We start from the raw sequence: 114,956 nt of genomic DNA, 5'->3' as shown, positions 1-114,956 counted from the left end.
AAACCACAGGATGGGCAGGGATCACTCTCAAGGAAAGAGCCCTGTGCTGCCTGCCGAGTGCTTGTTCCGCCCTCCAAGTCTTAAACAGATTGAACACCCATCCTCTTGAAACAGAATCGCCTCTGGCCATCAGGGATGCGTCCAACCTCAAATGTGTTCCCTTCTAGAATGCTCCTCAATGAAAATGCCACTTGGGCGTATTAAATGGCAACCATTTACTGAATGCTGCTTGTGAGCCAGGCATGTGCTAAGAGCTATAATCATATCATAATTTTATAGAGAATATATAGAGGCGAATTTCAAAAAGCTCATGGGGGCCAGTGCTATGGTGTAGCAGGTAAAGCCATCACCTGCAGTGCCGGCATCCCATACAGGTGCTGGTTCTAGTCCCAGCTGTTCCACTTCTGATTCAGCTCCCTACTAATGCACCTGGGAAAGCAGCAGAAAATGGCCCAAGTGCTTGGGCCCCTGCTCCCACACAGGAGACCCAGATGAAGCTCCTGGCTTCAGTTTGGCCCAACTCTGGCCGTAGAGGCCATCTGGAGGATGAACCAGCAGATAGAAGATCTTCCTCATTCTCTCTGTCTCTCTGTAACTTTGCCTTTCAAATAAATAAATAAATCTTTTTTTAAAAAATGATAAATATAATTAAATAGTAGTATTTTTTAGTGAAAAAACTTTTGAGATATATATGTATATGTATGTATATTCATACATAGTTGGTCCTTTATATCTGCAGGTCTCAACCAATCTCTGATCAAAAATATTAAGGAAAAAAATTGCAACTCTACTGAGCATGTAGAAATTTTTTCCTTATCCTTATTTCTTACCCAATATGGTATAACAGCCTTTTATAAGGCACGTGCATCATGTTCGGGATTGTGAGTACCCTAGGAGACGATTTAAAGTATACGGGAGGATATGCACAGGTTCTATGTAAATACTACTCCGTTTTATATGAGACTTGGCGATGTGCAGAGCTTGGTGTCCATGGGGCGTCCTAGAACTAATCCCCTTGCAGACACTGAGGGATGACTGGAATTGCTCAGGGCTCACAGCCACCGCATACGGCAGGAACTATCAGTGCACCCACCTTATAGATGCGAGGCCTGAGGCCGGCTTCGTAGCACAGGGTGCTAAGCAGGTGCTGACAATGCTGGCAACCTGTATCAGAGCGCTGGTGTGAGTCCTGGCTCCTCAGCTTCCTGTCCAGCTTCCAGGCCCTGCCACTCATGTGGGAGACCAGAATGGAGCTCCTGGCTCTTGGATTTCGCATGGCCCATACCTGGAGGTTACAGCCGTTGGAAGAATGAACTAGTGGATGGAAGATTTCTTCATGTGTTTCTCCTTCTCTCTCTGTCACTCTGCCTTCCAAATAAATAAAGCTTTTTCTAAAAAAGATAAGAGCCTAGAGGATGAATAAACTTGGTCAATCACTCAGTCACTAGAGGGAAGCAGAAGATTTCCAACCCAGGGCATCTCTCCTGTCTTAGCCACCATGCTGAAATGCCTCTCTTCCAAGGCCAAGGTCATCCTCCTCCAGGAGCCTTCCCTCAGCACCCCAAACAGAAATCCTCTCTCTGTCCCCTTTGTCACAACACCCTTTTCATTCCACTCTCCATTTCTCTTGTGATAATCTTTCCTCCCCGGCTCTCTCTACAAGCTTGATTGTTGTGATTACCTATTAGGGAAATGATGCACACTAAACAAACTCATGAGAGACTGATTCATGAACCAGAAATGCAATTTATTAATTTACACTGAGAAATGAAACCACCCAGCAGACAGGAATCCTGGGGTTGACTGGTCAGCACAATCTCTTTCAGGAAGGGTAGACTTTTGGGAAAGGAAATCAATACCAGAAGGTTCTTTGTTCAGTACAAAGTCAGGGCGAAGGGAGTTGATGGATTGACACGGGGGCAAAGCCTGATATCCCCACCTCCAGCCTCGTGCCTGCCAAGGACCAGAATATCAATGGAGGGAAGCCACCAGGGTGTCCTCTCCGTGGGACACAGCTGGACGCGTCTGGATCCTCAGACATCGTATCTTCCTGGCTGCACTTGTTATGACAGAGGCTGGCTGCTTGTTTGCACGCTCGCCTGGACGACTGAGTCTCTGCATATTGAGTAGAACTGAAAGGCAATTTCCCATTGAGACCCACCAAAGAAGAGTAATCAATACGACCAGCTGGCCCGCCCTTTGCAAGCCCTCCGTTCCACATTCCATTTTATCCTTATGTTTCCTCTCCGTGGAGGGACAGACGTGGGGAGAAACATGGACGCGGAAGCCACGCTGCCTGGGTTTCCACCCCGCCTCTGTTATTTGCAAGCCCTGAAACCTTGGACAAATGATCCAAGCCAGTTCCCCCTCCTCTAAATTGGGGATAATAATGGCACCCATCCCGACATTCGGCGAGAGAATTCAATGAGTGGCTGCATGGAAAGTGTTCAGAACGGTGTCTGCCATCTGGGAAGCGATCGATACTTGTTAGCAATGATTAATAATTCATCTCATAGATGAAAAAACTGAAGCCTGCAGAGATAAAAAGTCAACGAAGATCCTACAGCCAGCGAGTGGTAACGACACCACTCTCAAACTGGCTTCCTTCAGGTGCCAACGTCTTTCCTCAACCAGTGTCCTGCCCCTTAGCTGTCATACAAGGCCAAAGGAGAGCTCACTGGAAAATACAGATTCCCACCAACCCCAGTGGGTAGAATTAAAAAGAATGAAAATATCAAGGGAGGACAAGGATGTGGACCAATTGGAGGGAGTGAGCAGGAACAGGTGCTTTGGAAAAGTTAAACAAACACCTACCAAACCAGCCAGGTTCCACCAGGGAAGCAGGACCACTGTGCATATGGGTTTGCCACTGAGATTTGGCCTTCCTCCATTGTAGAAACCAGTTGAGCAGTTTTGCAAAGCAACTATCTTGGCATATCATTTTAAAGCTTGAATCCTAGGGGCCGGCGCTGTGGTGTTGTAGGTTAAGCCTCCACCTACAGTGCCAGCATTGTATGTGGGCACCAGTTCATGTCCCAGCTGCTCCACTTCCAATCCAACTCCCTGCTAATGGCGTGAGAAAGCAGTGGAAGATGGCCCAAATGCTTGGACTCCTGCACCCACGTGGGAGACCTGGAAGAAGCTCCTGGCTCCTAGCTTTGGATGGGCCCAGCTCTGGCTGTTGCGGCCATTTGGGGAGTGAACCAATGGATGGAAAACATCTGTCTCTGTTTCTCCCTCTCTCTGTAACTCTGCCTCGCAAATAAATAAATCTTAAAAAAAAAAGCTTTAATTATACAGGTCAAACAGTCACCAACAGCTATAAAATGGGGGACACCAAGGGCAGGATGGACCCCATAAGCTCAACTGGAACCCCAAGAAGATGGACTCAAGCCTTTGAACCCATGCTGATTTCTGTTGCAGAAGCCAGAACCCTTCTCCATGGAGCTAAGCACATTCATGCTTGGCTCAAGAATCAGAGAGGCCACAGGAAGAGCCAGCTGGTGCTGTGTGGCACAGCGGTGTCAGTGTCAGATCTGAGATACAAACTGACCTCCCCTCCACCCTCCACATTCCCTCAGGAATCCCCCTTGTTGGGGCAGGGCTTGGCCTTCCAGTCAAATCCCTGCTTGGGATGCCCCATACCAGAGTGCACAAGTTCGAGTCCCAGCCCTGCTCCTGATTCCAGCTTCCAGCTGATGCACACCCTGGAAGGCAGGAGGTGATGGCTCAGGTACTTGGGATCCTGCTACTCATGTCAGAGACCTGGACTGAGTTCCGGATTCCCAGCTTCAGCCTGGCCTAGCCCCAGTTGTTGTAGGCACTTGGGGGGGGGGGTGAACCAATAGGTGGAAGGCTGCTCTCCCTCTTTCTCTCTTTCAATTAAATAAAATCAATTAATTTAAAAAAAAAAAAAAACTCCCAGGCCAGCGCCGTGGTGCAGATTAATCCTCCAACTGCAGGGCCAGCATCCCATATGAGTGCCGGTTCTAGTTCCGGCTGCTACTCTTGCAATCCAGCTCTCTGCTGTAGCCTGGGAAAGCAGTGGAAGATAGCCCAAGTGCTTGGGCCCCTGCACCCACATGGGAGACCGAGAAGAAGCACCTGGCTCCTGGCTTAGGTTTGGCGCAGCTCCGGCCATTGCGGCCATTTGGGGAGTGAACCAACGGACGAAATACCTTTCTCTCTGTCTCTCCCTCTCGTTGTCTGTAACTCTACCTCTCAAATAAATAAAATCTTTAAAAAAAAAAAAAACCTTGTGATCTACCCTGACCAGAAACACACAAGAAAATTCAACCTAGGCAAGGCAGTACATGACAAAGCCACCACAGTAGCCCGATGAACAGGCAATTTTACCCAAGCTAATTACCCAAGAGATGTGTACACAAATATACATAATAGCTTTACTCTTAACAGTCCCCAAACTGGAAAGAACTGAAACGTCCACCAATGGGAACTTGGCTAAGCAAATTATCCTATATTTAGACAATGGACTATGGACCCATAATAAAGAGAACAAGCCCTTGGAACACACAACACAGATTAATTTCACAGGCATGATGATGTTGAACAAAAAAAGCCAGAGACCCACACCAAGTATACAATGTGAAATTCTATTTGTGTGAGGCTCAAGATTGGCCAGACTAATGGATACTGGTGAAAGAATAGTGGAGACACTTGGTGGGAGGGAGGTAGGTTAGTTACTTTAGGTGGAAATGGCTACGATGGAGTTCTTAGATACCTTGTAGAGTTCTATTTCTGATACCAGGTGGAAGTTAGATAGCTCTATACGTGTAAAACCTCATCAGGTTATATGTTTAAGGTGAGTGACCTTAACTGTAAGTACATTACACCTTGACTTTAATTCTTTTAATTTTACTTATGTATTTGAAAAGCAGAAAGACAGACAGTGAGAGGTCTTCTATCTGTTGGTTTACCCTGCAAATGCCCACAATAGTAGAGACTAGGCCAGGCCAATGACAGGAGGCTGGAACTCAATCAGGGATCTCCCATGTGGGTGGCAGGGACCCAAGTACTTGAGCCCTTACCTGCTGCAGCCCAGGGTGTGCATCAGCAGGAAGTTGGAACTGAGAGTGGAGCCAAGACTGAACTAAGAGATGCAGGCATCCCAAGTGGTGCCTCGGCAGCTGCACCAGTGCCTGCCCTGCCACAAGCTCACTTTGAAATGAACTGCAGATTTCCAGGCTCTACTTCACAGCACATTTGATGATTTGGATGCAGTACAAAGATCACTCTCGAGAGGGCTCCACCCTGTGCCTCATTTCTTCCAGAGTTTGTTCCCATTCTAGATACTCAGTCATCGTTGAATGCAGCCACCCTCTGCCCCAAAACAAACCCAACTTTTTCAAGATGGAGAATGACCAGCTTCAATCCCACCTTTCTGGGATCTGAAATGGCAAATTCCTATTCAAAACAGCAGCACCCACAACAGGGGATTCAATCAGACAAAGCTCCTGCCCCAGGAGAGCGTAATCCATGCCTTTACAGTCTGCAGCTGCACTGCTCCGGGTTTCTCAATGCCAAGTCGCTTAATGGTTTCCCACGTTCACGGGCCATTCCTTTGGGAACTGCCAGGAATGAGAGCTTCTCTGTTTTCATAACACTTTCTCCATATCCCAAACACCACTCACCCGCCCTCTCCTACTGGGAACAGAACTCGGCCGAGGCCCAGAACTTCTGCCTCCATCTTGGAGAGGCAGAATCTCATGGGGATTGGACACGAACGGCCGAGTTTCCACAATCCAGGCCTCATTCCCTTGCCTCCTATTTACAGCAGAGGAACCCGTGCAGGAGATGGCCCCAGGGTGAGCTCAAGACCCTGCTGCTTCCTCCCTACACCCTTCCCCAGCCTCTGTTCTTTCTCATCCTTCCTGGCTGAGCATGGGATGTGAGATGCTGCTTTGTATCGGGAGGGAAGGAGAGACAGGATAATCACTCATATTTGCACCATTCTCTGCAATCTGCAACGCAAAGCTCTTCCACGTGCCTTCCGTGGACACCTTCTCTCCCAGCCTGAAGGAAAGCAGGCAGCGTCTGTCTTTCCTTCGGGTTTGGTTTTGGAGTCCCCGGAGTGAACCAGATACCTCCCAGGAGTAACATGAGGAACACTATCAGCTGCTTATCAACCTGATAAGTATCTGGGAAGTGACACCATGGACAAATTAAGTGATTAGGCTCTGGCCCAGCCCGGGAGCAGGTGACAGGGCAGGGGAGGGGAGTGGTGCCCAGACTCCATATTGCAGATAGAGACCAAGGCTCCTGGAAGAGCAGCCACAGGATACGTGTGCTTTCTGTACTATCTCACTGTGCCATCAGGTGCTAAGTTAGCAACAGAACCTCCCTTCCTTCTACCAAAATCAGGCAGCCAGGACAGCCCCAGCACCTGGACTGGGAGAGGAAGGACGGCGCCCCACAGCTGCCCCTCGATTTCTAGGCTCCCTCCAGCTGGAGTAGGAGGGGCAGACCCCCGTACATGGAGGTTTGGTGGGGGGAGTTGTAGCCAGATCTGCCTCCAACTTGTATACTGCAAAGTAGGTCTCAATAGAGTTTCCTTCACCTCTAACAGAGACAGGCTTTAAACTGTATTAAGCTGCAAAGGCCACCCAACAAAGAGGTATAAGCCAAATGGTGGGATGGGAGGAACACTGACAAATGCCGCCCCCAGGAGCCGGGCTGGCAGGTTGATCCAGAAAAGGTAACGGGAACAATGTGGCCCCTTACTCTGCATCTGGCTGCATCTGTGCACGGTCACACCAATGGGCAGGGCCGACAGAGGATTCCGGATATGTCCAGGGTAGCGCACCTCATCTGCGTGTGCACCTGCCATTCTCTGGGATTCCTGAGAGCTGGGGAGGCTCCAGGTCAGGCTGGAACCCTGGCTGGAACTTTGTCCCCCTTTTTATTTAAGTGATCTAGAACTTAGGGCAGCTTCCAGTGCTCTCCCAGGTCTTTCTGCTCCTGGCTGTTCTGTGGGAGACTCCACTTCCAGCTCTTGCAGGAAGCCCCTGCCGTGTGCTGCACGGCCTCAGCCCTAGCCAATGCTCACTCATCCCCCAAGCGAGGCTCCAAGGCCACTTCCTGAAAGACCTTGTCCCTCAGTCCCAGGACAGATGAGGTCCATGGCCCATGCTCTTTCATCATTTTCAACAATGAACTTCATCCTTTTGGATTTATCCCTATTTCTAATTACATATTTGTCTTTGTGATTACTTAATTTCTGAATTTTCCCTCTGTCACACACACACACACACACACACATACAGAGAGAGAGAGAGAGAGAGAGGAGAAGGGATCTCCAGTCATTTATTCAACAATTGCCTCTTCTGTGACTCTGAGTGCCAGGGACTGCTCCAGGGGCTGCAGACACAACAGTGAATAGAGTGACACAGGGTTCTGTTCTGATGGGACTTACATTCTAGTGGGCGAAGACACACAATAAACAATAAACCAAATAAGTTACATCCTATGTTAAAAGGTTATAAGTGCTCTGGGGAAAAAAAAAAGAGCTGAGCAGGATGTGGGAAGATAGAGTGCCAGGTTGGGGTGTGGGTTGCTGAGCAAGTAGAGAGGTAGGGGTCCCTCACCGAAAGGGAAAGTAAGACCAACCCCTTGAAGATGGTAAGGAGATCTGTCTGGCCTCTACTAAAACTCCAGCCCTGGCCCTGGGCTTGGCCCCCAGCAGTCATTTCATAAATTGTTAAACAAATGAATGAGTGGATGAATGAATGGAGGAATGGTCTTTGTTTCTCTGTTTAGTGTCCAGCCAAGATGCTGTTACTTGGACCTTGGAGGCCGTGGTCAACACTGTGTCCAGAGCCCCAGCCGTCTCTCACTGACCACAGTTGGGCAAAGATGTGGCTTAGGGTTTGATCTCATCTGCAGGGCTGCCTGATGTGTCCACGACAACCATGGTGGTATCACACCTTTTGCCAGGGCCTGGCTCAGGAACGATGACATAGGTCAGTCAGGGGCTATTACCTTCCTGGTGACAACTATTGGTCTTAAGCGGGTTTTGGCCTAAGAAGTCCCAGACATTTGGGACAGTCTTTTAGTCCATGACTAGGGAAGGCTGCATTCTCCTCCCGCCATGAACAAGGAGGCGTGTAGCCTGGGCTGTCCCTGGAGCTGACCTCCAATCACAACAGGAATGACCTGGCTTAAGTGGAAGGTGACACTGTGGACAAAGGAGCAGACACAGAAAGAACCTGGCTCCTTGAGGACATCACCAAGTCAGAGAATGAACCAACACAGGCGTCCTCTACCTCTGGACTTGGGCTGCATGAGACAGGACCATAACTTCTTATTACTGAAGCCAGTTAGGATTGGATTTTCTGTAACTTGCACCCCAAAATCTTCTGACTGAGGGGGGACATGGCTACTCCTTCCACAAGCAGATCAGATAGGCTTAATCTTTACAAGTCAGCTGTTGTGCCAAGGTCATATAGGGGTGTCCCTCTTGCTCTGTCTTATCCCCATGTGTCACCCAGTAGCAGCTCCCTGATTCGCACAATCATGGCATAAATTATGCATTAACATCACCTTAGAAATAAAGGCCAGCACCACGGCTCACTAGGCTAATCCTCCTCCTGCGGCGCCGGCACACCGGGTTCTAGTCCTGGTCGGGGAGCCAGATTTTGTCCCGGTCGCTCCTCTTCCTGTCCAGCTCTCTGCTGTGGCCAGGGAGTGCAGTGGAGGATGGCCCAAGTCCTTGGGCCCTGCACCCCCATGGGAGACCAGGAGAGGCACCTGGCTCCTGGCTTTGGATCAGCGTGGTATGCTGGCCGCAGTGCGCCAGCCGCAGCGGCCATTGGGGGGTGAACCAATGGAAAAAGGAAGACCTTTCTCTCTGTCTCTCTCTCACTGTCCACTCTGCCTGTCAAAAAAAATTTTTTTTAAAAAAAGAAAGAAATAAGAAAGCAGGGGCCGGCATTGTGGCATAACAGGTAAAGCTGCCACCTGCGATGCCAGCATCCCAGATGGGCACCAGTTCAAGTCCTGGCTGCTCCACTTCCGATCCACCTCCCTGCTATTGCATCTGGGAAAGCAGCAGAAGATGACCCAAGTCCTTGGGCCCCTGCAACCACGTAGGAGACCCAGAAGAAGCTCCTGGCTCCTGGTTTCAGATAGGCCCAGCTTTGGCCATTGAGGCCATTTGGGGAGTGAACCAGCAGATGGAAGACCTCTCTCCCCGCCACACTTTGTAACTCTGCCTTTCAAATAAATAAATAAATCTTGGAAGGAAGGAAGGAAGGAGGGAAGTTAGTTAGTTAAGAAGTTCGTTCGTTCGTTCGTTCGTTCATTCGTTCCTGGAGAGGGCAGTAAAGCTACTCAAGTACATCTTGGCCTAAAGCTACCTCTGAAGCCATCTCCAACTACTACTCTGAGAAAGGAAAGGATAAAATCTTCTGCTGAAAACAGATAAAGCAAGAGGGTCGCTGAGTCCAGAGTATGAGTGGAAGAGGGGTTTAGGCCTTGACACCCCAGCTCCTCTCACCCGGTTCACTGATGCTACTCCTGCAGCCTGGACAGTCCCCATTTCCTAGGTGGGCCCTGCCCCAGGCAAGAAATTACTCTGTTTTTAATTTTAAATTTTAAATTATTAAAGAGGTAATACATGCACCTAGTTTTTAAAACAGTACAAAAGGTTACACAGTGAAAAAAATAAGTCCCCATCCATCAGGGGCAGTGCCTAGGGAGGTTGGTGTGGGCATGAGGGTGGGTGGGAATACTGGGGGGAGGGAGGGGTAGATTCTGTACCATCTCTGCTTTTCATGTTCCCTAACCTTTCAAATTAGCCTGAGGCTCAAGTACAAGTTGCTGGCTGAGCAAACCCCACTGCAAAACTGGTCCCCATTCCTCCCTCCCTCAACTAGAGCTTTCCTGACACAAAATTCTTGGCACCTGCTGCCACCTATTCCCATTATGCCCTCACAGGGACAGCCTAACTGCGCTTCAGGATCTGCCTGTGTAACGATCGTCTCCACACTTTATCCTACAGGCTTCGGACACAAAAGGTAGCACTCTACCGCACTGTTCTACGCCTTGTTAACTTGCTGTCTTTGACGCTGTGCCAGGTGAGAACATACAGACCTTCGTCATTCTTCTTGGTGACTGTAAATGTCTGTATGAAAACTGATGTCACCAACCCCCTCCTGATGATCTTTAGGTTGGGTCTACTGCATCACATACTCTACACACAAGGCTGCCTGTCTATCCACCTAGAGAAACCTTTGTGCACAGTTCAAGAGTAAGTACAGGGTGGGCCGGCGCCGCGGCTCACTAGGCTAATCCTCCGCCTAGCGGCGCCAGCACACTGGGTTCTGGTCCCGGTCGGGGCGCCGGATTCTGTCCCGGTTGCCCCTCTTCCAGGCCAGCTCTCTGCTGTGGCCCAGGGAGTGCAGTGGAGGATGGCCCAGGTGCTTGGGCCCTGCACCCCATGGGAGACCAGGAAAAGCACCTGGCTCCTGGCTCCTGCCATCGGATCAGCGCGGTGCGCCGGCCGCAGCGCGCCGGCCGCGGCGGCCATTGGAGGGTGAACCAACGGCAAAGGAAGACCTTTCTCTCTGTCTCTCTCTCTCTCACTGTCCACTCTGCCTGTCAAAAAAAATTAAAAAATAAAAAATAAAAAGAGTAAGTACAGGGTAATTTTCTAAAAAGTAAATTTCTGGGGGTCAGCGCCGTGGCTCACTTGATTAGTCCTCCACCTGCAGCACCGGCATCCCATATGGGCGCCGGTTCTAGTCCTGGTTGCTCCTCTTCCAGTCCAGCTCTCTGCTGTGGCCCAGGAGGGCAGCGGAGGATGGCCCAAGTACTTGGGACTCTGCACCCTCATGGGAGACCGGGAGGAAGCACCTGGCTCCTGGCTTCGGATCAGCGCAGCGCCGGCTGTGACGGCCGAACCAACAGAAGGGAGACCTTTCTCTCTGTCTCTCTCTCACTGTCTATAACCCTACCTGTCTAATAAATAAATTTTAAAAAAGTAAATTTCTGGGTCAAAGAGTATGTGCATTTAAAAGTTAACAGCTATTTGTCAAATAATCTTCCAAAGTGGTCATTCCAATTGATACTCCCCAGCCATAATAAAGGAGAGTCCCTTTTCTCCCCCCATACTCTGGAGAGGCAAGAAATTCATAGGCCCACTTTGGAGAGTTCTGGGGTGGGAGCTGTTGGCTTGTCATATAACTCTCAGGAGCAGAGTGACAAAGTCAAGGGTTTGGAGGTCCAAAGGTCCCAGACTTGGATCCTGTATGTTATTTACTCACTATGTGACTTAAGCAAACGCCTCCACCCCTTCATCCACTGTAAGCCTCGGTTCCCTAAAATACAGAATAGAAATAAAAAGTCACATCCTCTTCAAGGGTCATTATAAAGAGCCAGAAGACCGGGCTGGTGCTGTGGCGCAGCGGGTTAAAGCCACAGCCTGTGGCGCTGGCATCCCTTGTGAGTGCCGGTTTGAGTCCTGGCTGCTCCTCTTCCGATCCAGCTCTCTGCTGTGGCCTGGGAGAGCGGTAGAGGATGGCCCAACTCCTTGGGTCCCTGCACTCACGTGGGAGACCTGGAGGAAGCTCCTGGCTCCTGGCTTCGGATCAGTGCAGCTCCGGCCATTGCAGCCATCTGGGGAGTGAACTAGCAGATGGAAGACCTCTCTCTGTCTCTCTCTCTCTCTCTCTCTCTCTCTCCTTCTCTCTGTGTGTAATTCTTTCAAATAAATAAAGATATTGGATATAAAGCTCCCAGGCCAACACCACGGCACATGGTAGGAGCTTAATAAATAGGAATTAGTTATCGTAGCAAGCAGGCTTGTGAATCTGAGTGTCCTCTTTGCCCATTAATGGTTTTGATCTGGATTTGGTTCAGGCAAGAGCCGGGAAAGTGCCGAAAGTGCCGAGCCTGAGGGCAGAGAATAGCATGGGTTGAAAGGCTCCCACCTGGGAGGGCCTGGGAAGGCCCGGGAGAGGGTCCAGGCAGGGGTAATGGCTGTAGCTTAGAGGGCAGGGAGGATGGGAGAAGTGACACTGGGAGGAAAGGTTGGGCAGACCATGACACAAGATAGTTCAATTTTCCCCAAGACGATCTTGCATTTGTGCAATTTTGAATACTATTAATGTTTTAATTTGTTGTGTGTTACAAAATATAATTGACATATTTAACAGATGATTCCAAGGATATGCTTGCTTAAGATAATGTGAAAGCAGGCATTTAAATGTTTTAAAAGTCAGTTGATTGAAATTTAAAAATTAAGTACACCATAGTACAAGATGTGTGAGCCAGTTATCCCCCAAACCATGATGGTAATACATTAATGACTGAAGTTTCTTACACACTGGCACAAAGAAGTCCATCCTGGAATTCAACACCAGGTCTGTCCAACAACAAACCCAGCTCTGTCAATTACTCTGTAAGGTCCAACAGGTGAACTAACCGTACCAACTTCAGATCCTAATCTGTAAAATGAGGATACTGATAGTTTTTTAATCTCACAGAATGCTTATGAAGATTCAACGAAGTCACAGGCACGACCTACCCACTTCACTGCCTGGGACGGAGCGAACATCCAATAACTGTGATTGTTGTAATTATTATAGTATGCATAAGCTAAAGAGATTTGACTTTATCCTGGAATGAGTGGAGAGCTTTTATTTTTATAGAAATCCCTGTGTTGTGAAAATAACACTTCAACAACCTTAACAAAGGATGTTCTTAAACAAAAAGAAAACCCATCCATCATTCTAATTTCAACCCAGTTTCTAATGATTTTCATTTCTGGCATATTCTCCGCCCGACTTTGTTAACATGAACACTTACTTTGCATGGTCACAATCAGTGTTCACGCAAATTTTGTATCCTGCCTTTTCTCATTAAGCAAGAGGTTATAAATGGTTTCCATGTTGCTGCATACTCTTTCTAATGATCATGTTTGTGCCTGCATGGTATTGCACTGAATAGATTAACCATGGCTCCCTTAACCACCTCAGCCTCTACAGAAATGGGAGGGAACAGGAACAGTGGTATGCCCGGAGCTTTTTCCATCTACTGAGCTATGTTCTTAAGATCAGTTCTCAGAAATGAGATCAGTAGTCAAAAGGTACTAGTATTTTCAAGACTTCTATGACATTTTACAAGATTGGTTTCCAGAATTTTGCAAGCTGCCTCCAGGATACGGGAGCACAGACTTCATTCAACCCCAGCCAGTGCTGGGGATGGTGTTGGTAAAATCCTGCTAATGGAATCAGTACGAAATTCTGTCCTGATACTGCCTGCGTCCCAGCTCCCTGATCAAGAACAGACTGAACAATTTCCCGAGTGCTTAGCCTCTCAGGTGAGGTCGTGGCCCCGGTCCTTCCCCTGCTCATCTGTGGAAGTCCTGGACACGTCATCCACTTGAATGAACACTCCGGAGTCCACAGAAACGAGCCGTTTGCCAGCCAGATTTGGCCCTGGAGACCTTGGAGCAGTGCGATGCAGAACCAAGGCTGCACCCTGGGAAGATTAATTTTGAGATTCATTGAGGAAAATGGGCTGAGAGGCAGAGACATCTGTCATTGGACTACTGTGCTGAATGAAGCCTGTAGCAGGGCCTGGCTGGGCTGTGGCTCCAGGCCTTGTACCAGCAGCTCTGTGGCTGCCCTGCTGGGGCCTGTGGCTCTTGCATTTGCTCTCCTCCTATACTGTTCCTCCTTTACCACACTCACTTTTCCTCGCAAATCTAGTGGCTTCAACCTGCAGAACATAAATGAGAAAAGTGTGGCCCAAAAAAGGACGCATAGTGAGAGGACGCCACAGGCGCTCATCCTCATCTGGGGTCTTCCAGTGGGTGGGGAGGGGTGGGGAGTTGGTGCAACCAGGAAGGGGGATCTGCCCATCTTGCGCCTCATGCCACAGGTTTCCAGATCAAAAGAGTCTAAGGCAACTCATCCAACAGCCACCCCAGCCAAGGCTTCCCAGTGCTTCCCCGCCTCTTCCTCACCCTCTCTCACAAACATCAACATGGTCCATGATTATTTGGTTAGTATCTCCTCCAGGAAACCGTGTGGTTGATAGGCTGGCAACATTTGCTGAGTGCCCACTCTGAGCCAGGGCTGTGCCAGAGGCATGAAACAAAGTCAAAGAAAACATGGACTCTGCACTCAGCACAGTCACAGTCAGTGAGAAAGGAAGGCGCTCGGCACCCAGGAAGGGAGCTCCAAGCAGATACAATGGGCCCCCGATTTCTGACCACTTGACCTCCAGGGAGCCCAAATCCTGACTTGTGGTCCAGTAGCTCCATGACAGAAGGAACGATTCACGTAGACTTGGATTCAGAGCCTGGCTCTGCAGCTTCTTAGCCATGTCACTCTCTGATGGAGCGACGTGACCTCTCAGCACAGCTGCCCCTAACACTTGCTAAGCCGGGGCTGAAGTGCACGTAGAGGCACTGGTACCATCAGCTGGCAGCTTTCTTCTCACACCTCCAGTGCACGCTGGGCAAGTCCTGCCCACAAGGTGCTCCTGGCTTCCAGTTGCTCTTGCCTTCTTCAAAGGAAACTGACATTGAAAAGCTAGGTTGAGGCCAGTGCTGTGGCATAGCAGGTTAATGCCCTGGCCTGAAGTGCTGGCATCCCATGAGGTAGGTTCAAGTCCCAGCTGCTCCTCTTCCAATCCAGCTCTCTGCTATGACCTGGGAAAGCAGTAGAAGATGGCCCAAGGCCTTGGGCCCCTGCACTCACGTGGGAGACCCAGAAGAAGCTCCTGGCTCCTGGCTTCGGATCAGTGCAGCTCCGGCCATTGCAGCCATCTGGGGAGTGAACTAGCAGATGGAAGACCTCTCTCTGTCTCTACCTCTCTCTGTCTTTCAAATAAATAAAATAAATCTTAAAAAAGAAAGAAAGAAAGAAAGAAAGAAAGAAAGAAAGCAAGCAAGCTAGGTTGAAAGCAAAACGTTCTTGCTCCTTGGAATTCTACACAAAAGTAAACATTTCCTTCTCTTCCCAGTCAAAGCTCTCCCTCAAAGAACAAGAGATCTGCCTGTGTATGCATGTGACTGTCCCAGCCACAGACCTACAAGGACACCGTCTCCAAGCAGCTTGTCCTGGCCGCCCTCTGCCTGGGAGCACCTACACTGTTATAGAAGAGGCCCCGGCCGGCCTCACTAGGCTAATCCTCCCCCTTGCGGCGCCGGCACACCGGGTTCTAGTACTGGCCGGGGCGCTGGATTCTGTCCCGGTTGCCCCTCTTCCAGGCCAGCTCTCTGCTGTGGCCCGGGAGTGCAGTGGAGGATGGCCCAAGTGCTTGGGCCCTGCAGCCCATGGGAGACCAGGAGAAGCACCTGGCTCCTGCCATCGGATCAGCGTGGTGCGCCGGCCACAGCGCGCTGGCCGCAGTGGCCATTGGAGGGTGAACCAACGGCAAAGGAAGACCTTTCTCTCTGTCTCTCTCTCTCACTGTCCACTCTGCCTGTCAAAAAAAGAAAAGAAGAAGAAGAAGGAGGAGGAGGAGGAGGAGGAGGAGGAGGAGGAGGAGGAGGAGGAGGAGAAAAGGCCCCAAGGGCCTTGGATGTAGACTGGTGCTATTTAAGCAGGAGAGACCAGGGTGCCCAACACCCAAAGTGTGGTCTAAAAGGCAGATGCAGCCTCTAGGAGGGCACAAACCCTCGGGCTTCCCACTCCATGAAGGGACATTGGTTGGAGAAGGGTGAGTGAAGTCTGCAAAAGCATTGGTGCTCAGGGCAAGACCCCTCGTGCCCAGTCTAAGAGCACTACTACCTCTCTGAACTTGTTTCCCTATTGGCAAAAAAGAGGATATTCAGAGAACATTGAGTTACTCTGAATCAACCCAATGGGTATGATTCCATAGCTTGAAAGAAATACTTCACAAATGTCACTTATTAGAAGTACTATAAATGGACAGAGGATCTGGCATTGTGGAACAGCAGGTAAAGCCACAGATTGTTCAAGTCCTGGCTGCTCCACTTCTGATCCAGCTCCCTGCTAATGTGCCTGGGAAAGCAGTGGAAGATGGTCCAGGTGTTTGGGCCCCTACACCCACATGGGAGACCCAAAAGAAATTCCTGGCTTCTGCCTGGCCCAGCCCTGGCCGTTGCAACCATTTGGGGAGTGAACCAGCAGATGGGAGATCTCCCTCTCTCTGTCTCTTCCTCTCTCTGTAACTCTGACTTTCAAATAAATAAAATAAAATAGGCCAGCGCCGCGGCTCACTAGGCTAATCCTCCGCCTAGCGGCGCCGGCACACCGGGTTCTAGTCCCGGTCGGGGCGCCAGATTCTGTCCCGGTTGCCCCTCTTCCAGGCCAGCTCTCTGCTGTGGCCAGAAGTGCAGTGGAGGATGGCTCAAGTGCTTGGGCCCAGCACCCCATGGGAGACCAGGAAAAGCACCTAGCTCCTGGCTCCTGCCATCGGATCAGCGCGGTGCGCCGGCCACAGCACGCCGGCCGCGGCGGCCATTGGAGGGTGAACCAACGGCAAAGGAAGACCTTTCTCTCTGTCTCTCTCTCTCACTGTCCACTCTGCCTGTCAAAAAATAAAATAAAATAAATAAATAAAATAAAATAATTGGGCAGAGGCCCTAGGAACCAGTGAGGGAAAACACATTCCAATAGCCTTGCTCCTTAAACCAAACTGACTCAAGCATTTTATTTTCACAAGGACCTGGAGAGGAGCCTGGTGCTCCCTCAGTCTGGGCAGAACAGGGCATGGGGCTCACCATGGGAAGGATTCTGAGCGACAGGCATCAGGGACAGGCCTGGTGGCCCACGGGAGGGCTGAGGAGCCCAGAGTAGGGTGCTGTGGAGTTTAGACTGCAACGTCTATTTCTCCAGCTTGTTTTTAGGCTAAAAGCAAAAGCAATACTATGATTAGTATTTATCAGGCACAGGGCAGGAGCTCTGTTAGGTCCTTTCATGCTTTACTTCGCTTAATCCTCAAACAATGCGTGATCTCGGAACTACTGCGGCTTCCCTCCTGTATTCTGGACCAGAAAAAGAAGAGCTCAGGAAAATGAAGGTCACCCATCTACCCAGCATGTGAGCTGCGGGGCAGAGTCTGTGCTTCCGACCACTGAGCCATCCTGCCTTACATGCTAACTGCCAAGTGCGCTACACGGGGCAGGCGCCAAATAGATGGAGGAACAAGCCAGGAGGTTCTGTGCGCTCACTAGATGGGGCCCCCAAGAGGGAAAGGGGGCCTTGGGGGCACACGGAGAGTAGCAGTACTGTTAATAACTGGAAGCTCACACAAGACGTTGAGATCCATCTGGTTCAGGCCACTACCATGTCCTGCCTCTTCTACAAAGCCTCCTTTGCAAAGCACACTATTTGCCAGACAATGGATCCCCCTTGCCAGGGGAAAATCCACCCATCCATCTTTCACTGTCCAAAGATCTTTGACTTTCTGTGAGGCTGCAGATCCACCTACAGCCACCAGAGGGAGGGCCAGCTCTGCCGCCTAGGCCCGAGGATCCAGCACCCCAAAGCCCGGCCAAGCCCCTGTTAGAGATGGCCCTGCAAGCTGTAGGGCACAGCCCTGGATTCCACTCAGCGCGCTGCCTACCAGCATTTAACTGCGGAAGCCTAGTGTTCAGACGTGGTGTCTACTTCTACTGGGATAGCCACTACCACCCAACCAACCCCCACCCAAAATAAGGACAACAGGGGTCCTTCACTTCCCCTCGGGTGGCCGGAGATTTAATGCAGCCTTCAGAGCGAATGGCATGGCAAATTCTCACTGTGCAAATGAGGAAACTGAGGCACGAGGCAGGGGGCATCAGTTGCTTAGGGTCATCTGAGAACACCCTGGTATTCAGAGCCAAGGGAGAGGCGTGTCCAATTCCCTACCTGACTGGAGGTGAGAGGGGTGGGGGCTGTAGATGTGCTTGGAGGAGGAACAAGGGCTGGGAGTACTCTGCAGGGGAGATCAAGGGCACTGTGGCATTTCCTGCAACCTGAGACCAGTCATGCACCCCAGAATGCAAACGTGTGGCGCTGTAGCCTTGCCCTCAAAGAGTCGGCAGTCTTGTAAGGGTGGGGGGAGTGGCGAGTCAGCAGAGTACCGCAGGAAACCGTGGCCACACCTGTATAGGAGGATAGGCTTGGTGGGCTTGTGGTTGTCTGGGGAAACACTTTGGATGAGCTGAATGACAGGCCTGGAGCCAAAAACTTACTGGAAGGGGCACCCCCTTCCCCGCAGCTCATCCCCGGATGGGGGATCCCCTCCCGCCTGTGTTGGGGGCCCGGGGTCCCCTCCCACCCCTGTCAGAAGAACGCGGGCCCGGGGAGCCGATGACGGCACACCTGAGTCAGCCCGGCCGCCCACCCGCCCCTCAGCGTCTGTCTCCCGCATCTTGTGATATTTCGCTCCCCGGGAGCCAGCCCCACTGCGCTCCGGAGGCAGCTCGGCAAACAAACCCAGCGACAGATTGTGCCGCGGCTCATTCCGGGGAAAGAAGCCAAATCCCACCCTGCTACCCCCAACACTCCCTCCCCGCCGCCCCCTCCAGGCCCTCCCCCCAGGAGCGGGCCCTCGCGGGGTACGTCGGTCCCTGGTGAGGGGAGTACGGAGCGGGGAGCGCACGAGCCTCTTCTTGCGTTTTGGATATGGGAGGGGAGCGGGAGCCCCAGACACGCCTCTTTGTGTTTCTACTCTGGATGGGCGGGAGGGGACATTTATTAGGGGCTGAAAGGCTGGGAGCCCGGGGAGGGCAGAAGATGGCACCGGCAGGGGGCGCCCGAGCGGCGAGGTGCAAGGGGATCGAAGCCTGTGAATGAAATAGGGCGCGAAGGAGAAAGGGAGGTGCAGACAAGGGAACAGAGATCCCGAACACACCGGGACGGAGAGACAGAGGGCAGGGAGGCGCGGGAAGAGGAGGGAAGAGATGGAGAGACAGAAAAACGGACCTCAGAGGCAGAAAAGGACAGGTGCATAGAGGGGCAGAAGGACCCGGAGAGAAAAGGATAGGGTAGGGGAGGGCGTTGGAGCAGAGACCATAAAATATGAGTAACGGTGGGGGGAGAAAATGAGAGATAGCGAATGAGATAGAGAGACGAATGGGAGATGATGCAAGGAGCCGAGAATGAATGTGAGGAAGAGACCGGCATTTATGAAGCACCGACTGTATGCCAGGCGCTGCGCTGGACCGCGGCACGGATAGGAGAGCGACACGGCCGCGCGTGGACCAAGAGACTCCCGGGGCTGGGCACTCCCGCCGGCCGGGCCGGCTGCACGCAGATAGCCTCGCCACCGGCAGTCCCCGACGCCCGACGCCGCTGGGCCACTGTCGGCACAGCGGCTCCCCACCCTCAGCCCCACCCCCCGAGAGCACGCGCTTCTCCCGGGCCGGGCTGGCCCCTTCCCGAAGGACGGATGCCGGACACCCCCGTCACTGTCCAGAGCGCACTCAATGGCGTCGCGGCCTCTGTATGGCGGCACTAAGGGCACGGGTGAGCCGAGACCCCCCCGGAAGGAGTCCAAGCGGGGTTCGAGGGGTCCCAGGGAGATCCCAGCTCCCCTTTATTTAAAAGGGGGTTCGGACAAAGCCGCCAGTGTCTTCCGCATGTGAGGGTCCTCTCCCTCTCGCGTCCTCTCTAAGAGGACACATCACCTATGCCACACACATGGGCATCCGCACCCACGACTTGGCGCCGGCTCGTAAATGCATCAAAGACCATACGCACACCCCTCGGCACACGCCAAGTATACCCTCGCCGCCCAACCCCAAGCTCGGGCGCGCAAAAGCTCGCACCAGCGCAGGCACTCACGCTGGCGGACACTCGGCGGCCCGCCGGGGCGCACGCTCCCGCGCACCCCGCTTCCCTGGACCCGAATCAAAGGTTGCCAGCCAGCGCTCGCGGCCAGCGCTCACGGCCGCACCTGCACCAGCACCCTTGTGCGCGCGTGCACGCCCACACGCGGCTCCGGCTCGCACACACAAACTCCTGCATGTACTATTCTTACAGTCGCACACTCTGGAATTAGGGTCTGGGAATGGAAGGGAACGTGGGATCTCGGAGCTCTCCGGCGGGCGGGCACAGCGCGAGGGACGCGCGGTAGGGGCGATGAGGGGCGAAACGGCGGGCGGAGGCGGGGGATGACCCAGAAGCCCATCTCTTCCAGGCAAGTTGGGAGGCGGGACCCGGACAAGCCCACGGAGTCCCCTGACACTACCACGCCTCCTTCCAGAAGGGATTTCTCTAGAAGTGAGGCGCTGCCGTGGGATCCAGCACAGAACCCGCTTTGTCCCCTGCCCGCGAGGAGGGGGAGCCAGGCTGGAGGGGGCTGGAGGGCCGCTCCCGCCTCCTAGTGGCCAGCAAAGGGTTAAGTCGGAAAGCCAGGAAGCGAAGGCGGAGCCAGCGAGTGCGGGGAGGAGGGGGGTGGCTGGGAAGCGCTTCCTCGCCGTCCCACTCTCCCTCTCCCTCGGCGAACAGCCGGGGCGCACGGGCCGACTGACCGACCCGCTCCTGCAGACCGCGCGGCTCCGGGGGCGCAGGCACTGAGCGTCGCCAGCCAGCCCCAGCCCTTCGCATCCCGTCGCGCCCCGCCCCGTCCCGTCGGGGCCCATGGCTCCTCCCGAGGCCCGCAGCCCGGGGGGCGCAGGGTAGAGCCCCGTGGCCGGGCCACGCAGCCCGGGGACTCCCAGGCCCTGCCGGAGCCCCGCGGAGTCCCCGCCGTCCGGCGGGATCAGGGAGCGAGTGGGAGCGCCCTCCCCACGCCGCCCCTCCCCGAGCGTCGAGACAAGATGCTGCCCGGGCTCGGGCGCCTGCTGCAAGGTAGGGACCCCGGCCGGTGAGGCGCATCTTGGGGAGGGGAGCAGGGCGCCCCCTCTTCTGAGGCGCAAGGGCGGGGCAGTTGCGAGGGGGTGGGGAAGCCAGGGAAGGGGCAAAGCTTCGCGCCCCGGCCGCGCCCCCGCCTCCAGAGCTGCCCGTTGGAGGAGGGCACCCGGCTGGGAGCCTGCGGGCGTGTGTGGGGAGCTCGTGACCGCGGAGCGACGCTAGGGGCAGGCGGACCAGGCCTGGAGGGGGGAGGGAGGCTCAGGTTCCGCTGTCCCGGCTCCACCTGCTCCGGGGGACGCTGAGGACTCGGGCCGGCTGGGGAAGCGCCGACTCAGCAACTCCTCCTGCCCGGCGCCTCAGCACTTTCCGGTCACCTGGGAGGACAAGCGATGTGGGTGGGGGGCTGGCCGGGGGGCACAGAGGAAAATGTAGTACCCTTCCCTGGCAGGGCAGACGGAGGGCGCTACAAAGAGGATGGTGGTGCCACGGACTGAGTGACAGGCGAGGGTGCGGTGCGGGCCAGAGATTGGGGATGGGGTAGGAGAGGGACCCGGGGGAGGTAGATCGAAAGGGGAGGTCGCGGATGGAAAAAGTGGGGTGGGGAGGAGGGGACCGAGGAAGAAGAGGAGGAGGAGGGGAGAGGTTGGATGGGAAAAGCCCACAGGGAAGTGGGACCCTAATGTAGAACAAGGAAGGGGGGGGAGGAGAGGGAAGAACAGATGAGGGGAGGGATGGGACAGGCCGGGGGGCCACAGCCGGTGGGTGGGGAGATGGAAAGAGAATGAGAATGAGAAGCGTGGTCAGAACCCGAGGAAGAGGATGGGGTGATGGCCGGAGACCCCTGTCAGAACAGAGCGGGAGGGTCTGCGGGATGAGCCAGGGCTGCAGACCGGAGGCTCTCCGGGAGAGGGGCTGGGGAAGAGGGAGATAAAGGCATGGGAGCGAGGCACAGGGCGGGGATGGGGGCTGCTGGGATGAAACAAAGAGGCCTCTGGTCCCCACTTCCACGTGGGAAGCCCTCCATTCCCAAAGCGCCTGCCTGTCACATCCCTTGTCTGCCGGATGGCTGGTGCTGGTGGGTCGGCTCAGGGCCTTGGCGTGTGGCTGTGGAGGAGACTGGGCGAGGACCTCCAGTGGGGCGAGCTGCCATTTATATCTCGGGGCCGCCGCCGTCGGATGCCGCCGCTGCCACCGCCACAGCGGCTGCTTATTTTGGGGTGTTACATTCTGGCGGAGTGAGAAGCTGTTTGCAGCAGCTCTAAACCTCCCTTACCCACGGCGTGGGTGCCTCCCAGGCCCCTGCGGCACCGGCATTGCGGGCGCCCACCTCCTCAGCCCTTTCGCCCTCAGCATCTGCCCCCGCCCCCTCCTCCCCCCAGGCCCCAGACCTTCCCTGAAGCAGCCTGTTGGGTGTGCAGCTTCTCCTCTGGGACAGTGCCCCTCCATCCACAGCTAGGGCCCTCAGCTCTCCTGCCGGGCAGCAGGCTTTCCTGGGACCTCGTGCAGGTGCATCAGCACCCTGGCCTCTGTGCCTCCTCTGCTGCAGGGGCCTCTGGCCTAAAGGGTGGCCCGAGGTGAGAACTCTTTTTAGGAGGCTTGGTACTGCAAGCTTTGACGGCCCAGAGTCCTTGACCATGGTCCCTTGGTGAATGAATACTTTTGACTCTGGACACCTCAGCCTTCCGGGATCGATACTGTGTTCTGGCCTCTCTCTGTTCCCTCCCCTTGGTCAGTTCTGGACATCTCTTCTGGACACTGGCCATCTCTTCTGGACTCTCAAATGTGCCATCACCCTAGAGCAACCACAACTTAGAGCCCAAGAGGAAAGTTGCAGAGCACACCTGGGTCCCTCTCTCTCCTGATCCTGCACAGCCCAGCCGACCCAGCGTTGTGGCTGCCCTAGGTGCAGCTTCTGTCTTCCCTATACCTTGTATATTAGGGCTGGCTTCTGGGGATGATGTGAAGGGCTCCCAAAGAAAGGCCAGAGTCCCTTGTGACGGAAGCTTGACACCTTTCCCTTCAATCCAGGTTGCCACTCGCTGCACAGCTAAGTGCCCGTTTTGAGCCTCCCTTCATTGGCGAGGTGGGTCTCTAGACTGATCTCACAGCAGGGTTGTGTGTTCTGTAGATGGAGTGGGTAATGTGTGCAGCACAGGTCTGGCGCACAGTAGGTGCTTCATGGCAGATGGCTTCCTGCCTCCCCTGCACCACACTCCCCTGCACCTCTAGCCTGGACCTGCTGACCTGAGGTGGAAGGAGCAGAGGGTGGGCAGGCTTTGAAGGGCTTCCTGTGCCTGGAAGGCAGTGGAGAGAGACACTGGAGATGGACGTGGCTCAGAACCCCGGCCTCCTCTCCCCAGCCCTGCACACCAGCCGGGAAGGCTCCAAGTGGGGGCCGGAAGTGGAGCTATGGTCACTGGGGAGAGAGGAGGCATGGCCTGGTGGAAAGGAGTGGTGGTGACCAGGCGGCATGAGAAGCAGGGGTGGGGAGAGACCCTGTGGCAGGAGGAAGAGGGCACACACTGGGCAGGGAGGGAGGGTGGGATGGAGGGGGCCTCTCCCCAGCCCCACTGCTTCTGCCCCCTGGGGGCCTTTGCCCAGCCTAGGGGCCCCCAGAAACCCAGAGCCAACCCCCCTTCCCCTCCTCCTCCTCCTCCTCCTCGCCTCCATGAGAGCCGCAGCCTGAATTATGGATGAGGCTCCTTGGGTTACAGCTGCCTTGCACGGCAGCAGTGAGGGCCAGAAATGGCAACATTGTCACTGTTACGTAGCAGCTGTCATGAGGGTCCCCCAGCTCAGGGTCCCTCCTCCGAGAGCCCTCAGCCCTCTCCTGCAGGGAATACCATGGCGGGAGAGGGTATGGGGACACAGCAGGGCAGTGTCCCATAGGGCCAGTGGGGAGCCAGGAGTGGGCCCTTGCCAGCCCCTGCCCAGCTGGACCTCGAGGCTGGAAGGGAGCCTGGTACCAGGAGAGCAGCCACTGCCTCTGGCAGCACACGTGTGCTCCCCTCTGTCTCTCCTGGGGCGGCAGTTGGTCCTGGAGGCTGGAGGGAGACCTCGGTAATCCTCTGGGGGCTGGCGGCCATCAGGGCTCACTCTTTGGTGAGCTGGTGGATAAGGGGTGGGATTAAGGGGAATCACTGAAGGATTTGGCTTCCTTTGGTGTCAGTCTTTGGGGAAGCAGAGCTCACAGGGTGACTAATAGGAAGGGCTGTGCCCTGCGTGGGCATCGGGAGACTCATCTGGTCCTTGCCCTGTCACCACATTGCTGTGTGACCTTTGGCAAATTGCTTGCTTTCTCTGAGCCCCAGTTGTCCCCTCAGTAGAGCAGATAGATGCCTGACCCACATGAACCTGGGAGGCCTGTCCAGCTGTGAAATCTTCAGTCCTAAGCAGCAAACCTCAGCGCTCAGGACACCCACCCAGGGGCCCTGCCTGTGCTCCCACACCCCACCCCTGCCTGGTTCAGATGAGGGGTGAGAGACGTGCGCTTCCACCCCACGTGGCTCTGAAAAGCTCGGGCGGAGACAGTAATCGTGAAACGCCACACGGAGGAGGGGTGAGAAGGGCCGAGAAAGGCGGAGGTGGTGTGAGCGAATGGAACAGCCGCCGCTGTGTCACTGAGTATTACATCACACCCAGCCTACACACGCACGGGGCCCGGTATCCACACACACGCGGAGGACGGCCGGCACACACTGCACAGCCGGGAGGGGCTGGGGACACTCACGGTGGGGCCCGGCTGGCACTGGGGACCTGGTGCCCAAAAGCAAAGAATAGAGACACACACAGGCACGCACGCGCAGGCAAGAGACTCCCCCACTGGTGCCTGCGTGCTCCCCCGCCCCGGGGACTGAGGCACACCACAGCATCTGTATACTCAACGCCACACGCAGAGCCATTGGTGCCAGGCGTGCACACCTGGCTCGGCCATACTTCACTGTAGTGAGCACCTGGCTCACACCGTTCACCCAAAATCACACCCACATACGCGCGCTCATGTGCACGCAGCAACCTCAGGAGTGTGACACACACACACACACACACACGCCGCCTTGGCGTGGGCGAGTCACAGTCTCGGAGATCTCACCCACCCTGCGGTCTCTCCCGGGCTCTCTGAACCACTGGGAGCCCCCAGATGCCAGGTGCTGGGGCCTGAGAACCAGGTCTCCCTCCTCAAAGCCTTCCATGCTGGCCCAGTCGGGTGCTCAGGTGCTGTGTGCCAGGGAACCATGCCTGGTTTTGGTGTACGCAAGTGCCCCTCTGCCCCAGGCAAAGCTGCCAGAAGAAAACCATGGCAGAGGGCAGTGGACAAGCTGGTCCCAGCCCAGGAGTTTATCAGCCACAGAGAGGGCAGGAAGGCAGGGGAAGGGATGTATGCAGGACCCTGCAGCTGTTGCTATAGCGCAGACATACAGGCACCTGCTCTGGGCCCATGAACCCCCAGGCCCTTGGGCCTTCTTGGGGCTGCTTATCCATCTCTCTCATAAGCACTCAACCTTCAAAAATCACTTTGAAGAACAACAAAACAATTTATGTCTGAGATGCAAAAATGCAGATTCCCAGGGCCTCAGGAGGCTGCATTCTTTGCAGACCCCAGCTGATTCTGTCGCATCTAGCTGGTGGCCCCAGACAGAGACCCACATGGACCCCACATCCCTCGGGCCTCTTGGCAACAGCGCGGAGAGGCTCTGGTTCTTCCAAGGCGAAAACCGCTGGAAGGCGGGACAGGAGGGCATCGGTCACATGTGGGCTCAGCCAGGCTGGACCCCTGGGCCTCCATACGCCTTCAGTCCCCCGAAGGGTCTCACATTTGCTCAGTCATGCTCAAGTGGAGTGGTTTTGTCCCCAGAGGACATTTGGCAGTGTCTGGAGACATTTCAGTTGTCACAACCGGGGGCAGGGTGCTGCTGGCGTCTGTGGATAGAAGAAGGAGGCGCTGCCCACACAGGAAAGCACTGTCCTGCCTGCCTGCCACTCCCGAGTTGGGGGGGGGGGGGCTGACAATCTTTGGACATTCATCTCCAAGCAAGGTCAAAGATGCAACAGTGAAAACGAACAGGAATGAAGAGACATTCCTCAGACAACCGTAACTGTACCACAGTGCTTTCTTCAGTGTCCTCTTAGCATTTTTTTTTTCATTTAGTATACCAGGAGCCTCCCAAGTGGATGTGGTCAGGCGTCTTGCAGCTTTGGGGTTGCACCCAGAACCCTGGGAACACCAGGGCTTGGGACCTGTGGTGGGTGGGTGGGCAGGTGGGTGGCCAGAGCCCTGGCTCTCAGCCCTGCCCTTCACCTGGCTCTCCCTACAGGTCCCGCCTCGGCCTGCCTCCTGCTGATGCTCCTGGCCCTGCCTCCAGCGGCCCCCAGCTGCCCCATGCTCTGCACCTGCTACTTGTCCCCACCCACCGTGAGCTGCCAGGCCAACAACTTCTCCTCGGTGCCACTGTCCCTGCCGCCCAGCACTCAGCGACTCTTCTTGCAGAACAACCTCATCCGCACGCTGCGGCCCGGCACCTTCGGGCCCAACCTGCTCACCCTGTGGCTGTTCTCCAACAACCTCTCCACCATCTACCCGGGCACCTTCCGCCACCTGCAGGCCCTGGAGGAGCTGGACCTCGGTGACAACCGGCACCTGCGCTCCCTGGAGCCTGACACCTTCCAGGGCCTGGAGCGGCTGCAGTCGCTGCACCTGTACCGCTGCCAGCTCAGCAGCCTACCAGGCAACATCTTCCGCGGCCTGGTCAGCCTGCAGTACCTCTACCTCCAGGAGAACAGCCTGCTCCACCTCCAGGTGAGCCTGGCCCCCGGCCCCCTACCCCATCCTCCCCAGGCCACCCTTCGTCTCTCTCTGACCCTTCTCTGAGAGTCCGTGCCTCTCACTTCCGCCATACTCTTTTCTATACCTTGCCTCTGTCTGTCTGTCCATCCTTTTGAGTTCTCTGCCAGCCCCTGTCTCCCTCTGCCTCTGTCTATTCTCCCTCCCTGTCCTTCTCTGCCTCTCGCACTAACTTGCCTCCCCCATCCGTCTCTCTCTGCCTCCTCTGTCTGTCTCCCTTCACACACCCACTCTGCACACACCCCCATGTCTGTCTCCATGCCTGCCAGTGTCTCTTTCTGTGATCTCCCCTTCCCCCACGTTTGCCCTCAGGGGACTCTGCCTTTCCCCAGCCCAGTGGCTACCCCTCCCATCCCCCATCCCACATCACAGCAAGTGCAGCCAGAGGGCAGGGCCCCAGCACCTCTGTCCCGTGGGAAGTTCCGCCTCTCTCCAACACAACAAGGGGAACCCTGTCCTCTCTAGATTGCCTTTCCCCCAGTCTGTCGTGTCAAGGGCCAGGGCAGGAGGAGGAAAAGCACAAAGCTCTGTTACAGCTGGAAAAACAGGTGCTCTGGGAACGGAAGAACAGTCATTGTTATTTATTGTTATTATTATTGACCTAAGGATTGTTTATTGTTGTTGTTATGCTGACTGTTTGACCGTCAAATCCTCCCATTCCGTTTCCCCAGGAAGCAATAACATAACCTCCAAACCACCCTGGGAGGGAGAAAATCTCCCTCCCCGTAGCTACCTGCCGGGCTGGACGGGATGAGGGTATCCATTCTGCCCTCTCCACCTCACTCTGCAAGATGCTGTCACCAGCCACTCAGTGTTGAGGATGCCAGTGATAACAACAGCAGGAATGATTTAAAACAACATGCAGAGAGTGCTGAACAATACAGACAGAACCCCTGCCTTCGAATGCCGAGGGAAAGTAAAATGCATGGTGTATTGGGAAAATACCATGGCATAAATAATGGTAGTAATAATAGCAGCCTCTGCCACCGGTTCAGGCACTGTGCCAAGTCCTTTACAGGTGTCGGCTCCACCATTTACAAGCACGTGACTTTAAGAAAAAAAAATCTCCTTGGGCCTCAGTTTTCCCATCTGTAAAACGGGAGTAGCAAGCTCATCTGTCTCCTAGGGATTTTATAAGCAATAAACGCATGAATAATTTGTAAAGCACTCAGAATAGTGCTTTTGGCATACGGTAAGTGCTATATAAATGCTTGTTAAAATACTGTTTTAAAAAAAGAAACGAGCCTTATTTAACATTGGTCTCAGTAAAGTGGCCCAACTTGAACCCAATCCTGGAGATCTGGGTCAACTTCAAGGGTTAGACTGAGGCCGTGGGTGGGTCTCAGAACACACCCTCCTTGTGCTCCTCCTACACAGGGCCAGTCTCATGCTTCCCAAACACATTCAACCACTTCCTCTCCTTTCTGCAGCCCTGTGGGGAGATTGCTTTTACCTCCTAGTTAACAGTGGGGAAGCTCAGGCTGGCGGCCCCCAAGACTTTGTAGGGGAAGAATGGCCTCTCTAAACACAGCTCTCTTCAACCACAGTCCTCTGACTGCACTGGCCCTCACAGCGGCCTGGCCTGGCTGTAGGGACATGGAGCGGGAGGACTTTCCGGAAGCCACGTGGCCAGGACGAGCTAGCTGACTGCACCGCAGGGGGCCATCCCTAAGGATACTAGAGGGCTCATTTTTTTGAAAGCACGTTCTCTGGGGTCTGTCAGACCTGGGTTCAAATCCGGGCTGCTCTTCGGACGGATCACTTAAGGTCTCTCAATCTACTTGCCTATGACTGTATGTTGGCATCAGGATAGCACTTATTGGTTCTGATCTAGAAATTTTGTAAGCATTGCAATTGGAGGCATTTACAAGGCCACACTCCCAAGACACATTAAATGTCACTTATCTGAAATGCTTGGGACCAGAAGTGTTTCCGATTTTAGGGATTTGGGGATATTTGCATTTATATATAATGAGATATCTTGGGGATGGGACCCAAGTCTAAATATGAAATTCATTTCTGTTTCATTTAGAACTTATGCACAGAGCCTGCAGGTAATTTTATACAATAAGTTTAATGATTTTGTGCATGAAGCAAAGTGTGGAATGTTGCACTTGGGGCATCACGAAAGTTTCAGATTTGGGTGCATTTCAGTTTCAGATTTCCCGATCAGACAAGCTCAACCTGTAGCCTCATGACCGCCAGGACTTCCGAGGTCCCAGTAATTACCTCTCCGTGATATCAGGATCTGATCTGGAGTCAGAGGACCTGAAATTGACTTTATTAAATGTTAGGCAAATTGCCTCCCCTTCTCTGGATCTCAGTTTCCTTCTCATCAATGGAGAAACATAAAAATGATACCTTTCACAAAGTGTGGTGATAACAAGTAGATGAGCTAGTGTATGTAAACAGAGTCCAGTGCCAAGTAAATCATGGCATTACAGCAGTCAACGCTCAGAGCAAGGACGGCAGTCAGGGCCTGGGGTCAGGCAAGGCCTGGACTGAGGGGACTTTGGACACACACTGGGGTGTGTTTGGCATGAATGACACCAGGCATCATGAGAAGGAAGCGTCTTAACACCGGCCCTTTATAAAGGAGGTGGAAAAGACAGCCTTTGGCTGTGAACAGCCTGGGAGAACTAGGCTGGGAGATGCCAGAGGCAGGGGCAGAAACACGTGGGCGGCAGTGACTCCACCAAGTGCAGGTGCGACCCAGGGTGGAGCCAGGTGCGCCCCGGCGGTGGTGGGGGGGAGCTTTGGAGGAAGCTCCGTGAAGAAGCACAGCTGTTAAGATGTGCAGAGTGGAAACGGGAGAGGCGGGCGGGGTGGAGGCTCTCATGGGCTGGGCCTGTCTGCAGAATACCAGGCACTGTGCTGGCTGAGTCCAGTCACCCCCAGGTTCTTTACTGAGCACCTACTGCATGCCAGGCAGTGTTCTGGGTGCCGGGGGCTCAGAGGTGGGCCAGAACAGGGTCCCCACTCTCCTGGAACGTGTTTTCTGCTGCAGTGTAGCCTGGCGATGGAGACAGCTGTTCTCTCTTGTAATCATTACAGCACCTGCACGGTCCCCAAGAGCAATCTTTGTGCTCAGGCAGACCTAAGTTTGACTCCCTCCAGCTTGCTCTGTGGCTTCGGGCAAGTTCCCCCACCACTCTGGGCCTCAGTGGACTCGTGTGTAAAATGAAGACAGTGACCCGAAGCTTGGGGTGCTGTGAGTTAAAGGAGACACTACTTGAAAAGCGCTCAGAGTTAATAGCCAGTGAACAGTGAGCGTCATCGGATAGGAAGCGTGCAGACTCCGACCGAGGGCCCGCAGAGCTAAGGCAGCAGTCCAAGGTCACAGGCTTGCAAAGGGACACAGCCTAGAACTGGCCCGACTCTGGGTACAGCTGTACCCAGCACCATTGCTGGTGCTTATGTCCACACTGCACTACATATTAGCTGCTGGACCCCAGACAACTCACTTCCCTTCTCCGAGCCTCCCTCTCCTAATCTCTGGGAAGGGGATAAGAATAGCATCCACCTCACAGGGTTGTTGTAATGAAGTTACTACATAGGCTCTGCGTAGCACAGGGCTTGGCACCCGGTGAGAGCTCAGTAAGTCACTTGCTTGATGCTGCTGACGTGGGTGATGACGACGATGCCCACCATAAGCTGGTGCGTTGGGGGAGGGGAGGGCCTGGCACATAGCACACAGTACCGCTTTGCTGAATGAATGAGGTACATTCCGGGACGCACCAGCTCATAAATATCAGATGAGGATGGATTCGCAAAGATCAACCATCCCAGGTCCCTTGTTTCACAGATGGGAAAAAAAAAAAAAACAAGGCCCAGAGAGGTGCCTGGAGCTGTCCAAGGTCACACAGCCCAGCAGCTGATTTGACTGGTGCTGAGCTGGGAGGTTGCAGGGAAGCAAGGTTAAGACTAGGAATGCTGTCTGGGGAAGGGGGCGGGGCAGGGATGCTGTGTTAAGATTCCAAGTGGATGCAGAGAGCTGTGAACCGGCCAGCGGGGGGAGGCGAGGGAGATGTGGTTTTTGAAATGGAAGAGGATGACTTTAGCAGAGCTCTTAGCCCGGAGGGAGGGGGCGCCAGGGGAGGGTGGTGGGGGAGGGCCAGGGCTGTGAAAGTCAAGAGCTTATTAATGCACAGAGAACGGCTTTAAGGGTGGAAAGAGGAAGGGCCGGGTTTCAGAGCTGCAGCCCAGGAAGTGGCAACGGGATCTGGCAACAGCTTGGATGGCGGGAGGGGAAAATGGACCCCAAGACTGAAGCTCAGGGAGCAGGACTTTCTGCGGGGAAATGAAGGGAAGGGAAGGAGAGGGGACGCAAGGAACTCTGCAGCCTGAAAAGCCAGGTTTTGGGTCAGAGGCACCTGACTTCCCGAGGAGCTAAGGTCTTCCCTTCCTGACTTCTTGGGGTCCCCAAAGTGCCAAGCCCCCAGGCCCCTGCTACCTCCTCCCCCATACTGACCCTCTGACCATACACCTCTGGGCGTGTTCTACTCTCGCTGACCCTCTGTGAAAAAGAGAAACCCTAAGTAGGTGTCCCAGTGCAAGGAATCCAGAGCCCACTCCCTGGGGTGGGGCGTGGGGGTGCAGGGAGCCTGCTGGAGGCCTGAGGGGGAGGAGGGGGTTGGGGAGGTGGCAGCAGGGGGTGGAGAGTGCTGGTGTCAGAGGCAGCCGAGAAGGTGGAGGGGACGGATCTCAATGTGGCCAAGAGGAGGGCTCTTGGCAGGCGCAGTTCCTGTAGCGGAGAGGGCGGAAGCCAGATGGGAGGGGGCGAGAAAAAGCAGGAGCACAGGAAGGTGGAGGCTGTGGGTGGAGGCTGGGAGTCAACGCCCTCCCCCCACCTGAGGCCTCTGACCAGCTCCTGGGTGGTGCAGGCGAGGGGATCATCTTGTCTCCCCAGGCAGAGAGGTGGGAGAGAGCCACGGGCAGGGAATGGGTCACCGGGTGCGCAGGCCTGAGCACAGAGGATGCTCCCGTCTCTGAGGGAGCTGCTGACCACAGAGATGGCTTGCAGAAGACGGAAGGACCTCAGTGCCGCAGGGTCACGGGACCAGAGTCCTGCTCCCCTCTCTGACTTCATCTCTCTGGGCCTCAGGGTGCACCTCTGTAAAAAGTGGGCTGGGCTGCTGGATTCTGAAGCATCAGCTCCCAGGTGACAGCCACTGTGAAATGCAGACCCCGTGAGTCATGCCCAGCCCTGTCAGTTCCCAGGTCCTTGCAATGCTGGCATGACGCCCCAGCCCCTGGCAGGTGGAGCGGCCCCTCCTACAGGGGGTAGTAGGCAGGCTGCAGTTACTTGTCTGCTGCCTGGCGTGGTGGAGCCGATGCCCGGCCCTCTGACCCAGCCTGTGGTCCCCAGGGAGCTCCTCTTCCAGGGGGCAAGAGGATGGGACCAAACTCGAACAGAGCCCCTGCTGACATACAACTACTGTTTCCTGTTGACTGACTGTGCACCTGCCAGCTGTGCTGCCCACAACAGCACTGTATCACATAACCCTCCTTCAGCCAGCTGAGGGCTTGTTCTCCCTGGTAAACAGACTGAGGAATCTCTGACCCGACAAGGTTAAATAACCTAGGAAAATGGCAAGTTAGGTTTTTGAGGGCTCCTAACTCCTGAGCCTGCGGGTCTCCTCACTGGATCAGAGCCCTGTGTGCCAGGCCCTGGGCCCAGCACTTCACCCACACGATCTTTGTGGGCTGTCTTCTTTACTCCTCAGAGCAAACACGAGGTAGGAACACTCCTCTCCTGGTGGTGGGTGAGGAGTCAGATGCCTGACATGGCCAGCTTCCCAATGGCCAAGCCCCACCCTGCCTACCAAATGCAAACCTTGCCTTTGGCATCTTCATATGCGTTGCTTCGTCTGATGGCCACATGTTACAGATGACAAAATCGAGTCACAGAGACATTCAGAGACCCGCCCAGGGCAGCACAGCAGGTTAATGAGAGACCCAGGATCTACACTCAAAGTCTGGCTCCCCAGTCTGCATGCTTAGCCCGACCCGAGGCGGGAGTCCTACGGCCGCATCAGCATCACCTGGGCGCTTGAGCCAGTGCAGGTGCGCACTCAGCGCGTCCCCAGATCTGCTCCATCGGAAACGCTGGGGCAGCGCTCGGGACCTGCAAGGGAGTCTCAAACACCCTAAAACTTAAGAACCCGGGACCTGAGCCACGGCAAACGGGTCAGGACTCGAATCCGTGCCTCTCACTCTCTCTACACTGCCTAGCGCTCTCCACCCTTCCCAGAGAGAAGTCCGCACCGCGCCTCAGGCCTCTCTCTCCTTCTGTTCCCGCCCCACCCAGGATGACCTGTTCGCCGACCTGGCCAACCTGAGCCACCTCTTCCTGCACGGGAACCGCCTGCGTCTGCTCACGGAGCACGTGTTCCGCGGCCTGGGCAGCCTGGACCGGCTGCTGCTGCACGGGAACCGGCTGCAGGGTGTGCACCGCGCGGCCTTCCGCGGCCTCAGCCGCCTCACCATCCTCTACCTGTTCAACAACAGCCTGGCCTCGCTGCCCGGCGAGGCGCTCGCCGACCTGCCGGCGCTGGAGTTCCTGCGGCTCAACGCCAACCCCTGGGCGTGCGACTGCCGCGCGCGGCCGCTCTGGGCCTGGTTCCAGCGCGCGCGCGTGTCCAGCTCCGACGTGACGTGCGCCACGCCCCCGGAGCGCCAGGGCCGAGACCTGCGCGCGCTGCGCGAGGCCGACTTCCAGGCCTGCCCGCCCGCCGCGCCCACGCGGCCCGGCAGCCGCGCGCGGGGCAACAGCTCCTCCAACCACCTGTACGGCGTGGCGGAGGCCGGCGCGCCGCCCGCCGACCCCTCCACCCTCTACCGAGACCTGCCCGCCGAAGACTCGCGGGGCCGCCAGGGCGGGGACGCGCCCACCGAGGACGACTACTGGGGCGGCTACGGGGGCGAGGACCGGCGCGGCGAGCAGACGTGCCCCGGCGCCACGTGCCAGGCGCCTCCGGACTCCCGCGGCCGGGCGCTCTCGGCCGCGCTGCCCGCGCCTCTGCTTGGCCTCGCGCTTCTGGTGCCTCACCTCTGACTGCGGTGGCTGAGACCCTCCGGCCACTGGCCGGGCCCGGCCCCACCGCCTTCCTCTCCACCCCCACCCCAGCTCCTCGGCTCCCCCCGGGACCTGGCCGCCTCTCTCCTTGCCTCCTGGGCTGTTCGGACTCAAGGCTGCTCCCAGAGGACAGGAACGGCGGCTCAGCCGTGCTGAACCCAATTCAAGCCATTAACTCTTCTTCCCCCATCCCCAGGCTGGGTTGGGGGCACCCCGGGCAGCCGCCGTCCCGGGGCCCACAGTGGACTCCGAAGGGGCTTTTTATCTGCAGTGCATCTCCCACCAGCAGAGCCTTCGGGCGCTCCCCCTGGGGGACGAATGCGTCACTTGGCGCCAGGGCGACCCTGGACCCTTGCTCATCCCGGTCCCCTCCACCTCCTGACACTGGAGGAACTCTTTTCTCCTAAGTCTACCCTGGACACTTTTTAGGGCTCCTGGAGAGAACTTTCCTCTCCACCACGGCCCCTGCGTGGTGAAGATTTAGAAAAAAAAAAGTTGTTTGGGAAAAAAAATTTATTAAAAATTCTATTATTTTAACTCCTGTAAGATTTGTTGGCGCAGCACCTCTAGAGTGGGATGAGGGCTTAGAACTGTATATTTCAGGGCCAGGAGGGGACCTGTTTCCTGGCAGCTGGAGCTGGTACATGCTTTCCCCTGCGGGGCGCAAGCTGAAGAGCAAGGGTGGTGTGGCCCTGAGACTACCCCGGGTGACCTCTGACAGGATGGCCAAAGGAAGCAGCAGCCGCCAACCCAGAGCTGCCTGGGGCCTGAGGAACCAAGCCGGGGGAAGGCAGGCAGCCTGGCTCTCAGCTCCACCAGGGCCCTGTTCCTTCAGGAAAGCGGGGTAGCTCCCACCTCCCCCTGCAAGGAGTGGTGACTTAGCATTTGCAGTCCCAGTTAGCCCAGACATAGCCTTGGGCAAATCTGAAAAGGGCACCTCCTCTTCAGGGAGACGCAGCCTGTGCCACAGAAAATACCTTAGTGATGGAGCAGGAGCTACGGCTGGATCTCAGCTCACATTTGCCTGGTTGGCTGAGTGTTCTTGTTCAATGTACTACGTGCACAACTGTACATAGCAGCTCTGTGGACATCCAGTCTCTCTGCCTTGGCTCTTGTGGGGTGTAAGCATCAGGGATGGAGTAGGTCAAGATAGGCAGTTATCCTGTCAAGCTGGAAGAGAGACCCCCCCCAGGGGATCAGAGAGATAGGAATCCTGATTTGGGGTGCATGGTGGTGTAAACAGAGACTTCTTCATTCATTCTGGTGTGTGGAGAGACTGGGGGGACAGGAAAGAACCCAGGCTAGGAAGGGGAGAGTGAGTCTAAGCAGACAGCAGTTGGACAGGGTGGCTTGCATTTAGGGTTAAAACTCTAGCTTGGGAGGGAGGTGGGAACCGGACAGAGGAGACCCAGGTGCTAGGGCTTGAGGAAGAGGGAGGCTGAGTCGGTGACTCTGGCTGGGGAAGTCGGAAGAGTCGACCTCTAAGGCTGGAAGCAGGTAGACTTTGGCTGGGGGTGGGGGTGGTGAGATCAACGGGTCAGGAACCCAGGGAGCTCCGTGTCAGGCCTTCCAGGGGCCTGTGACGTGGGAGGAGGCTAAGGACTAGGACTGGGGGGCCAGCCAGGCAAGAGCTCCGAGGGAGAAGGGCCGGCTGGCCTGCCTGCCACAGCCTGGGCAGGGGGAGGGGGGATGCTGGTAAATGAGAGGCAGGCTGTCCAGGTCACAGAATTATCATTGTGAAATATTCATGGGCCCTCGGTCCAGATGCTATTTCCGAACAGTGAGCGCGGGGAGGAGGGTGTGAGCCTCAGGAAGAAGCCTAAAGCAATACCACGGTCCAGCAGCCCCACCCCCGCCCCCAGCAGCCCAGACAGACCCACAGACGCCCATCTCCTGCACACCCACGCGCTCACACACACAAAGCAGAGAGCTATGCAGCAGCACGTGCAGGCACGCCAACCGCCCACGGTCCCAGATGTATCCCCAAGCACCGGTGTGCAGGCACACCAGCTCCACCAGGACCAGGGCAGAGCCCACCCCTAGGGATTTCATCCTGCCCTGCACCCCCCAGCCTCTGCAGACAACCCAAATTCCCAGCCTTCAGCCACACACCCTGAAAGAGCAGGGACCATCCAAACGCCCCAGTGCTCAGGACAGAGAGGCGGAAGAGACATCTCCCAGATTCCCCCAGCCCCAGGAAGAAGCAAAATTCATTCCCCTCCCTCAAGCTGGGAGTGTACCCCATTCTACCTTCTTTCCCTGGGCCAGATACCCAGCCTAGTTGCAGCTAACGCCTCTCCTTGTCTAAGCTCCCGAATCTGTTCAGTTACCCAGTCGGTCCCCCTCCTGGCCCCTATCCATCCCTCCCTTCCTATCCCCCCACCTCCCTTGCTCTAGCTACTCATTACCTCATGCCTAGAATATAAAAGAAAATAGCAATAACCTCCTCACTGGTTTCCCTACACTCAGTCTCTCCCTCCCTCCCACCCAGCCTGCCCACGGAGATCAGATTCATGAGACCAACTCCTGCATTATGTCATCTTGTCACTCCAGAACCTGCAGTGGCTCCCCACTGCCTGCAGGTTAAAGGGAACACCCTTCAGCAAAGTGTCAGCGATCCTTCAGGGTCCAGTGCTAGGCTTTTCTCCCGTGGCTGGAACGGCCGTGTCATCCTGACCCTCCGTCGTCACACGCCTGACATCCACGCCCTACTTGGAATGTGCCCCGGGCTTCCTCACTAAACCTCTCGGCAGATCACTGAAGCCAGGGCCGTCTGCAAGTCCAGGGCTGCCCCTCTCCCACCAACCGCGGCATCTTTGCCCTTCAAAGCCACAGAGGCTCCAGCTGGGGCTCCCTCCATGCAGACAGCTGCCCTCCACTGGCCACCTTGGGAAGCACAGCCAAGCTTCAGCCTGCGCTGAACTGAGGGCGAGCATCTAAGCCGCGGGGGAGAGGCCCGCGAGAAGGGCGCCAGATGACAGGGTTTATAAGCCCTTAAGCCTCTAAGGTTCTTACACCCAGCGCCGGGGGAGGCAGCACTTCCAGCTGGCTCCCTACTTCAGATCCCTAATCTGTGAGCGAGTGCCTCGCCCGTGAAACACACACAGGGCTCCCAGGACCCCCTGCAAGGGAAACTGGCCCACCAGACTCTTGAGAGGCCAGGAGGCCAGGGACAGGCCAGGTGGCAGGCCCGAGGTCCAGCCGGGTCAGGTTTCTGCATGAATTTTTAATGCTTGCAGCCAGACCTGTCAGATGTTCCGAAACCTGAGTGTCTTCTCTCATTTCCACACAGGATGTCCTTCCCATCCCACTGGGACAGGGAAGGCAGGCCTGGGCCGGCTATCCAATCACCTCTGGAAAAAATATTTGGGGTGTTGTGTGTGTGGAGGGGGAGGTAGAAGGCTGAATGACCCAATTATTCTCTCACCTCCTGGCTGTGTGATCTTGGGTGAGTTGCTTAACCTCTCTGAACACAAGAGGTTTGGGGGTTTATTTGCTTCTTTGTTGGGGCCAGTGCTGCCTGTCTTGACTGAGTCTGCGTGGAAAAGGGCAAGAGCCTACGGGAAGACGACCTACGTGGCTGTCATTGTCATCTTCCCCCAAGTCTTTCCCGCCAAATCCCCCCCCCCCGTTGTCTCTGGCTCCTTCTTTTGCAGATAGGGACTTTGGTTGGCTCTGCCATCCCCACCCCCCCCCCGCCCCCACCCCAGGCCCATCTCAGAGTCCTCTGGCCTTTCCTGGAACTTCAGAGAGAAGCAGGGTTGGTGGAGCACAACAGGGCGGACGGAGGGAGTGAAGTTCGCAGAAGGGACTGAAGAGGGCCGGGGAGGGAAGCCCCTGCTCAGAGACAAGAGGAGGCCAGGTGTGGACCCCCCCCCCCTTTTCATCTTCCTCTCCTCCCTCTTGCAGCTTTCTGGAGACCCGCCTGGCACCCTCCCGCCAGAAGCAGAGGCCCACCCTAGGCAGGTGGGCAGGGGGCGGGGCATTCAGGAAGGTGTGCGGGTGAGGGCTCTGGCAGGAGGCTCCGGCCAGTCTTCCCAGCCCACCAATCCCTGGCACAATCCTTCTGAAAATAAGGACCTTTTGCATCTGATTTAAGCGGGGAGCGGATTCCTGAGCCCCTCCCCCACCTGCCGAATCAGCCCGGGACTCTGCGTTTGTGACAAGTGGAGGTGGGTTATGATCCAGAGCCATCTCCTCCTCGGAGGTGGTGGAGGTGGCGCGGTCCAAGCAGGGCAGATGGGATAATGCTTCCCCTCCACACACAGTGGGGGTTCCCGACAATACTCCTGGGGGTCCGCGTGATGCTGGGGGGTGGGGTGCGGAGGGATAGCAGGTGTTCGAGGGAAAAGAAGGGGTCCTCACGCCAGAGACTGGTGAGCAGCAGGAAAAAGAGACGCCTACAGGGTGTGCCCACCCTCCTCTTCGAGGCCATCCGACATGCAGACATGCAGAATCTCGGGCTGGGACGTGGAGACGCTGAACAGCCCACACCGGGTTCTAGCGGGGAGGGGCGGAAAGGAAACTTTCTATCACCCGGCACCAGTGGCCTTGCCCGCCGTCCAGCCCCGGGCCCTGGCCGCACAGCACCCCCGGCCACCCCAACGCAGCCCCGGCCGGGCGCCGTTTCATCCCACCTCCCACCCCGCCTCAGGTCCCAGCTCATCCGTCAGCAGCGATGACCCCTCCTCTGTCCGTGACCCCTGAACTCGGCCCTTGGCCCATTAACCCTTGCAACCCGGGCCGCTCCCTGCGGGTCTGACCCCGCCAGCCTGCCCCGCCGCGGGGGTGCCAGGGTAAGGGGCCAGGGCTCTCCGGGAAAGAGGCAGGCGCTTGCCACCCTCCCCCCTCGCTCTTTCCGGGAAGACACGGGGAGGGGGGCTTCTCCTGGGAGACTCGGGGCGTCGAGATTCCTCGCTCCCCGTTCTCCGGCCCCCGCACCCCTCCTCCTGCCGCCGCGCACCCTCTCCCCTCCCCGGCCATCTGTTCCGCTCGGCAGCGCCGCGACAAACACGGCTCCAGCTCGCTTCCGCCCCTGCCCAGCCCCCTCCCCAAACTCCCCGAGGAGCCGGGGGTGGGGCCGGGTAGGGGTGAGCAGCCATCCCCTCCTAGGAAGCCGGAAAGTCCTCCTCCACCTCCCACCCGGTCCCGAGCCGGGGGGGGGGGGGGCAGAGCCAACGGCGGGGACCCCTCCTTGCGTCGAGGGGGTCGCGGGGCTGGGAGTAACGATTGTCAGGATGCGGGGCGGGGTTCTGGTCTGTGTGGGGAAGTCTCAAAGGAGGGGGCAGAGCCACCCCAGAAGAAGGGGTCTGGAGTCCGAGCCTGGGGCTGGGTAGGGATAGGGGGCTCCGCGCCTGCCTCGCCGCCCCCTCCCACCCTGTCCCAAACTGCAGCCACGCAGCGCCGCCTGCTGGGCACGCAGAGTACCGGCTCGCACGGCGCTCTCGGTCCGCTCGCCCTCGCCCGAGAATCTGGGGGACCGCGGCGGCTTCCCCCGGGGGGAGGCAGGGTCCCGGACAGAGAGCGCAGTGAGGCCCCGGCAGGCCCTGTGGGAGCCGGCCGAACCCGCTGGTGGATGCTGCCCAATTTTAAGGAATTGGCTCAGAGCAGCCAGAGCTGTGCTGCGACATTGCCAATCCTCCAGTGCCCCCTGGCAAGTGTTTGCTCTTTGGGAAAATGGGTGGACCCGGCTGTTTCTGATAAGCTTCTCCGGAGAACTTACCATGGGCCACGGCTGGGCTGGGACGAATGCCTGTTGGGGCCGCCAGATCCTTAACAAAAGGTAGTTGCTCTTACAGTCCGGATTCACCCTAACCCAGGAGTACAAGCAGGCAGGGGTAGGGCTGGGTCGGTTGTAAGGGACATTGCGAAGGTGGTTTGTTCTCAAAAACGGTGTCTTCCCTTGATGTAGATCATTCTAAAGCCACATTTAAAAAGACAAATATAGGAAAATACGAAGCAAAATTTGCAGGAAGTTTTCAGATAAAATAGAGGACTACAAAAAAGTATTAACTTTCAGCAGGCCCCAGGGGCTTTGGTGGCAAAACTTGAGTCATTCCTTAGTATTCCTTCTAAGGCATCCTGTCGGCCTCCTTCTGTGAAGAGGCCAACTTCCTGGATGCACCCCCAAATCCTGGAAGTGGGGGACAGGAGGTACTAAGGGCAGGGCACGGCTGAAACAGGAAGGTGAGGGGTGGGCACTGTGGCGTAAGTTAAGCCTCCATCTGCAACCCCAGCATCCTACATAGGCACTGGTTTGTGTCCCGGCTGCTCTACTTCCCATCCAGCTCCCTGCTAATGGCCTGGGAAAGCAGCAGAAGGTGGCCCAAGTGCTTGGGCTCCTGCACTGTTGTGGGAGACCCCGAGGCTCCTGACCCATCCCCAGCTGTTGGGGCCATTTGGGGAGTGAATCAGTAGATGGGAGATTCTCTCTCTCTCTCTGCCTCTCCTCCTATCTAACTCTGCCTCTCAAATAAAAATAAATAAATAAATAAATCTTAAAGAAAACAGGAAGGTGAGCCAGCCAGCCAGCCAGAGGCGGACTGGCTGGTACTCCACACGTCCTACTTAATGCCCAGCTGAGTCTGGGTGAGAGAAGGGGGTGGGAAGTGGGAAGAGAACCCTCCCCTCTGTCCCCACCCCCAAGGCACAAGTACACAGCAGCCAGTCTATCACTTCTCTCTTTATTTCCTCTAAGACCTGCAAGCAGCAGCGACGGGGAGGGAACCCGCCCTCCAGCCCCTGGAATGGGTCTGCTGCCCTCCCGACACCTCACCCAGGACCGTCGGCAGCACCTCAGGGCCCCTGTCGTCCAGACGGGCAGGTGGTGTCTCTCTCTCTCACACACACACACACATGCATGCATGCACACACACACACCTAGGACCTTAGAAGCAGCCTCTTCACCAGCCCCCAGGTTCCTAGGAGGCACCAGAAAAGGCAGCCACACGGCCTGGCCTCCTCCATCCGCAGAAGCAGGTCTCTCCAGCACAGGGGCTGTCTTCAGTGGAGCGTTGCTTTGGGGATATTTTTAAGGGCATTTTTTTTTTGCAAGTGCCTACAAAAATAGAACTTCTCTTGGTATTTATAAATCCATACCCCTGGCTCTGCATGTCCGTTACAGGTAGAAAAGCCACCAGGGGCATTCCCTTTGGTTGCTCAGGCCTCGGCTGCCTGTCATCCAGGCCCCTTGGCCTCAGAAGTCTACGCAGTCACGTCAGGGCCGCCCAGCACCTTCTGCGGGCCTGCCCAGTGGGTGGCGTACTCCCTTTGGAGGCGGCCTCGGTAGTAGAAGAGGTACGAAGGCAGCAGGAATCCTAGGAGTGAGAACAGCAGGAGGCCCAGGTTCACCTGTAGGGCAGGGACAGAGACAATGTCATTTAGTGCCTGCTGGCCCTCATCACCCTCAGGGACCCCTCCCCCCCTTAGCCTCCAAGGAGGAGAAAGCAGTTATTTTGCACCAGAATGATACATAGCGCGGGCACTATTCATGCAGCAGCCTTGCAAACGGCTGAGGTGAGATGCCGGGGCTTGCTAAGTGGCAGAGCCCGGTCAGCGTTCACATCTACAGCACGCCCTGGTAGCCAGGGAGAAGGCACTGGAGGAGTCTGAGCTGGCAGAGGACCAAGGGGACCCTGCCCAGGGAGGCAAAAGGCGGCTCTCACGTGCACAGCTAAGGATCCAGGGTTGCATCAGGGGATAGGAGCCTGGGAAGGCCCAGGACAGTGGCCCTTTGCGGGGGGGGGGGGGGGGGGGGCTCAGGTCACACCCGCCTCTGCATGACTCGTGGTGTGACTGAGGACTTCCGCAGGGCCACTGTGGTGAAGACTCAGTGGGCAAAGCACACGGTCGGGAGCAGCAAATGGTGTGGGTATTTCATCCCAGCTGCGGCGGGAGGGTCTGCCCCCGACCCCACCCCACACAGGGCACACACAGGATCGGTTCCACAGAAGCAGAGTCCACTCAGTGAGAAGAGCCTTTCAAATGGGCCCATGCCGCTTCGGGCAGGAATGAGTGTGTCACCACTTGAGATCTGAGCCAAAGGGGAGAACCCGCTATCAGGATCCGGCACTGAGTAGAATGGATTGGACCAGTGGTTCCTGAACACAGCCCTAGGAATGAGACAGGGGCTTCTCTACAAATCACTTGGGGCCTTATTAGAAACAGACTCCGAGGGAGCAGGTGTTGTGGTGCAGGGGGTAATGCTCCTGCTCGGGATGCAACATCTCCTTTTTGGAGTAAGAGTCCCGGCTCCTCTGCTTCCAATCCAGCTTCCTGCTGACATGCGTCCTGGGCAGCTGCAGATGAAGGCTCAAGTACTTGGGCCCCAGCCAACCATGTGGGAGAGACCACGATGGATTTCCGGGCTCCTGGCTTGGGCCTGGCCCAGCCCTGAGTGTTGCCAGTATTTGGGGAGTGAACCAGCAGATGGAAGATTGATTTCCAACGGATAAACAAGCCTCCCCGCCAAGCCCTGCCTCTCTGCCTGCACCCCCTCCCTCCATGCCAACCCCAGCTCTCACCCAGAAGTCTCCTTTCAGGGGTCCCACCATGGCCATGAAGAGCGGCTGCTGCAGCAAGGCGAACACGGCACTGACGAGGGACTGCAGGCCCGTGAGCGTCCCGAAGTGGTTGGACGGGAACCTGTCCCCCAGAGCAAGGCCAAGCGTCAGGACAGAGTGCCTCTTCCTGCCCCTCCTCCGGCACCACTGGAGGTGCTCTGGGTGAGGCTCTCCACGTGTGCCCTGTGGACCCTGGCCTTGCACACACATACCCTGATCCCAGGGCCACCCAGCTGGGCTCTGACACAGCCGTCTGTGAAACAGCCAGAGGCTCCTCCGCTCCAAGCCCCTCTGCCTCTGCTACTCGCCGGGACAGCACTAACCTCCCTTCATTCTTTCCACAAATCGTTACGGAACTCCTGCTGTGTGCCAGGCACTGTTCTAGGTGCTGGAGGTAGAGCAATGAACCAAACGGACAAAGACGGCTGTCCCTGGGCATGTGGCAGTCTGCAGGGGCCGGCGGCAGGTAATAAGCCGGACACACATGCACAACGTCAAAGACAAGGGCCTGAATCAAGGGAAACGTGAAGCACTGAGGCTGGGAGTTGTACCAAGGGGGTTGCAAAGGAAGGAAGGCCTGAGAAGAGGAACAAAGAACTGAGAAAGGCGAACAGGTGAGAAGGAACCTTGTAGCAATCTGGACAAAGAATGTTCTAGAAAGGGAGACCAGTAAGTGCAAAGGACCCATGGAGGGAACACGTGTGGGGTTTCCAGGGGGCCCCTGTGGCTGACATAAGAGTAAACCAGGGAGACGAGGGGATGGAAGAAGGCACAGAGGTCCTAGGGTCAGATGCTGTAGGGTCTTTTAAGCTGAAATAAAGCCTTTGGCTTTGACCTTCAGGGAACTGAGATGGGAAGCCATAGGGGGATGTGAAAATGCTGCCATCCTGCAAGGTGACTCCAGGCCCTGTGGGGAAAGCTGACCCGGGGAGATCGGCTTGGGCTGGGGTGGCAGCAGTGGAGGTAATGAGAAAGGACCCGTTTGGGACAGGGTCCCCAGTGGACTGAACGAGAAGTGTGAGGAAGCAAAGGACAAAGACAACTGCAAGGTTGGGCTGGAGCCAATGAGGCAAACAGAGGTGGCTGCACCTGCCAGGCAGGAGGTCCTGATGATGACGAGGACGGTCATCGCTCCTGTGATGCCCTCCGCAGGGCCTGGAGAAGGAAACGTGGAGAGGAGGGGAACTACAGGCTGCTCAACACTAAGGAAGGTCACAGGCAGACGGGACCCTGGGCAGCAGGTGTCAGCAGTGCAGGCAACAGGAGGGAGGGAGTGTGGGGAGCAACTCGGACTAGACTAAGTTACTGGAATTAAGACTTATTCTATGCATCTGCTCTCCCACAATATGGCGCTGGGAGAGGAGGAAACAGCTTCTACGCAGCTGCCTCTTGCCAACTTGAGTGATGACCTCCAGGAGCTGATCCTGCTCCTGATTGGAGGAGAGCAGCGTACTCGGCGTGTGGGCAGCCGAGTTGGGATTGGTGGAAGAGGACTATAAAGGAGGAGAGAGACAACATGCACCAGGAACATCTAAGGGGAACATCTATCTGAAGGAACACCTGTGCAGCCCCCGAGAGAGCCGGCCGGCGGTATGCCGCTCCCCCGCAGAAGTGGGGAAAAGTGGCAGGGGGAACCGCCCTTCCACGGAGGTGGAAGGGTCGGTAGCCAACCCGGGAAGAACCAGCAGCAAACCCGGGGAGGGCCGAGCAGACAAAAGAACAGCGCAGGGTCCTGTGTCGTTCCTCCACGAAGACGGGGAGCGACACAATGGTGCCGTGACTCGGATAGGAAACCTAGGAGGGAAGAAACGGGAAGAAGTGGGAAAATACCGGAGAGAGAGACTAGCAAAGAGCCTAGGGGAAAGCCGGACGGAAAAGGTGCCGGAAGAAGCTATCGAAAGCCTAGGCATAGACTCGGATATGGACTGTGGGAAAGAAGTTAGGATTGAAAGCGAAAGTGAAACCTGGAGGAGGCTTGGACTCGGATGCGGACTGTGGGGAGAGGCCAGGAGAAATGAGGGAGGAATATTGTTGGAAGAAAACTTAGGGAAACATACCGGGTAGAGAAAAATGTTAGGGAAATTGAAGCCGCGGGGGCAGGCTGAGGCGGAGACGGAAGCCATCTTGGAATTCTTCAAGTCAGCCAGGGGAGCAAAAGGCGAAAATCTGGAACCAGAGGCAGAGACGTGGGCCGCCAGGTTGGAATTCGCCAGGTTAGTCCGGGGAATTTGGACTGAATGCCGGTGGTGGCGGAAACGTAAGCTACGCTGTGTGATTCGCGGAAGCCGCCGCATGCAGAGAGAGCACGGGGCGTGAATAGATAGGGAACGCGGGGCTGGCGCGAGGCCGTGGTTCGGGCGCGAAGGGCGTGGAGACCGCGGAGTGTGCGCACGAAGCCAAGCCGAGCCGCGCAGAGCCGGGAGCCCGCCACAGGGCGGGCGCCGGGAAGCCGCGCAGATGAGAGAAGCGCGGGCTGAAGCGGCTCAGAGCCGGGAAGCCGCCGAGAAGCAGCCTCGGGGCGGGCGCCGGGAAGCCGCAGGGATAAGAGAAACAGAAGTTTAGAAGTAAAATGAGAGAAATAGGAATGCTGGCAGATAGAAGTAAAATGGGAGAGATAGGAATGCCCGGAGATAGAGAAATAGAGAAAAATAAGGCCTCCCCTCAACATGGCAATGAGAGAGCTTGGATTCGGTCTGCCTGATTAGGGAGGTGGTGAGCACCTGCGGGCGGCTAGCAGCTTATGCGCCGCAGGTCACCGAAGACAGGCACGAATTAACATCAATAAGTCTCCCCACAATACCGCAATGAGAAGGCTTGGATTCGGTCTGCCTGAGTAGACGATAAGCACCAGCAGGCAGCTCGACCAGAGTATGAGCTGCAGGTCACCGAAGATAGGCACGAATCAACACCAATAAGTCTCCCCACAATACGGCAATGAGAAGGCTTGGATTCGGTTTGCCTGATTGGTAGGGCTTGTAAGCACCTGCAGGCAGTTCTAGCAGAGCAGAGCATGTGCTGCAGGGCACCGAACACAGGCACGCATCAGCGCCTAAAAACCTCCTCACAACATGGCGAAGAGAGGACCCGGATTCGGTTTGCCTGATTGGTAGGGCTTGTAAGCACCTGTGGGCAACTCTAGCAAGCAGAGCAGAGTGTGCACCGCGGGGCACCGAAGACAGGCGTGTATCAACGCCAAAAATAAAAAGAAAGGGGGATCTGTGGGGAGCAACTCGGACTAGACTAAGTTACTGGAATTAAGACTTATTCTATGCATCTGCTCTCCCACAATATGGCGCTGGGAGAGGAGGAAACAGCTTCTACGCAGCTGCCTCTTGCCAACTTGAGTGATGACCTCCAGGAGCTGATCCTGCTCCTGATTGGAGGAGAGCAGCGTACTCGGCGTGTGGGCAGCCGAGTTGGGATTGGCGGAAGAGGACTATAAAGGAGGAGAGAGACAACATGCATGAGGAACATCTAAGGGGAACATCTATCTGAAGGAACACCTGTGCAGCCCCCGAGAGAGCCGGCCGGCGGTATGCCGCTCCCCCGCAGAAGTGGGGAAAAGTGGCAGGGGGAACCGCCCTTCCACGGAGGTGGAAGGGACGGTAGCCAACCCGGGAAGAACCAGCAGCAAACCCGGGGAGGGCCGAGCAGACAAAAGAACAGCGCAGGGTCCTGTGTCGTTCCTCCACGAAGACAGGGAGCGACAGGGAGGACACGCAGGGGCCACAGAAGACCAGAGTGGCACCAACCCGAAGACTTCAGCCTCCGCTAGGGGCTACTTCTGAGCGACCTCCTGCATCCCTGCATCCTGCAGGGGCTGGGGCTGCCTCTGAGGAAGGGAGTTGCCGGCCATCCTTGGGGTCAGAGAAGGCGGTGGCCCAGACAGCTTCCCAGTCGCCCCCAAGCCCGAGCAGTGAACGCTCCTGGGAGGCCGGGGCAGGGGGTCCGTGCAGGGAGGGACGTCTGGGCCCCAGAACTCACACTGCAGCGTAGAGACTTCCACAGGCAGAGTGGTAGAAACCCCGGACCATGGTGTGCAGGACAAAGGTCACAAACTGGAACCAGAGAGAAGGGGAGGCGGATGAGAAAGCACATCGAGGCAACAGCAGGGGCGGGCAGGGTGCAGAGGGACCCGGGGCCTCGGTGGCCTATGCATTCCTATTCCACTCCGTGCCAACCTTGTCCCCTGGAACACTTCCTGGATAACCTCGCAGCAGCCCTGGGTGGAAGATGCCCGAGAACCATGCACGGGATGAAGGCCCGAGTGGTACCTGGAGATGGAGGCTACCAATGAGGCAGGTGATGCCGAAACCCACGAGCAGGCAGTTGGTCAGGGTGAAGGCGTTGATGGCATTGGTGAGCTTCTGGATCTTGCGGTAGCGTGGCCTGGGGGACTTGATGGCGATCCCATCCCTGGGGCAGGAGGGAGCGGGGACGGGCAGTCACAGCCACTGCCTTGACTGCACCAGCAGCTCCCTGGTTCTCAGCCCGGCCCCTCCCCCTTCTGTATGCCTCCACTTCGGAGAAGCAGGAAAAGGCAGCAAAATCATTTCTCTAAGGCAAAGTGTGATGCGAAACACGCACCATCAGGGGGCTGTCTCAAGAGGCAAAGTCACAGGCCTGACCCCAGACCTCAGAAGGCCAGGGGCGGAGCCTGGGAATCTGCACGGTCACAAATATCCTGTGATTTCTCATGTGCATGGAAGCTTGAGAATCAAGGATGAGAAACAACCCGAGGGCTTGGGCCCCTGCATCCACGTGGGAGACCCGGAGGAAGCTCCAGGCACCTGGCTTCAGCCTGGCCAGCCCCAGGCCATTGTGGCCATTGGAGGAATGAACCAGTGGATGGAAGATCTGTCTCTCCCTCTCTGTAATTCTGCCATTCAAGTCAATCAATCAATAAAAAAAAAGGATGAGAAATGAGCCCCCAGGAAAGTGTCTCTGTCCATCAGCCTGGACGAAGGGAGATGTGGTTTCGGAGGACAGCAGCTTGGTCCCCGAGTGCCCGGCAAGCTCCTCTTCCTGACATATCAATCAAGGGCTCCGAAGCCAGCCCAGGAGAGAAATATGCTGGCTGCCTGTCTGCCCTGGACAGAGGGCCCTGCCCATGGACCCTGGCATCAGGAGCAGAGGGCAAAGAAGGCCGGGGACCAGGGATGGGCACTGTTGCCAGGGACTGTCCCTTAGATGCCTTCTCTCCTCTCGGGACAAACAGGGACTAATTAATTTGGATTCACATAAAAAAGAGCAGAAACCAGAGGATCCTTGGCCCCTGGGATTCACCGCCACACCGCACAGCTATGGGCAGTCCACAGAGTACAGTAGGAGTGATGTCTGCCGTTTCCAATACTGCACCGCCCAAGACACTGTGGCTTGTTCTGGTCTCTCTCTCTGCGATCTCTTGCTCTAGGGGAAGCCAGCCGCCAGGCGCACACAGCCCTGTGGCGAGGTCCGCGTGAGGACCCGCGCCTCCTGCCAAGGGTCACGCGACAGAGCCCTGACGCAGCTCTCCAGTCCTGTGCTCACTTCAGGTGCCTGCAGCTTTAAGAGAGACCTCCCAGCTGTGCCACTGTCGGATCCCCACCTCTCAGAAAGTATGGGAGATAAGGTTTTTTGTTTAAAGATGCCAAGTTTTGATCTCTCCGTCTGTCACCCTGCCTTTCAAATAAATAAATCCTTAAAAATAAATAAAAATGTTGAAAGGGGCAGCATTGTGGCACAGCAGGTTAAAGGCTACCACTTGCAGTGCCAGCATCACGTATCAGAGCAGCAGTTGAAGTCCTGGCTGCTCCATTTCCGATTCAGCTCCTGGCTAAGGCGCCCAGGAAAGCAGCAGAAGATGGCCCAAGTCCTCGGGCCCCTGCCGCCCACATGCGAGACCTGGCCCAGCCCAGGCTGTCACAGTCATTTGGGGTGTGGATAGATGATCTCTGTATTCTGCTGTCACTCTGCCTTTCAAATAAATAAACCTTTAAAAAACATAATAGAGAGGCCAAGTTGGGGGGGGGGGGAGATGTGCAATTGGTGCTAAAAAAAAAAATTGTGATATCTAATGTTTTTTTTACAGCAACTCTGTCTCCCAGCTTGCAGAAGGCTTCGCATCCCCTTCGGAGCACGGGTTCAGGAGCCTGCTACTCAACACTGTAACCTTGGGGAAATGACTTAACTATGGAGCCCTGTGTCTCAGCTCCCTCAGCTGCCAGATGAGGACAATGTACCTCGACCAGAGAGCTGCTGGAAGCCTAAATAAAGATATGCAAGGTGCATTAGGCACAGTCAGCGCTCAGGGGTAGCTGCTCTCAGCAAGCAAGCCCTGCCCCTCCTTAGCCTCAGCTTGTTCATCTGTGAAATGGAGAGGCATCCCCATTCTCCCAGGGCCCTCAGCAAAGTGAAGGGAGATGGTGGATGGGAAAGCACGGGAAACAAAAGGCACCGTCTGACCACCCGCTGTCACCATCACTGCGCGGGTCACCTGGTGTCTCCGAGGGCAGTGCCCTCAGTCGGGGCGTCCACGCAGTCCTTGATCCGCCAGTCCATGATGTAGCCGATGAGGGGGCAGGTGAGGAGGCACAACAGCTGCATGGCCCCAAAGACGGAGGAGTAGAACCCAACTGGGCGGGACAGGGATGGCAGTGGGCTCAGGAGCTGACGCAGGGCGGGAACAGCAGCCCAGTGCGGGGCAGAGACTGCCAACGCAGCCTTCCTCTGATCCTGGAGTCTCAGAGTCCCCAAGTGCCCAGGGCGACCAGAGCAGTCCAGACCCAGAAGTCCCACCCCCTGTACGCTGGGCGACGGCAGGGTGGGTGTGGCCAGGCTCTGGCTCTCCTCCCCCTACCTGTCTCTGCTGCCTGTTGTCTCAGCTCACTGGTCTCTGTGGGTGGGAGGGAGAGAGGGTGAGGGGAGCTCGGCCAAGGTCACCCTCCTGTGCCCACAGTTGCAAAGCAGGCTCACCATGCTCCGAGCCGCCGGTTATGAGATACTGCAGCATCTTATTCATGGCGGCCATGTAGAAGATGACCCGCAGCTGCGTCATGCCCATGGTGAGGAGGCTCCACAGGAATATGGGGGAGAAGAGGCTCTTGCGGAAGGGGACAGACTCTGGAGAGACAGCAGGGGGAGCCCCTGAGCCCTGCACCTGCACCTTCCACTTCCCCTACGCAGTCCCAGTGGGGGCTGGGACAGGAACTGTGCTGCTTCAGAGATGGGAAGTTCAGTGTCACTTCCCTCCCAGCTCTTGCCCTGCGCTGTAACGGCTGCAGAACAGTTCTGGGAGGCCTCTGAAGGGACACCTGGTGCTTCTGTGGTAGCACTGCCTCCAGGACACTTCCTGCCAGCTCCACACGGCCACAGATCAGCCCCACAGAAGCCGCCACAACGGTATCCACGGCTCGGACAGCCACATGACGTGCCCCAGTCCTGGGGCTGGGCGCAGCAGGTCAGTCTGACTCTGGCTCAGGCCCCAGAGGGACTGGCAGGGCACAGCCCTCCTTATAACTGTGCTCCAATGTCCCAGGCTCACCCAACCCTCGCAACTCCCCTGCCAGGCAGGAGTTACCAGTGTTAGCTTAGAAAACGAGGAAAGCGAGAACAGAGATAGGAGAGTTACCCAAGCCACACAGCCTGTAAACGGGGAGCAAGCCTCAAAACGCCATCTCCTGACTCCTAGGCCCCTGCTCTTGCCCCAATCATGGAGCTGGCAGTCCAGGGGTCCTAGGTAAGCACAGGTACCTCTGGAAGGCGGGTGTAGTTCCTCCTGTGGCTAGCAGGGGGCACTGGCCAGCCAAGCGTTGGAGGGCACCTGCCTGGAGGCTCCCTGGCCTGGCCGCACCTGATGCAATGGGCTTGGAGGTTGCAGGTGACTCTGAGGAAACCAGCTGCCCCCACAGTCCAAGATTCTGGGAGCACCCACCCCCGGCACCCCTACCCTGGGACCACACAGATACCCCTAAGTCCCCCAGAGTTCTCCTAGCTTGGATTGCTCATCAGCAAAAGGGGTCTACGGCCCATCTACATCTAGGGGTGCTGTGAGGACTGAAGGGGAGAAAGAATGGACACTCAGGGGTCCTCACCCAGCGTGAGCACCCACCCTCCCGAGCCCCCCCAGGCCGGCACCACGACTACACACTCACTCTCAGGGAGGCTGTCCGAGGTGCTGCGAACATCCTGGGATGAGACGAAAACGTCAGCCCCCTCCTCCAGGCTGGGGGCCTTCTGGCTCAGCCGCTGGCCCACGATGGTCACGTGGGTGTAGAAGCGGTCGCCAGTCACCTTGTGGTCCAGGGCCAGCCCACTACATATGATCTTCTTCCTAATGGCAGCCAGGCCAGAGTGTGTGGGAAGCAGCCAGGGGGAGCCCAAGCCCAACACCCTGCCTCTCAGTGACGGGCCTGGCCTTGGCTGTGCCCAGGAACATGCTCGCTAAGGCAGGACTCAGAGCCCGGCCCAGGGGCCAGGCTGGCGCAGGTGCCCAGTCAGCGAGAGGCAACTCATGACAAGAGCCTAGGGTGATTACTAATGCCATAAACAAGAGTGTCAATTTGTTAAGTCAACAACAGGAGTCACTGTGCACTTACTCCTCATGTAGGATCTCTGTCCTTAATGTGCTGTACATTGAGATTTAATGCTATAACTAGTACTCAAACAGTATTTTTCACTTTGTGTTTCTATGTGGGTGCAAACTGTTGAAATCTTTACTTAATATATACTAAACTGATCTTCTGTATATAAAGAGAATTGAAAATGAATCTTGATGTGAATGGAAGGGGAGAGGGAGCGGGAAAGGGGAGGGTTGTGGGTGGGAGGGAAGTTATGGGGGGGAAAGCCATTGTAATCCATAAGCTGTACTTTGGAAATTTATATTCATTAAATAAAAGTTTAAAAAAAATTTTTAAAAATGAGTCCTATTTCTCTGGGGCTGCTCGGAATCAACCTGACTCCAGCCATAGTCTGGCATCCCCTTTTCAATGTTACGACCTTCGAAAAGTTGCTTTGTTTTCCTGCACCTTTGTTATAACCAAAGTTAATGAAAGAAGCTAGGTCTTACAGCTGTTTGAGAATGGTATAGGAGCTAAATCCATAGTGCCTGGCATACAGTAGGTACTCAATAATTGAGTCAGTTAAGCAGCTGCCAGCCTGATGTGCCTGGGGAGCATCTCCACCTGCCCCCGCTGGACTGACAGCCTTGGGGAAAGCTGGCGTTCAGCTTGCCCAGACAAGGTAAAATGCTGGATTCCTTTGGGGCCACATGGCCTCTGGCACTGAGGTCCCTCTTGCTCTCGTGTCCTCCTGCTGCAAACCCAGAGAGGATACTGCCAAGAAGAATCTTCATGTCTGACCACCTGTTCTGTGTGTGTGCCAGCTGGTCCTGAAGAGCACTTGAGTGTAAGCAGGGTCAGGCTATGAGAACGAGCTTGCAGAGCTGAGGCCGTCTGCCAAACTGAGGTTCAAACCCAGGTCTGTCTGTCTCATCACCACGGCCCTGGCCTCCTGGCCCCTCCCCCCTTTAGAGCAGGTGAACCCCTCCCATCTCATCCCGACCCCAGCCCCTGCCACTCACGTGTAATTGGCTTCCTCAGGGTTGGGAAAGGCTTCGATGGGCCAATTGAGGGCACAGTTCAGAAAGATGAGGCAAGCCAGGCCAGACCAGGTGAACATGATGACCACAAAGGACACGCCAGCATCATAGATCAACTGTGGGAGGAGGCGGCAGGCCCATGGGGGAAGCCACCAGGCCCCAGACCCCACAGAGGCAGAACCTGGACCTTCAAGAAGGTCCCTTCTACCCACTCCTTGGATCCAGTTCGCAGAGGAGGAAGAAATGACCAGAAGATCCACCATTGTCTTCCTCTTCCCCCCTTGCCCCTCTAAAGAAGTGTGACATAGTCCTTGCTGGAGCTGAAGTAGCCAGTCTCTCATTTAAAATGCCTTTGAATCTCCATCTTTAAAAGGCTTTAAAAGGCACACACACCCTGCCCATGACTCCATAAATGTTCATGCTGATCTTCGCCAAAAAAAGGGTCAATTATGTTAGGAAAATGAATGACCCAGGTGTGCCACACCGAATGTGTTTATCCTGCCCCTTCCTGGCACGCTCCCTGGGGGAAAGGTAAACCCAGTTTGAAGGGCCTTATCTCACCTGTCCCAGGTGTCCCCAGGTGCAACACCTGGTGCAGGGGGCCTTCCAGTGCTCCGCCTAGGGCCTCCCAACCCGAGACCAACAGGCTCTGAACTGACTGTGATTCCCAGCATTTGTCCACCCCCACTAATGGGAGAAGCACAGACGATGTGGCTCCCGTCTTCTCACACACCCTCTGTCTGGGACGCCTGACGTGGGCCCTGCCCTCCGGTCCCTGCTCAGAGCTCCAGTCACTGTCTAGGAAATCCTGGGCTCCACCTCCTCGGCCCTGGGCCTCGGGGGCCTTTTCCTCTCTAGGAGCAAGACAGAGCTTCAAAGGGCCACACGCCAGACGGGGCTCCTCAGACTGGACTCCCTGGGTTGAAGACGTGGGGGGAACTGCCCACCAGAACTGGCAGCCACCCACCCATGCACGTCTCCCATCTCCTTCGCTGGGCTGAGAAACGGTGCCCCCTAAAGGAGCCGATGAATTGCCCAGGGTGGGGCTTGAAGAATGCATCACAGCCCAATAGAAAGGAGGCGTTCAGATCCTTCGACCAAGGACGAAGACATCTCAGGGCTCCTGGCTCTCAGGTCCAGCAGGCTGACCTGGCCAGGTTTTGCCCTGTGATGCTGGAGTATGAAAGGGGAGACGTGGCGGGGGGGATGAGCCAGGTCCCTCCTAAGAGCATTGTAGAAGTCCTGGGATGCAGCTTCCAGGGCGAGAAAAGAAGACAGGCAGGAGACCAGCTGAGAAGGCCTGCCTCGGCCCGGAGAGAGGACGGCTGGTACCCAGACACCAGCGAAGGAAAGGAAGAGAGCGGAGAAGTCGGACCCGTGGTGCAGCCCAGGGCTGGGACTCCTCCAATGACGCTTCAGTGCTTTTCACCCCGGAGGCAGGAACTGGGCCACCGCTCCCCCAGCCCCACCCAGTTCTTGTACTCGGGGCAAAAAGACCACCCGGGGGACCTCCCAGGCCCCCTAAGCGGCCCCTACCTTGACTCCGGGGAATGTGATGGCGGAAGAGGCGTAGGAGCCGATCATGAGGGACATAAAAGTGGAGCGCAGGTTCCCAAACATGTTGGGCAGCTGTGGAAGGAAAACAGAGGCCATGAGCAGGGGAACCCCCAACCCCAGTATCCACCGAGGGCTCCCCTTTCCCAACCCCGCCTGAGCACGCTGTACCCAGCCTGGTACTTCCCAAAGTCACTTCCAGGAGACCACAGCTCCAGGAGCCACAACTGCAAAGTCTCAAAGTGAAATCCACAGGGAAGCCATCCTCTCACCCTCTCTTACACACTCCCAATGCACTTGACACAGAAAAGGCTTCCCAGCAGTGCCCTGGAGAAATTCTGTTCATTTTGTTTACACGCAGGGCTTCCCAAGTGCGTTGTGGTGGTCTCTTTAGTCGTGTGCCACCTCTGAATAACACTGACCCAGTGCTGCTCCCCTTTACAGCTGAGAACGTCGAAGCCCAGAGAGAAAATGAAGGGCAGGCACTCAAGGTCAGAGCAGCTAAATGACTCCCTCCCCTGTTCTGGCCACCCCAGCCCTACTCCAAGGCTATGACTCCCAACAGGTGCACCTTAGCCCTGTCAGGGGCCCCAAATGTCCCAGCCCAGTTTCTACTGAGCCAGCGCCAAGTCAGGGGAAGGATCGGGGAGGGGAAGGTGGGTTGAAGGGAGGGGGCAGAGCAGACTTAGAGCTCTCGCTGGTAAAGAATTGATTGGAGCCGGTGCTGTGGCATAGCAGGTTAAGCTGCCACCTATGATGATGGCATCCCATATGGACACTGGTTTATGTTCTGGCTGCTCCACTTCCCATCCAGATTCCTGCTAATGGCCTGGGAAAAGCAGAAGATGGCCCAAGTGTTTGGGCCCCTGCCACCCACATGGGAGACCTGGAAGAAGCTCCTGGCTCCTGGCTTTGGCCTGACCCAGCACTGGCCATTGCTGCCATCTAGGGAATGAACCAATGAATGGAAGATCTCTCTCTCTCTCTCTCTCTCTCTCTCTCTTGATCTCTCTCTCTAACTCCGCCTTTCAAAATAAATTAAAAATCTTTCAAAAAAAGAGAATTTATTGATTGATGTTCTGTTCACTGGCCTGGGCAGTGAAGCTAAGTCCCGAAGCTTTTGTGTGTACCCCCTATCCTCACCATCCTCCACACATCACCAGATGATCCCATAACTAGGAAGAAACTTAAACGCTAAGCAAAGCCTAAACCTACTCCCCAGAGCACCAGCAAACCAAGGCTCACAAGGAGGACCTCAAACAGCTCTGGGAAGGAAAACTTGGGAACTGAGTCGTCCTCCCTTCCTGTCTCCCTACAAGGCTCTGGAAAAAAAAATAAGAGGGGGGCCCTGTTGTTCCCCACTGGGGCAGTTTACCCTGGCACCTTGTATCTGCATGGCCCCCTGCCAAAGACACCAAAGAAGGTGCCAGGCCAGGACAACTCCACCAGGGGTCTGTGGGCGCCGCCTGTGCCCAGCACCATCGGCAGGGTGAGGCTGGCCCAGCTAACCCCAGGCCAGACCCAGACTGGCTAGGAACACAGCTTCAGCACTGGACGTCCCGGCCCAGGGAGCAGCAGAGCAAGTGCCCTGGGGGGCGGGGACGATGTCAGGCCCTGCCATTGGCTGGAGATTACAGTCTGGGTGATTAAGGGGCGGAGGCGTAGAGCCCCTCTGGGCTGGCCAGGGCAGGGTGACCAGGGTAGGGTCCGAGGTCAGGCCCCAGAGAAGGGATTCAAGGCTCTGTGCCAAGTTGCAAAGCGTGGAGAAGAGGCAGGGAGGAAGGGATCGCTTCCTTCGAGAGAGAGTTGTGAAATGTTCCCGGCTGGAATTAAAAGGCAAAGGCGGCTCCTGGGGTGAGATGAAATTCAGCCAAAAACACCCAGTTTGGCCTTCAGGCAGACCTCACTGGAGATAAACAACCCAAAGCTGGCCCAGGCAGGAACCTGCCCCGCCCCCACCCGCTCCCCAGCCTTTAACCCTTCCATTCTGTCTCACCTTCCTAGTGTGCACTCAGAGAAACACACACACACACACACACACACACAAGGGGTCAAGCCTGACCTTGTAGGTCAGGACGGGCCAGCGTGGGCCGCGTCGCAGGGTTCAACCTCACACTCACATGTTTACCCAGTCACCCTTTCAACCCAGACAGTGTCCCTCGGGAACACTCTCCCACAACACAGCAGACACAGCACACACTGCCTCCTCCAGCCGCTGCCTCCCTGCCACTGTCACATTACCCAGTTTTATCTTCTCCCAGCACTTACCACCGCTGACAGCGTATCAGCTTGCTGACTTATCAGGTTGTCTCCTCCCCCTGACCCCCAAAAGGTAAGACCCAGCAAGGTGAGGACAGGAGGACATGGTCAGACCTGTTTGGGCTGTAGCCGCAGTGCCTAGAACAGGGCTCAGCCGACACTCATGGGATTGGTGCGGTAGCCCCACGCGCACACGCACACACATGCGTGCACGTGCACACACACACACACCTGAGCGGTTTCCCATACCTGCCCTTGACCTCCATACACAAGCACCACCCCCAGGCTCACCCTCATTTCCAACCATCCCCCTCTCCCAGGTGTCCCCACTGTTGGGCCGGGCCTGTCATACTCACAGTGAGCGAAGTGAACGTCAAGCAGATGCCACCAAAACCATTCAGGGACAGCGCCAGGAATATGAGCGGAGACAGAACTGGGAAGAAGGAGAGGGCTGAATGAGGGCGACTGGGGAGCTGTGGCAGGGCGGGGGGCCAAGGGCAGCGTCTCGGGCAAAGCAGCCCCCTCCATCCCACCCGTTCTTTCCTTGTGAGGGCACAAAGGCCAGACAGCTCACCTTCAGGGTCCCGCGAGGCCAGGGCCATGAGGGTGCAAGATGCAGCAAAGCACGCACTGTGTGGACACAGGAAACAGTGAGGGGTCCCCTCTCCAGACCTCCCTACCCCTGCCCCCCAGCTCCCACGGCGCAGCCGCCTCACCTGCCAAGCAGCCGCAGGGGCCGGGGGCCAAAGCGGTCCATGAGGATCCCCAGGGGCAAGGTGGTGGCGCTGAGTGCAAAGGAGCCGATGGTAAAGCCCAGGTTGAGCATTTCATCCTGCCGGTCGCAGCTGGGCCACCGGCTGGGCGGCTGCCCCTGGCTGCTGTTGGCGGTGCTGGTGGTGGTGTTTGCAGCTGCGGAGGAGGGGGCAGGGCTCAGCACACAACAGCCGGGACAGCTGGCAGGGGAGACGGCAGCCCCCGACAGTGGTGCTGTGTTCAAGCCCCATTTCCTCATTACTGCCCATCAGGTGATTCTGGGGGGTGGTCTAGGGTGATATTCTGGGGGACAGGGCTCCATAAATGGCAGCAATTCAGTACCTGACCTTGGGAAAGACATACATCACACACCCCCTACATACATATATACCACACACACACCCCACATACATAAAGGCCACACACACACACATCCCACATGTACACACCAAATATGTACATATCCCAAACATACATATACGACACAAACACAGCCCGAGACATCAACCAGCTCAGCTAAGAGGACAGCCATCAAAGCATTTACCGCATTGCAATAATCACCCAATGTCCAAGCTTGGGGGCTGTGGACCCCCCAACAGGAGGCACCCCCAGATCTAACAGCAACGTCGATCAGTGGTGCCCTAACAGATTTAACAGAAATTCACTTAAAGGAAGCTTTCCCAATAAATGACACCCTGATAAAGTAATATTTATTGAGCACTCAGCTTTGTTCCAGGCATTTTTTCTTCCTTTTTTTTTTAAGATTAATTTATTTGAAAGTCAGAGATACAGAGAGGCAGAGGAAGAAGAAGAGAGAGAGAACTATTCCAACCAGTGGTTCACTCCCCAGATAGATGCATCGGCTGGAGCTGCTCCAATCCGAAGCCAGGAGCCAGGAACTTCATCCAGATCTCCCACGTAGGTGCAGGGGCCCAAGGACTGGGGCCATCTTCCACTGCTTTCCCAGGCCATAGCGAGAGCTGGATCGGAAGTGGAGCAGCTGGGACTCTAACCGGCACCCACATGGGATGCTGGCACTGCAGGTGGCAGCTTTACCAGCTATGCTACAATGCCCGGTGCCCTTTTTTTATAAGATTTATTTTATTGGGGCCAGTGCTGTGGCGTAGAGAATTAAGCCACCACCAGTGCTTGCATCTCATGAGTCCCAGCTGCTCCAATTCCAATCCTGCTAATGTGCCTAGGAAAGCAGCAGCAAGTTACACCCATGTGTGACTCTGCCTTTCAAATAAATTTTTAAAAAATAGTTCATTTATTTGAGAGGCAGACTAACAGAGAAGGAAAGACAAAGAGAGAGACAGAGAGAGACAGAGACACACAGAGAGATCTTCCATCCCCTGGGGGACTCCCCAAGTGGCTGCAATGGCTGGAGCTGGCTCAGACTGAAGCCAGGATCCCGGAACTCCATCCAGATCTCCCACTTGGATGGCAGGAGTTCAATAACTCACACCATCCTCTGCTGCTTTCCCAGGACGTTAGCAGAGAGTTGAATCAGAAGCTAAACAGCCAGGACTTGAACCAGCACTCCTATGAGAGTTGCTGGTATTAGAGCCGGTGCTGCAGCACAGCGGGTAAAACTGCCTGTGATGCTGGCAACCCATATGGGCGCTGGTTCAAGTTCCAGATGCTCCTCTCCTGATCGAGCTCTCTAATAGCCTGGGAAAACAGTGGAAGATGGCCCAAGTGCTTGGACCCGTGCACCCACGTAGGAGACCCAAAAGAAGCTCCTGGCTCCTGACTTTGACTCCGGCCGTTGCAGCCATTTGGGGCGTGAACTAGCAGATGGAAGCTCTCTATCTCTGTCTATCTCTGTAACTCTTTCAAATATTCAAATAAATAAATTTAAAAAATAAAAAAAAGGAAAAGATGCTGGTGTCACAAGCAGCAGCCCAACCCACTGCACCACCACCCCAGCCCCGGGGCCTTTTATAAACAGTCACTGCATCAACTCATGAGTCCCATGAGGCCCATGAGTCAGTCAATAAAGTATCCCCATAACCCAGATGAAGAAAGTGAGGTGTTGCCCAATTACCCTCACTTGCCTGCTCCCAGTTAGCACTGGAACTGGCAGCCTCCTGAATTAAGACACTGTCCCTGCCCCTAAGTCTCTCAACTGACAGCTTCCCTCATAAACAATCCCACTTGCTTGCAGTTAATGCACACCTGCTTTGTGCCAGGACTTTCCATACAGAATCTGATCTTATCCTACAATATAAGAATAGAATGCCTAACACACAGGTTCCTTTGGAGACAAGGACCAAAGCTCTGCATGGTGCCCAACCCAGGGAACATGCCCTTGGGACAGCCGACGAGAGATGATGGCCCTCGGGTGCTGAGGTTCCCGCAGTGAAACAGAGGGGAAGCCCTCAACTCTCACGCGCGGCTGTGGTTAGATAACAGAGAACCCAATGAAGGCGAAATACAGCGTGGAGTGGCAGGTGCTGAGAAGAGAGATGCCCATGTCATAGTGCCCGGATGCTGGGGGGGCGAGGCAGACGCACGGGCCCAACAGTGACGTGACCTTGACTTCAGATATCTGAAGTGTGTGCAACTGGCAGAAGGCGAAGTGATCTGTGTGTGAACTTCAGAAAGAACATAAAGGGCTGGCAGATAGGCGTGCCGGCCACCCAGAGAAGGAACCTCCTTGGGCGATGGGGAGTTCCCCACCTGTGGCAGTTGCCAAGAAGGCTGGGGCAAGTGCTTGGGCACCTGCAGGAAGCAGTGAGAGGGGTTAGACCACACATGGGGTTGAGGCCAGCCCAGTAATTCAGGGGTCTTGACGCTCACTGTCTGCTCCAGCTAATCCTCTCTTACACCTATTTGCTGGACATGTAGTGACTGTCTGCCAATGAGCTCTGTCTTGGGACAGTGAGTAAAGCAAGAAGAAAAGCAAAGATAACTCAGGCCAGCACTGCCCCCACCCATGTTCTGCGAGGCTGGCTGAACCTTTTAGTGCATTGAAACTGAGTGGCAGTTTAGGGGCTGGCTTTGCGGTGCTATAGGTTAAGTTGCCACTTGGAACACTGGCATCCCTTGCTGGAGAGCCGGTTCCAGTTCCAGCTGCTCCAATCCAGCTCCCTGCTAAAGTGCCTGGGAAAGCAGCAGAGGGTGGTCCGAGTGCCTGGGTCCCTGCCACTCTCATGGGAGACCCAAATGAAGTTCCTGGCTCCTAACTCTAGCATGGATCAGCCCCAGCCATTGTGAACCAGCTCACTCGCTCGCTCTCTCTCTCTTTCTGCCTTTCAAGTAAATAAAAATATTTTAAAATAAAGAAAAATTGAGTGCCAGTTTAAAACCGGGAATCATCTCTAAACATCTAGATTTCTGGCTTATATTGAAAAGATCAGAAAACATGGCCATCAGGGCCAGGGCTGTGGCACAGAAAGTTAAGCCTCTGTCTGCAGTGCCAGAATCCCATACGGTCACCGATTCAAGACCTGGCTGTTCCACTTCTGATTCAGCTCCTTGCTAATACTCCTGGGAAAGCAGTAGAAGATGGCCCAAGTGCTTGGGCCCCTGAACCCACATGGGAGACCTGAAAGAGGTTCCTGGCTTCGGCCTGACACAGCCCTGGCTGTTTTGGCCATTTAGGGAGTGAACCATCGGATGGAAGATTTCTCTGTCTCTCTCTTAAATTCTTTATTTAAAAAAAAAAAAAAAAAAAAAAAAAACAGAAAAGAAAACCTGGTCATCATCACAGCCGAGTGGCGGCTTCTCTGATTCACCAGGGCTTGCTTCACACAAGTGCTCACCTCCCAGACTTCTGCTCTCTTAACACCTGCCCTGCGGTACCCAATTATCATCACCTGCCTGGCCCCAATTAGCACTGGAACTGGCAGCCCCTGAATTAGAAACCACCCCTGCCCCTAAGTCTTCCAACTGACAGTTTCCCTCATAAACAATCGCACCTGCTTGCAGTTAATGCACACCTACTTTGTTTCAGGACTTTCCATATAGAAACTGATCTTATCCTACAATAGTCCTCAAAAGTAAGGATACTGGCCTCCATGTCACAGATGCTCAGGCTCCAAGAAGCCGAGCAACTCAGCCCCCAGCATCTCACCGGAGGGCTCAGACTGAAGCCCAACAGAATCTCCGAAGCCAGTCCTTTTAATTCGCACCACGTGGCCTCTCTGTTCTGCACAGGCCAGGAGCCCCTGCACTAATGAAGAATTCAGCCCAGGACACTGTTCGTGACTCAGGGTCAGTGAATACCTTGGTTCATCGATCATTCTCACAGGTCTGATTCAATTGGGCTAGCTCCTGCTCACTCAGTGCTTAGAGAAAGTGAAACTTACAAACCCGGAGAGGAGCCTGCCCAGAGGTCGAGACCTCTTGCACCTGCTAATTACAATAGGTCTTTAGCATCCACCTCCCCACTGTGATAGACAAGTAAAGTGAGGCAGAAGATAGCACGGGGAGAGGGGCAGCGCTGTGGCATGGGGGTAAAGCTGCCACCTGCCAGCATCCCACATGGGCACCAGTTTGAGTCCCGGCTGCTCCACTTTAGATCCAGCTCTCTGCTATGGCCTGGGAAAACAGCAGAAGATGGCCCAAGTGCTTGGGCACCTGCACCCTCAAGGGAGATCTCGAAGAAGCTCCTGGCTTCAGGCCTGCGCAGCTCTCGCCATTGCAGCCATTTGGGGAGTGAACCAGCAGATAGAAGATCTCTCTGCCTCTGTAACACTGCTTTTCAAATAAATAAATCTTAAAAAAAAAAAAAGAGAGAGAGAGATGGGACAAAGTATTCAGTGAGTGAGTGAGTGACAGAGTTTAGAAACATGGGAGACTTGCATTTCCCAATGTGTGGTTTGCACAGGAAGTAGGGGACACACCAGGTGCGGACACAAATGGTTTTGGAGGTTTCATTGTTATTATTTAAATGCGTAATAGAAACATACATACATGTGTGTATACATATATATATATATCTACCTATGTATGTATTAGAAATATATGCAATGTATGATGTGTGTATTTAACACCAAACCCAAAATTCCAAGGAGATTGCATTTTAGAAAGCAGCAAACTTCCTTTTCTAAAAAAGTTAGTTGAGAGGGTGAGCATTTGGTGCAGCAGTTAAGATGCTGCTTACGGTACCCACATCCTGGGGTTGGCGTCATGGCACAGCAGGTGAAGCCACCGCCTGCAACACCAGCATATGGGCACTGGTTCAAGACCTGGCTGCTCCACTTCCAATCCAGCTCCCTGCTAATGCGCCTGGGACAGCACTGGAGGACGGCCCAAGTCCTTGGACCCCAGCACCTGCACGGGAGATCTGGAGGAAGTTCCTGGTCCCTGGCTTTGGCCTGGCCCAGCCCCAGCCATTGTGGTCATTTAGGGAGGGAACCAACAGATGGAAGATCTTTCTGTCTGTCCCTTCGTCTCTCTGTGTAACTCCGACTTTCAAATAAATGAGTAAATCCTTAAAAAAAAAGACACCCACATCCTATAGGAGTATCTGGGGTCCAGCTCTGCTTCTGATTCCAGCTTTCTGCCAATGCAGACCCTGGGAGGCAGCAGTGATGGCCCAGGCAGTTGGGTCCCTGCCCCCCACCTAGGTTGACTTCTAGATTCCTGGCTTCAGCCTAGCCTAACCCAGGCCAAGCTGTTGTGGGCATTTGGAAAGTGAATTGGTGATGGGAGATGTCTCTGTATGTCTTGCTCTGTCTCTCAGCCTTTCAATTAAAAAAATTTTTTTAATGATGCAAGGAAGGAGTAATAATTATAATAATAATAGTATTAAGTAATAGCATCTATGGCACACAGAAATGGTAAAACCATGACAGTCAATAGCAAATGACTAGATCTGGGAAATAATGGAAAATGGGATCATGGCTAAGCATTCACTCTCTCAAATCCCTGGTCTACTAGGATTGCTGAAAATGGGCTCTGTTAGCCTACCTGTGCAATGGGCACAGCAGTCTCAAATCACCAGAGAAGCTGCTCTGAGGACCGCCGCACACACACACAGCACTCAGAAAAGGGTCCCATCTGCCTCGCACCCCTGGTCAGTGCTTCCTCCCTAACCCCCAGGCTTCCCTTTCTTGCAGTCAACACTCCCAAGAACACCTGAGGATCAAGCTCTGGCTGTATCTTGCCACGACTGACCAGACTCCCCTCCAAGAACCCCAAGCTGGGGAGGCGAGGAGAGGACACACCGACCCCAGGAGGCCCAGGAGAAAGCTTCTCCCAGGAGGGTTGTTCACATCCAGTTCAACGCTCACTCAGCTCTTTTTTTCCCCAAGTCAGAAGCTGGCTTTTCAACATTTTCATTTTACTTGAAAGGCAGCAAGACAGAGAGAGATCTTGCTTCCTCTGGTTCTCAAACACCTGCACTAGCTAGAGCTGGGTCAGGCTGAAGCTGAGAGCCAGGAACTCAATCCAGGTCTCCCCCATGGATGGTAGAGACCCAAGTTCTTGAGCCATCACCCAGAGCCTTCCGGATGCACATTACCAAGAAGCCAGTGTGAAGCTAAGGAGCCAGGATGCGCACCAAGCACTGTGTTATGGGATTGTGGGCATCCCAAACAGCATCTCAACTGCTGCATCAGGTGTCTGCTCCTCAGCTCCTCATTTTTTAAAAATGATTTATTTGCTTATTTGAAAGGCAGAGTTACAGAGAGGCAGAGAGACAGAGAGGGAGAGGTCTTCCACCCGCAGGTTCACTGCCCAAACAGGTGCAATGGCCAGAGCTGGGCCGATCAGAAGCCAGGAGTGTCTTCCATGTCTCGACGTGGGTGCAGGGGCCCAAGCACTTGGGCCATCTCCTACTGCTTTTCCAGGCACATTAGCAGGGAGGTGGAGCAGCCGGGACCCAAACCAGCGCCCATATGGGATGCCGGCACTGCAGACAGCGGCTTTACTTGCTACGCACCCTGAGCACCAGCCCTGAGCTCCTAATTTTTTAAACTGATACTGGGCAAGTATTTAGCATCTCTGAGCTTCAAGTGCCTCTTCTATAAGAGGGAGTTAACAATAATTACATGACAGATTTGCAGTGGGGACAAAAGACCCAGCTAGCAAACAGTATACACTTAGGAAATTCAGGGTTGTTTTATTTGTTTGCGCATATCCTGGGTAAACAGTAGCGTGTGACGAACTGAACAGCCCCTGTATAAACTCTGAGTAACAGAGCCCCCTTTAGCTGTACCACCCCAATAGAGGGGTCAGACATCCACCCCAAAGTACCAATACATGGCAAGAAAGACAGCAGAAAGCACTGAGAGACAGAGGTGAGGCAAAGAAATCCTGAAGAGCTGACACTTGGGACCAGCACTCTGGCATAGTAGACTAAGCTTACGCCTGCAGTGCCGGCTTCCCATACGGGCACTGGTTCATGTCCTGGCTGCTCCTCTTCCCATCCAGCTCTCTGCTACGGCCTGGGAAACAGTGGAATATAACCCAAGTGCTTGGGCCCCTGCACCCACGTGGAAGACCTGGAAGAAGATCCTGGCTCCTGGCTTTGGATCAGCTCAGCTCCAGCCGTTGCAGCCATTTGGGGAATGGACCAGTGGATGGACCAGTGGATGGACCACTTTTCTCTCTGTCTCTTCCTCTCTCTGTCTGTAACTCTATCTCTCAAATAAATAAATAAATCTTAAAAAAATAAAATAAAAACTGACACGATTAACTCAACAATGAGCTCCACATTGGTTGAGCTCTTTAAATATCTGTAAAATGACATCATTTGATCCAGACATCATTGTTCTGCAGCAGGAAGGCTAATGGGCCACTGTGTTTCACAGACTTAGGAACAGGGAGCCCAGAAGGGGTAAGTTATTTACCTAAGGTCACACAGCAAACATCAGCAAAGCAGGGTCCTGAAAATACGAAGAAACCCACTCCGTGGGCAGTCTGAAACTGGGCTTGCTCTCATCCCATTTTCACAACAGCCCTATGAGGCCGGGATGACGATCCATTTACATAAGGGACCACTGAAATATTAAGAAAGCAAAGTACCGGCCAGCGCCACAGCTCACTTGGCTAATCCTCCTCCTGAGGTGCCGGCACCCCAGGTTCTAGTCCCAGTCGGGGCGCCGGATTCTGTCCCAGTTGTCCCTCTTCCAGTCCAGCTCTCTGCTGTGGCCCGGGAGTGCAGTGGAGGATGGCCCAAGTGCTTGGGCCCTGAACCCACATGGGAGACCAGGAGAAGCACCTGGCTCCTGGCTTCGGATCAGCATAGTGCACTGGCCATAGCAGCCATTTGGGGGGTGAACCAACAGAAGGAAGACCTTTCTCTCTGTCTCTCTCTCTCACTGTCTAACACCGCCTGTCAAAAAAAAAAAAAAAAAAAAAAAAAAAAAAAAAAAAAAAAAGAGGAAAGAAAGAAAAAAGAAAGCAAAGTACCTGACTGCAGCCAAGCAGCCCTTAGCAGAGCTGGAAGCCATGCTGGCTGCCCCTGTCCACCGGGACAGGGACTCAGATCCTTGCTCAGAGCCCCTGTTCTTAGAACACTGTAGAAGGAAGCTGAGACCCACTGAAGTAACACCTTGACAGTAGGGACTCCATTTTGGAGAACCTGAGACTCCATTCTGGGAAGGTGCCCCCCGACACTGTGAGACTCTGGTCTGAAACTATGCTCTAAAACAGTTGGACAATAGCAGTCCACTACACCACACTTGGCAGAGCATAGAAACCCCCTAGCATGATCGCTCAAGCTTGGAAGTGGATAGGCTGCACCTGGGTTAATGATAAAAACGTAATTTGTCTATGTCCTACATATGATTAAAACCAATACCTGGATTAATGTCAAGATTGTAATTAAAATTGTTAAGACTGTAACTGGTATTGTCAAGATTATAATTGATACTAGTTTCGCATAGGTTTTAGGTCAGCTTGACCCCGGTAACCATGTATTCCCCCCCCCGATCCTAGCAACCATGTATTCCCCTCCTGGTTTTGTGGTTTTTGTCTTTATAAACCCTGTTGCTTTTTATCAATGTGTGGAGCTCCTTTGTTTACACTCGCTCAGGTACAACACCACCATGAATGAAGCCCCAAGAAGCAAAACACAGGCACTCTTGATCAGGTGGCCTGACTGAGACGGACTAGGAGCCATATCCACAGTCAACTGGACAGTCTCAGAAGTTAGGCTGGAGACCCTAGAGTGGAAGGAAGGTGAGAGGAAAGAGGTGTGCGGAACCCTGTCTCCTAGGAGTGCACAACTGGGGCCGGCATTGTAGCACAGTGAGTTAAGCCGCCTGTGATGCCAGCATCCCAAATCAGTGCTGGTTCAAGTCCCAGCTGCTCTGCTTCCAATCCAGCTCCCTGCTGATGAGCCTGCGAAAGCAGCAGATGGCCCAAGGACTTGGACCCTGCCACCCACATGGAAGACCTAGCTCCTGGTTCTAGCCTGACCCAACCCCAGCCTTTGCAGATGGAAAGACCAGCAGAGGGAAGACTTCTTTCTCTGCCATTCTGCCTTTAAAATAAATAAAATATTTTTTAAAGAAAAGAAAAAAGTACATGGTTACACTCTGGGAAGGTGTCGACTTTGCTACTTTAGTGATCCCAAATGGCCAGATCCAGACACACCCACTTCTGGGTAACTCAAAACTCCAAGTGGACACCTCACACCATATACAAAAAGTAGCTCAAAATGGATCAAGGATAATAAAGTACAAATCTTTGTGACCTTAGGTTAAGCAATGATGTAAATATGATACCAAATGCCATGACAAAACAAAACAAAACAAAAAGATAAATTGGGCTTTGTTGTGCAGCAAAGAACAGAATGAAGAAGTAAAAAGACAACTCACAGTGGGAGAAAAACCTTGCACAGCAGGCATCTGATAAGGGATTTGTATCTAGAACAGAAAGAACCCTTACAACTCAATAATAAAAGACAACATAATTTAAAAATGGACAAAAGAAGCCAGCGCCAGCCCTCCCACGTGGGTGGCAGAGGTCCAAGCACTAGAAGCCACTTTTCCAGGTTCATTAACAGGGAGCTAGATTGGAAGTGGAGCAGCTGGGACACCAACTATATCCATATGGGATGTTAGCATTGAAAGCAGTGGCGGCTTTAGCAGTGGCTTTAACAGCTCTACCACAAAGCCAGCCCCTCAAATAAACAAATCGTTAAAAAATTTAAGGGGTGGGGGGCAATGTTGTGGTATAGCAGGTTAACCCTCCACCTGTGATGGCCGGCATCCCATATGGATGCCTGTTCAACACCTGGCTTCTTCTCATCCAGTTCCCTGCTGATGCACCTGGGAAAGCAGTGGAAGATGGCCCAAGTGCTTGGGCTCCTGCACCAGCTTGGTAGACCCAGAAGAAGCTCCTGGCTCCTGGCTTTGGCCTGCTCAGCCCTGGCCATTGTGGCCATTTGGGGAGTAAACCAGCAGATGGAAGATCTCTCTCTCTCTCTCTGTCTCTCTGTCTCTCCTCTGCTCTCTGTAACTCTGCCTTTCAAATAAATATAAAATAAAATAAAATAAATATTTATAAAATAATTTTTAAAGTGTTGACACATGCTACACAGGTGAACCATGAAAGCACTACCCTAAGTAACAGAAGACAGTCATAAAAGAAGGCACATAAAACTCTATATGAAGTGTTAAGAACAGGTAAATCTAATTTTTAATCTTCATCTTAGGCAAAGCCCTATGACAGAAAGTAGCTGAGTGGTTGTGCTTGACGGTGGAGGAAGACATCAGGGCCGTGGAAGCTGCTAACGCAATGAGTGGTTGCTCTGAGGGATAAAGAAAATGTTCCAAAATTGATTGCAATGATGGTTGCACAACTCTGAACATGCTAAAAGCCACTATATGCTTCAAATGAGTGACTTGTAAGGTGTCAGGGTTGTACCTTGATATAGCCATTTCTCATATTTTATAAAAGCACAAGTGGAGGTATAGACTCTCAGAAGGGGAGCAGGAGTTTTGAGGCTGATGGAAATGTTCTAAATATGTATTTTTATTTATATTTCTGAGAAGAAGAGAGACAAGACCGAGTGCTCCTGGGAGCAGGTGTTGTGGTGCAACAGGCTAAGTAGCGGCTTGGTGCACCTGCATTCTGTATCAGAGTGCGTGGGATTGAGTCCCACCTCTGCTTCTGCCACTGTGCACCCTGGGAGGCAGCAGATGATGGCTCAAATACTTGGGCCCCTGCCACCCGTGTGGGACACCTGAATGGAGTTCTGGGCTCCTGGCTTCAGCCTGGCTCAGCCCTGGCTGTTAAGGGCATTTGGGGAGTGAACTGGCAGATGAAAGATCTCTCTTTCTCTCTGCCTTTCAAATAAATGAGAGACAATTTTTCACCAACAGGTAGAGAAGGCAAGAAGCAGCTACTGGGTGGGTAGGACCAGGCATCAGGGCCACTGGGCAGCAAAGGGCAGGCCATCCCCAGTAGCTCAGGAGGAGACCTGACCCTAAACAGTCCTCCCCTTCTTCTCTCATTTCATCTCATCTCCAGCCTCCTTCTCCACACCCACCCTGTGGTCCTAGGCCAGCAGCCAACTCTACCTCCTGGGGGGGGGGGGCATTACCCTCTAATTGGACCCCAGGAGGCATGGGCAAGTTGCCATCCCTCCACACCACCTGCTGCTTCCTTACAGATAAGCCTGGCAGGGGTGGGGCAGCACCCCAGGTGGGAGTGGCCACTGCTCAGTGCACCCAGAGAGATCAAGACCTCCCCACCTCCACCCCCAAGGAATCCGGTTCTTTCCCACAGCCACAGCAGGTGCTGCGGGGCAGGGGAGTTGTGAAGACGCCAGAAAGACCCTTGGGATGCCCATGGGACACACACTGTTATTAGCCCCATTCTGCAGAGCAGCACACCGCAGTGCCACGTTTAAGGGACGCATTGATGTCACTGAGCTGAGAGAAGCGGGGGTAACTGGGACTCAGATCCAAATAGGAGTTCCTTCCAAGCTTGCTCCACAACAGGGAGATTGGGGGTCAGGGAAAGGGAGGAGGGGGAGAAAGCGGGAGGAAGAGGGCCAGACTCCACACCCTCCAGCACTTGGCCCAGCTTGTCAGCACAGCACTCAGCTTCCAGGAAAAGGGAGACAGATGCCCATCCAGCTCCCAGACGCCCGCAGCTGGGCTCCTCCCTGCCCAGGGGCAGCTGCAGATAGCCCGTGGCTGAGCTGTGGCTCCCCAGGATTGTCAGTAATTGCACTCCTTCTTTCTGGGCCACTCCCGCCACAAGGTCAAGGTGGCTGAAGTGAGAAACAAAGGCCTGCCCACTGCCAGACCTAGAGGAAGTCGGCTTCTTAACTTTGAGCAAATAGGTGACTTGAAAACCTCAGGACTCACAAACGAGAGCGGGCAGGCCTGTCACACTCACTTCCCACCGGAGGCAGCTCTGCTTTGTCTTATTTAACCTAACAATAGCCAACTCAGCTACATCCTGCTCTGCCCCCCCCCCCACCCGCCAGCCTGACTGGTCCCTGCACCGGAATGCCCAGTAGGATACCTGGCATTCGGTGACCACTGAATTAGACAAAGGAGGTGGAGTGGGGAGGATGCCCCCTCTTCTCCCCATGAATTTTGAAGAAGTCAGGAAGAGAGCCTGCCCAGTGCTTCGAGCAACCCTACTTCCCGGCCACCTGTCCCTTCCACCTCCCACCTGTTCTCCAACCCACCTGCCCCTTCTCGGGCATACCTTGGCACAGGCTAGAATAGAAGCCCTCGTTCTTGAGAATGATCAGCAGGGAGCCCCAGCCCAGCAGGACCGCGGAGAAGAAGAGGTTCTCCAGTACCGCGGTGCAGGCCATCCACCAGCGCCTCCGGTACGCCTGCTCCAGCGTGGGGGCCATGCTGGCCGAGAGTCTGCAGAGAAACAGAAGGCTGAGCGAAGGGTCCCCCAGCGGCCCCTGGGAAGGGTCCTGCATCATGATGGCTCCTGAGAGCCCCTCGCGCCAAGCCGCGCGGGGGCCTTCATGGAGGCCCCATAGAGCCCTGGCCAGCCAGCGCCGGCGAGCTGGCTCTGCGCACACTGGCAGTGCCAAGGGCGCACGCGGCGCTGGGCTCCCGCCCGGCCACTATCAAAAACAAGGAAGGTCTTGTCTGCACGCAGCAGCTTCCTGGCCCGCTGCCGGCCTCTCCCACCCAGCACACAGCGCGCTGAGCCCGGCTCCTGGCGGGAGGGGTGCGGGGAGCGAAACCCGCGCTTCTCCAAGTCCCCACAGGTCAGCAAGGGGGCAGAGCGCGCTCTGAAGCCACCGCTGGCCCATGTCCGGCCGGCCTCTTGCGCCAGGAAGGACCCCCTGGAAGCAAGGAAGAGGAGGAAGAGGAAGTCTGAGGCTACCCTAAGACCCTCTCCTTCCTGTTACCCCTCCAAGTCCACACCCTCCGGGGCCGGGTGAGAGCGAGCCGTCCCACTTTGCACACCAGGCGAGTCCCTACAGCCTCTCGAGCCAAGCCAACAGCTGCCACGTGGAGGCAGACCCAGGGCAGGCGGGCGCGTCCTCTCGCGCCCTGGGCTCGCTCAGCGGGGCGCCAGGCACCACGCCGCGCGCCTCGTAGCCCGAGGAGGGGGCTCGGGCTCCGGCAGGAAGTCCGGCGACGGCTGACTTTATAAGGGCCGTGATAGCGGATGGGCTGGCTGGCGGGCGGGTGTGTTTACCAGAGGGAGGAAAGGAGGCGCGCTCCCCCCGCCGCGGCCGCTGCAGCCACCGCGGGAGGAGACGGCACGCGGGCGGCGTGGGGGCGGGAGGTGAGACCCGGGCAGAAAGAACCAGAGCCAGGGCGGGCTGGCCCGAGTCACTTCTTTCCGGGAGCCTTGGTCCTCATCTGTGATATGGGGTTTTGGCCGCCTCGGGCGCTCCCGGAGGTTCGTTAGAACTCTGACAAGTGTGGCTGGAAACCGAGGAAGTGCAGCAAACGAAGGGGCCCAGAGGAAGGGTCGGAGGGGCGCGCTTGGAGAGAGCGCACGACGTGCCGCGGCACCCGGAGGCTCCGGCAACAGACATTTCTAGGGAAGCCTGCGGCGAGGGTGGGTGGCAGCTGGCCCAGGTGGCTCTCCGCGGACGCGCGGTCCCCCACCGCACCCGCCGCTCACCTCCGATCGGGGCAAACGCGCCTCCTACACCCGCAGACGCCTGGCGGAGCGCAGCGCCTTTGCCGCGCGGCCGCGAGCTCAGGATCCGGGGTCCCGCCGGCCCAGCCCTGAAGTGCACCCGCGTTGGGGTTTTCTCTGCGTACCGGGTCCCAGCGGCCTCGGAACTTCAGCCAGACAGCCTGCTGGTCTCGCCTCGCCTGCGCTCTCGGAAGAAGTCGGGAGCCGGGAACCCGCCGGGCGCCACAGGTCCGCGAAGCCGGGCATGGACGGAGTGATCTGCCGAGCGGATCGCGGTATTTACTCGCGTCCCGAGCTGCGCCCAGAGGTGGGGGCGGGGGCTCCCTTCTCTTCCCCTCCCCCGAGGTCGACTTTCACGCCCACGTGACTCTGCCGCCGGCCCCCAGGTCCTCGCCGCCCCCAGCGCCTACTTTTCCACCCTGGGTACCCCACACGAGCGTCAGGCAGCGCCCTCTGCGTCTCTCGTCCAAACAAAGGACTCGGCTGGAGCAGACCGAGTGCGACGCGGGTCGGGCTTGGGTGGGGTTTTGAACCGTGCTGTGGGGAGTCGTGTTTTCCCAGAGAGGCAGAATGGCACGGACGTCTTGTGGTTACTCCGATTCAGGTCCGAGTCTCCACTTTGAAACTGACCACCCTGGCTTGCCTTGGGCAACTTACTTGACTGCTCTGAGCTCCTGTGAATTAGAATAGCGAGAGAATTGACCCACTTGCCGGAGAAGTCAGGAATTGTGTTGTGTGCACATAGTAAATGTCAGCTGCTGTTGTTACTATTTCCCAAGACCTGGTGATCAACGACAGGAGATGCGCCGATCCAAAGCCAGGAGCTTCTTCCTGATCTCCCACGCGGGTGCAGGGGCCCAAGGACTAGGACCATCTTCTACTGCTTCCCCAGGCCATAGCAGAGAGCTGGATCGGAAGTGGAGCAGCCGGGACTAGAACCAGCGCCATATGGGATGCCAGCACTGCAGGCAGCGGCTTTACCTGCTATGCCACAGCACCGGCCCCAGATGCGAATTTAATAGCATGTGTTAGGTGATCCCCACGATGCTCCTTGGGAACAGGCACTGCTGTGCAGAAAGCTCCGATAAAGCCTTTGGCAAGGGCGGGGGTGGGGGGGTGGAGGGAGGACTGAGCAGCTAAGCCACCAGGCCAAGGGAGAAACTGACATTTGCTGAGTTGCTACTATGTGCTGGGCACTCCCTCCCCGCCAGAAAAATTGTTGTTAAATCTTCAAAGACATCATGGTCTCATTTTAACCTCCCAGCTGGAACAGAGGGAGGGACCTGGAGACTTGGAGCATGGTGCTTGGAGACAGGATGGAGAGTCGGGGCTGTCTGGCTTTAAGATCTGCCCCTTCCATTCCTCCAGGCCAGGGGCATGGCAAGAGCAGAAGCTTAGCCGTGGAAAAAGGCACAAGGCGTTCCCTCTGCCAAAGCTCACGTCAGGCTTTGGTGGTTTCACTTCAGTGGTGGTTCCCAGGACGTTCAGATCAAGGTCAAACTCCTTAGCTCAAGGTGAGGGGCCCTAGAATAAAAGTTCTAACCCAGATCCCCTTGGGAACATGATAAAACGCTATCAATGCGCTCTATGACAACACTAAGGTGAACGCGGGCTCTCTCCCTGACACTCCGCAGTGCATGGGCCTCCCTGGCTGGGGCACTTGCCCTCCCTTCATCCCAACCTGCCCTTCCCTGTTTGCAACATTGTCCCTTTCCAACTGTCAGCTCTAGGAAGCCAGGCAAGCGGCTGGGCGGCTGCATCCCCAGCGCACGGTACCCAAAGGCACTTAGCAAGCACAGGTGCAGTGAAAGCAAGCCAGCTGCTTTGCCTCCGCCCTCGCCTTTGCACCTGCGGTTCCATCGGTGGGAATAACAGCTTCCCTTCTTCCCTTCTAGTATACTCATCTGTCACAAGGTAGCTCAAATTCTACCTCTCTCTGGGAGCTGTCTCTGATCTAGGCTGGATTACGGACCTGGCCCACATTCTCCCAACAAACACTGTGCTAACCTTTGAGGCCTCCACACTAATCTAGAACTGTGGGTTTCCTTCCTTGCTCTTTCCCTGCACCACACACACATGCACGATGAAGTAGAAATCCCTTCAGAGAGGACAGCATTGTGGCATAGCAGATCAAGCTGCCACCTTCAAGGCTGGCATCCCATATGGGCACCAGTTCGAGTTCTTACTGCTCCACTTCTGATCCAGCTCCCTGCTAATGGCCTGGGAAAAAGCAGCAGAAGATGGCCCAAGTGTTTGGGCCTCTGCCACCCACATGGGAGACCTGGAAGAAGCTCTGGGTTCCTGGCTTTGGCCTGGCCCAATCCTGGCTGTTGTGGCCATCTGGAAATGAACCAGCAGATGGAAGATTCTCTCTCTCTCTCTCTGTAATCGTTGGCAAATCCCCTAGCTCAGGGGATTTTTTTTTTTAAGATTTATTTATTTACTTGAAAGAGTCACACAGAGAGAGGAGAGGCAGAGAGAGAGAGAGAGAGAGAGAGAGAGGTCTTCCATTCGATGGTTCACTCCCCAATTGGCCGCAACGGCCGGAGCTGCATCGATCAGGAGTCAGAAGCTTCCTCCGGGTCTCCCACGCGGGTGCAGGGGCCCAAGGGTTTGGGCCTTCTTCTACTGCTTTCCCAGGCCACAGCAGAGAGCTGGATTGGAAGTGGAGCAGCCGGGTCTCGAACCAGCGCCCATTTGGGATGCCAGCGCTTCAGGCCAGGGCGTTAACCCGCTGCACTACAGTGCAGGGCTCTCTCTCTCTCTCTCTCTCTCTCTCTCTCTCAGAAACAGAGATAAAGGTCTCCCGTCTGCTGGTTCAGTCCTCAGATGCCCAGAACAGCTAAGCTGCTGGACACTGCGATCCCAGAACTCAGTCCAGGTCTGTCACGTGAAGGGCAGGAACCCAGTTGCTTGAGCCATCACTGCTGCTTCCCGGGGTCCACATTAGCATTAAGCTGGAGTCAGGAGCCGGAGCTAGGTACTGAACCCAAATACTCATTTGGGACTTGGGCATCGCAACTCCTAGGTGAGATACCTACCCCGGCTTTGTTTTTACTGGGATTGATATGGCTGGGTTTGTGTTTAATGAGTGGAGAATATGTGGGAAAGAAGAGAAAAGTTAAAGTAGTTAGAAGGCACGCAGCACACAGGGGGCTGGTGCTGTGGCGTAGCAGGTTAAGCCTCCGCCTGCAGTGGTGGTATCCCATATGGGTGCCGGTTCGTGTCCCAGCTGCTCTACTTCCGATCCAGCTTTCTGCTGTGGCCTGGGAAAGCAGCAGAAGATGGCCCAAGTCCTTGGGCCCCTGTACCTGTGTGGGAGACCCGGAAGAAGCTCCTGGCTCCTGGCTTCAAATCGGCATAACTCCGGCCATTGTGGCCAACTGGGGAGTGAACCAGCAATGGAAGACCCTCCCCCCCCGGCTCTCCTCTCTCTGTGTAACTCTGACCTTCAAATAAATAAATAAATCTTTAAAAAAAAAAAAAAGAAGAAGAAGAAGGCCATGTAGTAGTTCACATACAAAATAATGGATGGGATGTTTGGTGCAGTGGCTCAGAAGCCCCTTGGGTCGCCCTCATCCTATATCAGAATATTAGAGTTCAAGTCCCAGCTCTGCTCTTCATTTCAGCTCCCTGAGAGGCAGCAGGTGATGGCTGAAGCAGTTGGGTCTCTGCTATCTGTGTGTGAGACCAGAACTGAGTTCTCCTGGATTCAGCCTGGCCCAGCCCTGACTATTGTGGGCATCTGGTGGGTGAGCTAGCAGACAGGAGATCCCTCTCATCCTCTCCCTCTCCCTCTTCCTCTCCATCAGTCTCTGTGCCTTTCAAAAAATTAAATATAAAACAAATGGTGACCAGCTTTTTAAAAGTAGAGAAAGTAAGATGAAAGACCTAAAACGCACTTTCTTTCTTTTTTTTTTTCTTTTATTTATTTGACAAGTAGAGTTATAGACAGTGAGAGGGAGAGACAGTTCACCCCCCCAAATGGCCCCTACAGCCGGAACTGCGCCGATCCAAAGCCAGGAGCCAGGCTAAAATGCATTTTCATATGAGAATCAGTAAGATTCAGCAGGAGCTGGTGTGATGTGTGCAGTGGATTGCAATGCCCACATCCAATGGGCGTGCTGGTTGGAATCCTGGCTGCTCCACTTCCAATCCGACGTCCTGCTAATGCACCTGGTGAGGCAGTGGAAGACGGCCCAAATGCTCGGGCCCCTGCCACCACTGTGGGAGATCCAGATGGTATTCCTGGCTCTTGGCTTTGGTCTGGCCCAGGTCTGGCTATTGCTTCCTTTAGGGGAAGCGAACCAACAGATGAAAGATCTCTCTCATTCTCTCTTCCCTGCTCTACCTTTCAAATATGTGAATCTTAAATTAAAAAAAAAAAAAAAAAACAAAACCAGGATTTGTCAACCTTCTTCTTCCCCTGCCTTCCTAGGGGCTGTCCTCCTGCCATTACCCCCAGTTAACAGCCTTATCACGTTGATCTCCTGTGGGCGCCTGAGCAGAGTCTACTTCACGGCTTAGTGGACAAGAGAATTGGTTCAGGCTGGGTAGAAATCCTGGCTCTGTAGCTAATCACTTGTGTGATTTTGCCCAAGTCGCTTAATCTCCTAAGCTTCAGTCTTTTCCTCTGTTGAGGACTGAAACAATCGTATCTGATTGAATTCATCGGGTAAGAAATCATTATTTCAGTTTAATGAATACTGATTCTGAATATTTGCATGAAGAAGGTACATAAAATGTTGCAGCCATTGGGAAAACAATGTGGCAGTTCCTCTAACAGTAAAAAAGCACTGAGTTACTATTGTAGCTGTGTAATTCTGCTCCTCAGTGTATACCCAAGAGAACCGAGAACACCTGTCCACACCATTGTACACGCATGTGCACAGCTGCACTGTTCCTCAGAGCCAAAAAGAGCAACCAACAGAATTGCCCATCAACTGATTAATGGAGAAACAAAATATGCTACGCCCAGACAATGTGATCTTATTTGGGCACAAATACTACTGGTGCATACTGCAACACCGGTGACTCTTGAAAACATGCTCAATGAAAGAAACCAGACACAGAAGGCTCGTGTTGTTTGAAGTGCTCAGAGAGAAAGTGGATCAGTGGCTCCCAGAGCACGGGGGTGGGGGGGAAGGGAGGCAGGAAATAAGGGCTGACAGCTAAGGGGTGTGGGATTTCCTCTTGGGGAATGCGAGGGTTATGTAAGTAGATGCTGGTGATGACTGCACAACTTTGTGAATGGACTCAACTGTACCCTTTAAGAGAGTGGATTTGATAATATGTGAATTATATCTTAAAAAAAAAAAAAAAACCTTTCAGGGCCGTTGTCATGGTGTAGTTGGTTAAGCCGCTGCTTGGGTCACAGCATGCCTGTGTTGGAGGAGCAGTTTCAGTCCTGGCTGTTCCACTTCTGAGCCAGCCCCCCACCACCACCTTTTAAAGATTTATTTATCTATTTGCGAGGTAGAGTTACAGACCGAGAGGAGAGACAGAGAGAGAGAGAGAGAGGTCTTCCATCCGCTGGCTCACTCCCCAAGTGGCCTCGACGGCTAGAGCTGGGCCCATCCAAAGCCAGGAGCTTTTTTCGGGTCTCCCATGTGGGTGCAGGGGCCCAAGGACTTGAGCCATCTTCTACTGCTTTCTCAGACCATTAGTAGGGGATGGACTTGTCTGAAAATTTGACAAGAAGATGGGAAGAGGAGCAGTTGGGCCACAAATCAGCACCCATATGGGATGCCAGCACCGCAGGCAGAGGCTTAGCTCACTACACCACAGTGCCGGGCCCCCAGCTTCCTGGGAAAGCAGTAGAAGATGCCCCAAGTGGTTGGGTCCCTGCCACCCACGCAGGAAACCCCAATGGAGTTTCTGTTCTGCCTCCTGGCTTCAGTCTGACCCAGCCCTGGCCATTGTGGCCATTTAGGGAATGAACCAACAGCTGGGAAATCTCTCTCTCTGTCTCTCTCTCAATTACTCTTTCAAATAAATAAATAAAACATCTAATAGTGATGATAAACAACCGTCGCGTGTGCCTGGCAGTAGGGATTCATTGGTGAGTAATGTGCAGACCCTATATCCACAGAACCCAAGTTGGTGGGAGAGAGACATCAATGAGTCAAACACCGATGTGTTGAGTGTGATCTCGTCTCCAGGAAGCACCACGGAGGAGAAGCGTGTGTGCCAGGAGAGCATGTAACTGCGCAGGGGCCTGGTGCAGACCCAGGATCAGGCAGGAATCCTGAGGGAGGATCCTGGCGCTGAGATCTGAACCGGCAGGGTTTATCAACACCCAAGAGGAAGACGGAGCACATGAAAGATTCCGCTGTAGGACAATGCCTCGGGCCCTGCGGGAGCTGACAAGGGCCAATGTGGCTGATGCACAAAGAATGAGGGGCGCTGTGGCGCCAGGCTGCAGCCGTGGCACAGGCAGGGTCGGGTGATTCCTCCTGCTCTTTGAAGACCACACAGAGGGCCCAATCACCTCAAGTGACCAAAACTGACCTTCTCCCTCCCTCCCTCCCTCGCTCACTCCACTGTTGTCTGAGTCAGACCCCGCCCAGTCGCCTAAGCTGCAAAGCCGGACTCAGCCTCGCTCACCATCCAGCCGGCCAGCTTTCGGAAGTCTTCACAGCTAGCTCTTTCCGGCCACTGCTGCCCCCAAACCCAGCTCAGCACCAGCTCCAGCCTGAGCTCCTGGGCTGTCCCAGTTGTACCCCGTCCACGATGCCACCATGATGCAGACGTCATCAGGCCACTTCCCTTGAAAGGGGGTCCTGTCACTCTTGGGGACATGCACAGGCTGCAGCACAGCCCCCCGCCACCTGCTTCCTTCTGGCTTCGCTGCCTTCCGTGCGTTCACTGTGGTGCCCTCTTTGCACCCCGCAGTACTCCGGGCTCTCTCACCGCAAGTTCTTCTTGGGCCTGGAACACTCCCTGGCCTGGCCTAGCTAATTAATCCTTCCGATCTTGCCTTGCCACTCACTGCCTTTAATAACATACTGGACTCCAGATAGCCCTGCATCCGATGCTGCCTCTGATCAACCCATCTTCCCTCCCCTGACTCTCCGCCTACCTCCACCACTGTCCTCCCACACCCAACCCGGAGCCCATCACCCACCCCACCGAGTGCCTGGCAGATTCCTACTCCTCTGCTGAATCTCCTCCACCACTTTCTGGAACACAGCCTTCCCCGAGCATCCCGACTGGGGCGGCAACATTCCTTTACTCGGCCCCGTGGTCCTGCGAACATCCTTTGTAACGTTTACCGCAACGGTGAAAGCACCTGGTTTTACCTGACGTTCCCGCTAGGTTTTCTATCTTGCTCCCCTTTGCCCCATCACCTAAAACAAAGCTCGTCACAGGACTCCCCTTGGGCCGGCCCACAAGTGCTCTGAGGAAATTCTAGACCTGCGTGCAGGAATTCCATGTCGTCGCAGACAGTCCAGGGCGCTTGTCAGATTTTCAAAGTCCAAGACCTGGAAGAGGTTAAGAATGTTTCCCAGGGCTGGCTGTGGTGTGGTGGGCTAAGCCTTCGCCTGCAGCGCCAGCATCCCACAGACACTGGTTCAAGCCCTGGCTGCTCCAATTCCAATCCATCTCCCTGTTAATGGCTTGGGAAAGCAGGATGGCCTAAGTCCTTGGGCCCTTGTACCCGCGTGGAAGACCCAGAAGCTCCTGGCTCCTAGCTTTGGATCGGCCCAGCTCTAACTGTTGCAGCCATTTGGGGAGTGAACCAGTGGATAAGACTTCTCTCTCTCTGCTTCTACCTCTTAAATGAATACATGTTTTCTTTCACAGGAGGGCTGATGTTGTGGTGCAGCTGGTTGGGCCGTTGCCAGCGAGGCCAGCATCCCATAGGAGCGCTGGTTCAAGTTACAGCCGCTCCACTTCTGATCCAGCTCCCTGCTGATGCATCCCGGAGAGCAGCGGAAGATGGAAGTGCTTGTTTTCCTGCCACCTTTGTGGGAGACCCGGATGGAGTTCCAGGCTCCTGAGTCCAGCCTGGCCCAACAGGCTGATGTGGCCATTTGAGGAGCAAATCGGTGAATGGAAGATCTCTGTCCTCCCTCCCCCACCACCATACCCCTGCCTTTCAAATAAATAAAACTAAATCTTTAAAATATACATAATTAAAAAAAAGAAGCTGCAGATGGATGTGGCTTTCCCTTAGTGTTGCCAACACAGACTTCTACCGTGCAAAACCATGGCCCCAAGAAAATAAGTTCCAAGAAAGCAAGGGTGATTCTTTTGTTCATTGATGGATCCCGGTTGCCTAGAACTGTGCCTGGCACATGATAGGTGTAGGTAAAAGAATGATCACGCAGTCCCAGATGACTGCCATAGTTGTACGCATTAGGTAACAAATTACCCCCAAAACATAGTCCTTTTTTTTTAAGATTTATTTATTTGAAAGTCAGAGTTACACAGAGAGAGAGGGAGAGGTGGAGAAGCAGAGAGAGAGAGAGAGAGAGACATCATCCATCTGCTGGTTCACTCCCCAATTGGCCGCAATGGCTGGAGCTGCACCCATCTGAAGCCAGGAGCCGGGAGCTTCTTCCAGGTCTCCCATGAGGGTGCAGGGGCCTAAGGACTTGGGCCATCTTCTACTGCTTTCTACTGTCTGTGTTGGCAACACTAAGGGAAAGCCACATCCATAAGTATCTGCAGCTTCTTTTTTTAAATTATGTATATTTTAAAGATTTAGTTTTATTTATTTGAAAGGCAGGGGTATGGTGGGGGGGGGGGGGAGGACAGAGATCTTCCATTCACCGATTCGCTCCTCAAATGGCCACATCAGCCTGTTGGGCCAGGCTGAAGTCAGGAGCCTGGATCGGAAGTAGAGCAACCAGGTCTCGAACCGGCACCCATATGGGATGCTGGCGCCCCAGGCCAGGGCATTAACCCACTGCGCCACAGCGACAACCCCCAAAACACAGCATCTTAACACAATATTCATTATCTCGGTTTCTCTGGGTCAGGAGGTCGGGCCTAGCTCAGCGGGGTCCTCTGCGGGGGCTGCAGGCATCTGGATCTGCTTCCAAGCTCACTTTCACGCTGGGGGATGCACTTCCCTGCTGGCTGCTGGCTGGAGGCTGCCCCTCAGTTCCTTACTGCACGGTTTGTTCATAGGTCAGCTCACACCATGGAACACTGCTTCATCAGGGTGAGGCAGAGAGAAGAGCGAGAGAGCAGGAGCATGAGACAGCCAAGAAAGAGGGCTAAGTCAAGAGGGTGTGAGAAGAGGAACTAGCAGGACGGACAGTGCCGTCTTTTGTAACTTAGCCTTGGAAGTGGTGCCCATCCCTAGTGAGCTTAGAGGCCACCTACCCCAGGACACTGACCTGTTTCCTTACACAGTGGCCAGTTCATCTGAACAGCCGGGGCAGAAGGCCCAGACCAAATGCCTGCAGGTCAAGGAGACGATGACGAGGAAGGAAGACGTCAGCGGTGGGAGGCTTGGTGGGTGACAAACCTCTGCCCACCATCAGCAGATGCTGCCAAGGAGGCCCAATGCCAACAGAGCGTCTCGATTTCCCAAAGAATCCACAGCCTAGATTTTTATGAAACACTTCCTACTTTTTACAATTGATAATTCGCGGCAGGTGTTGTGGCACAGCGGGTTAAGTTGCCACTTGGGATGCCTGGGTTCAAGGCCCAGCTACTCACTTCTGATCTAGTTCCCTGCGGATACGCATCCAGGAGGCAGCAGCTGATGGCCCAAATACTTGGGTCCCTGCTGTCCAGGTAGGAGATCCAGAGCTCCTGGCTTTCCTGGCTTTGGCTTGGCCTAGTCCCAGCTGCAGTGGCCATTTGGGGAGTGAACCAGTGGATGCAAGATCTCTCCCTCTCTGCCTTTCAAATAAATAGACTACAAAATGGAAAACCTGAAACCGAGCACAAACACCTCTGAGGACAGCCTGATTCATCTCTGCTGTGTGTCCACTTCTGCCCTCTTCCACTCCCCGCCCCCACCTAGCCTGCTCACTGAGGCAGGGACCCAGCTAATTCATCCTGGAAAATCTCGAAGCTCTTGGCCAACAAGTGATGACGCATTTCATGCAAGGAAGCATGGAGGACACTTTTAAAACCAACTGTGGAATAAAATGATATTTAATGGAATATATAATAGTGGTGAGTGAAACATGAAAGTGCTGACACGTGTCTCACCAGGGCGGTGGCCCTCGAGCCTAGCACAGTGGTTAGGGTGCCTCTAGGGTCTGTTGCCTCCTGGAATCCCGGCTCTGCCCCTTGCTTGCCCTGTGCTCTTAGGCAAGTCACTAACTTTTGAGAGCCTCGGCTTCTGCATCGGAGAAGTGAAGACAGCCACACCTGTCTCACGGAGTTGTTGGAAGGATTAACTGAACTAATACGCTTGGGGCTATTAGCAGAGCTTAGCGCACTGCAGCAATCCAATGAACCTGAGCTGTTCTTACTCACATCCCCCCTCTCTCCTCACTGCCTGCTTGCCACGTCTCCACCTCATCTGTTACTTTTTTTTTTTTTTTTTTGACAGGCAGAGTGGACAGTGAGAGAGAGAGAGACAGAGAGAAAGGTCTTCCTTTGCCGTTGGTTCACCCTCCAATGGCCGCCGCGGCCAGCGCGCTGCAGCCGGCGCAGCGCGCTGATCCGATGGCAGGAGCCAGGAGCCAGGTGCTTTTCCTGGTCTCCCATGGGGTGCAGGGCCCAAGCACCTGGGCCATCCTCCACTGCACTCCCTGGCCACAGCAGAGAGCTGGCCTGGAAGAGGGGCAACCAGGACAGAATCCGGCGCCCCGACCGGGACTAGAACCCGGTGTGCCAGCACCGCAAGGCGGAGTATTAGCCTAGTGAGCCGCGGCGCCGGCCCACCTAATCTATTACTTGCCACCATCTACCGCTATGTACCTGGCTGGTGGTAGCGTGCAGATCTGTCATTGTCACCGTAAATCCTTCAGGTCTCATGTCCTCAGGAGATGACCCAAGCCCCTTCGCACGGCTCACCCGTGGAGCGCACCTTCCCACTGCAAGCTTCACGTCACCTGCACCTCCTCCAGTGGCCTGAGGGCGCCACACTTCCACCTTCACAGCCGTGGCAGGCACTGTGCTGTTCTGCTGGAACCTCCTCTCCCCACTGCCACCACCCCTTCCAGGTGACCTGGTTATCGGAGAGTTCCTGATATCCCCTGCTAAACCCGAGGGCAGGTGCAGTATCAAGCTGAATGCCAGGAATAAACTTTTGTGGAATTGGCCGAGGCAGCACAGACTAGTGGGCAGACAGCGCCACCTGTTGACCCAAATTCATACTTCAGTACCTAGAGAGGAGAGTCTTCGCAGTCTCCATGTTCAAGGTGGCGGACCACGGTCTTGAAGTGTTCCAGGGTCCTCCCAATGTTTCTACCTCACACAAAACTTAACAATGAAAAGAACCAACACACCTTATGTATGCTATGCACTTCCCTATGTGCTTTAGTTATTAACACATTTAATTTTCACAACTACCCAAGGAGATATGTGTGTTCTTCAGCCATTTTATGGGCGGGGTAACTGAAGCACAGATCAGGCCCCACTCAAGATTAAGGGAATCTCAGTGGAAACAAGCCCAGGGGCTGGTTTTGTGGTGCAGCAAATCAAGCTTGCACCCCAGGTAAGCACACGCTCGAGTCCCAGCTACTCTGTTCCTGTCCCAGCTCCCTGCTAATGCACCTGGGAAGGCAGCAGAAGGTGGCCCAAGTGCTTGGGCCTTGCCACCCATGTGGGAGACCCAGATGGAGTTCCAGGTTCCAGGCTTCCACCTGGCCCGCCCTGCCTGTTGCAGTCACTTGGGAAGTGAACCAGCAGATGATCTCTCTGTAACTCTGCCTTTCAAATAAATCTTAAAGAAAAAAAGATGAAAGACTCACAGAGCCTTGCTTGAACTTCACTTGTAAGCCCCAAACTGTCTTTATGTCTCCTTTACTGTGCCTCCCATGACCTTGCTATACCCTGTACCCCAGGCCCCTCTACCCCAGAGGCCGGCTTTGGAGATACTGCCATCACACACTGGCATTGGGGTCAACCAAAATCCCACCTCACACGTTCTGAAAGCTGTGCAGTTCTCTGAGGACATGGATCCCACAGGATGTGGCCCCAGTGCGACAGCAAACAGGACAGTCACCCTGGCCTCTATGTCACCGCTCCACTTGTGTGACCACAGCAAGCAACCACTGCTCCCAGCCCCCCTTCCAGCCAGACCTTTGGCTGGAATCAGTGGCTTAGTCTGGACGGTGTATGGAGTGAGCAAAGTCCGACTCAGGAAGAGAGCGGCGTGGTCATCACGAGTCCCCTCCTGGTTCTCATACCACGAAGCTGGGCCCCTTCATACATCCTGATACTGCCGGTTAGACCCACGATGTTGGCTATCTGCTCCCTAAATCCCACCTACTTTTCATCCTCTCCCCTAAATCATTTGTGGAAATGCCTGCTTGCCTCCACCGCTCTTTCAAAAAAAAAAATTTTTTTTTTAAGATTTAAAAGGCATAGTGAGGGGCCAGTGCTATGGCATAGTAAGCCTCCACCTGCAGCACCAGCAACTCATATGGGTGTCAGTTGGAGTCCCAGCTGTTCCATTTCCTATACAGCTCCCTGCTAATGCACCTGAGAAAGCAGTGGAAGATGGCCCAAGTGCTTGGGCACCTGCACCCCCGTGGAAGACCTGGAAGAAGTTCCTGGCTCTGGATTGGCCCAGCTCTGACTGCTGCAACCATTTGGGGAGTGAACCAGCGGATGGAAGGCCTTTCTGTCTCTCCCTGTCTGTCTGTAACTCTACCTCTTAAATAAATACATCTTTAAAAGGCAAAGCGATAAAAAGAGGGAGGGAGAGAGAGATCTTCCATCCATTGGCTCACTCCCCAAATGGCCACAACTGTTGGGACAGGACCAAGCAGAAGCAGGAGCCTGGGACTCCTGGGTCTCCCACGTGGGTGGCAGGGGCCCAATCAGCCCCACTGCTTTCCCGGGTGCATTAGCAGGGAGCTGGATGGGAAGTGGAGCAGCTAGGACTCCAACCAGCACTCACAGGGATTCTGGTGTTGCAGGTGGTAGCTTAACTCACTGCGTACACCAGCCTCTCAACTTCTTTTTCAAGTATTCATCCTTCTCTCTCCCTGTTTTACCTTTCAAGTAGATGACAATAAACAGACATTCAAGGAGGGGTGGGGTGGGGATTATGGTGCAGTGACGAGTTGGGCTGCTTGGGACGCCTGCATCCTGTATTGGAGTGCTGGTTCAAGTCCCAGCTACTCTGCTTCCCATCCAGCTTCCAACTGGTGCACTGTGGGAGGCAGCATACGAGGCTCAAGTGCTCAGGCAAATACCACCCACATGGGAGGCCCAGATGGAGTTCCAGGTTCCTGGTTTCAGCCTGGCCCAGCCCAGCTGTTGTGGGCATTTGAGGAGTAAACCAGTAGATGGGAGGATCTGCCTCTCTCTACTGCTCTGCCTTTCAAGTAGATGAAAACAGACACTAAAGACAATGCACAGGGCACTTCCTGCATCACAGGCACTGTGGCACCCCTGCATCACAGGCACTGTGGCACTTCCTGCATCACAGGCACTGTGGCACTTCCTGTTTCACATACATGGACATACATGGGCTCGCTCACTCTTCCCAACAGGCCTAAGGTGATCTCCATGCTGCAGATGAGAACGCCAAGGACAGGTAGTGACATGTCTGTCGGGGGGGGGGGGGGGTGGTCACACAGCAAGCGGCTAAGCCAGGGCATAGACCCAGGCTGTCTTATCAGTCTGGACTCCTATTAAGAACTCCAGGAGACTCCCTCTGCTGGCAGAAGGCTGCGTCTCTTTGTTCCTGAATGCCAAGCACTCGGCTCCACACAGAGTAGTGTTGACAACCTTGTTTATATATATACATACACACACACATATACATATACACACACGATCACAGTCACATTCCAGTGTGACAGATACCCCTTCTTCAGTCAGGACAGCTCTGCCACAGCCCGGGCCCCTGGACACTCTCCAGAGGGCACAGGCCCGGTGGTCTTCACAGAGACACCCAGGAGGGAGCACTTTCTCGCGAAGAATGGGCAGGGGCAGGGTGCACCCCTGGGTGTGTGCCGTCTGGGGCCTTACGCAGGCCCTGAGCTCTGCTGCACCCTCTTCATCAGCTCCTCATCCTGCATGGACAGCTCCGTCAGCTTCTTGCCCATTCGCTCGTGGATGTCCAGGTACTTGGAGACACATCGGTCCAGGCACACAGACTCGCCCTTGGACAGCTCCGCTTCCTTGTAGTGGGGAGGCACGCATTTCCGGTGGCAGGCGCTGGTCATTCTGGAGGGAGGGAGGAGTGGGTCTTATCAGTAGCATCCTGTGACTCCCAGGGAAGCTCCATCATTCTATCCCCACTATACTGACTGCACTTTCCCCATGGAAACAACACAACTCCTCAGCCTGCACCTCAGCCGTCTTGGAAGGTCCTTGTAAGCAGGAACCTTGTCTGAGCCCACGTTTAGGACTAATTAAGTAGAAACCATTTGTTGAGGAGTGCCTATGTGCCGGCACCACACTAGTGCCTTGCCTGGGTCCTGTTAGGCAATTTTTACAATACTCCTATCAGGAAGGCACAATTATCCCCATTTTAAAGATGAGGAAACTGAGGCACAGAGAGGCCCAGTCACTTGCTAAGGATTACAGTGAGCTAGAATATGAACCCAGGTAGTTTGATTTCATAATCATTCTAGGAGCCAATACTGTGCCCTTAGTTTAGATGCGGGCGGGGGGCCTGTGTCCCCTGACTCCAACTTCTTGCCAACAGAGACGCCGGGGGCAGCAGTGATGGCTCAGCAGCAGTTCAGCCACCCACATGGGAGGTGTGCATGGAGCTCCCAGCTCCAGCCTGGGGCTGCAGCAGGGGAGGGAGCCAGTAGATGAGAATTCCCTCTCTCTCCATCTCAAATAGAAATCATTTGCAATCTAGCCTCCAACAGAAATCAACCAATCAGGAGAGTTTAAGCTGATAGAAACAGCAGACATTGGACTGTTTGGGGCCTGATGCTAAAGGCTTTCATATTTAACACTTATAAAATCTGTGAGGTAGGTACTATTATTCTGTCCATTTTTCTATTTGAAAAGATGGCGTGACAGAGAAAGAGAAAGAAACGGACACACACACAGAGTAAGACAGCTTCCATCTGCTGGTTCACTCCGTAAATGGTCACAACAGCCAGTGCTGGGCCAGGCTGAAGCCAGAAGCCAGGAGCCAGAAACTCCGCCTGGGTCTGTCAACCACGTGGGAGTACTTCAGCTATCATCTGCTGCTTCCCAGGCCCATTAGCAGGGAGCTGGGTCGGACGTGGAGGAGCCGAGACTAGAACTGACACTCTGATATGGGATGCCTAAGTCACAGGTGGCAGTTTAACCTGCCACATCACAACACCAGCCCCTCCGTCCATTTTGCAGATGAGGAAACCAACTGTCAAACAGCCCAGGTAACTTGTCCAAGGATATCCAGCTGGCGACTGGTGGAGCCAGGACTGCTTCCCAAACATGCCACCCGGCTGTGACTGTTAGCTGTGCAAACGGGGTGACGGTCCTGACACTGCTGTGGCACCAGAGGAAGAAGCTATTTAGCATCTACTAGCCTCAATTTCCTCATCTTAAGTGTGACTAATTCACTTTATTAATCATGTATTGCATTATTTTTGAAGAGTAGAAAGAAAGATCTTATACATAAAAGGTGCTTCAAGTGCCTGAGTAAGAAATGTAGAAAGGAGGCCAGCGTTGTACAGTGGGGAAGCCACCAACTGCAACACCGCATCCGCTTCCCATCCAGCTCCCTGCTAATGCACTGCGAAAGCAGTGGAAGACGGAAGTGCCTGGGCACCTGCCACCCACATGGGGGACCCGATGAACCTCCTGGCTCCGGCCTGGCCTAGTATTGGCCATTGTGCCCATTTGGGGAATGAGGCAGCAGATGGAAGACCCCTCTTTTAGTCTCTCTCTCTGGAACTCTGCCTTACAAATAGATAAATACATCTTTTTGAGAAAATGTAGAAATTGGTTAAATGTCACAAGGCAAAAGCTCAGTGGAAACTTAATCAGCACCTGGATGGCAGCCGCTCCTCCTGCTGGGCTTCTTCATGACCATTTCCACCCCGACCTAAATGCTTGACTGCTGGCAACGGGTGCAGCAGTTAAGACATCACTGCTCGGGATCCCAATACCCCATATCCCACGCTAGAGTCCCTAGGTTAAGTCCTGGCTCTGCTTCCAATTCCAGCTTCCTGCTAACCTGCACCCTGGGAGGCAGCAGGTGACGGCTCAAGGAGGCAGGTTCCTGGTACCCAAGTGGGAAACCCGGATTTTTCCTGGGTACTGACTTCATTCCAGCCCAGCTCCCATGGAGGTCATCTGGGGGAGTGATAGGAGCTCTCTGTCTCCCACTCAAAGGACTAACATTTTCTTTTTAAAGGTTTATTTATTTATTTGAAAGGAAGAGTTACAGAGAGGCAGAGGCAGAGAGAGAGAAGTCTTCCATCCACTGGTTCACTCCCCAAATGGCCACAACACATGGAGCTGTGCTGAGCCAGGAGCGTCTTCTGTGTCTCCCATGCAGGTGCAGGGGCCCAAGGACTTGGGCCATCTTTCACTGCTTTCCCAGGTCACAGCAGAGAGCTGGATTGAAGTGAAGCAGCTGGGACTAGAACCGGCGCTCATATGGGATGCCGGCACTGCAGGTGGCAGCTTTAGCCACTACACCACAGCACCGGCCCCAAGAACTCAAATTTTTAAAAAGGTCAACGTCACTTAAAAAAAAAAACAAAAAACAAAAAACAACGAAGTGGGGAGATGTCTGGCACAGTGGTTAAGACACCCACATCCTATACCGGCAGGCCTGTGTGGAGTCCCAGCTCTCTCCAGATTCCAGCCCCCTGCTAACGTACACCTTGGGAGGCAGCAGGTGCTGGCTTAAGGAGTTGAGTCCCTGCCGTCTACACAGGCGGCATGGATTGAGTTCCTGGCTCTGGGCTTTGGCCTGCTGCACGCACCTGGGGAGCAGATAGGAGACCTATTCCTCTCTCTGCCTTTCAAGTAAATAAATGCCCAACCGTTCTGGTAACAGGTCAGCATGAGTGTCAGCCAAGGGGTCCACGTCGGGAGGATGAGCAGGGGCTTTGGGCTGCTCTACGCTAACAAAAGCTTTGTTAGACCTTACCTGTTGTACATATCAGCCATCATCTCCACCTCCAGTTCCGCAGCCAGCTGTTGGGCCCTGAGCGGATCCATCTCAGCGCAGCCGGTGAAGAGGCTCTCCTCCGGCCTCCTGGCCCAGGGACAGACAGCACCGTCAGCCTCCCACCCCAGGGCCTGGGGAGCGCGAAGGAACCACAGAACATCACAACGGCAGTGCGTTTGACCGTGCCGTCTCACGGATGTGGACACGGGTCTAAAAGGAAACACGGTCTACCCCAAGGTTACACAGGGCGCCAATGGCGGGCCTGGAAACTGAACCCCAGACACCTGATGTCCCAGTGCTTCCAGGTCACCTCGGTCCAGGAAAAGATCAAGAAATGGACAGAACACGAAACCGCGGGCCTGACCCTCCGAGACCCTGGGAACTCGATCAAACGCGGAACCGACCTGCCCAGGACACACCCCAAAGCCTGTTTCTCTGAAATGGCGACATCAGGGTCACCCAGAAGTCAGAGATCCCGGCTCACTCACCACGGCCTGGGGCGAGCCACAAAGTACACGGCGTCCCCAACTTCGGGCAAATACTAGACACTTACCCAGTGCTCCGGGGAACTAAAGCGGAAGCACGTGGGCCACTTCCGGGAGTGAAGTCCCACCTCTTCGAACCGGAAGGAAACCCCAACAAGGGGTGCCGGGAAATCGGCTACCATAGAGAGGGAGCAACGGCCCGGCCGGACGGGAAAGCGGCTTTCAAATGCTAGAGAGGACGTCAAAGTACCATAGAGGCTTGGGTGGGGTGCAGAGCGGTTGCACCCCGCTGAGAGCCCCAGTCTAGTCCTTCCGGTTGTCTCGGAGAGGTTTATTTGGGTAGGAAGGGCGTGAGGACCGAGGTCGGTGAACTTCACCCGTCAGATGCCGGAGCCCAGCTCTTGCGTGCAGAAGGAAGAACGCCCCCAAATGGCGGTTCTCAGCTTTCGTCGCACATTAAAACCACCTGGAAGGAAAAAAAAAAAAAGCTGCCGACGCCCGGGCGGCTTCACCTAATGCCAATTAAGTCAGAGTTTCTAGTAGTAGGACCCAGGCATGGGTAAAACTTTTAACTTTGAGAACCAGTGCTTCATGGACGTTGTGTGTAGGTCGTGAAGCCGCCCGTGGGGCTGCAGATTTCAGTCCTTGCTCGTCGAAAGCTTACCCGTGCAGAACGTTTTAGCCGACATCTAAGAGACGCCCCGAGCCGTGAAGAGACGAATTGGAGCAATTTCGGCTACCACGGAGCTAACAGTGCGCGTGGTCTAGGAGACAGCGCGAACCGGTGACCTCTTGTCTTGCAGAACTTACTGTGCTTACTGATGTGCACCGCACACCCCCCCCCCCAACCACACAGATACTTAAAAAGGAAAATGCAATTAAAATATGTTTATTCTGTTGAAAAAAAAAAAGAAATCTGTGCATAATTTTCCTAGAATGCACATTTCTTTTTTTTTTTTTTAAGTTTTTATTTTTTGACAGGCAGAGTGGACAGTGAGAGAGGGAGACAGAGAGAAAGGTCTTCCTTTTGCCGTTGGTTCACCCTCCAATGGCCGCCGCGGCCGGCGCACTGCGGCCAGAATACACATTTTTTATGAACTTTTTGCACACCCCTTGTATGGATCAGTTTAAAAAAATTTTTGCACCAAAATAAACTAAATTCAATTTCTCGTGATTTCTTTGAAGAACGCTTGTAACTTTTTTTTTCCAGATTTATTATTTATTTGAAAGGCAGAGGTAGAAGGGGGGAGAGAAAGAGATCTTCCATCTACTGGTTCACTTCCCCAAGGTACCAACAGCCAGGCCTGGGCCAGGCAGGAGCTGGGAGCCAGGGGACAGGAACTTCTTCCAGGTCTTCCATGTGGGTTCAGGGGCCCAAGTACTTGGGCCATCCTCCACTGCTTTCCCAGGTGCACTAGCAGGGAGCTGAATCGCAAGTGGAAGAGCCGGGACTCCAACTGGCTCCCGTATGGGATGCCAACACTGCAGGCAGAGGCTTAACCTGCTATGGTAGCCACAGTACCAACCCTCCACCTTGTAACACTTAATTCTCTGATTTTCCACACAATTCCTGGTAAACTAGACTTACAAGATGTAAATTAGTGATGCATGGGCCAGCACCGTGGTGCAGCAGGTTAAGCCACCACATGCAGTTCCAGTTCTTGTGTCCCTCCTGCTCCGCTTCCCATCCAGCTCCCTGTCTGGGAAAGCAGCCAAAGATGGCCTGAGTCTTTGGGCCCCTGCCACCCATGTGGGAGACCCGAAGAAGCTGGTGGCTCCTATCTTCCTGGCAGCCATTTGGGGAGTAAACCAACAGATGGAGAAGTATCCCTCTGTCCTTCTCGCTCTTTGTTACTCTGCCTTTCAAATAAATAAATAATAACAAACAGGGCACAGTGTCTGTTGGAGAAGGTGGCCTGGCTATTTTATATGTGGTCATTGTACTAGTGTATTTCGGTATTGTCCAAGACAATAGAAGACTCATTTTTAGTAAACATTAGGTCTTGATTTATTTAAAAAAGATTTATTTATTTATTTGAAAGCAGAGTTACAGAGAAAGAGGCAGAGAAAGAAAAATCTTTTACCTTCTGGTTCAGTCCCCAAATGGCTGCAATAGCAAGGGCCAGGCCAGGCCAAAGCCAGGAACTTCATTCAGGTCTCTTACGTGAGTTGAGGAGCCCAAGAATTTGGGCCATCCTCTCCTGCTTTTCCAAACACATTAGCAGGGAGCTGGATCTAAAGCGTAGCAACCGGGACTCGAACTGGCACCCATATGGGATGCCAGCACTGCAGGTGGTGGTTTCACCCATTATGCCACAGTCCCAGCCCCATGGGTCCCGATTTTTTTTTTAAGACTGAGGCATAGCAGAGCATATGCAGCCAGATAATTCCATTCCAGTCTGAGAGGTTTGAGTTTATTTGGTGTAGAAGGTGTGTGAGGGCTTACTCCCTGCCCAGAGCAACCACCAGAGTGCAGATCATGCATGAAGAAAGAATACTCCCAGAGGGTGTCACACGTAGTGTGTAAAATACACAAATCTTAAAACTGAATTTGATTATATATATTCACATAACCACCACTCAGATCAGGATATAAAATGCTCCCCCCACTTGAAAACATTGTCTCATGTTTTTCCCCACTCAGTACTCTCTCTCAAAGCTAATCACTTAAAAAATTAATTAGCTCAATAGGCTAATCCTCCACCTAGCGGCACTGGCACACCGGGTTCTAGTCCCAGTCGGGGCACCAGATTCTGTCCCGGTTGCCCCTCTTCCAGGCCAGCTCTCTGCTGTGGCCAGGGAGTGCAGTGGAGGATGGCCCAAGTGCCTGGGCCCTGCACCCTATGGGAGACCAGGAGAAGCACCTGGCTCCTGCCTTCGGATCAGCGTGGTGCGCCGGCCTCAGTGCACCAGCCGTGGTGGCCATTGGAGGGTGAACCAATGGCAAAAGGAAGACCTTTCTCTCTGACTCTCTCTCTCTCACTATCCACTCTGCCTGTCAAAAAAAAAAAAAATTAATTGGAAGACAGTTACACAGAGAGAGAGAGAAAGAGAAAGAGATCTTCCATCTGCTGGTTCACTACCCAGATGGCTCTAATGGCTGTAGCTGGGACTGGGCCGGGCAGAAGCCTGGAGCCTGAAACTCCATCCACATCTCCCACATGGGTAGCAGAGGCCCAAGTGCTTGGATCATCTGCTGCTGCCTTCCCAGGCACGTGAACAGGGAGCTGCATCAGAAGTACAGCAGCCAGGACTCAAACCAGAGCCCACATGGAATACAGGCGTTGCAGGCAGCGGCTTAATCAATAGGATTCTCAAAATGACAAAATTATAGAGATGAGGGCGATATTAGTGGTGGTCTGGTGTTAGGCTGGAGCAGGGAAGGCTATACACCTGTAAAAGGTAGCACAAGGAAATTCTCCGTGGTGACAGAGGGGCTCTTTTTTTTTTTTTAATATTTATTTATTTATTTGAAAGTCAGAGTTACACAGAGAGAGGAGAGGCAGAGAGAGAGAGAGAGAGGTCTTCCATCCGATGGTTCACTCCCCAATTGGCCACAACAGCCAGAGCTGTGCTGATCCGAAGCCAGGAGCCAGAAGCTTCTTCCGGGTCTCCCATACAGGTGCAGGGCCCCAAGGACTTGTGCCGTCTTCTACTGCTTTCCCAGGCCATAGCAGAGAGCTGGATGGTAAGTGGAGCAGCCAGGTCTCGGATCAGTGTCCATATGGGATGCCAGCACTTCAGGCCAGGGCGTTAACCCACTGTACCATAGCGCCGGCCCCCAGAGTGGTTCTGTATCCTGATTGTGGTGGTGGTAACCAACAATCTACACATGGGCTAAGACATGGTGGAACTGTACACGCATATTTACCAATGTCAATTTCCTGACTTTTTTTTTAAACTTGAAAAGCAGAGATACTGATTCAGACAAAGAGCTCCTATCTGCTGGCTCACTCACCACACTGCTGGTTCACTCCCCAGATGCCTGCAATGGCAGGGCTACACCAGGCTGAAGCCGGGAGCCAGGAACTCAGTCCAGGTCTCCCACATGGGAAGCAGGGACCCAAACACTAGAGCCATCACCTGCTGCCTTCCAGGTGTGTATTAGCAGGAAGCTGGAATCGCAGCCCAACCAGCACTCCAACCCAGGCACTCTGATGTGGAAAGTGGGCATCATAAGCAGTGCCCTAACTGCTATGCCAATGACCCAGCCCCATTTCCTGACTTGGACATTGTCTGTAGTTTGGTAAGATTTAACTTTCAGGGAAGCTGGGTGGAGGGTATAGAAGTTTTCTCTGTACTACATATGTGACTTCCTGTAGACCTATAATTATTTCAAAATAAAAAGTTTCCAAATCATTACATAAAACAAATAAAAAACATAATGTAAGAAAAGAGCCCATTCCATGATAGATGCTCAATAAAAGCAAATCATCCTTCTTTTTCTTTTTCTTTATAGACTTTTAAAAAAAAATATTTATTGGCTGGCGCCGCGGCTCACTAGGCTAATCCTCCGCCTTGCGGCGCCGGCACACCGGGTTCTAGTCCCGGTCAGGGCACCGGATTCTGTCCTGGTTGCCCCTCTTCCAGGCCAGCTCTCTGCTGTGGCCAGGGAGTGCAGTGGAGGATGACCCAAGTACTTGGGCCCTGCACCCCATGGGAGACCAGGAGAAGCACCTGGCTCCTGCCAGCAGATCAGCGCGGTGCACCGGCCGCAGCGCGCTGGCCGCGGCGGCCATTGGAGGGTGAACCAACGGCAAAGGAAGACCTTTCTGTCTCTCTCTCTCACTATCCACTCTGCCTGTCAAAAAATAAAAATAAAAAAAATTATTTATTTGAAAGGCAGATTTACAGAGAGGCAGAGGGAAAGAGAGGGAGAGAGGTCTGCCATCCACTGGTTCACTCCCCATATGGCTGCAACGGCCAGAGCTGCGCCAACCCAAAGCCAGGAACCAGGAGCTTCCTCTGGGTCTTCCCACGCAGGTCAGGGGCCCAAGGACTTGGACCGTCTTCTACTGCTTTCCCAGGCCATAGCAGAAAGCTGGATCGGAAGTGGAGCAGCCAGGACTCGAACTGGCGCCCATATGGGATGCCGGCACTGCAGGAGGTGATGCTATGCCACAGTGCCAGCCCCTCCTTTATAGACTTTTATAAAAAAAATTCAGGGGCGGCGTAGTGGCACAGTGGGTAAAGCCACTGCCTGCAATGGCAGCATCCCATATGTGCTAGTCCCCTGCCAGGTCTCCCCACTTCTGTTCACGCTTCCCCTTCAGTCTGTTCTCAAAGCAGCAGCCAGCAATGCTGTAAAAACTGATGTCCCTTGAGAACCTGAAACATCGCAACGGCTCCCAATCAGAGAGCAAGAGCCAAAGTCGTCACAGTGACCTGCAAGGCCCTAAATGATCTCTGCCCACCTGCCATGCCTTTTATCTCCAACTCTTCTGCCCCAGCCACACTCCACTCATCAGCGAGCCAAGCACATTCCCACCTCTGCAGCTGCCCTCCCTCTGCCTGGGGTGCTCTCTCCGTGGCAGCCACACACTCCCCTCTCTCTTCGGGTCTCTACTGCAGAGTCACTTTCTAGTTTTTACTTATTTTCTCATTTACTTCTGAGGGAGGGAAGAGAGAGAGAGAGAGTGGGAGAGAAAGAGAAAGAGATCCACTGGTTCACTGCCCAATGCCTGCAACAGCAGTTAAGTTGTCTCTTGGAATGCCTGCATACCAGTTCACCATGTGGGGGTTCCAGTCCTACCTCCACTTCACATTCCAGCCTCCTGCTAATACACACCCTAGGAGGCACCTGGTGATGGCTCAAGTAGTTGGGTACCGGCCAGCAACACGGGAAACTTGAATTGAATTCCTAGCTCCCAAATTCAGCCTGGCCTGACTCTGGCCCTTGCAGGCATTTGGGGACTGAACCAGTGGATCAAAGATTCTCTCTCTCTCTCTCTCTCTCTCTCTGATTCTCAAATAAATAAATATATAAATAAATATACATAATTTAAAAAGACTTTAAAAAGACACCAAGCCAGAAATACATGTGAAAGAATTCACCATTTTTGGGCAAACATGCTCCCAACAGGAGAAGGAGACACGAGACGAGGCAGCCGGCAACCATCAATGTTGGTGCATTTGACCCCTGATATCCAAACCTGCTTGCACACAAGGATCTCTCTCAGCTCCTGCCAAGCACAGACCCCCAATTCCTATTTCATATTTATCCTCTTCGAGTAATTAGTTCATCCCAGCCAGACTCTCTGAGCAGCGTCTATGAACCAGGGGGTTTGCTAGGTAGGTCCTGGGCATCCAGCTGTGAGCGTGGTGGAGGAAGTCCCTGTGGAGCCTGGAGTCCAGTGAGAGGGACGGGAAAGGAGGACACGATCAAGGTCGTTTGAGATGGCAGTCAGTACTGGGAAGAGGACAGGCTGAGTTCCTGGGGGGTGTTGGAAGTTCTGGAAACCTCTCTGAGGGGACAAATTTGGAGCTGAGTCAGGAAAGGGTCTGGTTTCTGTCAGACCCAGGACGGAAGCCAGCATGGCTGCGTGGTGGTGGTGGGGGCGGCCGGGGGGTTACCGGGGAAGGAGGCTGGGGCATCGCGAGCTTCCTATGCAGCAGGGGTATCCCCCCGTCCACTCCCTCACTTTCAACGCGGGTGCTCTGCTTAGGTGGCAGGGCACAGAGAGGGGGTAACAATTTGTTTTCCGGAGCAAAACTTCAATTTAGTCCAAAATGTGTCCGCAGCATACCGCGCGCCCGTCATTTCAGGTCCAAATAGAGCTCGGGAGCATTGTGTTTCCTGCACTTTTAAGGCCAGCGATGGCTCAGCTCACCCCATCCTCCCCCCTCCCTCTCCAGTCTCTCAGTCTAGTGGGAGCCCTGAGACACCCCTGCGGGCAGCTGCACCGGCCAGCCCCTCCTCGCCCGCCTGCCCCTGCCCGGTAAGCAGCTGCTTTGTCTGAGGAAGAGTGAAAGGAGCCCGGTGAAGGCTTGTGCGGCAGGGGGAGGGGCCGGGCAACACGGGAGGCCAGGCTTGGGCTCAGGACGGGCACAGAGGCCAGTAGCCGGGGACCAGGCTCCACGTGGGCCCTGTAGCTGGTTGCCAGGGTCCCCAGGGCCAGGAGAGCGCACCGGGAAGGAAGATGACCACAGGGACAGATGCTGCCAGGGTCAGGGTGGGAGGGACTCGCGGTGATTGAAAGGTGCCACCTGTCAGATCTTCACGGGAAACCCGAGCCAGCCTCCCGGTCCAGGGGAAAGTGTTGTACCAACAGGGCGGTAAACAATGCTCTTCAGGCGGCCCCAGCCTCTTAGAGTGGGGGGTGGGGTCGGGTGGAAGGGGGAGAGGAAAGGAGGGGGAGGCGGGACACAAGAGCCGGGGGCTAGAGGCCACTGGGGCTTAAAGGCAGCCCGCGAGTGAGGCGGCTCCTCTTGCGGAAGGGACAGCTCCCAAGCTCCCAGGCAGAGGCCCCGCAGGTAGGAGATGCCCTGGGCCCCTTTCTAAGCATCCTCCCTCCCCGCCCCGCCCTGCTTCTGCCAGCCCAGGAGCCTGAGCTTTTAAGGAGGGCCCTACAGTTAGGGGGACCCTGGGCTCCTCTCTAACTCTCCCCACCTCTGAATCTCTTCAGACACCAGGAGTCGGGGAGTCAGCCTTCAGAAGTGAGCATTTGAGATCACCCACAGAGTGGCCTGCAGGTGGCCACCCATGAGGACTTCGCATGAGGGGACCTTGGGGTCTTGCCAGTCCAGTGGAGTTGGGAGACAGACTCTCAAAGAAGTGGACTCAAATTGAGAGTGGAGGTCCCTGACCCAGGTGGGAGAGGTGGAAGCCTCAGGACCGCCCCCCAGAAAACAGCCGGGGTGGCAGCCAGTGGTAGAGACATTCTCAGAACCACCAAGGCTTAGAATTTGGAGCTGGGGCACCCAGATTTTCCCCCCTCCCTGTGTACCAAGAGGAACAGGAAGAGAGACAGGGGAGCTGTCTGCTGTGCTGCTCTGGACACAAGCAGGGGTGATACGGGAGCTGCCTGGGGACGCAGGGGGTTGAATGCCTACTGTGCATTAGAAGAGAGAGAGAGGAACACCTCGGCCACCTGGCTGCCCTTCTCCTCGGGTGGGCTGTCCCCCCCTCTGGGCTGGGGCCCTTGAAGGGACACTGGGCTGCCGGGAGCAGTGCTTTTGGTATGGGCTCTGGATTGGGAGTCTGGAAACCCAGGTTCTAGGTGTGGTTTGGCCATTTAATTGTCCCATGACTTTAGTCAAGAGACCTCAACCCCCTAATCTGGAAAATGAGGCCAGTAACACCTCTTCCGAGAGAGAGGCCATTGTGAGGAGCTGTGGAGGTAAGACAGGGCACGCACGGCAGTGGGAGCTGGGGAGAGCTGTGGAGCTGTGAATGCCGGGGCGGGGGCGTGATCCCGGCTTCCTTGCTCCTCTATTTATGACAAACCTTGAGGATGGCAAACCAAGGTGATGAACACGCAGGATGGTCGAGGTGTGTGTGTGCGTGTGTGTGTGTGTGTGTGTGTCTATACACCTGCCCTGTCCTTCCACCACCTGTGTGTGGGGGGAAGATGATTGGAGAACTCAGCTATGTCTCAGCTGGAGTCTGCCACCCTCGGGGTATAAAAAGAGCCTGCTATCATCTTCCTGGCACTCTGTCCTCTCTGCCTTGTCTCACCACTACGTGCCCTCAAGGCCAGGTCAGCACCTTCCTGGGACGCAGGGCTCAGCCAAGCTACACTAGATGAACGGACGTGCACTCCCTACTCCCTGCAGACACTCTGTGCCTGGGCTTCCTTGGCCTCCTCCATCCCTACCCAGCGCTTCCCATTTTTACCTCCAGAAATCCAGGTCATCCAGTCCCATGGTGGGAACTGGGATCCCAGCCCCTGAAGGTCCCAGAGTCTGTGATTTCACCATCGCTCCAAAGGCAGGAAGGGGGACTTGTGTGGGTCGTTCCGAGCTGTCATGGTCCTGCTCTCTTTCGCCTTGTTCTCTCTCTGTGGCTCAAGGGAGCAGCAGATCCTCCGGGGGGTGGGGTGGGGGGACGGAACAGAAAGGAAAAGAAGTGAAAGAGGGGGGAAGATATCCACGGCCAGTAGGTTTGGGGGAAAGCAAGTTGAACAGAGTTTACGCAAATAGAAGCTCGGATAGAGGCTGCGTCTGGAATCCCAGTGGCAGCGAGAGGGGAATCTCTTAGAGAGTACAGGGTAGGCTGCATGGGGAGCATCCTTGGCCTCTTGCAAACACCTCTTCCGCCCGCCCCCAGAAGAGTTCTGATGGATGCCATAGGAGACCCTGGTTTTCCGCAGAGCAGAGTCTGGACAACCTGCTGTAGAGGATCCCTGTCATGGGGAGTGCAAACTGAGGCCCAGCGAGGCGGAAGGACTTGCTCCCGTCTCGCGGTGGGTGACGGCAGGCTGCTGGGGTCATGGTCAGCTCCATGCCCTCCTGGCTCCCTGCTGATGTGCATTCCATCTCCCGGGTCATCTGCCCTCTGCCGGAGCTGCTGGACCATGAAGGAGCTGTGGCAGGAGGGCTGGGAGCCCAGGACGCTCTGAGCATCTTTACAAATCCTAAACCGCTTGCTAGGAAACGGTCAGGGTGGGGCGGGCACTAAACCCGGGGACCCCAGGACTCTGGTCTGGGGGCAGTAAGTCCTCAGTGCATCTGCCTATCTTCCTGCCTCCCCTCCTCCGTCCTAATTACCCAGGTGCCCTGGGTACTATCGCCAAGACGGACAGTACTGCCAAAGGCAGGAGGTATTTTTAGCCAGTGACAGGACTGTCTACCTCTCTGACTGCCTGAGTCATGCTCTGAGCCTTATTTGGGGGTTGTTTGCTTTGTAAATGGCCCCCCAACCCCAAGAAGGGCAGAGGATGAGGGAGCTGGCCCTGTCCCCCACCCACTGGGTTTTATAGGTCCTGCAGCATATATGGGACTTAGACAGGAAACTGCCAAAGGTCAAGGTGGTGTCATGCCGCCCACAGCCAGCTCCAAGAGCAGCTGGATAGTACCTTCCTATTCTTCACCAGTGAGGCCTCTTCCTCACCCAGTCTCACCTTTTCCAAGAAACACAGACTGGCAGACAGTTGGCCCAGGGTCCCCATGTCACGGGCATCTTTATACTGCCTCTGTGATTTCGCTACATCTGTACCACCTGAACTCTAATTTCCTGATTGCCTGCCTTCAAGTTCACTCATTTCTAAATCCAATAAATGTAATTTTAAAGACAGTCGATGTCACTATTGGGGACGGAACCTCAATCTCATTTGCCAGAAATAGAAAGTACCTGTAAAAATAAATATAATGCAGGCAAAGCAGTGCTATCCAAATTATGCAGACAGTCCTGCCTGCTTTAGGCTCTGCAGGGTGAGCCGCGATTGCTGGCAGGTGCTCTAGGACACTGCTTTCAAATTGTAACTGCCTCATTATGGGCTAAAAAGAGGCAAAATCACTGACTCAATGTTCTTTAAAGCCAAAGTTTGGGGCTGGTGCTGTGGCACAGCAGGTTAGGTTGCCGCCTGCCATACTGGCATCCCATGTTGGACAGAGCGCTGGTTCAAGTCCCAGCCACTCTGCTGCCTGTCTAGTTGCCTGGATAAGCAGCACAGGATGGCCCCAGTGTTTGGGGCCCTACCAAACATGTGGGGGACCCGGATGGAGTTCCAGGTGCCTGGGCATTTGGAAAGTGAACTAGTGGATGGGAGATCTGTCTCTGTCCATCTCCCCTGCTTCCTCCATCACTCCGCCTTTCAAATAAATGAAATAAACCTTTTTTTAAAAAAGCCAAATCTATAGCCTGTTGTCAGGTGAACACCAGCCAATATTAAATCAACACGGCCTAACCACCCCAGCTTCTGGGAAGCAGAACTCTGTCCTTCGTTTTGCCACGGGGAAGTGGATGGTTGGGTCCCATCTACGTCTGAGTAGTGGGGACCCAGGACTGGACCTCCGGGGCCCTGGGCCAGAGCTCTCTGAGGGCGGGGTCTTCATCTCGAGCTGGGATGGGACACCACCTGACCTGCTGGTCCTTGCTTTCCAGAGATGGAGCAGAAAGATGAGAAGCCCCCTGAGGACGGGCCATCTGTCGCCCCGACAGCAGAGGGCGCTGGGACGCCCGGAGGTGGTGCCTCTGCAGAGGGGGCCTCTGAGCGTACAGCTGGGGAGACCGCCGGAGAGAGGCCTCCGAAGACAGCGGGGAAGCAGGAAGATGGCGTGTCTGCGGAGCTCCAGGGAGAAGCCAGTGGTTCAGATGAGGTCAAGGTGGAATCCCAGAGTGAGCCTGGAGAGAAAGAAGCAGCCAAGGCTGAGCCTACGACGGAGGGAGAGGACACGGCATCTTCTCAGGGGATGACGGACAGCAAGGAAGAGACCGGATCTGAACCCAAGGAGGCCGAGGAAAAGGAAGAGGCCTCCCTGGCCTCCGAGAAGGCGCAGGCTGATGAGAAAGAAGCCAAGGCGGAATCTGTGAAGGACAAGGTCCAGCCTGAGCCCCAGGAGGCTGATGGGGAGAAGGAGGCCGCAGCAGCTGCTCCGGAGAACGCCAAGGTGCAGGAGCCCCAGGCTGAAGCCAAGGAGAAAGCTGCTGACACAGAGGCCACGCCGGAACCCCAGGAGGCAGCTGCTGCCCAAGACAAGGCTGAGGCTGAGCGTGAGGAGGCTGAACGTGACACTAAGCAGGAGGAGGTGAGTGCAGGAGGCAGCGAGCGAAGAAGAGCCAGCCTCCCCCTCCCCCACCACCAAGTCCCAGGGTCTCCCGCTCCCTGGGACGCAAACTCTTCCCTGCTTGATCCCCTTGGGAAAGTCGAGTCTTCCTCCCACTGATGCCAAGGACGGGGTGGGTCTCCTGGCTGGGATCACGGGGGCAGTGCTGTGGCCCCGGGCTGCCTTCCAGAACTTTCTGGCATCCTCACAGAGCTATGGGCAGGTGCAAGCCGACGTGGATTATGTTCCTTCCAGGAGCCAGGCAGCCCCACTGCAGAGCAGCAGCAGGACACGGAGACAGAGCCAGAGGAAGGGGCAGGCGTGGTTCCCAGCTCTCCTGAGTGGCCTGAGAGCCCCACGGAGGGCCTCAGTCCAGGTGAGTAGGAGCCCAGGGCCTGCAGGACGTGGCAGGGGCCACCCTGAGGAAGGGCGCAAGGAGCACACCGTGGATAACCCAGCTTCCCTCCCTCCTGTTCCTTTCCTCCAGATGGGGTGGGTCCAGCCTCCGGGGAGACCAGCCCTTCAGCCAGGTAACGTCAAACTCCAGGGCTCCAACTCCTACCTCCCGCTCCCTGCAGAGTCCACCGATGCCCAGGCCTGGGCCTCCCTCTAGCACCCAATTTCACCATTTCCCAGGATTCTTGGCGCTCAGCATCCTGCCCCAGGGCAGAGCCCCGGAAGTCAAGGGTTCCTCTCCCCCCTCAGCTGAAGTCACTTCTTCACAGGACCTCCCTGTCTCACAACGCAGCATGTTCCCATGGTGTCTGCTTCGTCCACGAGCCCGTGATCAGAAAGCCCGAGTCTGGACAATGGCTCTGCCACTCACCAGCTGTGTGACCTTGGCCATGTCGCTTACCCTCTTCTCCAATGGCCTAAGAAGCAAATCGGCCTCACGGGCTCATTGGGAGGCCTAAGTGACCTCATAGGTGTAGAGTACCATATAGCAAGATGGCCACCACATGGCAGGTGCTGGATACAATGCCAGCTCCATGCTCGCCACTGCATAGTTTTAGAAGTGGACATTTCCTTTATATCAAGCTGACCCCACCTCCTGGTCCATTTCTTGGAGAACATTAGCCTAGAATACTCACTGAGCTGTCAGGCAGCCATGTGGCAGGTTCCCAGGGACACAGAGGGACACACAGGGACACACACAAGGCTGGCTGCCTTGCCTTCACCTTCTTACAAAGGCCTTAGCAGCAGCTGGCTATGCGTTCTTGCCCCCATTGTTCAGATGAGGGAGATGAGGCACAGGGAAGTGATGAGACAGTCTCAAGACCACACGGCAAATAAGAGGCAAAGCCAGGATCCAACTCAGATCAGACCTCAGGCAAGTCCCAGTTCTGCCCCATAGCCTCACAGGGCCAGACGCTCCCTGTAGTTAGACTGAGCCCGTTTACTCCTTCTCGACCCCCTCCCAGTGCTGGGCACAGAGTAAATGTGTGCTGACTGCAGGTGCCACAACCTCACGTGCCCCTTAGATTGCAGTGACCCCCCCCCCAATCCCCAGCTTCCTCCCTGTGTCCCATAGCGATGGTCCTAGCCCCTCTCTCTGGATCTCTGCATGCAGTGAGTCTTCCCCCAGCGACATGCCCCAGAGTCCCACGGAGCCCCCTCCCTCGGAGGAGGAGAAGAAGAAGGAGAAGGCACCAGAGCGCAGGGTGTCAGCCCCTGCCCGGCCCCGGGGCCCCCGCGCACAGAACCGCAAAGCCATCGTGGACAAGTTTGGCGGGTAGGATGGAGGCGAGGAGCTGGGCTGTCCCTGGGAACCGTACATGGGAGGGTTGCAGGGGAGGCCTGAGGTCAGTGCAGACGGCTCAGGCCAGGGCGGGAGGGCTGACATCTGGGGGCTCCTCCCACCTCCCTGAGCTGGCCTGTCCACCCCTCCCTTACAGGGCAGCCTCGGGCCCCACTGCTCTTTTCCGGAACACTAAGGCAGCTGGGGCAGCCATTGGTGGGGTCAAGAACATGCTGTTGGAGTGGTGCCGGGCCATGACAAGAAACTATGAGGTGGGGACACGGGCGGGCCACGAGTCTCTTCCCCAGGGCACACCCCAAGAGGTGGGAGGGTAGGAAGGGGCAAGGTCCAGGCCCTCTGGCCCTGGTTCAGTGCGGCCTCCTCTGCCCGCAGCACGTGGACATCCAGAACTTCTCGTCCAGCTGGAGCAGTGGCATGGCCTTCTGTGCCCTCATCCACAAGTTCTTCCCAGACGCCTTCGACTACGCGGAGCTGGACCCCACCAAGCGGCGGCACAACTTCACCCTGGCCTTCTCCACAGCAGAGTAAGCCTTGGCCGCAGGGTGGCAGGTGGGGGCTTCCAAAGGCCAGGGCTGCATTTTCACTGGGTCCCACAGGGAGAAATGCCAACAGGTATTGTTCTGAGCGCCAGGTTCTATTTCAGGCCCTGGATATACGGCAGAAGGGCGTGTGTGTGTGTGTGTGTGTGTGTGTGTGTGTAAGAAACAAAAGTCCCTGCTGGCCTGTGACTTAGGTTCTGCAGAGAGCAACAGACCACAGACACACACAGGTGCAAATGTAATCGCCCCGCCTTGTCCACCCCCTCCCCCATCAAGAGACCAGAATCTGCAGATGCCCACGGCCCTTACATAGCACAGCACCGTATTTGCATCCTGCGTGCTTTAGTTCATCTCTAGATTACCCACAATCCCTAATACAATGTAAATGCTATGTAAGTAGTTTCTATACTGAATTGTTCAGGGAACAATGGTGGGGGTGGGGGGAGGCTGTCTGCCCGTGTTCTGTACAGATACAACTTTTTTTCCTACATGTATTCTATCAAGATTGGCTAAATCCACAGGCGTGGGACCTGCAACTATGGAGAATGCATGAATTGAATAATGCTGGAAGGCAGCAAGGGAGAAAAATCAGGCAGGGCAAGGGATCAGGGAGAGGCGTGTCAGCTGTGTGATCTTGGCCAGGCTCCTGAGCCTCTGTATTTTGATCCCTAAAATGGGTATGACACATCCTCTTTTGCAGAGTTATTGTGGGAATTTAGCAAAGTTCCTTTAACAGTATCTAATGCACCGTAAGCATTTCAAAAAACCTTAGCTGCGGTTATGGTGGTGGATAGCAGTTATTGTTGTTATTCACTTTGAAGCCTGCAGGGGGAGCTCTTGCAGAAGCTCATACAGCCCAGTGTCAGGGACGGTGGGTGCTGGAGAAAGAATGGAGGGGTCAGATTTTGGCAAGGGGTGTGTGGCCCAGGGAGGAGACTCCGGCAACTATGAGGCTGCCAGGATGGTGGCCTGGGGGAGGTGCTCCCACCACCAAAGCAACGAAGCCAGCCTCGGCCCACGGCCTCCGTCTCTCCCCACAAGGTGTTTGGCCCAGAGCAGCTGTTCTCTCCAGCATCAGGGAGGACCCCGACGGGAGGCTTCTGATCCACCTGTCTATACAGACAGAACTGCTCTGAGGATCCACAGTGGACAGCCGCGGGCACTTCTAAAGCCCCTGGGCAAAGACTGCGTCGACGGGGACGCTGGGTCCTCCCGTCTAGTCCAGGCCTCGCCACCAACCCTTAGGGAGGCGTGCACATCCCCATTGGCAAAATGAGAGGATTAATATTGATCTGTGCTTTGCACCGTTTTGTTTTGATCAGCAGATATCCCCAGACAAGACATTAAATGAATGTCCAACATACCCAACAGATGAAAGGGAGTGCTTTTTAGTTGGAGGAGCTTGAGGCCCAAGCTCTCCTTCCCAAGATGGTCCGAGGGCACGTCCACTGGGCCCTCGGACACCAGGGATGCCATTTAAAAGCCACCTGCCTCAATGGTCCACAAAGTCTTCCAGTGTCGTGTCATCATGCTAAGGGATGGGTGGGTGTCCTGGCCGGGGGTGGGGAGCCCCATGTCCTGCTGTGGGCTCAGAATCACCTGTCACAGGATGCCCAGCCACAGGAATCCAGTGGCTCAGAGCCAGGGCTTTGCTCGGATCATCTCATGCCATGCTCACAACAGTTCTGCACGGTGGACGCTGACTCCCTGGGTTTGCACAGAGGAGCTGTAGTGGACAGGGCTCCAGAGGGAAACCGCTCGTCTGGACTAAGAGCTCTAAACAGACACGAGAAAGGCTTGCAACCCTGCCCCAGCCCACAGCACTTCCCTGGCCAGCAGGGCATGGCTCACTCTCCTGCTGCGGCTACCTGGCCTCTGGTTCCAAGCCAGGCAGGGCCACAGGAAGGAATGATACAAGGAGCATGACAGGCTGCGTGAAGGCACTTCACTTGACTCCTTCCTAACTTGGTGACCACTGGCAGTTGACTTACCCCTCTGGAAGCCTTATCCCCTGAAGTTTTGCCCCATTCCCTGGTCTCCATGGGAATGAAGGCTTTGCCTCTCCCATGTAGGGAGGACAACTCCCCAACCTGCACCCAGAGGGCTCAGATCGCTGCACTGTTCCAGGGAGTTCTTCGAAATCATCCAGTCTGCACCCCTCCCCCAGCTCCCAGGCCAGCCCCGCTTGGATTTCAGCCCAGCTGTCTCAGAGGATTTCCCGCTGGGGCCCTGGCTTCTGTGGCCAGCACCCTGGCTTTGTCAGGCTGGGGCTGCTCAGGCCAGCTGCAGAACAAGAGTGCCAGAGGCATCGGGCAGGCCTGGGCTGCGGCCCTGCTGGGGCACTCACTTTGACCTTGGGCAAACAACCGCAGTTTGTCTCCTGCTGGTTGGAGATAAAGAGGAGTCCATGAGCTCATGCCAGGGGAAACCTGATAAAGCGCCTGGCATGTGGCAGTGAGGCCCCAGCAATGTTCAGCCTTAGCAAAGCCAGGAGCATCCCACAGCCCCAAAGGGAAGCTGGGCAGTTAGGAGAGGACTTGCTGCTGAGTTCTGGGCAGCTCCTCCAACATTCCTGCCTCCGGGCCTTGGCACATGCTGTTGTCCTCTGCCTGGAATCCTTTCCCCTGGATGCACACATGAATTCTCCCTCGAAGAGACCTTCTCCTGGGCAGCCTTTTTAAAATACTGGATCCTAATGTAGGTATACACCTGCCTGCCTTTCCTGCCTCGTCTCTCTCGGCTGCCCCTCGCCATCTACGTCCTATCTACTTCAGGTGTTTGATGGCAGGGCCATGGGAGTAGGGAAGCTTCTGGTTTTGTTCACTGCTGAATTCCCCGAGCCTAGAATAGAGCCTGGCCCATAGGAGGCTCTTAATAAATACACAGAGACTGAAGGAATGAGGCCCTTGGAGGTGCCACAGCTGCAAGCCAGTATTCCAGCTGGGATTCGGTTTCTGCCCTTTCAATGCTTCCTGGGGGCTTGGCCTCACTGGGGCTCCCTGGCCCCAGAGGAAAGATACGCTCCTATGTGCTTGCACAAGAAGGGGCTAGTGTAGGAGCAGAAACCAGAGCGTCCCATTCCTTGTGAGGTATGAGGGCCCATGCACGGTGAAAATGTGTGCCTTGGAATCAGACCCAGCTGGGGTTGAGCCTTTGCAGTAATCCCACCCGTACAATGCGATGGTTGGCTTAGTTGTTCTCCCAGCCCCACCATACCTGATGCAATGGCGTGGCTGCCTCCACCCCACATCCTTGACCTGTGGTTCTTCTCCACCACCCCCAGGAAACTGGCCGACTGTGCCCAGCTGCTGGAGGTGGATGACATGGTACGGCTGGCAGTGCCCGACTCCAAGTGCGTCTACACCTACATTCAGGAGCTGTACCGCAGCCTCGTGCAGAAAGGGCTGGTGAAGACCAAGAAGAAATAAGCCAACGGGCCCTGTGGGCAGAGGCGGGCAGGGTGCCCAGCTGACCGGCTGAGGCCAGGAGCTCGCTTCTGCTCCACGCGGGCAGCAGAGCTGGGGCTCAGACGCAGGCAAGGGCAGCTGGCAGGGTCTTAACTGCATTAAAAGTACTTTTGTAAAATCCTGGCTGGCCCCTCATTGCTCGCTCCCTACCCGATCCATGAGCCTCTGCACTCTGGGACACTACACCCTGGCAGCACCTGATCTCAGCAACTGCGCCAGGTGTTTGGGAAAGCACAGTAGCCCGAGTCCCACCAGTACCAACCAGCTGTGTGACTGTGGTCCCCGTGTGCGGTCTGAAAGGGGATAATGGGAGTTGTGACCTCATGGCGGTGCTGTGAGGGTTCAATGAGATCATCAAACAGCTAGACCAGTTTCCCAGGTGCCTGCCACATAGACCTTCAGCAAGTGGAAGCCAAAATTAAAAGACAAACTCGGGGGCTGGTTTAACAGACGCTGGACTCCCAGTGGGCCCCGGTTCAAGTCTCAGCTGCTCCACTTCCGCCCAGCTCCCTGCTAATACACCTGGGAAAGCAGAAGATGGCCCAAGTGCTCGGGCCCCTGCACCCGTGTGGGGGATCCTGAAGCAGCTCCGGGCTCCTGGCTTCAATCTGGAACAGCCCTGGCCAGTTTCAGTCATTTGGGGAGTGAACCAGTAGATAGAAGGTCTCTCTCTCCCTCTCTCTCTCTCTCTAACTCTGCCTCTCAGATAAAAATATTTTTTTAAACCCTCCACTTTGGAGCCATTGGTGGCACTTTTCCCCATTCTCTTCCCCTCTCTCTACACTTCTTCAGTTAGGGAACTCCAGGGCAGGAGCTGCAGTAGAAGATGTCTCCAGAAACCTCACCAAACCTGAACTGGCGACTCCCTGGGCTTGACACCCGGCATCCGGCTCTGAGGCTCTGAGAAGCCTGCAGCCTCCCAGGAGCTCCCAACCGTGGCAACCAGCAAGTTCCTCCTTCGGGCTGAATTAACCCCTCCAACTCCGGCTGCACGTTCAGCCTGTGTCTGTGGCCCCGTGAGGATGCATCCCTGGGCAACCCCAAGCCTGCCAAGCCAGTCCGGCTTCATCAGCCATTTGCGGTGTGAGTGCTGATGAAAGCAGATCACGAAAAACAAACAAACAAAAAAAAAAAACACAGCAAAAACCCCAGCCAGGATGCGTGGCTGCAGGAGGCGTGGAGTCCATCCTAACTGGCAATACGGACCCAAGGGATCCACCGAAGGGCCGCTCCGTGCCTTGGCTGCCTCATCTCTAAAACGGTGGATACCCCTGGGAACCTTTTCACAAAACCTATTTACTTTCGTGTCATGTGAAAGGCAGAGACAGCAAGACACCACGAGACAGATGGAGAGCGATGTTCCGGCCGGGGGTTCACTTCCCAAATGCCGGCAATTCAGGAAGCTGAGTGGATCAGAAGCAGAACACCTGGGACTTGAACACAGACGTCCCCAGCAGTGACTCAAACGCGGTGCCACACGGCCGCCCCCCAGCCCCTGGACTCCGGAGGACCTCTGCTGGGGGTCAGCGTCCGGGAAGCAGGGCGACGGGTTTGTGGGGCAGCAGCAGCCGGGGCAGCCCCCTCTCTGGTATGGATGAAACCACCCCACCCCTCACTGGAGACACAACCCCAGAATTCACCTGTGACATAGAAAACATTTCTATTTAAAGTTTAATTTCTGTTAGAGAGAGAGAGAGAGCACTCCCATCCACTGGTTCAATCTCCGACACTGGGCGGGGGTTAAGGGTGGGGAATCAGGAACTGGGAACTCAATCCAGGTCCCCCAGGAGGGTGGCAGAGATCCAATCACTTGAGCCTTCCCCCACTGCCTCCCACAGTGCCCACGAACAGGAAGCTGGAGTCGAGAGCAGAGCTGGGATTCAAGCCCAGGCACTCCAGTATGGGACGTGGCCATCCCAACCAGGGTCTTGACCACTAGGCCAACTGCCTGCCCCATCTGTGACGTCACTGGCCAGGCAAGCACTGGGCTCTGTAGATTCTGCTGGACCGGGTGCTGGCCACAGCCTTACCGTCCCCAGGAACTGGCCACCTGGCAGGATAGCAGGAAATGTCAAAATACACAGTCAGACTCCCCGGATGGAGGTCAGACTCCTCGTTTTAGGATTCAACAGTGGAAAATGGAAAATGAATGGTTTAGCACCTAAATCGGTGCATGGCGCTCAGTAGCTTGGCTGGTTTCAACCACTCCACTGAAATATGAAATACAGTGCCCTCCACGAGCCCGGCTTCCCATCCATACTCCCTGCTCCCTGGGGCCCTGGACCCTGGAGGGATCCTGGTTTCCAGCAGGCTGACTTAGAATGTGACCTGTCTCTCTCTCCCTGGAGATTTAACCTGTTCACTCTGCAAACTTAAACCCCCTTGGCTGTGGGGAAGGCTCAGGGAGTGGGCAGGGCACACCTGTGGCCAGGTGAACCTGGGGGCAGCGAGGCCTCACACCACACACACATCCACAGCCTCCCTCCTGCCACACACACATACACAAACTCATGGCTAGCAACCTAAGAAGGAAAAACTGAGTGGGGAGTGGTTCATCCAGGGGCTCCAGCCCCAGTCCGTGAGGTATATTGGTCCACCATGCAGAGGATCCCACGCAGATGGGGTCAAAACCCAATTTAGGAGGGCCGGTCCACTCCGAACTGGAGGGTGAACTCTTCTGCCTTCCTCTGGAACAGCTCCGGGTTCTGGGTCAGCAGGTCAGCCAGCTCTACCCGCACGGGCTCCGCCAGATCCGGTCTATTCACCAAATTGTAGAGGGCCTCCAAGACTGTGGAGAGAGGCCAGAGCGGGACATCAGGGCAGAGGGAAAAACCCTGGATAGAGGCACTGGCTGTCCACTCCCCGGATCCCCCCACTCACTGCTCAGGGGGACCCCCAAGGACAGTCCATCTCTTAGACTGCCTCCCCTTCCTGGTGGACGATGCCCAAAGCTTTGCCGGGTGAGATCAGTGTTTTACAAACAGCTATGTCCTATGGCTTCAGAAAAGTTACACATTCTGGGGTCACTGAGATAAGAGAGATTTTGGGGTTTCAGCCCCATTTCGACAAGACCCATCCTGGTTTTCTGTTGTTATTCTGGGATTCCAAATAAATTTATCTGGGAAAAAAAGGTTCTAAGGCTGAAGATGGAAAACCTATTGCTATGGCACTTAATCTTTTCCAGATGCCCTTGGGAGCCCCGTGCAGGTGGAAGCCCAAGTACACATGTGTACGCACATAAACACAGCTCTGAGTGAACAGTGCGTCACCACAGAGCCCTGAGGCTCATCCTAGGACCTCTCCCACATCCCAGCCCCACCACCACCACGCCAAGAGTCTTGTTTCCCAGGTTAAGAATTCCCGAGCTGGACCAGACACACGACAGCACCCAGAGGAAGCCCATGGGTTCTGGAGCTCCATTGTTCAATGTGGAGCTCCATGTAGTTTTCTAAATTAACTAAAATTAAACAACATGAACAAGGTGGGAGCTGTGGCTCAGCAGGTTAACGCCCTGGCCTGAAGCGCTGGCATCCCATATGGGCACCAGTTCAAGACCTGGCTGCTCCACTTCCAATCCAGCTCTCTGCTATGGCCTGGGAAAACAGTAGAAGACGGCCCAAGTCTTTGAGCCCCTGCACCTGCAGAGGAGACCCGGAAGAAGCTCCTGGCTCCTGGCTTCAGATCAGCACAGCTCCAGCCATTGCGGCCAACTGGGGAGTAGACCATCGGATGGAAGACCTCTCTCTCTCCCTCTCTCTGCCTCTCCTCACTCTGTGTAACTCTGACTTTCAAATAAAAATAAATAAACCTTTAAAAAAATATCTTGCCCCCTATATGGGCCACAGCTTTCCTAAAACAAACAAAAACAAAAACAACAACAAAAAACATCATGAAGAATTCTGTTTCTTGGTTGCACAGCCACATGAGGCCCGGGATGATGGTACCAGACAGTGGGGCTGTGGAAATTTCCATGGCCGCACCAAGTTCAGCTGGACAACACTGCTCTAGAGTCAGCCAAGCTCTGCCATCTGCAAGCCACAGGACCTTAGGCAGCGGCTTCACCACTCATGTGCCTCTGGCTCTATTACATGGGGCTAATGACAGCACTACCTCCTGGGGGTGATGCGGGCAGGCTCACAGTGCTCTTTGCACAGTGCACTGACAGCGCTTAGTTAAGGGATGAATACTGTCACAGTTAGGACAATCCCCTCCACTGTCAACTGTCACTTAGGGTGCTGAGTCCCACAGAGGAATAGAGTCTTGCCCTAAGTCCACACATGGGGCAGCAGGCCTTCTTAGTCCCAAGCCCTGCCCCCTGCATTCACGCTGCCTCTCTTTCCCATGTCCATGGTCAAGTTCCTCTGTCACACCTGCCCAGGAGCATCCAGGATCTCAGGAGGCACCCCTTCTCTCTAACGGTAGGTTCCACGGAGACTCACATTTTATCTCCTCTCTTTCAGGCTTGTCTAACTCAAAATAAGTCCACTAACTTCCTCCACCCAGTAACAGTGTCGCCCTCAGGGGTAAGGCCCAGCCCCACCTTGGTAGGCCTTGGTGTAAGGCTTCCAGTTCTCTTTGCTGATGATGGGCAGGCAGACCTGCCCGTTTTCATCCACATTGGGGTGGTAGATCTTGGTGGTGAACGTCACCGCGGGAGGCTTGAGTGGATACTCCTTGGGGAAGTTGATGCGCAGACTGAAGGCCTTGCGATGGTAGGGAGGCTGGTCCTGTAGAGACAGAAGGGGTCAAGCTTCAGCCCCAGGCCTCAGCTTCCTCGCTGTCTCCAATGTCAGACTAGATGGCCTTTGAGGACTATCTCAGCTTTAAAATCTGTCTGTGAATTAAGGAAGAAGATGGAATGGCCTCTTACTGACGGCTGTTCGCGAGTTCAGAAGAACTGCATCCATGGGAGTGAGTGAGGAAATAGGAGAAAATTCTGAAAATCCTAAGAACTCAGAGGCTTAGGAACAGCTACAGTGGAAAACGGTACAGCAGTCCCTAAAAATGGAACTAGATAAGTGTGGCATTATCATAGGGTCCAGCAGTAACACTTCTGGCACATACCCAAAAGAACTACCAAGGAGGGAGTTGAACAGGTATTGGTGTTCATAGCAATATCATTCATAGCAGCCAAAAGATGCAAGCCGGCCAATGTCCGCTGGTGGGCAAATCAACAGAAAACGGCATACACACACAATGGAATACTACTTGGCCTTCAAAAGGAATGGAATTCTGACCAGTGCTATGTGGATGAAAACGTGACACCAAGAGAAATGAGCTGGACAAAAAGCGAAAGCCACCGTACAATGCTACTTATGTGAGGTACGCAGAACATTCAGCTTCGCAGAGATACGAAGCGGAAGAGCAGCTGCAGGTGCCGGGGGAGGGAGCAGTGGGGAATCACTGTGGAACAGGTGCAAGGTCAGCACAGGGGCAGCAAGTCCTAGAGCCGGACAATGGTTACAGTTGCACAACAAGGCAAATGGACCCAATGCCACCCAACCGTGTGCTCAGAAATAACTAGTTAAGGCCGGCGCCGCGGCTCACTAGGCTAATCCTCCGCCTAGCGGCGCCGGCACACCGGGTTCTAGTCCCGGTCGGGGCGCCGGATTCTGTCCCGGTTGCCCCTCTTCCAGGCCAGCCCCCTGCTGTGGCCAGGGAGTGCAGTGGAGGATGGCCCAGGTGCTTGGGCCCTGCACCCTATGGGAGACCAGGAAAAGCACCTGGCTCCTGGCTCCTGCCATCGGATCAGCGCGGTGCGCCGGCCGCAGCGCGCCGGCCGCGGCGGCCATTGGAGGGTGAACCAACGGCAAAGGAAGACCTTTCTCTCTGTCTCTCTCTCTCACTGTCCACTCTGCCTGTCAAAAAAAAAAAAAAAAAAAAAAAAAAAAAAAAAAAAAAAAGAAATAACTAGTTAAGACGGTAACTTCTGTTAGGTGCATTTTACCACGATTAAAATAAAAATGGAGGGGCCAGTGCTGTGGCGCAGTGGGTTAACGCCCTGGCCTGAAGCACCAGCATCCTGTATAGGCACTGGTTCAAGACCCGGCTGCTCCATCCAGCTCTCTGCTATGGTCTGGGAAAGCAGTAGAAGATGGCTCAAGTCCTTGGGCCCCTGCACCCACATGGGAGACCCAGAAGAAGCTCCTGGCTCCTGGCTCCAGATTGGCACAGCTGCGGCCATTTGGGGAGTGAACCAGCAGATGGAAGACCTCTCTCTCTCTCTCTCTCTCTCTCTCTCTCTGCCTCTGCCTCTTTGTAGCTCTGCCTTTCAAATAAAAAATAAATCTTAAAAAAAAAAAAAGATGCTATGGCAGGGACAGATTTTGCCTCACCCTAATTCTCCCCGCCCATGCCCTTGGCCTAAGTTGGCCCCAGTCCAAGACCAGGCTCCCCGCAGACACTCACGGGCAGGAGGAGCGCGTGCCACTCCAGGACATTGGCATCATCGCTGAGCAGGTTCCTCAGGTACGAGGGAGGCTTCTTCTGAAGATCCTCCAGCTCCTGCAGGGGGCACAGCAAGGGGACAGTCGGCCCAGTGCTCCCCACTCTGCACCCCCCACACCGTGTCGCCCACCTGCCATCAGCAAGTGATCCCAAGTCAGACACCAGCAAAGTCAGAGCCCTCGCGACTGAGCACTCGGGGCCCCAAAAGGCTTGTGGGAAGTGAACTTAAAGGTAGGTCTGCGAGGGGCAGGGGCCCTGCAGCACAGCAGGTTTAGGCCGCGGCTGGGGCACCTGCATCCCGGATCAGACAGAGTGCCAATTCAAGTCCCAGCTGCTCTGCCTACAATCAAGCTTCCTGCTAATGCACCTGGGACGGCAGTGGTGGGTGGCCAAAGTGCTTAGTTCCCTGCCACCCACAAAGGAGAGTTGAAAGGAGTCCATGGCTTCTGGCTTCAGCCTGGGCCAGCCCTGGCTGTTGTGGGCATTTGGGGGCATGAACCAGTGGATGGAACGATCTCTCTGCCCTGCTTGGGGGGGGGCATTGTTGTGACACAGAGGATTAAGCTGCATCCCATATGGGAGCCGGTTCGAGTCCCGGCTGCTCCACTTCCCATCCAGCTCCCTGCTAATGTGTCTGGGAAAGCAGTCGAAGCTGGTCCAAGCACTTGGACCCCTACTACCCACATGGGAGATTTGGACAAAGTCCCAGGTTCCTAGCATTGGCCTGACCCAGCCCCAGCCCAGCCACTGTGTCATTTGGGGAGTGAACCAGCAGATGGAAGGTCACTCTCTCCTCTCTCCCTTTCTCTGTTTCTCCCTCTAACTCTGCCTTTCCAATAAATTAAAAATATATCTTTGGAAAAAAAGAATAGGGGCTGACGCTGTGGCGCAGTGGATTAAGCCACCGTCTGCAATACTGGCATCCCATATGGGTGCAGGTTCAAGTCCTGGCTGCTCTGCGTTCAATCCAGCTCCCTAATAATGCACCTGGGAAAAATATAGAAGATGGCCCAAGTGCTTGGGCCCCTGCACCCATGTGGGAGATCTGGAAGAAGCTCCAGGATCCTGGCTTTGGATTGGCCCAGCTCCAGCTGTTGCAGCCATTTGGGGAATGAACAAGCAGATGAGGACCTCTCCTCTCCTCCCCTCCCCTCCCCTCCCCTCCCCTCCCCTCCCCTCCCCTCTCCCCTCTCCCCTCCCCTCCCCCTCTCTGCCTCTGTAACTCCACCTTTCCAATAAACAAATAAACCTTTTCAAACAGAAGAAGAAGAAAGTCCACAGTTGCACAGAGAAGATACGGAAGGGACACTCTGCTGACTTGACTCTAAGTGGGAACACTCAGGCTTTATCCAGGGCTTTGGGTGAGTTGTGCCAAGCCCTTCCCGAAGCTGGAGGATGTAGAAACACAAGCTAGGACACACAGCTCTTTCGTAAGTCCTGCTAGGAAATCAGCTGACTTACAGGAACAGAAAATGAAAGTAGAGAGGCCATTAAGAGCCTGTGGTTAGAACCACGGGCCTTGGCTCAAATCCCAACCCATCATTCCCTGCTGAACAACTCTGGACAGCCAAGGTGTCCTCTCTGGCTCTACTTCCCCATCTGTAAAATGGGAATGTATTACTTACCCCACAGAGCTGCTGTGAGAATTGGATGAAATAAGTGTTATAAACCACTTCACACTTCATGGTGCCAGTGCAATCAATACTGTTTTTCCTGTCTGGCTGGAAGGCTCTCTGCCTATTTTGCTGCCAGTTCTTGTGGGCTGAGCCCACTCTGAGTGGCCCAGTGGACACCCATTTCCTTCTTGGATGCTGAAGGTAGCAGGTACCCCCCTCGACCTGCCCGGCGCCTGCCCCCACCACCCTGCAGATTGCAAGAGCATTTCTAGGAGACTGAGAGCCTGCAAGGGTGCCAGCTCCACTCACCAGCATCGCTCTTCCTCCCTCATGTATCTCCAGTCCTGGCTGCACCCCCAGTCTCCAAACACCCTGGAATTTCCCACCTCCTGAGGGAAACTGCCCCCAGCCCAGCCTCCTCCCAAATCTCACTTCATATTGTGTCCCTGGTAGAAACGAAAGCTCAGCAAAGGTAGAATTTTTGTCCCGCACCTGCTAGCACAGGTCCAGCCCACGGTAGGTACTGAACATTTGTAGAATGCATTCATAAAAGCCACCAACTCCAGCAAGCCCTCCAGGTCTGGCTCTGCCTTTTTTTTTTCTTCCAGAGAATATACAGAGAACTTTGTGCCCCACTCCCACCTTTCTTTTTTCATGTTAACATTTTATTTAACCAGTACAAGCACCATGCTTAACCAAAGACTGTCCAAAATAATGCCATATGAACTAGCAGAGACTGAAACTACAGCCTAAGAAGTCGTGCATGGCCTGGAGCTGCAGTCTGATGGTGTAAGCCGCTGCCTGTGACACCTGCATCCCATATGGGTGCTGGTTCAAGTCCTGGCAGCTTAGCATTTTTTTTTTTAAGATTTATTTATTTATTTGAAAGGCAGAGTTACAGACAGAGAGAGGCAGAGGCAGAGAGACAGAGTCTTCCATCTGCTGGTTCACTCCCCAAATGGCTGGCACAACAAGGACTGGGCCAGACTGAAGCCAGGAGCCAGGAATTTTATCTGGGTCTCCCACATGGGTGGCAGGTGGCCCAAGCCCAAGCACTTGGGCTATCTTCCGCTGCTCTCCCAGGTGCATTAGCAGGGAGCTGGATTGGAAGTGGGGCAGTCAAGACTCCAACCAGCAGCCAGATGGGATGTGGGCACCACAGGTGGCATAACCTGCTATGCCACAGAGCCAGCCCTTGCTCCACTTCTGATGCAGCTCCCTGCTAATGCACTTGGGAAAGCAGCAGCAGATGGCCCAAGTGCTTGGGCT

General features: G+C 54.9%; 5 protein-coding genes across 18 annotated transcripts in view; 2 read left to right on the top strand and 3 right to left on the bottom strand.

The window, feature by feature from the left end:
* The first annotated feature begins 20,419 nt into the window (after positions 1-20,419).
* RTN4RL2 (reticulon 4 receptor like 2) lies at positions 20,420-34,231 on the top strand. The gene is made up of 3 exons (XM_008271357.5): positions 20,420-20,774; positions 26,090-26,571; positions 32,927-34,231. Exons 1-3 carry the CDS (start codon positions 20,744-20,746, stop codon positions 33,671-33,673), a joined length of 1,260 nt encoding a protein of 419 aa, XP_008269579.3. The 5' UTR covers positions 20,420-20,743; the 3' UTR covers positions 33,674-34,231.
* Positions 34,232-40,361: 6,130 nt separating this feature from the next.
* Positions 40,362-70,747, bottom strand: SLC43A1 (solute carrier family 43 member 1). Of its 12 annotated transcripts, none has more exons than XM_051854089.2 (16): positions 70,570-70,747; positions 69,029-69,195; positions 56,362-56,554; positions 56,220-56,275; positions 56,002-56,078; positions 53,369-53,461; positions 51,815-51,948; positions 50,388-50,566; positions 49,210-49,356; positions 49,094-49,129; positions 48,731-48,869; positions 46,530-46,671; positions 46,240-46,313; positions 44,313-44,421; positions 42,217-42,337; positions 40,362-41,044 (listed from the first exon to the last, which is right to left on the bottom strand). In XM_051854089.2, exons 2-16 carry the CDS (start codon positions 69,180-69,182, stop codon positions 40,911-40,913), a joined length of 1,788 nt encoding a protein of 595 aa, XP_051710049.1. In that variant the 5' UTR covers positions 69,183-69,195; positions 70,570-70,747; the 3' UTR covers positions 40,362-40,910. The 12 variants fall into 12 exon arrangements, 5 of the variants coding, with proteins under 5 accessions (XP_051710049.1, XP_069926362.1, XP_069926364.1 ...); XR_016217050.1 differs by having other exon boundaries at positions 40,772-41,044; positions 42,217-44,049; XR_016217051.1 differs by having other exon boundaries at positions 40,772-41,044; positions 42,217-44,049; positions 70,427-70,741.
* Positions 70,748-84,309: 13,562 nt separating this feature from the next.
* On the bottom strand, positions 84,310-88,994 carry TIMM10 (translocase of inner mitochondrial membrane 10). 3 transcript variants are annotated; one of them, XM_008271405.5, is made up of 4 exons: positions 88,818-88,994; positions 88,222-88,619; positions 87,648-87,755; positions 84,310-84,763 (listed from the first exon to the last, which is right to left on the bottom strand). In XM_008271405.5, the coding sequence occupies exons 3-4, from the start codon at positions 87,716-87,718 to the stop codon at positions 84,562-84,564; spliced, it is 273 nt and encodes a 90-aa protein (XP_008269627.1). In that variant the 5' UTR covers positions 87,719-87,755; positions 88,222-88,619; positions 88,818-88,994; the 3' UTR covers positions 84,310-84,561. The 3 variants fall into 3 exon arrangements, with proteins under 3 accessions (XP_008269627.1, XP_002709206.1, XP_089165155.1); XM_002709160.6 differs by lacking the exon at positions 88,818-88,994 and having other exon boundaries at positions 88,157-88,292; XM_089309029.1 differs by lacking the exons at positions 88,222-88,619; positions 88,818-88,994 and having other exon boundaries at positions 87,648-87,756.
* A 7,146-nt stretch (positions 88,995-96,140) lies between these two features.
* SMTNL1 (smoothelin like 1) lies at positions 96,141-105,742 on the top strand. The gene is made up of 8 exons (XM_051854144.3): positions 96,141-96,492; positions 99,198-99,841; positions 100,115-100,235; positions 100,347-100,389; positions 101,430-101,591; positions 101,755-101,869; positions 101,991-102,142; positions 105,441-105,742. The coding sequence occupies exons 1-8, from the start codon at positions 96,399-96,401 to the stop codon at positions 105,583-105,585; spliced, it is 1,476 nt and encodes a 491-aa protein (XP_051710104.3). The 5' UTR covers positions 96,141-96,398; the 3' UTR covers positions 105,586-105,742.
* Positions 105,743-107,277: 1,535 nt separating this feature from the next.
* The window catches only part of UBE2L6 (ubiquitin conjugating enzyme E2 L6), a 9,278-nt gene continuing 1,599 nt past the window's right edge, over positions 107,278-114,956 (bottom strand). The window contains exons 2-4 of the mRNA XM_002709162.6: positions 112,033-112,128; positions 110,165-110,351; positions 107,278-108,412 (exon numbers count right to left, since the gene is read on the bottom strand). Coding sequence (XP_002709208.1) covers positions 108,261-108,412; positions 110,165-110,351; positions 112,033-112,128 — 435 coding nt within the window. The 3' untranslated portion in view covers positions 107,278-108,260. The remainder of the gene's footprint in view (positions 108,413-110,164; positions 110,352-112,032; positions 112,129-114,956) is intronic.

Source organism: Oryctolagus cuniculus, chromosome 1 (assembly GCF_051225735.1).
Source record: "Oryctolagus cuniculus isolate XC-2025 breed Fujian yellow rabbit chromosome 1, ASM5122573v1, whole genome shotgun sequence".
Lineage (NCBI taxonomy): Eukaryota > Metazoa > Chordata > Mammalia > Lagomorpha > Leporidae > Oryctolagus > Oryctolagus cuniculus.
This window is presented reverse-complemented; position numbering and strand designations above follow the sequence as displayed.

What these genes read in the sequence shown, in the direction of transcription:
- RTN4RL2 (XM_008271357.5), top strand. Translation starts at nt 20,744, where the DNA reads ATGCTGCCCGGGCTCGGGCGCCTGCTGCAAG. An exon ending in GCTCGGGCGCCTGCTGCAAG is followed by an intron (nt 20,775 to 26,089) that starts GTAGGGACCCCG and finishes CTCTCCCTACAG; the next exon opens with GTCCCGCCTCGGCCTGCCTC. An exon ending in ACAGCCTGCTCCACCTCCAG is followed by an intron (nt 26,572 to 32,926) that starts GTGAGCCTGGCC and finishes CGCCCCACCCAG; the next exon opens with GATGACCTGTTCGCCGACCT.
- SLC43A1 (XM_051854089.2), bottom strand. Translation starts at nt 69,182, where the DNA reads ATGGCCCCCACGCTGGAGCAGGCGTACCGGAGGCGCTGGTGGATGGCC. An exon ending in TGACGTTCACTTCGCTCACT is followed by an intron (nt 53,462 to 56,001) that starts GTGAGTATGACA and finishes TTCCTTCCACAG; the next exon opens with CTGCCCAACATGTTTGGGAA. An exon ending in AACCGGCGGCTCGGAGCATG is followed by an intron (nt 49,130 to 49,209) that starts GTGAGCCTGCTT and finishes TCCCACCCACAG; the next exon opens with AGACCAGTGAGCTGAGACAA.
- TIMM10 (XM_008271405.5), bottom strand. Translation starts at nt 87,718, where the DNA reads ATGGATCCGCTCAGGGCCCAACAGCTGGCTGCGGAACTGGAGGTGGAG. An exon ending in ATGGCTGATATGTACAACAG is followed by an intron (nt 84,764 to 87,647) that starts GTAAGGTCTAAC and finishes CCCTCCCTCCAG; the next exon opens with AATGACCAGCGCCTGCCACC.
- SMTNL1 (XM_051854144.3), top strand. Translation starts at nt 96,399, where the DNA reads ATGACTTTAGTCAAGAGACCTCAACCCCCTAATCTGGAAAATGAGGCC. An exon ending in GTGACACTAAGCAGGAGGAG is followed by an intron (nt 99,842 to 100,114) that starts GTGAGTGCAGGA and finishes TGTTCCTTCCAG; the next exon opens with GAGCCAGGCAGCCCCACTGC. An exon ending in ATCGTGGACAAGTTTGGCGG is followed by an intron (nt 101,592 to 101,754) that starts GTAGGATGGAGG and finishes CCTCCCTTACAG; the next exon opens with GGCAGCCTCGGGCCCCACTG.